At 45.8% G+C, this 144179-nt stretch overlaps 1 protein-coding gene across 3 annotated transcripts; it reads left to right on the top strand.

Moving 5' to 3' along the window:
- The first annotated feature begins 76139 nt into the window (after positions 1-76139).
- On the top strand, positions 76140-132667 carry sfxn1 (sideroflexin 1). Of its 3 annotated transcripts, XR_015759797.1 has the most exons (12): positions 89975-90046; positions 99246-99419; positions 104090-104260; positions 111389-111487; positions 111779-111854; positions 114151-114236; positions 115507-115634; positions 117384-117433; positions 119407-119456; positions 124930-125020; positions 126233-126280; positions 131491-131579. XR_015759797.1 is itself a non-coding variant. In XM_043703831.2 (11 exons), the coding sequence occupies exons 2-11, from the start codon at positions 99256-99258 to the stop codon at positions 131585-131587; spliced, it is 969 nt and encodes a 322-aa protein (XP_043559766.1). In that variant the 5' UTR covers positions 76140-76196; positions 99246-99255; the 3' UTR covers positions 131588-132667. The 3 variants fall into 3 exon arrangements, 2 of the variants coding, with proteins under 2 accessions (XP_043559766.1, XP_043559767.1); XM_043703831.2 differs by lacking the exons at positions 89975-90046; positions 124930-125020 and adding an exon at positions 76140-76196 and having other exon boundaries at positions 131491-132667; XM_043703832.2 differs by lacking the exon at positions 124930-125020 and having other exon boundaries at positions 89874-90046; positions 131491-132667.
- The last annotated feature ends 11512 nt before the right edge of the window (positions 132668-144179 follow it).

Raw genomic sequence — 144179 nt, 5'->3', positions numbered from 1 at the left:
TGAATATATTGTCACATGTACCGAAGCACAGTGAAAAGTTTTGTCTTGCGAGCAATACAGGTAGACCACAGAGTTAAGTAGCATAGATAAGTAAATAATAGGTAAACAGTGGCAAAAACAAAAAACACAGGTACAGGCAAATGTTAAGAATTTGTGAGTCCATTCAGTATTCTAACAACAGTAGGGTAGAAACTATTTCAAAATCGGCTGTGCGTGGACTGCTCGAGTTTCAAATCTATTGTTGATTCTGCTTTTGTGCATCACCTGTGCAACCATAACCTTGTATGCCTCGCTCAGAGCATCCTATGATCTGTATGTGCTTGTTTGTTATGATCTGGCTGTATTGCTCACAAAACAAAACTTTTCACTGTACTTAGGGACATGTGACAGCAATAAATCAAATCAAATGAAATCGGGTGAAGGAACCCCTAGGGGGCAATGACCATAATGTGATAGAATTCATCCTGCAGTTTGAGAGGGAGAGGCTGGAATCATAGAGTCATAGAGGTGTACAGCACGGAAACAGACCCTTCGGTCCAACTCGTCCATGCCGAGCAGATATCCCAAACCCAATCTAGTCCCACCTGCCAGCACTTGGCCCATATCCTTCTAAATCCTTCCTATTCATATATCCATCCAAATGCATTTTAAATGTTGCAATTGTACTAGCCTCCACCACTTCCTCTGGCAGCTCATTCCATACACGTACCACTCTCTGCATGAAAAAGTTGCCCCTTAGGTCTTTTTTATATCTTTCCCCTCTCACCCTAAACCTATGCTTTCTAGTTCTGGACTCCCCCATCCGAGGGAAAAAAGTTTGTCTATTTATCCTATCCATGCCCTTCATAATTTTGTAAACCTCTATAAGGTCACCCCTCAGCCTCCGACGCTCCAGGGAAAACAACCCTAGCCTGTTCAGCCTCTCCCTATAGCTCAAATCCTTCACTCCTGGCAATATCCTTGTAAATCTTTTCTGAACTATTTCAAGTTTCACAACATCTTTCCAATAGGAAGGAGACCAGAATTGCATGCAGTATTCCAACAGTGGTCTAACCAATGTCCTGTACAGCCGCAATATTACCCTCCCAACTCCTGTACTCAATACTCTAACTGATAAAGGAAAGCAAACCAAACGCCTTTTTCACTATCCTATCTACCTGCGACTCCACTTTCAAGGAGCTATGAACCTGTACTCCAAGGTCTCTTTGTTCAGCAACACTCCCTGCAACCTTACCATTAAGTGTATAAGTCCTGCTAAGATTTGCTTTCCCAAAATGCAGCACCTCGCATTTATCTGAATTAAACTCCATCTGCCACTTCTCAGCCCATTGGCCCATCTGATCAAGATCCTGTCGTAATCTGAGGTAACCTTCTTCGTTGTCCACTACACCTCCAATTTTGGTGTCATCTGCAAACTTACTAACTATACCTCGTATGCTCACATCCAAATCATTTATATAAATGATGAAAAGTAGTGGACCCAGCACCAATCTTTGTGGCACTCCCACTGGTCACAGGCATCCAGTTTGTAAAACAACCCTCCACCACCACCCTCTGTCTTCTACCTTTGAGCCAGTTCTGTATCCAAATAGTTAGTTCTCCCTGTATTCTATGAGATCTAACCTTGCTAACCAGTCTCCCATGGGGAACCTTGTCAAACGCCTTACTGAAGTCCATATGGATCACATCTACCGCTCTACCCTCATCAATCCTCTTTGTTACTTCTTCAAAAAACTCAATCAAGTTTAGACCGTGCAACAGTTTCTTTCCCCAAGTCATCAGGCTCCTTAATGTAGTATGATCGAATTCTTCCATCTGAAATTCTTTGCACAACTTTGAATTGCTGCTAGAAAAATGTATATTATTTATCATCTATTACACTGTAACTTGCGTGGTTTGCACTTCTTATGCACTTTATGCTGTGTACGACTATAGTTTGTGTTGTCTATGTAGCACTCTCGATCCTGGAGGACCACTGTCTCAATTTTACTGTATCAGTTGAATATGGTAAAAATGACAAATAAAAGCGACTCTCCTCTACTCTACTCCTTTCCCATTTTGAATTTTTTGTTTACGTCTTCATAATTCTACCCCTTGAATAGGCTGAGACACCAGCTTATACAGTATCACTGTTAGTTTAAAAATAAGCTAAATTTGCAAAATTATTGCCTTTACATATGAATGAAAACATTTGGATTAGTAAACATATTTCTACAAATGGAAATGACATTAGGACACTTTAATGAGTAAATAAGGATTACGAAAGAACACGACTTTAATAGAGTATTTGTTTGAGATACAGACTAAATTACTATCACAATATACATTTAAATCCAATTCATTGCAATTTATTTTTAAGCAATAAATTAACATGGTCCTGATGTATCTCACGTGTTAACTCATGCTAATCAACTATCTTATTCAGCTGGATTTTCCTCCTGTTTTACCTGCTTAATGCAGTAAGTGTCGCAAAGACCTAGGTGAACAACTATTAACCCATTCCTAATTTGTCTGGGATTTTTTTATCACCATTTGGCCATGATAAGTTGCCCATTATGTGCAGGGATGTGCAGACTAGGTGGATTAGACATGGGAAATGCAGGATACAGGACAAAGGGTTGGATGGGGGGGGGGGGGGGCGGCTGGGTCTGAGTGGGATGCTCTTTGGAGAGTCAGTGTGAACTCGATGAAACAAATTGTCTGCTTCCACATTGCCGGGATCCCTTGATTCTATTTATACCCTTTGAGAGGGAAGAATATTTAAGCTGCTGTAGTTAAACCAGTGCAGCATTGTACAGAGGGACAGGTACTTCTGGACTATTGTGGTCAAATTATCAAAAACTATCAGCACAGAGGAAGTTCCCCAGAATCACAGATGTATTTCTAGAATCCTCGTGCAGACATGAGAGCCAGGAGAGCTAACAGAGTTAGCTGGAAAGACAGAAATTAGTTTAAGTCACATCAAGGAAGTGGCAGAGGCAAGTCTTGCAAAATTTACAATTCCAAGATTACCACACAGCACAGGAATTGATATAGAGTCATATAGATGTACAGCATGGAAACAGATCCTTCAGTCCAACTCCTCCATGCTGACCAGATATCCTAAATTAATTTAGTCCCATTTGTCAGCATTTGGTCCATATCCCTCTAAACCCTTCCTATTCATAAGCCCATCCAGCCTTTTAAATGTTGTAATTGTACCAGCCTCCACCACTTCCTCCAGCAACTCATTCCATACACACACCACCCTCTGCGTGAAAAAGTTGTCCCTGAGGTCCTTTTTAAATCTTTCCTCTCTCACTCTAAACCTTTGCCGTCTAGTTTTGGACTCCCTACCACCCCCACCCTCCCACCACCCCCCCCCCCCCCCACCTCGTCCCAGGGAAAAGAACTTGTCTATTCACCCTATACATGCCCCTCATTTTGTAAACCTCTATAAATTCACCCCTAAGCCTCTGACGCTCCAGGGAAAACAGCCCCATTCTATTCAGCTTCTCCCTTTAGCTCAAATCTTCCAACCCTGGCAACATCCATGTAAACCTTTTTTGAATCCTTTCAAGTTTCACAACATCCTTCCGATAGGAAGGAGACCAGAATTGCACACAATATTCCAAAAGTGGCCTAACCAATGTTCTGTATAGCTGCAACATGACCTCCCAACCCCTATACTCAATGCTCTGACCAATAAAGGAAAGCATTCCAAACACCTCCTTCACTGTCCTATCTCCCCTCCACTCTACTTTCAAGGAAAGTATAAACTGCACTCCAAGGTCTCTTTGTTGAGCAACGTGCCCCAGGACCTTACCATTAAGTGTATAAGTCCTGTTCTGATTTGTCTAAATTAAACTCCATATGCCACTTCTCGGCCCATTGACCAATCAGATCAACATCCCATTGTATTCTGAGGCAACCATCTTCGCTGTCCGCTACACCTCAAAGTTTGGTGTCATCTGCAAACTTACTAACCATACCTCCAATGTTCACTTCCAGATCATTTATATATGTATGACGAAAAGCAGTGGATCCAGCACTGATCCTTGTGGCACACCACTGATCACATATCTCCAGTCTGAAAAGCAACACTCCACCACCCTCTGCCTTCTACCTTCCAGCCAGTTCTGTATCCAAGTGGGTAGTTCTCCCTGTATTCCATGTGATCTAACCTTGATAACCAGCCTACCATGAGGAACCTTGGCGAATGACTTACTAAAATCCATATGGATTACGTCCATTGCTCTGCCCTCATCAATCCTCGTTACTTCTTCAAAAACTAATCAAGTTAGTGAAACATGATTTCCCACACAAAGACATGTTGACTATCCCTAATCTGTCCTTACCTATCCAAATACATGTAAATTCTATCTCTCAGGATTCCTTCAAACACTTTGCCCGCCATCAATGTCAGGGTCATCAGTTTATAGATCCCTAGCTTTTCCTTACCACTTTTATAAATAGTGGCGGGAAAGTGAGGTCTGCAGATGCTGGAGATCAGAGCTGGAAATGTGTTGCTGGAAAAGCGCAGCAGGTCAGGCAGCATCCAGGGAACAGGATAATCGACGTTTCGGGCATAAGCCCTTCTTCAGGAACGCCAGCTCGCAGATACCTCCTCCTACTGCCCCCTTGACCATGACCCCACCCCCCACCACTAAACCATCATCTCCCAGACCGTCCATAACCTCATCACCTCGGGGGATCTCCCATCCACCGCCTCCAACCTCATAGTCCCACAACCCCGCACCTCCCGCTTCTACCTCCTGCCCAAAATCCACAAACCTGACTGCCCCGGCCGACCCATTGTCTCCGCCTGCTCCTGCCCCACCGAACTCATCTCCGCATACCTTGACACCGTCCTGTCCCCCTTAGTCCAAGAACTCCCCACCTACGTTCGGGACACCACCCATGCCCTCCACCTGCTCCATGATTTTTGCTTCCCCGGTCCCCAACGCCTTATTTTCACCATGGACATCCAGTCCCTGTACACCTCCATCCCCCATCACGAGGGACTCAAAGCCCTTCGCTTCTTTCTTTCCCGCCGTACCGACCAGTACCTTTCCACTGACACCCTCCTTCGACTGACTGAACTGGTCCTCACCCTGAACAACTTCTCTTTCCAATCCTCCCACTTCCTCCAAATGAAAGGAGTAGCCATGGGCACCCGCATGGGCCCCAGCTATGCCTGCCTCTTCGTAGGATATGTGGAACAATCCATCTTCCGCAACTACACTGGCCCCACCCCCCACCTTTTCCTCCGCTACATCGATGACTGTATCGGCGCCGCCTCGTGCTCCCACGAGGAAGTTGAACAGTTCATCCACTTCACCAACACCTTCCACCCCGACCTCAAATTCACCTGGACAGTCTCAGATTCCTCCCTCCCCTTCCTCGACCTTTCTATTTCTATCTCAGGCGACAGAGTCAACTCGGACAAAAAAAAAAGTCATTCCTGAAGAAGGGCTTATGCCCGAAACGTCGATTCTCCTGTTCCCTGGATGCTGCCTGACCTGCTGCGCTTTTCCAGCAACACATTTCCAGTTATAAATAGTGACACCATGTTAGTCAACCTTCAGTCTTCCGGCACCTCACCTGTGACTACTGATGATCTAAATATCTTTGCAAGGAACCCAGTAATCACTTCCCTAGCTTCCCACAGAGTTCAAGGGTACACCTGATCAGATCCTGGGGATTTACCCACGTTTATGCATTTTAAGACATCCAGCACCTCCTCCTCTGTAATATAGACATTTTCAAGATGTCACCATCTATTTCCCCACATTCTATATCTTCCATGTCCTTCTCCAAAGTAAACACTGATGTAAAATACTCGTTTAGTATCTTCCCCATTTCCTGTTGTTCCATACATAGGCTGCCTTGCTGACCTTTAAGGGGCCCTACTCTCTCCAGAGTTACCTTTTCGTCCTTAATATATTTACAAAATCCCTTTGAATTCTCCTTAACCTAGTTTGCCAAAGCTATCTCATGTCCCCTTTTTAACTTGCTGATTTCCCTCTTAAGAATACTCCTACTGCCTTTATACCCTTCTGAGGATTCAGTCAATCTCTGCTGTCTATACCTGACATATGTTTCCTTCTTTTTCTTAACCAAACCAAACCAAACCAATTTCTCTGGTATCCAGCATTCCCTACACCTACCAGCCTTTCCGTCCACCCTATCAGGAACATACAGTCTCTGGACTCTCGTTATCTCATTTTTGAAGGCTTCCCATTTTCCAGCCATCCCTTTAGCTGCTAACATCCACACCCAATCAACTTTTGAAAGTTCTTGCCTAATACCGTCAAAATTGCCCTTCCTTAATTTAGAACTTTAACTGTTAAATCTGGTATCCTTTTCCATCACTATCTTAAAACTAATAGAATTATGGTCACTGGCCCCAAAGCACTCCATTATTGACACCTCAGTGACTTGCCTTGCCTTATTTCCCAAGAGTAGGTCAAGTTCTGCACCTTCTCGAGTAGATACATTCACATACTGAATCAGAATTTTTTATCCACACTTAACAAATTCCTCTCCATCTAAACTTTTAACACTATGGCAGTCCCAGTCTATGTTGGAAAGTTAAAATTCTCTACCATAACCACCCTATTACTCTTACAGACAACTGAGATCTTCTTACAAACTTGTTTCTCAATTTCCCACTGACTATTGGGGGATCTATAATGCAATCCCAATAAGGTGATCATCCCTTTCTTATTTCTCAGTTCCACCCAAATAACTTCTCTGGATGTATCCCCAAGAATATCCTCCCTAAGTACAGCTATAATGTTATCCCTTATCAAAAACGCCACTCTCCTCCTTTCTTGCTCCACTTTCTATCCTTGCTATAGCATTTCTATCCTGGAACATTAAGCTTCCAGTCCCATCCATTCCTGAGCCACATCTCTGTAATTGCTATGATATCCCAGTCTCATGTTTCTAACCAGGCACTGAGTTCATCTGCCTTCCCTGTTAGGCCTCTTGCATTGAAATAAATATAGTTTAATTTCTCAGGCCTACCTTGTTCTCTGCTTTGTTCCTACCTGTCCTGACTGACTTGCTCCTTTTCCCAACTACACCAGTCTCAGACTGATCTCTTCCCTCACTATCTCCCTGGGTCCCAACCTATCCCATCTTACTCGTTTGAATCCTCCCAAGCAAATCTCCCTGCCAGTTTATTAGTCCTCTTTCAATTCAGGGGCATTCTGTCCTTCTTATTCAGGTCACTTCTACCGCAGATGAGAGGCCAAAGATCCAAAACTATGAACCCGACTCGCCTGCACCAGCTCCTCATCCACACATTCATCTGCTCCATCCTTCTATTCCTACCCTCATTAGCTCATAGCACCAGGAGTAATCCAAATATTCCTATCCTTGAGGACCTCCTTTTTAAATTCCTGCCTAACTTGTTATATTCTCCCTTCAGAAACTCATCCTTTTTCCATTCAATGTCATTAGTTCCAATGTGCACAATGACTTCTTGCTTGTCCCAATTCACTTTGAGAATATTCTGCATTCTTTCTGAGATATCCTTGATCCTGGACCAGGGAGGCAACACACCATTCTGATTTCTCGCTGTCAGCTGCAGAAACTTCTGTCTGTGACTCTGTCTGGAGTGTTTCCTGATGAAGGGCTCTGGCCTGAAACGTCGATTTTCCTGCTCCTTGGATGCTGTCTGACCTGCTGTGTTTTTCCAGCAACACAATCTCAACTCTGTCCCCTATCAAAATCAATCGCTTGGAACCTGACATACTCCTTGTTACATTAGAGCCAGTCTTGGTATCAGAAAATGGGCTGTCAGTGCTACATTCCCAGGAGAGTCCATCATCCCCTGAAACATTTTCTAAAACAGCATATATATTTGATATTGGGTTTACACAGGAAACTCCTGCACTACTTGCCTTCCTCTCTTATCTTTCCGAGAGGTAGCCCATCTACCATTGCATCTACGATTTTTCTCCCTTCCTATAAAACTGCCATCCATCACACACCCTCGCTCCTGTAAATTCCTCATTGCATCTAACTGCCACTCCAACCAATCCATACAATATGATAGAATTTGCAACCAAACACACTTATTGCAGACATCATCATCAGTAACATGGAAACTCTCCTTAATCTCCCACATTTGTCGTGAAGAGGACATCACTCTACTAAAGGCCATCTTTGCACCTTAACAATCTACAGACCCAGGAAATAGCACAGTCTTCCTGCTTTAAAAAACACTGCTCCAGGCTAACTTAGTATCTCTGTTTCACATTTTAAAATTTTAATCAGGAGACAGATCTCAATAATAATGACATTGAACATTACTTCTGCCATCTCCATGCCAATTTCTTTGGACAAGAATCCTCTCCCCATCCCAAAGATGCCTTCACCCACCTCCAACACTCTTCCTGCACCTGGATCCCTCCTTCTGGCTTTTTACCTGCCGTTGACCTGTTTATCAATAACAGTCAACATGATACTGCTCATCTCAGTTTCCCCATTCAAACCTATCTCCCTCTGAACTTGCAGCACTCCATGCTCAGATCCAATTCTGACATTGCCATTAAGTGTGCAGACAAGGGTGGTGCTGTTGTTGTCTGAAGCAGTGACCTCTACACCAGCAGAAGCTAAGTGTCAGCTCATAGACACCATCACTTAACTCTCCTTGGTTCATGATGCTACCAGTTAATACCAGGCTAATGTGTTTACAACTCCCCCCTCCTTCTTCATCATGGACATGCAATACCTTTACATGTCCATCACCCATTAGGAGGATCTCAGGCTGTCCACCTCTTCCTCAAGGGATTGAACCATGCCATTCTCCACCACCTTCCTCCGCTTGGCCAAACTCATCCTCACTTTAAGCAACTTCTCGTTTAACTCCTCTCACTTCCTACAGGTCAAAGGTGTGGCCATTGATACCTATGTGGGCCCCAGTTATGCCTGTCATGTGGGGTACATGGAACATTCCTTATTTCAATCCTATTCAGGCCCCCACCACAACTTTCACTGGTATATTGATGGCCTCATTGGTGCTGCTTTCCTCTGTCTTCCAGAATTGGAAAAGTTTATTAATTTCACTTACATTTTCACCCTGCTCTCATTTGTATCTGGTTCCTCCCTTCCTTGACATCTGTTTCTATTTCTTGGGATAGGCTGACCACTAACATCCACTATAAACCCACCCATCCTAGTTATCTTGACTATCCATCCTCACATCCTACTTTCCGTAAAGACTATTCCATTCTCCCAGTTTCTGTGTCTCCACTGCATCTGATCTGATGATGCCAACTTCTGCAAATGGGCCTCTGAAATGTCCACCCTCTTGCTCAACTGAGGATTCCCCGACACCATGGTGACTGGGCCCTCCACTGTGTCCAATGCATTTCCTGCACTTCAGTCTCCTCTTCTCTCCCACAATACCGAGAGAGTCCCCAGGTCCTCACTTACCACCGTACCAGCATTCACATCCAAAGCATCATTAGCTGCCATTTCCGCCAACTCCAAGTACATATTCCCTGCCCACCCTTGTCAGCCTTCTGCAGGGAACTTTTCATCCAGGCTATCTTTGCCCACTCCCATCACCTCTTCACACCGTGTGGCATCTACCCCTGCAACTGCAGAAAGGGTAACACCTGCCTTCCTCTTGACTATCCAAGGCCACAGACATATCTTGCAGGTGATGCAGTTATTTACCTGCACTTCACTCAATCTAGTCTACTGTCTAAGTGTAGTGTGCTCAGTTCTGAAAGGTGACTGGGCCCAAAAATGTTAACTCTGCTTTGTCTCCACAGATGCAGGCAAATCTGCTGAATTTTTCCAGCAATTACATTCTTTGTTTCAAGTGCAGCTATGGGTGGATGTGCCTCAAGCACCTCCCATTATTTGGAAGGACTTGATATTCTATCTGCTTGGTCTAAGAAGCTTGCATCAGCTTTCAAGCAAGCCTGTTTTTCAGGTCTTGCGCACCTTGCCCTTTCTGGGATTTTCTCATTCATCACATGCTGTCTCCTGCAGGAAGCCTTCACTACAGCACTTTTTTTCTCCTGAAGTGGAAGTTAGGTATTTGAAACAGGTGAAGCCATAGCCACATGCTTTCACTTAAATATCAAATACAATTTACAAATGAGAAGTGAGACAATATACTCCTGGATATGTATGCGTGTTCCCAGTTCTTTCTTAGTTTGCTGCGGTTCCAAGTGGGGACGTCATTTCCATGACTGCTGTCTTGACAGTGCTGCCGATGATCTTTGGTAGCCCAAAATTCTTAATCTCGACTTGGGCTTCCAAGAGAGTGAAAACAAAACAGAAATTCATTTAAATTCAATTTTACATGGTGCAATTTACCTTCACTCATCCAATCATTCAGCATATTTCCAAGCAAAGTTAAAACATACATTTCTAGCAAGTGTTGAGATTTTAAAATATGCCCAACGTCCCAGCAATTTTCTCACTTTTGAGATTTAATTGTCAGAAAAAAAGACCCTGAGCTTGAGTAATATTCATTAGTCACTGACCTATGCCATTCCTACTTTGATGATTGCTGTCTATTGCTTGTCTCAGACATACCACACTATGCAGACCTTCCCAACAATATGATTTCAGTGATCAACAAGCTACAGATACTGCCATCATGAAATGGTAGGGAGGGTGGGAGTAAAGGATGATTTTGCAATATCAATCATACTACAGACACAAACAGAGAGATAGAAGGAGATTCAAAATTTGTGAGAAGATTTGTAGCTCGGGTGCTCGTTGTCATGGTTCTGTTCGCCGAGCTGGGAATTTGTGTTGCAGACGTTTCGTCCCCTGTCTAGGTGACATCCTCAGTGCTTGGGAGCCTCCTGTGAAGCGCTTCTGTGATGTTTCCTCCGGCATTTATAGTGGTTTGTCAACACCTCAACACCAAAGAGAGGGAAGCACTAAAATCACCAAGAAACTATAAGAACATAATCATACTACCAGCAGACAAAGGCAAAATGACGGTCATCCTAGACAGAGCAGAGTACATCCAAAAAGCGCAACAACTACTTGCAGATACGAACACCACCAAAAGAGGGAGTTTGACCCCACCCCACAGCTCACCAATAGGATAAACAACACACTGAGGAACCTACAAAAAAATGGACAGATAACCAGGTTTGACCTACAAAGAATGAACTGAAAGCAACAGCACCCCCAGATTCTATGGACTACCTAAAGTGCACAAACCAGTCATCCCACTCAGACCAATAGTATCACTACCAGGGACACCATCACACAAACTAGCTAAAGAACTACAGCAGAAACTGAAACACCTGATCAGCGGATCCAGACACTCTATACAGTCAACACAGGAATTCTTGGACATCGCCGGAAATATACACATAGACAAGGAAGAAACTATGGTCTCATTCGATGTAACGGCACTGTTCACCTCTATCGACAAAACCCTAGCCAGAGAAACAATAGCCAACCTGCTGGACATACAGAACAGACAACAGGACGGTGAACCTATCAACAAAGATGGCATACTCAAACTACTGGACCTGTGCCTCACAACACACTTCACATTCAACAACCAAATATATGAATAAAATCAACGGCACACCCATGGGCCCACCCATCTCTGGACTCATAGCAGAAGCGGTAATGCAAAGATTAGAACAAATAGTCTTACCGCAAATTCAACCCAAACTCTGGGTCAGATATGTGGATGATACCTTTGTAATCATTAAAAACAGAGAAATAGAGAACACACACCGGATCATTAACTCCACACTCACAGGAATCCGATTCACTAGAGAGGAAGAAAAGGACAGCCAACTCCCATTCCTAGACGTGATGGTACAGAGAACACCTAACGGAGAATTCACCACAAAGGTATACAGGAAAGCCACACACACAGACCAAGTCCTGAACTACAAAAGCAACCACCCCAACACACACAAAAGAAGTTGCATCAAGACACTGTTCAAAAGGGCCACAACACACTGCAGTACACCAGAACTGCAAAAAGAGGAAGAAGAACACCTCTACAATGTATTGGCCAAAAACGGATACCCGCGCAATTTCATCAACAAATGCCTAAGGGAAAGACAACGGAACGAGGACATGCCGCAACCCAAAGGACTAGCTACACTACCATACATCGAGAGCATTTCCGAACTGACAGCCAGACTACTGCGACCACTAGGACTCATAACAGCATACAAACCAACAGCCACTCTCAGACAACAACTCACCAGAACAAAGGACCCGATACCCAGCATGAGCAAAACCAATGTAGTGTACAAACTCCCATGCAAGGACTGCACAAAACACTACATAGGACAAACAGGAAGACAGCTAACGATCTGCATCCATGAACACCAACTAGCCACGAAACGACACGACCTGGACCCAATATACCGACCACTGCAACGGACAGCTGGAACTGGCAACCGGAGGCAGCAGAGACAAACCACCATAAATGCCGGAGGAAACATCACAGAAGCGCTTCACAGGAGGCTCCCAAGTACTGAGGATATCACCTAGACAGGGGACGAAACGTCTGCAACACAGATTCCCAGCTCGACGAACAGAACCACAACACATAGAAGGAGAGATATGTAGGCAAATCCCAAAGAAATGTAAAATGTAATAGGAACTAAGAAGCTGGCACTAAGTTTAGCAAACAAAGCTAGACAAGTGGTAGAAGTGTCAGTGGGAAAATATTGCAGTGATAATGATTATAACTCAATGATAATAATTAACTATTGTTAAAGACCAAAGTCAGACCAGAAATAAAGATTCTGAACTTGAGGAAAGCTGATTTTAATAAGATAAGATTTGGCTGAAGTGGACTAGAAGGAGCTACTTGTAGGAAAAGCTACATCAGAGCAGTGGGAGTCAGTCATTCAAAGAGGAAAGAGAATATAGGGCAAACATGTTTCCATAAAGATGAAGGTTAGAACCATCAAGTCCAAAGAACCTGGATGTCAAAGGGATCTGCGGCATCTGACAATGAAAGAGAGAGAAGCTTATGGCCAATACCAAGAGCTCAAAACAGGAACATAGGAAGTGCAGAGGGCTACTTAGAACAAGACATTAGGAGAGCAAAGAGGGGACATCAAAAACTCAGGCTGGTAAAGTAAAAGAAAATCTAAAGGCACTTTCTAAGTATTTTGCAGGTAGAAAGGTAGCCAAGGAAAGAGCAGGGCCAACTAGTGATCAAAGTAGCAATCTGCACATGATAAAAGATTATGTAGGTGAAGTTTTAAATTAATACTTTGCATGTGCATTCATTATAGATAAGGTCAATATAGGATTTAGATATCAGGGAGTGGGACTTTGATATATAATTCTTTTAAAAATATTAAGAGGCAGGAGATATTGATGATTCAAATGGGCATAAAAGTGAATAAATCCCCAGGCTCTGTTGAAACATATACCAGGCTGCCTTGGGAGGCAAAGGAGCAGTGCCAGAGGATTACAGGGCAGTTAATATGGTACTATTGTTGTGCAAAAATTACCACAGCTACCTTTAAATTTAACTATTTATTAAGAACACAGACAAATATTAAAACACTTAAATTTATTGCATGCAGCAACCAAAATAAGAGCCCTCAACTCAAATTAGCTATTACCTGATTAATGGTAGAATTTAGCTATGATTCAAATCAACTGCATCTGTCTTTAAATGTCCAGGGTTGAACTGAATGAGGTTTATTGTCGCGTGTACTTATGAGTACAGTGAAAAGTTTACAAGTTGCAACTTACAGCATTATCTTTGGTACATAGGTACAGAACCTTGGTACAAAGAAGAGAAATGAAGAAAATAAAGTTAATAAGTTAAACATTACAGTTCTTCTTACTAAGAAGTGGAAAAACAAAAACAGTTAATGGTTCAACACCACAGTCCACGAACTCTCATTCATTCCTCACAAGGGCTTGATGTTGCCACAGGCCGCCCATTCCCAGTTCCAGCCAGCTGCCCCAGGTTGTCAGCTCCTGCCCTTGCCAGCTGTCTCATGCTACCCACTCTGGGAAATGTAACGCACCAAGCTGCTGCTGGCAGCCAATCCCTTCGCTACCCTCTTCACTCTTCTTCTTAACACTGCACAGTGGCCAAGGATAAAGAGAAGCAGCTGCTGGGTAAGGTCAGGTTGCGGATAAGAGACACATCATCCCCTTCACCATGAAGGATCAGTGACTCCTAATCTCACTGGTGAGGGAAGATGGGGGAAAGGGGGCAAGAGTCACTTTCAATCCTTGTGCAGTGTGAGTGGGTTCTCTAGAGTTCTGCTGCTGAAGATTCCTTAAGTTGAGTTCTTGTAGGATTTTCCATCCTGTGAAATTTCTGATATGACATTGCTGATGATCTTTTACACTTCTGGGATCAAATCTGTAGCATGCCTTTTTATCAGAAGTAGACGCAGTGTTCCTTGTTATATTCGGTGTTAACAGTCAGTTTGATATAACCTCAGGTCATGCCTTGAGCAAGCAATCTTAATTGCCCATTTGTTACAAGGCAGCAAGTTATCAAGCAGTTGTTACTTTCTCTCTCCCAGAAAACAGTTGACTTCTGTTGCTTCAACAACTCTTAATGGTTATTTGGCATATTACTTTTAATTAATTTATAACAATTTCTCCTTGTCCCTTTCATATTAGGAAACAATTTATTCCAGAAAGACTTATTGCTGATTCTATTAATCCCTGAAGTTGTTAAAAGGTTTTGAAGTTTATAGTAGCATACCATAATTGAAGAGGGTTGGTATGGGTAAACAGGAAACTGCAGGCCAATGAGTCCAGTGACCAGTAACCTTTTGGAAAAGAATTCTGAAGGACATAAATAATCTCCACTCAGAAAGTTTAATCAAGGATAGTCACCATGGCTTTGTCAAGGGGAGATCATTTCTGCGAAATTTGATTGAATTTTGAGGAGCAACTAGGTGTGTAGATGAGGATAGGGCAGTCGTTATGTTTTAGATTAGATTAGATTAGATTACAGTGTGGAAACAGGCCCTTCGGCCCAACAAGTCCACACCGACCCGCCGAAGCGAAACCCACCCATACCCCTACATTTACCCCTTACCTAACACTACGGGCAATTTAGCATGGCCAATTCACCTGACCCTGCACATCTTTGGACTGTGGGAGGAAACCGGAGCACCCGGAGGAAACCCACGCAGACACGGGGAGAACGTGCAAACTCCACACAGTCAGTCGCCTGAGGCGGGAATTGAACCCGGGTCTCTGGCGCTGTGAGGCAGCAGTGCTAACCACTGTGCCACCGTGCCGCCCAGTAAGGGTCTTAATAACATCTTATATGGAAGACTAATCAAAAGAAGTAGCAACCATGGATCCTGGACAATTTGTCAAATTAGATTCAAGGAAACAGAAGATACCGGTCAAGATCGTTTTGGTGACTGAAAGCCTGCATCTAGTGTTCAATGAAGGATTCCCTCACTGTTTGTTGTGTACATTAATGATCCAGATGTGAATTCGTAGTGTGGTAAATAGCAAAGGGGAAGCCTTAGATTACAGGACAATATAGATGGCTATGTGGAGTTTAATCCTGAAAAGTGAGAGATGTTGCATTTTGGGAGGACTAACAAGGCAAGGGAATATACAATAAATGGTATTCCCTTAGGAAGTACAGAGGATCAGAGGAACCATGTCCATAATCCTTGAAGGCAACTCAACAGACAGGCAAAATGGTCAAGAATGCATTTGGGATTCTTGCCTTTATTAGTCAAAGCAGTGGATAGAAGAGCAGTAATGTTATGATGGGCCTGTATAAAATGTTAGTTAAGCTACAGTTGGAACGCTGTGCACAGTTCTGGTCATTGTACTACAGGAAGGATGTGATTATACTAGAAAAGGTGTAGAGGAGATTCACCAGGATGTTGTCTTGCCTGCAAGGTTTGAGATGTGAAGAGAAACTAGTTAGACTGGGCTATTTTCATCAAAGCAAAGAAAGCTGAGAGGAAAGACCTGTGTGAAGTATACAAAATTAGGAGAGGCATTGGAAGGGTAAATATTGTCCCCTTTGCAGAAGGATCAATAATGCAAGCTACGGGCCATGTTTAGAGGGGATTTGAGGAAAAGATTTTCACCCACAGAGAGAGGGTGGGGGTATCTGGAACTCTTCGAGGAGAAAATGAGGACTGCAGATGCTGGAGATCAGAGCTGAAAATGTGTTGCTGGAAAAGCGCAGCAGGTCAGGCAGCATCCAAGGAACAGGAGAATCGACGTTTCGGGCATAAGCCCGAAACGTCGATTCTCCTGTTCCTTGGATGCTGCCTGACCTGCTGCGCTTTTCCAGCAACACATTTTCAGCTTCAGATCTGGAACTCTGCCTGAAGGGTGGTAGAAATAGACAGGCAGGAGGCTTGAAGAACACAGAAAGCCATGCAGCTTCAGGAAGTAGAGAAGTCAATGTTTCAGGTGTAACCCTTCTTCAGGTTGGTAGAAGCAGAAACCGTCAACATGTAAGAAGTAATTAGTTGAAAATTTGAAATGCCATAGCATACAGACTATAGGCCAAGTGCTGGAAAATGGGATTAGGCAGATAGGTGCCTGGTAACAGACATGGGCATGATAAGTCAAAGAGCTATTTTATGGTGAGAAACTCTATGATTAAATTAAAGTCCAATGAGAGAGCAATTTGCATACACACATTAACCACAAGTCAAACAAAATGCATAAATAATGACCAGGACTTAGCTAGATTATTGCTTCTGAAGTGCAGGTCAGGGTTATGCATGGGAACCCTGTAGAGTCCCAGCATAAGACTTCAAAAGAATTGTCCAGGAAATTTAAGATTTTAGTTGGGTCCCATGCTGCTGGACTCAACACACTGTCTCTGCCACAGTGCCAAGCCCAACATCCCACCAACATGACCCAACATCGACTCACCCTTACTTACCCTAAGCACCGCCCCTTCTGATCTTGCACCCTGGCACTATACTTTCCTGCCACACTACAACCACTGCGACCCACCTGATTCCCCATCTTTACCCACCTAGCACCCTAAGCTCACACTTAATCTTTCACAGGAGATGTCAAAGTCAGCTGTCCGTGGTGCTGGGCCTTTAAAATTACAGAATACATCAATAAAGTGCTGTGCAAAAGGGATGTGATGTTTCTTTGCCTGACTTTTCCACGTCAAGAAAGAACTGTCAGAATGGAAATGTGGCTCCGCAATTCTGAAGGAATCCTGATCAGAATCTCCTATCAGAACTATGGAGATCTTTAATGTTTTAGCAAAGCAGGGAGTAGCAATCATTGGTCATATAGCACAGAAACAGACGCTTCAGTCCAATCAGTCCGTGCCGACCATAATCCCAAACTAAACTGGTCTCACCTGCCTGCACTTGGTCCATATCCCTCCACACATTTTCTATTCATGTACTTATCCAAGTTTCTTTTCGACATTGTAACTGTAGTCGCATCCACCTCTCGAAGACCATTCCACATACTACCATGAAAAAAAATTGCTTTGCATTTCTTTATTAAAATCTTTCTCCTCTCACCTTAAAAATATGCCCCCCAGTCTTGAAATCCTGCACTCTAGCGAAAAGACACCTGCCATTCACCTTATCTATATCTCTCATTGTTTTATAAACCACTATAACATCACGTTTCAACCTCCTAGGCTCCTGTGAAGAAAGTCCAAGCCTCTCCTTATACAGGTTGTTCTGGTATACCGCACATTTCATCAACGTGAATTGGTCATAATGCGAACAATGAATTGTGGATGTTGTTTGGATCATGCAAATTTTCTACTGAACGGATATAACGATTTTCTATAGTGATCTTCTACAGCGCGATTTGCTATGGTGGATTTCTGTAGTATGATTTTCAACTGTGCAAGGTTGCAGAGGAACGCAACTGTCACATTAGATTAGATTAGATTAGATTACTTACAGTGTGGAAACAGACCCTATGGCCCAACAAGTCCACACCGACCTTCCGAACAGCAACTCACCCAGACCCATTCCACTTGAACTGCGAGAGAAATTGTAGGAGATAGACATGGAAACAGTTTAGGGGTTTTGAAAAGAATGGACTAGAATTTGCTGTCAAAACAAGAAAATATAGAAAGAAAATGTAATTGCAGGGCAGGTTTGCCATACCATGCATTTAATATAGTGAATAATAGATGAATTAAAATGGGATAATGTTACTGGACCAGAAGAAACATAAGCTAACATTCCAGAAACATACATTAAAATATCACCACAGAGTTGGTAGAATTTATGAATTCCTGAGATAAAAAGCTAATATTAATAACAATTACCACAGAACTATGGATTTGTCATAAAATCCCATCTGTTTCATTAATATTCTTCAGGGAATGAAATCTCTTGTTCTTAGTTGGTCTACATGCAACTTCAAGCCAACAGAATATGTCTGATTGATAAAATATTGGTGTAGTTAAACAATGAGCTACAGAACATCCATAAAATAAATAGATTGGACCACCCCAGCATAAATTTAAGCATTGGAAACAACAAAACCGCAACCAAGTTGACCAGGCAAGCACCTTCCCACAAAAATCTGGGGACTTGACTGAGAGTGCTGTCACCATTCAATCGAGAACTTCCTCCTTAGTAACTGAGGTCGTTGGTAAGACTAAGCACTTAGACTCCACATACATGCAGCATACATACTTTAATTAACTTGTGCACAAGGGGAACATCTCAACCCTGATACCAGCTGTTCCACTGGAACAATGGAGAGCAGTTGCACTTGTACACTGACACATCCAATCGAATGCTCCTGCGCTTGTAGCATTCCTTAATTTGTATATATGTTCGCCTTTTACCGATGCAAATTAGCAGGCTGAAACTCAATGGGTAGGGCATGATAAAGGTCAAATTCCCTCCAATTCCCTTGAGCTGTCCTATAGCAGGTGGCCCTTGTCGTAGGGACTTTTCGTGATACACAGTTGGGGTGGCACCAATACATAGAATCCTAGAGCACGGAGACAGGCTCTTTGACCCAAAGTGGTCCATGCCGACCAAAATGTCCATCCAGGCTAACCCCATTTCCCTGCACTTGGCCCATATCATTCTAAATCTTCCCTATCCATGTATTTGTTCATATGCCTCTTAAATGTTATGAATGTTCCTTCCTCAACAACTTCCACTGGCAGCTCATTCCATTTGCGTACCATCCTCCCTGTAAAAAAGTTGCTTCTCAGGTTCCCTTTTATTTTTTCCCCTCTAATCTTAAACTGATGGCCTCTAGTCCTTGATTCTCCAACCCAGAGAAAAAGACTGAGTGCTTTCACCCTATCCCTGCCTCTCATGATCTTATACACTTCTTTAAGATTCCCACATTCTAGAAAAACATCTAGCTTGTCCAATATCTCCCTATAACTCAGACCCTCAAGTCCTAGCAACATCCTTGTAAATTTCTCCTGCACTCTTTCCAGTTTAATAACATCCTTCCTATAGTAAGGTGACCAAAACTGAACACAATACTCCAAGTGCGGCCTCACCAACATCCTGTACAACTGCAACATAACTTTCCAACTTCTATACTCAATGCCCTGACTGATGATTGTCAGTGTGCCAAAAGCCTTCTTCACTGCCTTGTCTACCTGTGACTTCACTTGCAGAGAACCATGCACCTGAACTCCAAGGTCCCTCTATCCCACTCCACTCCTTCACCATGAAACCCTTACCTTGATTTGACTTTTCAAAATGCAAGATCTCACACATCTATATTAAACTCCATTTGCCATCTTTCAGCCCACTTTCCCAACTGATCAAGGTCATGCTGCAATTTCTGATAACCGACCTCACTGTCCACGCCGCTGCCTATTTTAATGTCATCTGCAAACATACTAATCATGTCTTGTACATTCTCATCCAAATCATTCATATAGATAAGAAACAGTAATGGGTCCAACACCAACCCCTGAGGCACACCATTAGTCTCAGGCCTCCAGTCTGACAAGCATCTGCTTCCTACCATCAAGCCAATACATCTGCTGTTAGACAAAAAACTGTTTCACTTGCACAATCATTTCATTGTAGGTGAAAAACAGGAGTTTTACAGGAGCAGGGACAAGTTAGGATCAAGATTTAACACTTTAGGGGCCGGTGTTCCATTAAATTTTCCACATTATGCTATATCACATTAACTGTGGCAGTCCAAGAAATGAGGTCACACACCAAGAATGAATACAACAAAATACTATGAGGCAATTTAATATAACACTCTGGCTGGGAAAAGGAGATTGGGTAGAATGGTCTTCAAAAATTACTAACTCAATGGACAGTAACATCAAGCAGGCTAATTAGAGTCTTAGAGATGTACAGCAGGATTTGAGCTATAGGAAGAGGCTGAACAGGCTGGGGCTGTTTTCCCTGGAGCATCGGAGGCTGAGGAGTGACCTTTTTGAGGTTTACAAAATTATGAGAGGCATGGATAAGATAAATAGACAACATCTTTTTCCTGGGGTGGGGGAGTCCAGAACTGGAGGGCATAGGTTTAAGGTGAGAGGGGAAAGATATAAAAGAGACCTAAGGGGCACCTTTTTCACGCAGAGGGTGGTACGTGTATGGAATGAGCTGCCAGAGGAAGTGGTGGAGGCTAGTACAATTGCAATATTTAAAAGGCATTTGGATTTGGTATATGAATAGGAAGGGTTTAGAAGGATATGGGTCAAGTGCTGGCAGCTGGGACTAGGATATCTGATCAGCATGGATGAGTTGGACCGAAGGGTCTGTTTCCATGCTTAAGCCAACATAACCACTACTCCCGATATCAATAGTTCCCTGACCGGAAAATTAGGGTAAAACTGGCCCCTGGTCTCTTACTTTTAAATACCATCAATCCAGCAGTAAATAAAAAAAGGACTTCAGATCCCTATCAAACCCCTATCTAATTCATCTTTTCAGCTTTAAAGGCAAGTAGGAGCTGCTTTATGACAGCTAGGTGCCAGTCAAGGGTTGATGAAGCAGCTTGTTGATATTCTCTACACTAGAAAAAAATGCATGGAGGTGCATAAGCATCACTTGGCTAGAAGTAAAACGACAAGGTCATGTCTTAACTATCAATTCAACAAAGATATATTTCAAATTAATGTCTGGAGCATAATGCGTCTGGAGCATAATGTCAGCATTGCAATCTGTTTGTAGGAACTAAGGTACAGAGACAATCTTACAACGTTATATCAATGGAAGTAGCGTGGTTAGGCAATAAAAGAATTGATACTCCTCCAATTGGAGGGAGGAAATCCACGAAAAATGCAAGTAATTCATAATGAACTGTCACAACTCACCATTTCTTACTGGAGCTCCATTTTCACATTAAATGTTACTTAGATTAGTTTAGATTACTTACAGTGTGGAAACAGGCCCTTCGGCCCAACAAATCCACACCAACCCGCCGAAGTGCAACCCACCCATACCCCTACATTTACCCCTTCACCTAACACTATGGGCAATTTAGCAAGGCCAATTCACCTAACCTGCACGTTTTTGGACTGTGGGAGAAAACCCTTTTGTTTATTCTGATAATTGCCCTTCAGGATGCAAACAAGCTGTATCTTCCAGGCTTATATAACCAGAGTGACTGAAGCTTAGTTGAGAATCTGCTCCCACCAGAAAGTAAATTAACAGCTATGGTTAATTGAACAGATGTAATTGAAGAGCCTTGCTAAAACATAAGGCTATCATGGATAAATATTGCCAAATGTTACAAAGTTTTCTTTCATAACATCTCTTACATAATATTTTATTCATATGTTTACATGTTTATAATTTTGTGGAATCTATATGTTAAAATATCATGAGGTATGTTGACACCATTGTGCCAGGGAAAGACCTATAGCAAATCTGACAGCAGACAAAGTCAATTGAGTCAATATAAATAGTCCAGTTAAATAAAAGTCTCCAGAATTAAAGCAAGCTAAAAGTCTCGATTAAAACAGATTTATTTCTCCATCAAAACGGAATTACAGAATATAAACGTGTGCACAAATTAACTGCCAGTCACTTACATCAGCAAGTCCAGTTGTGATTGATAAGGGAATTAGGCAATAACCTCCATTCATACTAGGACTTGTATCACTATAAGTAACTAAAAATGAAGCTAGACTCAAGAGGATCTAAGACCTCAATGAAGATCTCAAAATAAATTAGATACAAATATAAAGTTTACCATCGCCATTTTCTGTTTAACTCACCTGACTTTACAACCTCCATTATGTCAGATGGGAGGAAAGGTAAGGGGAAGTCAAGGCCAGGGAGCAACACTGAAAGACAAAGCTGGATGGGAAACAGGGTAACAGGGGGAAAAAGAGGAAATACGTGATTGTGGAAGCACTGCAGGAAAAATCAGGTGTGCAATTAGCCACAAGATAGTACAGGTTTGTGGCAAACAACATTAAATGCATGTCGCCACTAATGACAAAAAAGTGAAAATGTTGAGCATGTTAATGTTAAGTGGGTATTTACTGTACAACGACACTCAATCCCTCTGTGCTGTGCCATTCTGCAGTCCCTCTTCGTTATGACATTCCGCTTTTTTTCCTTGCAATGGCATTTTCCCATATTCTACTGTCATTTTTTTTCTGCACACTCACTAAAACTATCCATATTCCTCAACTTGAGTTTCTACCCAATTTTGTATAGCCAGCAAATGTTGTTACAATACATTCCATCACTTCACATAAAATCATTAATATAGATTGATACAGTTGAGGTCCGAGACGAGATCCTTGTAGCACACCACTAGTTGTAGTTTGCCAAGCTGACAATGATCCAGTTATCCTGACTGTTTCATATTAGTTAGATAATCCTGTGTCCATGCTAATCACCTCACTACATCATGAGCTCTTACCCTGAGCAGTGAACGTTTAGGATGTGTTTGTTGACACCAGCACACACGTACTATGCGCCACTTTAAATCATGCGTGCACACACAAAGAGTTGCAGGGGGATGTGAGCCAGGAAAGGGAGATTTTCTTTTAGGGGGAGGGGTCAGGTTTGAGATTGGGATTGGGAGGGAGGGATGGAATCAGACCCAAGCAGGAGTGCAGAAGAAGCCCATCTGACCAGCCCATCAATATTCTAAACTCTCCTAAGCCATAATTTTTGTCAATGCAGCCAAGAGGTAGGGAAATACAAATTACACATTACCTACTAATTAGCTCTCTACTTTACACGGACATCAGTTCCATCAGTCTTTTTGAATATGAGTAGGGTTGAGGTTAGCCTTAACACCTCTTGGATTACGGGGTTCTCATCTCTACCAGTGAAATGCAAGATTATAAAAGTTAAAGTAGAATTCAGAGGAAACAAAGGATAGGCAGCAAACAGGGCATAGTACAAAAAAATGTTAAAATGTTAAAGAACAAATCTAACTGTTCTATATTTGAATCCATGGAGCATTTGCAATCAGACTGATACCTTAACACTGCAAATAATTGTAAACAGGCACAATATGATGCATTTATAGAGACATGCCTGCACAGTGACCACGATTGGGAACTGAACATTGAGGTGTTCAGTCTTTAGGAAGAACATGGAAAGGCTAGGTGGATCTAAGAATCAACAAGAAGCAAGAAACCTTTGAGAGAGTTTTCTGTAGGCCTCCAATCAGTAATGGTAAAGTAGGGATAGCATTAAGCAGGATATTAGAGATGCATACAGCAAGAATGTTAAAGTACTCAAATCTGTGGATAAGGAAGGGTAGTTTTATATATATAAATTAGAGCTTCTTCTTTTGAGGCTTCATGTCACTGAGGGCATTCAAGAGACACCATGTTTGATGGTTAGTAGATTTAGAGAGGTGGTTAGATAACTGGATCAGTCAGATAGACCAGACACTGTCAGGAAAGGTAAGAAGGTAGTTCAGAAGTTTCCTTGGCTATTCCTCTCTCAAACAGAGAGGTACTGTTGAAGGGGATAGTTTCTCAGAAGAAAATAGAAGTGGCAGTCAGATCTTGGGTATTAAGAATGAACCTTATGTGAAGTGGGGTTTGTCAAGGCTTAAAAGAATAATTGTCATAGGGGACTCTCCTGTCAGAGGCACAAACAGGAGATTCCATGGCCATGAGCATGAATCTAACATAGTAAGTTGCCTACCTGGTGACAGGGTTAAGGACTTCTCAAAACAGTAGAAGCATATTCAATTGAAGCTCATTCAGGAAGTAGGAGGCATGGGATACAGGTAAATTTGGCTGTCTGGGTACAGAATTGGCTGGCCCATTGAAGACAGAGGGTGATAGTAGATGGAAGATATTCAGCCTGGACTTTAGTGACCAGTGGTGTTCCACAGGGATCTGTTCTGGGACCTCTGCTCTTTGTGACTTTTATAAATAACTTGGATGAGGCAATGGTAGGGTGAGTTAATAAGTTTGCCAATGACACAAAGGTCGGTGGATAGTGTGGAGAGCTGTTGTAGGTTGCAACAGGACATCAACACGGATGCAGAGCTGGGCTGATGACTGGCAGATGGAGTTCAACCTAGAAAAGTGTAAAGTGATTCATTTTGGAAGGTCAAATTTGAATGTAGATCACACGGTCAAAGGCAGGATTCTTGGCAGTGTGGAGGAACAGAGTGATCTTGGGGTCCATGTCCAAAGATCCCTCAAAGTTGTCATCCAAGTTGATAGGGTTGTTAAGAAGGCATATGGTGTGTTGACTTTCATTAGCAGGGGAATTGAGTTTAAGAGCCGTGAGGTTATACTGCAGCTCTATAGAGCTCTGGTTAGAACACACTTGGAATATTATGTTCAAGGAAGCACGTGGAAGCTTTAGAGAGGGTGCAGAGAAGATTTACGAGGATGCTGTCTGGACTGGAGGGCATGTCTTATGAAGAAAGGTTGGGGGAGCTAGAGCTTTCCTCATTGCAGCGAAGAGGGATGAAAGGTGACTTGATAGAGGTGTATAAGATGATGAGAAGCATCGATAGAGTGGATAGCAAGAGGCTTTTTCCTGGGACAGAAATGGCTACCACAAAAGGGAATAATTTTAAGCTGATTGGAAGAAGTCTAGGGGAGATGTCAGAAGTAGGCTCTGTACACAGAGAGTGGTGGCTGCGTGGAATGCACTGCCAGTAGTGGTAGCAGAGGCAGATACATTAGGAACATTTAAGCAATTCTCGGATAGGCACATGGATGATAGTAAAATGAAGGGTATGTAGGTCAGTTTTATCTTAGAGTAGGATAAAAGTTCCGCATAACATCGAGGGCCAACGGGCCTGTACTATGTTATATGTTGTCAAAGGGGAGAGCCAGAAGTTGTTGTACATGTTGGTAGGAATAATATAATGAGGAAAAAGTTAGGTTTTGTAGAGTGAATACAAGAGGTTAGGTAGAAGGTTAAAAAGCAGAACTTCAAAATGTAGCAATATCTGGTTTACTCCCAATGTTATGTTCTAATGAAATAGGAATAACATGATAGGTAAATCAATGGCTGAAGAGATTGTGCAATGTGCAAGGATTCAGATTTTTGGATCACGGGCAACACAGTGGCTGCCATTGGTTCACATTGCTGCCTCACAATGCCAGGAACCTGGGTTCGATTCCAGCCTCAGGTGACTGTCTGTGTGGAGTTTGCACATTCTCCCCGTGTCTGTGTGGGTTTCCTCCAGGTTCTCTGGTTTCCTCCCATAATCCAAAGATGTGTAGGTCAGATGAATTGGCCATGCTAAATTGCCCATAGTGTTCAGGGATATGTAGGTTAGGTGCATTAACTGGGGATAAATGTAGAGTAATTGGGTAGGGGAATGGATCTGGGTGAGTTACTCTTTGGAGGGTCAGTGTGGACTTGTTGGGCCAAATGGCCTGTTTGTACACTGTAGGGATTCTATGATTCTATGATCATTGGGATCTCATCTGGGGCAAAAAAAGACCTGTTCAAAATGAATGAATGAGTTTCACCTGAGCTGGAAATGGACCACAATCCTGGCAGGGAGATTTGTTAGGAGAACATGAGGACTGCAGACGCTGGATTGATCAGAGTCAAGAGTGGGGTGCTAGAAAAGTACAGCAGGTCAGGCAGCATCCAGGAGCAGAATATTCAATGTTTTGGGCAAGAGCCCTTCACCAGGAAGATTTGTTAGTTTTAAACTGGTGGTGGCAGCAGTGTTTGCCAAACATGAGACTAGGATGTCATAAATATTACAAAAGCTTGACTGAGTGAAGGGTAGGACTGGCACCTCAATAATCTGGGTTTTAGATATTATAACTAGGGATAGAGAAGGAGGCAAGAAAGGAGGGAGAAGTGATCATTTTGATTAAGAAAATCATTACTATTGTAATTAGAGAGGATATCCCTGAGGGATCATCCTGTGAAAATGTATGGGTAGAAATTAGAAATAAGAATGGGATAACCACTTTGATGGATTTGTACTATAGGCCCCTCAGCAGTCAAAGTGAAATTAAGAAGCACATAGATGTAAAAATGATAGAGGTGTAATACAGGTCGTTCTGCTATACCACACATTTCGTTAATAAAGATTTGCTATCATACGATTGATGAATTGGGGAAACTTTCTGAAGTGCAAGCATTTTAAAAGTGTGCTGGCTGTAACTGATTACATCACCAACACCAAGTGCTGTTTCTAAAGTGCAATTTTTCTTTCACCACAGAGTTGATCAAGAGCACAGCCATCGCTTTATAGAAGAACTACCTGTAGTAGAGCAGTTTTGTTTCCAATCATGTCTGCAATAGGATTAAGGGCTTGGATAAGGAATTCATTAAATGAATTAAAGAAAATTTTCTTTATCAATATGTAAATGTGCCTATTAAAAGAGCAAGATTTGACTTCGCTTGGGAAATAAGACAGGGCAAGAGACTGAAGTGTTAGTAAGGGAACATTGGCACTGGTGAACATTCCATTAATTTTTAAATAGTTATGGAAAAGAATAAACCTTCCATAAAAGTTACAGTTCTTATTGGAATAAGGCAAATTTTAATGGAATGAGACAAGAACTTTCAAAAGTTGATTGGAGTAAACGGTTTGCAGGTAAAGGGATGACTGACAAGTGGGAGGCTTTCAAAAGTGTGATAACAGGAGTTCAGAGGCATTGTGATCTTGTTAGAGAGAAGGGTAAGACTGGCAAGAGTAGGGAACAATGGATAAATAAAGATATTGAGGCTCTAGTCAAGAATAAGAAAGAATCATTTACTAAATATAGACAACTGGGATCATATGAATCTCTTGAACATTATAGAGAGACTGTGGGGGCATTCTTAAGAAGGAAACCAGGAGGGAAAATAGAGAATATGAGATAGCCTTGGCAGATAAGGTTAAGGATAATCCAAAGAAATTCTACAAATATATTAAGAGCAAAACAGCAACTAGAGAAAGAATAAGGCCCCTCAAAGAGCAATGAGGTCATCAATGTGTTGAACCTCAGGAGATGGGAGAAATACATGAATATATTGCATCAGGTTTTACTGTGGATAAAGAAATGGAAGCTAGAGAACTTGGAAATAAATATTGATGGTTTGAAAACAGTTCACATTACAGAAGAGGAAGTGCAGGAGGTCTTAGAAAACAAAGCTGAATAAATCTACAGGACGATATCGGCTCAAACGTAGAAGACAGAGGGTGGTGATGGGGTGTTGCTTTTCAGCCTGGAGGCCTGAAGACCAGTGTTGTGCTGCAAGGATCAGTGTTCAGCCACTGCTTTTTGTCATTTATATAAATGAGTTTGATGTGAATATCGGAGGTATAGTTAGTAAGTTTGCAGATGACATCAAAATTGGAGGTGTAATGGACAGCGAAGAAGGTTACCTCAGATTACAACGGGATCTTGATCAGATGGGCCAATTGGCCAAAAAAGTGGCAGATGGAGTTTAATTTAGATAAATATGAGGTGTTGCATTTTGGAAAGGCAAATTAGAGCAGGACTTATACACTTAATGGTAAGGTCCTCGAGAGTGTTGCTGAACAAAATGACTTTAGAGTGTCGTTTCATAGCTCCTTGGAATTGGAGTCGCAGGTAGATAGCATAGTGAAGGCGGCATTTGGTTTGCTTTCCTTTATTAGTCAGAGCATTGAGTTATAGGAGTTGGGAGGACATGTTGTGACTGCACAAGAATTGGTTAGGCCACTTTTGGAATATTGTGTGCAATTCTGGTCTCTCTCCTCTTGGAAGGATGTTGTGAAACTTGAAAAGGGTTCAGTAAAAGATTTACAAAGATGTTGCCAGGGTTGGAGGGTTTGAGCTATAGGGAGAGGCTGAATAGGCTGGGGCTGTTTTTCCTGGAGCATTGGAGGCCGAGGAGTGACCTAATGGAGGTTTATAAAATCATGGAAGCTAGAGAACGTCTTTTCCCTGGGGTGGGAGAGCCGAGAACTGGACAGCATAGATTTAAGGTGGGAGGGGAAAGATTTAAGGGACAACTTTTTCCACACAGAGCATGGTGTATGCATGGACTGAGCTACCAGAAGAAGTGGTGGAGGCTGGTACAATCACAACATTTAAAAGGCTTCTGGCTGGGTAAATGAATAGGAAGAGTTTAGAGGAATACGGGCCAAGTGCTGGCAAATGGGACTAGTTTAGTTCAGAATATCTGTTCGGCATGGACAAGTGGGACCAAAGGGTCTGTTTCCGTGCCGTACATCTCTATGACTCTAAGTGTATCCCAGAATATTGTGGGAAGTTAAGGAAGAAATTCCACGGCCCCTAGAAGAAATATTTGTATCATCTATAATCACGGGTGAGGTGCCGGAGGACGGAAGGGTGGCTAATGTCGTGCTTTTATTTAAGAAAGCCTGACATCAGTGGTGAGTAAGGTTTTGAGGGAATTCTGAAGGATAGGATTTACATGCATTTGGACAGGGAAGAACTGATTAGGAATAGTCACCATGGTTTTACATGACGGAAGTCATGTCTCACTAACTTGATTGAGTTTTTTGAGAAAGTAACCAAAAAGATTAAAAGGCAGAGCGGTAGATGTTGTTTACATGAACTTTAGCAATGTTTTTGACAAGGTTCCACATGGTAGACTAATTGGTGTTGGTATATAGTTACATGGGATCACGAGATTCAGGGCAAGCTTGCAAATTGGATACAAAATTGGCTTAATGGTAGGAGACAGAGGGTGGTGGTGAGGATTGTTTTTTAGACTGGAGGCCTGTGACCAGCAACATTCCACAGGGGTCGGTGCTGAGTCCACTTTTGTCAATTATATAAATGATTTGGATAAGAATATAGGAAGCACAATTAGTAAGTTTGCAGATGACTCCAAAATTGCTGGTATAGTGGACAGTGAAGGTTAGCTAAGGTTACAAAGGGATTTTGATCAACTGGGTCAATGGGCTGAGCAGTGGCAGATGGAGTTTAATTTGGATAAATGCGAGCTGTTGCATTTTGGTAACCAAACAAGGGCGGGACTTACACAATTAATGATAGTATTTTAGAACACAAGACCTAGAGGTTCAGATACATAATTCTTTGAAATTTGCATCAGAAGTGGACAGGGTGATTAAGAAGGCAATTAGTACATTTGCTTTCATTGCTCAGACTTTCGAGTAAAAGAGTTGGAACGCCACATTGAAATTGTATATGTTGTTGGTGAGGCCTCTTCTGGAGCAGTACATGTAGTTCTGATCACTCTGCAATAAGAAGGATATTACTACATTGGAGAGGGCTCAGAAAGGATTTAATCAGGATGTTACCAGGAATGGAGGGTTTGAGTTATAAAAATAGACTGGATAGGCTGGGACATTTTTCACTGAAGCTTAGGAGGTTGAGAGGTGACATCATAAAGTTTCATAAAATCATGAGTGGCAAAAGTAGGGTAAATGGCAAGGGGTGGGGGTGGGGGTGTTCAAAACTAGGGGGCATTTTTTTTAAGGTGAGAGGAGAAAAATTTAAAAGGACATAAGAGGGGGAATCCAAGATGGCGACGGTCTGAGTAGATCTGCCTTGCTGAGCTCTGCACACCAGCCCAGCAAGTGATTTTTTTTAACGCAACCTCCTCACCCACCACCCCACCAGCCCCCCACCCCACCCCACCCCCGCCCCCCGCCCGCCAACCTTACCTTATTCAGAGAAAATCGATGTTAAATGGTTATGAAACCATTTAAATCCAATTGCATTGGAGCCATGATTGTCTGAGTGAGATGGGCATGGGCTTTCGGTGGCCAGAAACAAGCAGTAATCCATGAGTGCCGTTGTCTGTATGTCTCTTGATTATCCAGCAATTCATGTCATACTGCCGGTTAGCCAATAGCTGATTGAGTGCCGGTTATCGAACATCTCTCGATTATCCGGCAATGCACGCCAGTATGCTATTTAACTGATAACTGAATGCTGGGTTGTCTGGTATCGTTTTTGTAGGTTCTTGGGATCTTGTTTGGATGGTCCGGGATTTGGATTATTGATGTTCGGATAGTCGAGGTATTACTGTAAATCCTTTTTGAGCAAGCAAGGACGATGAAAGGAAAGCATACAGCTAAGCCCCAAAACACGGGACACTCACTGAAGACATTGGGCAGGCCCGCGACTGTGGCTGTGGATGCAGCTACAGGTCCCTCGGCAGCCCAAAAAGAGGTACCTGCACAGCAGGACATCGCTGAAGAACTTGTGGCGATCCAAGGGATGATCAAGGAGTAGATGGAAGACAATCCTACTCAGCTGGAACTGATTTCAATCATGCTATAAAAGCATAACAAGGTGTTGGAAGAGCTTGGGAAATGAGTTGAAGAGGTCGAGCAGTGAACCACAGCATCGGAGACCGAGGTCAAGTCTTCAGCGGAGCAGATCTAGGCTCTCAAAAAACAGATGCGGGTCTGACTGAAGAGGTCAATGATCTGGAACATTAAAGTAGGAGGAAAATTATCCAGGTCGAAGGGTTGCCGAAACAAATGGAAGGTAGGCAGCAAGCAAGCTGTTTTGAAGACTAGCTACCACAGTTTCTTGGCTGGGATGCTGAGGCAGACCGGGTGAAGGTTGACAGAGCTTACAGGGTCACGGTGCGCAGATCCGGCCTGGTTTGGCAACCCCACCAGGCCCTGGTATGATTTCAAAGCTACAGTGACAAGCAGAGTGTCCTGGAATCTTCTAAAAAGATGGGGAAAATCCACAGGCCCTGACATATTAGGGAACTAAGATAATGCTTTTCCAGGACTTTTCTGCAGCAGTGATCCGTAAAAGGAAATTGTTTGATGAGGTCAAGAGAAAATTAAGGGACCTTGGTATTCAATATTCAATGAGATACCCAGCAGTGCTTCATATTACTCACAAGGAAACAGTGTGGTCATTTGATTCCTCAGAATAAGAGAAAAATTTCTAGGAAACTTTAAAATAATTCTGATGGATTTATAGACATGGACAATAGTATTTGTTTTATTTTCTCTTGCTATGTATCTTGTAATGTTACCCTTTTCTTAAGGAAGCTGCTGTTGGTGTGCTTTTTTCTCTGTTTAGGATTGGTGTTGGTATATAGTTGGGTGTGGGCAGAGTACTCATTATTTTGTCTATTTCCTTCTATTACTTGCATCTGGGGAGCGGCTTGAGCTGGAAGGGGGAATGGAGATGTGCGTAGGAAATGAAAGCGCCCTTTATGAGCAGGGGTTAGAATCCCCCATGAAGTGCCTTTTGCATTTTGTAGTCAGTTTTGGTTTGGTTTGGTTTTTCATAAATAGACTCCATGATTCTTCATTTGTATATGCCCAGCATGCTATAAGTCAAATACTTCCTCTCTGCAGGTCGAAGGTGGTTGTAAAGGATCATGGCTAGCAGTGTTCTTAAATGGTGCACCTGGCATATTAGAGGGATCCATTTAGCAGTTAAAAGGAAAAATGTGCTGTCAAGCCTTAAAAAGGAGAGGGTGGATGTTGCCCTGTTGCAGGAAATTCACCTTAATGACAAGGAACACTTGAAGCTATAGCGGGGTGGGTTTGATCAGGTGTTTGCCTTTAACACTAAGAGCAGGGGGATGGCCATACTCGTCCAGAAGAATCCTCCATTTAATTTAATAGATTGAGTTAAAGATGAATATGGTTGGTTTGTTACCCTTAAGGCCCTAATAGATGATGAGGAACATGGTATTTTGAATGTCTATTGTCCTCCGGTCCAACCCCTTAAATTTTTGATTGATGCACTATCTAAGCTAATGGGCTTTGTGTCACGGCGTATCATTATAGGGGGGATCTTTAATTGCCTTATGGATCCTGTGCTAGATAGAATGCCCAAAGGCCCCGCAAAGCTTTCTCCACAATCCAAACAGTTGGGTGATCTATATGTGGAACTGGGGTTGGTAAACGTGTCGAGACGTCTCCACCTGACAGGCAGGGACTTTATGTTCTTTTCCAATCCTCATAAATGCCATATAAGGATTGATTTTTCCTAACTCCCACGGCTTTTCTAGATTCAGTGATATCTTGATTAATTGGGAATATTGCCATCTCTGATCATGCAACAGTATATTTAGTGGTCGAGATTAAGGGTAATGCAATTAACTCACGGTACAGACGAATGGATCCCTTCATCCTCAAGGACAGCAAGTTCGTTCAGTATTTTTCTGGGGAATTTGAAGCATTTTTGGCCACCAACTCAGGTACAGCTAGTAATCCATCCCTCTTTGGGAGATTGCTAAGGCCTATGCTAGAGGGATAATTATTTCATACTCGGCCAGTCAGAAGCAACAGAAGGGAGAGCAGAAGCGTCTCCTTGAGGCACGATTGAAGGCAGCTGAGATGTCATATTACAGTAGACCGTGAGTGACTAAACTGCAGCGGATCACAGCCCTTCGATCCGCCTTAAACTCCATGCTTATGCATACATTCAGGAAGGAACTGTCTTTTGTAAATCTGGTTAGGATGAAAAATGCCTCCCAAACTATTGCTTCTATTAGGGAAGGGAATGGGACTGTTACTTGTATTGCTAAAAATATCAATGTGGCGTGTCAGTCTGAATGTTGTGAGGATAGACAGGATAAGATGGAGTTTTTTTTTTGGAACTTGGATCTTCTGGGGATGTCTGCTGAGCAAGTGTCTTTCCTTAGTGCTCCATTAACAGCACAATAGATACAGGAGGCAGTGAGGCAACTTCAAAGTGGAAAGACACCTGGCTCTGATGGTCTTCGCAGTGAGTTTTATAAAGAATTTGTAAACATACTGTCAGGACCGATGCTGGACATGTATAACTATTCATATTGTCGTGATTGCCTCCTGCCATCCTTGACAGAGGCTAATATCTCTCTTATCCTCAAGAAAGGGAAGGCCCCGGAGGATTGTAATTCTTATAGACTTATCTCGTTCTTAAATTCTGATTATAAAATTTTGTCTAAGACTTTGGCATTGAGATTAGAAAGGGTGTTGCCCTCTAATTGTTAAAGAAGATCAGCCAGGCTTTATAAAGGGTTGCAGATCCTCTAATAATGTTAGGAGGTTGCTTAACATGATTCAGGTGTATAAGCAGTGATCGGTTCAAGGCTTAGTGGTCTCCTTGGATGTGGAGAAGGCATTTGAGCAGTGCAATGGCCGGATCTTTTTTTATACACTGGAGTGATTTGGCCTGGATGAAGTGTTTAGTAGATGTGTAAGGGTCCTTTACGATGATCCTCTGACAGTAATGGTATACGGTCTGACAATTTTAACATTGGTACGGGCAGTCAGCAAGGCTGTCCCCTTTTACCTCTGCTTTTTATATTGGTGATTGAGCCGTTAGTGGAGGCCACTCGTGGGGACTCTAACATAGCTGCCCCAAAGGTGGGGTCGAAGGTGCATATATATGTGGATGTTCTTATTTCTGTTTTGAACCTGACAGTGTCAGTACCCTGTTTGATATGGTGTATTAATTCATTTGGTTCTTTCTCAGGTTACAACATCAATTTTTCAAAGTTGGAGGCTATGCCTATGGGGGTCTCAGAGGAATATCTGATGTGGAAGGTGGGTTCCCCTTTAAGTGGGCACAGGGAGGTTTTCTTTATTTGGGCCTCTCTGTTACTATTAGCTTTGATCAGTTATTCAAGGCTAATTTTGTTCAATTGCTTGACAAGATTAAACAAGATCTTCAAAATTGGGGAACCTTCCAATAGCATGGTTGGGTCAAGTCGCTCTTATCAAAATGTATGTTCTTCCTCGCTTATTCTACCCTTTGCAGATGCTCCCTTTGCTCTTTCCCAGGCAAGCATGTCAGAAATTGAATGGCTGGTTTAGTTCTTTTCTTTGGCTCTATAAGCAGCCCCTTGTTAATCTTGCAAAACTACAATTGCCCCATGGATTGGGGGGAAGTGGATCAGAAAACTGAGCTCCCTCCCATGTTTTGTAAATGACTGGGCCTGTAGGGACTTGGCATCGACATGGTTGGTCGTTGAGGCCTCCCAGACAAAGTGCCTTCTTATCAACCTGTGGTTTTTAGACAAAATAAGGACAGTGCAGAACATTGCCATGTCAATAGTACTAACACAGTCAAAACATGGAGGGCGACGAGGCAGATGGAGGGTAATATGTCAAAAACATATTTTCTTACTCCCAGTGTTGACATGCCAGGTTTCCGTCCGGGGACAGCAGATCCTGGGTTTAAACTTTGGGCGGATGGGGAGTCTCTTGTTTGAGTGATCTGTTTGAAGGTGAAATTTGATGTCCTTTGATCAAATAACTCATAAGTATGGATTATCGAGTAGGGACCTCTTCCATTTCTTTCAGATGAGATTTTATCCGAAAGGAGACCACGCTCTTGACAGAGTGTTGTAGATCTGATACGGAAAAGAGGGTGCTTTTGGCTAAGAGCACTCTTTCAGTGAGTACTCTCTATCATTTGTTGAGGGGAGGTTCCTCAGGTGACATCGAGCATCCACATGAGATTTAGGTGTTGAGGTCACTTTGGAAACATGGGAGGACATTTGTGAGAATGCGAGGGGGATTTCACTATGTAATAGGACTTATGCTATGCAGTTAAAGATTCTTCATAGGGCTCATCTGACCCCAGATCATCTCGCAAAATTTAAGCAGGGAGCATCTCCAATGTGCCCCAAATATAAAACAAATACAGGTACTCTCACTCATTGTCTACAGGCTCCGTGTGTATTGGAACGCTGTGGCACAAGTAATAGAAAAGGTCTTTGGGACTAAAGTCAAGGTGGACCCGGTCTCTTTGCACTTGGGTTTGCTAAATTTATCTCCCTTAGATGTACATGGGAAAAGGCTTTTTAAAATTCTCACTTTTTGTGCAAGGAAGAACATTCTGATGTGCTGGGTGTCTGAGAACACCGCCCCCCCCCCCCCGCCCAACCCCCACCCCCCCCCACCCCCCACCCCGTTCTGTCCAGGTGGCAAAAGTTAATTACAGAATACATGCTATAGATTTTCTTACAAATATGGTGCACCAGAAAATTGACTTTTATAAGACATGGCAGCCCTTTTTGAATTATTTCGAAGTACAGTAGATCTCTCCACCATTTTGATTAAGGCTTTTGTCTTGTCATGATGGTTTGGTCTGATAAACCTAATACCATGAGAGGAAGAATTTCAAACAAACGTGGATTTAATAATTGATGCTGTTAAAGGTTGAGAGCTATGGGCTTGTTTTGATTTGTAATAAATGTAGTTTTGATTTCTTTTGTTGCGTCGTATAGTAGTTGGTTTATTTTTTGTTGTTTTTGATGTTATGATGCTATATTTTCATATTTTGTAACTTTCTAATGTTGTAAAGAAGAATTTTTCAATAAAAGTATTTTTAAAAAAGGAGACTAGGGGTGAGTTTTTTGTTTAAAAATAGTGGTTCACGTGTGGATGATCATCCAGAGGAAGTGGTGGACGCTGGTACAGTTACAACAATTAAAAGATAGTTGGATAACCACACAAATAGGAAAGGTTTGGAGGGACGTGGGCCAAATGCAGCCATGTGGGACTAGTTTTGATTGGGAACATGATCGGCGTGGACCAATGTGCCTGTCATTGGTGGAGGGACAGGATATACATGTATTTAGAAAGACAAAGATTGATTAGGGATAGTCAACATGGCTTTCTGCATGGGAAATCATGTCTCACAAACTTGGTTGAGTTTTTTGAAGAAACAAAGAGGATTGATGAGGGCAGAGCAGTGGACATGATCTATATGGACTTCAGTAAGGCATTTGACAAGGTTCCCCATGGCAGACTGATTAGCAAGGTTAGATCTCATGGAAGAGAGGGAAAACTATCCATTTGCATACAGAACTGGCTCGTAGGTAGAAGACAGTGTTGTTTTTCAGACTGGAGGCCTGTGATCAGTGGAGTGCCACAAGGATCCGATCTGGGTCCTTTACTTTTCATCATTTATATAAATGATTTGGATGTGAATATAGGAGATATAGTTAATAAGTTTGCAGATGACACAAAAATTGGAGGTGTAGTTGACAGCAAAGAAGGTTACCTCAGAGGACAATGGGATCTTGATCAGATGAGCCAACTGGCTGAGGGATGGCAGATGGAGTTTAAATTAGATAAATGCAAGGTGCTGTATTTTGGAAAATCAAACCACAGCAGGCCTTATACATTTAATGGTAAGATCCTAGGAAGTGTTGCTGAACAAAGAGATCTTGGAGTGCAGGCTCATTATTCCTTGAAAGTAGAGTCACAGGTAGATAAGGTAAGGAAGGCAGTGTTTGGTATGCTTTCTCTTATTGGTCAGAGCATTGAGTATAGGAGTCGGGAGGTCATATTTTGACTGTACACCACATTAGTTAGGCAAAAGTGAGGACTGCAGATGCCGGAGATCAGAGTCAAGATTAGAGTGATGCTGGAAAAGCACAGCAGGTGAGGCAACATCCGAGGAACAGGAAAACTGACGTTTCGGGCAGGAGCCCTCCATCAGGGATGAGGCTGGGAGCCTCTGGGATGGAGAGATAAATGGCAGGGGGGTGGATCTGCAGAGAAAGTAGCTAAGAGTGCAATAGGTGGATGGAGGTGGGGATAAAGGTGATAGGTCGGAGACGAGGGTGGAGCGGATAGGTGGGAGGGAAGGTTGGGAGGTAGGACAGGTCATGAGGATGGTGCTGAGCTGGAAGGTTGAAACTGGGGTAAGGTGGGGGGATCAATGTGGACTTCACCAGTTTCCTCATTTCCCCTCCCCCCCACCTTACCCCTTTCCTGATGAAGGGCTTTTGCCCGAAACGTCGATTTTACTGCTCCTCGGATGCTGTCTGAACTGCTGTGCTTTTCCAGCACCTCTAATCCAGAATCATTTCCCCTCCCCCCCCCCCACCTTACCCCAGTTCCAACCTTCCAGCTCAGGATCATCCTCAGGACATTAGTTAGGCCACTTTTGGAATATTGTGTGCAGTTCTGCTCTCCTTCTTTTGAAAAGGTTCAGAAAAGATTTACAAGAATGTTGCCAGGGTTGGAAGATTTGAGCTATTGGGAGAGGCGGAATATTCTGGGGCTGTTTTCCCTGGAGCGTAGGAGGCTGAGGTGTGACCTTATAGAGGTTTATAAGATTGTGAGGAGCATGGATAGGAAAGGCAAAGTCTTTTCCCTGGGACAGGGGAGAACTAGACAGCATAGGTTTAGGGTGACAGGGAAAAGATAGAAAGAGGAACCCAAACAGCAACTTTTTCCATGCAGAGAGTGGTGCGCGTATGGAATGAGCTGCCAGCGGAAGTGGTGGATGCTGGTACAATTACAGCATTTAAGAGGCATCTGGATAGGTATATGAATAGGAAAGGTTTAGAGGGATATGGAACAAGTGCTGGCAAACGGGACTAGATTAGGTTAAGATAACTGATCGGTATGGACGAGTTGGACCAAAACATCTGTTTCCATGCTGTACATCTCTATGACTATGACTAGTTAGACCAAAGGGGCTATTTCCATGCTGTCTGACTCTATGATTCTATCATTCAAAGAATGATTTCTCTGACACGAAACCATGTTGACTCAGTTGATTAATGTCCTTATTCCAGAATAAATCTATGTATGTGTGTTCAATGTCTCACCAGTTGCAAATGTGCAGATAGTCTAATTGAGTCCAATGTTCCACATGTTTAGAGAAGCCAAGAATTGAGAATCTGGGAGAATGGGCAAAAGTAAACGCAGGGCCAAAAGCCAGAAGAGTGAGCTGGCATGGCGATGAATCAGAACTCCAAAGTGTTGTGTGTTTTTCACTTTTAATTCAAAAATATATTTTTAAAAAAGGACCACAGTAGAAAACTGGATTTAAATTCAGCGACTGTCTAGCCAATGGAAAACAGCACATGTTAATTGTCAGGAAAGTTTTAAACATAGAGGAACTGAACAAGGAAGAGGTAGAGAAGGTTCTCTCATCCCTCTTGACACAAAGGTAGAGAGATAAGTGGGAGGCAGATGGGGCTGGGGGGGGTGGTGGCAGGTAGCTGAGAGTGCTATAGATAGATGGATGTGGGGGTGATGGCGATAGGTCAGAGAGGAGGGTGGAGCAGATAGGTGGGAAGGAAGATGGACAGGTAGGACAGGTTATGAGGGTAGTACCAAATTGGAAGGTTGGCCTTCCAGGATGCCTGCTCACACAGTACTTCAAAGAACATCTCCAGGACACCTGCACCAACCAACCCCACCGTCTCCTGGCCGAACACCTCAGCTCCCCCTCCCACTCCACCAAGGACTGGGCCTCCTCCATCGTCACTCCCTTGCCAGCCGACGCCTGGAGGAAGAATACCTCAGTTTCTGCCTCGCACCCTCCAACCCCATGGCAATGTGGATTTCATCAGTTTCCTCAATTTCCCTCCCCCCCCCAAACTTATCCACGTTCCAACCTTCCAATTCGGCACCACCCTCATGACCTGTCCTATCTGTCCATCTTCCTTCCCACCTATCTGCTCCACCCTCCTTTCTGACCTATCACCATTACCCCTACCTCCATCTACTCATCGCACTCTCAGTTATCTTCCACCAAGCCCCCCCCCCCAACCTCCTCTTCTCCACATCCCCCCCCCACCCTCCCCCGCCGCCCCAACTTATCTCTCCAACCTCTCAGCTCACAGTCCCATTCCTGATGAAGGGCTTTTGCCCGAAACATCAATTCTCCTGCTCTTCGGATGCCATCTGATCTGCTGTGCTTTTCCAGCACCACACTCTCAACTCTAATCTCCAGCATCTGCGGTCCTCACTTTCACCTCTTTACAGAAAGCCAACTCTTGGTTTCACCGTGCAGGAATACAAAAAGACAGTGGTTAAAAAGTCAGTTTCAACTCAATTAGACTGAACTAACGAGACTAAATACTCATGTATCTACATGCGTTTTGGCAGTAGTGTGATAGAAAAGTTAGTCAAAGAACTATTGCCTAGTTACCTTGTGTCACAGAGAAAGTCCCTCTCACTTTGCTTCAAACCAGACAAAAAAGGAAATAGGACAATAAAGCTTCCTTCTCTCACACTCTCTCTCTCATGCTGCATGTTGGGATTCAATCACATCAAAAGCTATCTGAACTAAGAAACCTTAGCCACATGGAACCAACTATTCACCTATCAACATTAGCAGTTCCCACCACTGCAATGGCCACAATGTTCTATGCAACTACCTGTGTTTTGCAAATAAATCAGGCAATGATCAGTATATCTGTTCTTTTAACTTTTATCTTTTTGGACTCATCTTATTTGCAATCTGTGTGCATCCGTATCACATCACTAACTCTTCTCACATTTACTAATTGATAAACTCACTTTGTGAATTCAAGAAAGCCTGGTTAAATTCACTCTTTTTAAAACAAATTTATTTGGGTCTAGGAATAAGGGAAAGGATCCTTTTTAAAATAACTTCATTACAACCAACCAAGGAAGTGGGAGAGTAACAGGAAGCCAGTTCATATCTCCTCAATCAGAAGTTTAAGAATTCAGAGTATCTAGAAATAACAGATTGGAAAACCCTGTCTTGCCCTGGGGCCTGGTCATAACAGAGCAAAGGCCACAAAACCAGTGCTCACCATTCACCGCTGCAGCCAGGCAGCTCTTCTCCATGGGAGAGAGAGAGATAGCAGTCTGGGCTGAATTTGGTCTTGGCATGCAGGAGCAAAACAGAAAGAGTACTAACAGCACAGAAAAGTCCATCCTACCCATCTGGAACTGAGCAGTCACTGCTTCACTGAATGCCCAAGGATTGGTTCAGTAGACTATCCTATTGGTTGGAAGGCAGCTGCGTCTGTTGCTTCACAGTGGTGAGCACTGCTAGGTGGAGTTGCTCTGACTACACATGCCTTGTGCTACCTGGATGACAGCTACATAACAGTTTTAACCAGAAGTTTATCTTGGAATATTGCTCAACAATTACATGCAAATATATCATGGAGTTTTAACTAATTACATCATTAATGATTACATACACCTTCTTGGTTTAAACTACTATCCCAGTTTAGTGCAGTAGAATTCACCTTTCCACACACCTAATTAACGTCTCTGGGTTCCATCCAGAGCCCTTGCTGTCTCTTGGGAGACTCCTTTGACTTAAAAAAAAACGCCAGACATAACTTCTTTCCCCACTACATGAAAATCACTCACTTACCAAACTCCCAGATTTCAGTACTCTACATCACTGCCTCAGTTAAGCTCAATTATACAAAATACAGATCAGCAGTCAATGTTGTCTCGGGATCAAATCTAACTAGTTAGCTGAGCGTTTGACTGTCGTTACTTCTGAAAACAGTTTTTCTTTTTTTAAAATTTTTTTTAACCCCCCCCACACTACCGCCTAACCGCGGTATTTTTTCCCCAGTGCTTATTTTTTCCCCAGCACCCATGGTGTGTGTGTGCAGGTGTGAGACACAGTGAAAGACACAAAGTGCACCAATCTTTATTCAATTTCCACCACCAGGAAGATAGGAAAACACCCGGGTGGCCAGTGACAAACACTGCCCTTCACATCAAAGGGCAGTGCTGTGTGATCAAAACAGTGAAGGGGAGGGTAGGAACTAAATCAAACTAATCTCCTGTTTATCGGTACAGAGGTGCGGATTCCTGAGCAACGGCTCCCTGACGACAGCCGCTGCTCCAGCCGGAGGTTAGGCGCGACGCGATTCAACCATGTTCCAAACAGTGATCAGGTCCTGGTAAAAGACAGGCAGCGTCTTGAGGGCGACCTCCAAACTGTCACGGTCGACGAACAGGAGCTGCGTGTCGTAGTTGAGGCTACGCACCTGGCGGAAAAAATACGTCGCCAGGGCGCACAACCTGGGAGGAGGCTCGACGTAAAGGTATCGCTGCAAGGTCTGAAGGCGGAATGTCGCGACCTGGGTGCGGACGCACACCAGCAACTGACCGTTCTCCTCAATAGGGAGACTCAGAACCTGCGCAGCGACCCAGTGCATCTTTTTGTCCCAGAAGAAGTCAACCAACGTTCTCTGGATGTCAGCAACAAAGCCAGGAGGAGGGACCAAAGTGACCAGCCGGTACCACAGCATGGCGGCCACCAGCTGGTTTATGACCAGCACTTGACTCCTGTAAGATAGCACTCGGAGCAGTCCTGTCCAGCGGCCTAGGCGAGCCGAGACTTTGGCCTCCAGCTCCTGCCAGTAGGCCGGCCAGGATTCCTCAGCCGGGCTGAGGTAGACCCCCAGGTAGAGGAGATGGGTGGTACTCCAGCTGAACCCCCGTAACTCCTCCGGCAGAGTCCACCCGCCACGGACTGAACAGTAGTCTGGAACATTTGGCCCAGTTGATCCTGGCGGAGGACGCTGCCGAGTACACGGCCTGGCACTCGCGCATCCTCCCCAGGTCAGCCGGGTCGGTGAAAGTGAGGAGCATGTGAGGAGCGCCGCGCAGAACCAGCCCCGACAACCTCCTCCGCAAGAGGCGCAGGAAAGGCCCCACGCACAGTTTTTCTTTTTTTTTTTCTCTTTTTTTGTTTTTTTTTATTTAACCCCCACACTACCACCTAAGTGCGGTAGTGCTTATTTTTTTCCCCAGCACCCATGGTGTGTGTGTGTGTGTGTGCAGGTGTGAGACACAGTGAAAGACACAAAGTACACGAATCTTTATTCAAATTCCACCACCAGGAAGATAGGAAAACACCCGGGTGGCCAGTGACAAACACTGCCCTTCACATCAAAGGGCAGTGCTGTGTGATCAAAACAGTGAAGGGGAGGGTAGGGACTAAATCAAAATAGAGTTTGAGGGAGAAATGATGCACTCCACTCCCTGCGGTGCCCACCTCTCCCTGAACAACTCCAGGGTGTTGGTGGACACCGCGTGCTCCTTCTCCAAGGACACCCGGGCTCTAACATAACTGCGGAAGAGGGGCAGGCAGTCGGCAGTTTTTCTTTTATTTTTTTTTTTCCTTTTCTTTTTTAACCCCCACACTACCACCTAAGTGCGGTAGTGCTTATTTTATCCCCAGCACCCATGGTGTGTGTGTGCAGGTGTGAGACACAGTGGAAGACACAAAGTGCACGAATCTTTATTGAAATTCCACCACCAGGAAGATAGGAAAACACCCGGGTGGCCAGTGACAAACACTGCCCTTCACATCAAAGGGCAGTGCTGTGTGATCAAAACAGTGAAGGGGAGGGTAGGGACTAAATCAAAATAGAATTGGAGGGAGAAATGATGCACTCCACTCCCTGCGGTGCCCAACTCTCCCTGAACAACTCCAGGGTGTTGGTGGACACCGCATGCTCCTTCTCCAAGGACACCCGGGCTCTAACATAACCGCGGAAGAGGGGCAGGCAGTCGGCAGTTTTTCTTTTTTTTTGTTTTTCTTTTTTAAACCCCCACACTACCACCTAAGTGCGGTAGTGCTTATTTTATCCTCAGCACCCATGGTGTGTGTGGTGCTTGCGGTTTATTTTTTTTTTTCCTTTTTATTTTAACCCCCACACTACCACCTAAGTGCAGTAGTGCTTATTTTATCCCCAGCACCCATGGTGTGTGTGTGCAGGTGTGAGACACAGTGGAAGACACAAAGTGCACCAATCTTTATTCAATTTCCATCACCAGGAAGATAGGAAAACACCCGGGTGGCCAGTGACAAACACTGCCCTTCACATCAAAGGGCAGTGCTGTGTGATCTGCTCCTGTTTATTTTTATTTTTTTATTTTAAACCCCCACACTACCACCTAAGTGCGGTAGTGCTTATTTTATCCCCAGCACCCATGGTGTGTGTGGTGCTTGCGGTTTATTTATTTTTTTATTTTATTATTTTAAACCCCCACACTACCACCTAAGTGCGGTAGTGCTTATTTTATCCCCAGCATCCATGGTGTGTGTGGTGCTTGCGGTTTATTTATTTTTTTTTATTTCAAATTCCACCACCAGGAAGATAGGAAAACACCCGAGTGGCCAGTGACAAACACTGCCCTTCACATCAAAGGGCAGTGCTGTGTGATCAAAAACAGTGAGGGGAAGGGTAGGGACTAAATCAAAATAGAGTTTGAGGGAGAAATGATGCACTCCACTCCCTGCGGCGCCCACCTCTCCCTGAACAACTCCAGGGTGTTGGTGGACACCGCGTGCTCCTTCTCCAAGGACACCCGGGCCCTAACGTAACCACGGAAGAGGGGCAGGCAGTCGGCAGTTTTTCTTTTATTTTTTTTTACCCCCACACTACCGCCTAAGTGCGGTAGTTCTCCTGTTTATCCTTTTTTTTCCCCCCACACTACCACCTAATAGCGGTAGTGCTTATTTTTGCCCCAGCACCCATGGTGTGTGTGTGCAGGTGTGAGACACACTGGAAGACACAAAGTGCACCAATCTTTATTCAATTTGCACCACCAGGAAGATAGGAAAACACCCGGGTGGCCAGTGACAAACACTGCCCTTCACATCAAAGGGCAGTGCTGTGTGATCAAAACAGTGAAGGGGAGGGTAGGGACTAAATCAAAATAGAGTTGGAGGGAGAAATGATGCACTCCACTCCCTGCGGCGCCCACCTCTCCCTGAACAACTCCAGGGTGTTGGTGGACACCGCGTGCTCCTTCTCCAAGGACACCCGGGCTCTAACGTAACCGCGGAAGAGGGGCAGGCAGTCGGCCCTAACGACCCTCTCCACGGCCCGCTGCCTGGACCTGTTGATGGCCAGTTTGGCCAGGCCCAGGAGCAGACCCACGAGGAGGTCTTCAGACCTGCCCTCCTTCCTCCGTACCGGGTGCCCAAAGATCAGGAGCGTGGGACTGAAGTGCAGCCAAAAACAGAGGAGAAGGTTTTTCAGGAAATCAAAAAGGGAGTGCAAACGCCCACACCCAATATAGACGTGGTCCACGGACTCCACAGTGCCACAGAACAAGCAGTTGGGCTGGGAGTCCGTGAACCACCGCAATCTGCGGTTGCAGGGGACTGCTGCGTGCAGCACCCTCCACCCCAGATCCCCGAGAGAAAGGGGGAGGACTCCCGCGTAGAGAGCCCTCCACTGGGGATCCCCACCGCCCGGTGGCAAATGGGCACGCCAAGGCGTGTCCGGACGGTGGATGAGGGAGAAGAGGTGGATGGTGTGCAGCAGCAGTCGGTACAGGGCTCTCCTTTTCACCTCCCTAAACAAAACAAAATTAAAGTCTCGGAGGCGGCTCAGGTTGTGGGGCACAGGCTCCCGCGGGAAGTACGGGACCTTGGGGCCAATGTGAAATTCCGTCCGGGCTGGGGTGAGCGCGGACGGGATCCCACCGCACACCTGAGCATCCTCCAACTGGTGCACTACGTCGGGTCCGAGCACCGCCGTTTTGAGGCGTCGGATGGCGGTGGCCACGTACTGGACGTCTACCGCTGCCCTGCCTGCTATGTCCTGCGGCAGCGTCCAGCCCAGGCCCCCGGCACCCAGCACGTCCCCGACCCTGGTCACCCTCGCCGCCGCGGCCCTCCCCTCCGACAGCCACTCGAACCCGCGAGTACGGAGGTGCGGATTCCTGAGCAACGGCTCCCTGACGACAGCCGCTACTCCAGCCGGAGAGTAGGCGCGACGCGATTCGACCATGTTCCAGACAGTGATCAGGTCCTGGTAAAAGACAGGCAGCGTCTTGAGGGCGACCTCCAAACCGTCACGGTCGACGAACAGGAGCTGCGTGTCGTAGTTGAGGTTACGCACCTGGCGGAAAAAATACGTCGCCAGGGCGCACCACCTAGGAGGAGGCTCGACGTAAAGGTATCGCCGCAAGGTCTGAAGGCGGAACGTCGCGACTGGGTGCGGACGCACACCAGCGACTGACCGCCCTCCTCAATAGGGAGACTCAGAACCTGCGCGGCGACCCAGTGCATCTTTTTGTCCCAGAAGAAATCGACCAACGTTCTCTGGATGTCAGCGACAAAGCCAGGAGGAGGGACCAAAGTGACCAGCCGGTACCACAGCATGGCGGCCACCAGCTGGTTTATGACCAGCACTTGACTCCTGTAAGATAGCACTCGGAGCAGTCCTGTCCAGCGGCCTAGGCGAGCCGAGACTTTGGCCTCCAGCTCCTGCCAGTTGGCCGGCCAGGATTCCTCAGACGGGCCGAGGTAGACCCCCAGGTAGAGGAGATGGGTGGTACTCCAGCTGAACCCCCGTAACTCCTCCGGCAGAGAGTCCACCCGCCACGGGCCGACCAGTAGTCCGGAACATTTGGCCCAGTTGATCCTGGCGGAAGATGCCACCGAGTACACGGCCTGGCACTCGCGCATCCTCCCCAGGTCAGCCGGGTCGGTGAAAGTGAGGAGCACGTCGTCGGCGTAGGCCGAGAGGACCACCCCCGTGCCCGCGCCGCGCAGAACCAGCCCCGACAACCTCCTCCGCAAGAGGCGCAGGAAAGGCTCCACGCACAGGGAATACAGCTGGCCGGACAGGGGGCAGCCTTGACGCACTCCTCTCCCGAAGCGAAGGGGCGCCGTCAGGGACCCGTTAACTTTAACCAGACACTCTGCGGCGGCGTACAAAAGTCGGATCCGGGCGACGAACTGCGTCCCGAACCCGAATGCCCGCAGAGTCCCGAGCAGGTACTCGTGATCGACCCTGTCGAACGCCTTCTCCTGGTCGAGAGACAGGAAGGCGCTCGGCAGACCAGCCCGTCGACAGAAATGGATCAGGTCCCGGACCAGGTGGACGTTATCGTGTATCCTCCGGCCCGGGACCGTGTAGGACTGGTCCGGGTGAATCATGTGGGCCAGCACGGAGGCCAGGCGAGAAGACAACACCCTGGCAAAGATTTTGTAATCCGTGCTGAGGAGGGAGACCGGACGCCAGTTCTTCAAAGAACGAAGGTCCCCCTTCTTTGGCAGCAGGACGATGACTGCCCTGCGCCAAGAAAGGGGCAGCAGTCCGGCATTTAGACACTCCCCCAGGACCTGTGCGTAGTCGCTCCCCAGGACGTCCCAGAACGCCCTGAAGAACTCCACAGTCAGCCCGTCCAGCCCTGGGGTTTTGCCCCTCGAGAGCCGGTCGAGGGCGCCGGTCAGCTCCTCTAAGGTGACAGGAGCGTCGAGCCTTCCGGCGTCCTCCGGGCTGAGCTGCGGCAGGTCCTCCCACAGAACTCTGCGAGCATCCTCGCTGGACGGATCCGGAGAGAACAGAGCCGTGTAATAGTTCCGGACGTGGGCCCTGACGCCCTCCGGATCCGAGACGAGGGACCCGTCGTCGGCCAGCAGCACAAGGAGCTGCTGACGGGTGCCACGCCTTTTTTCCAGCGAGTAGAAGGGGGAACCGCGGTCCAGGTCCTGGAGGACCTGGATCCGCGACCTCACGTACTCGCCCCGAGCCCCGACGAGCTGCAGGTCCCGGAGCGCGGCCTTCTTCTCTTCGTACGCCCCGCGCAGGGCCGGGTCCGCGTCGGGCTGACCGAGGCGTGACTCCAGGTCGAGCAACTCCCTCTCCAACTCCCTGATCCTGGATTTCCGCCTCTTCGTCGACCCCCTCGCGTACTCCTGACAGAAGACGCGGACGTGAGCCTTGCCCACGTCCCACCATAGCCTCAGGGAGGGGAAGCTTCCCCGCTTCCTTCTCCAGCTGGCCCAGAAACGACGAAACGAGTCCCGGAACCGCTCGTCCTCCAGCAGCAGGTTGTTAAAGTGCCAGTACGCGGAGCCCAGCCTGGTGCCGAACGGAAGGAGTTCCGCCCACACCAGGTGGTGGTCCGTGCACGACACCTGCCGCGTGGAGGCCTTCGGAAAACAGGAGGCGTACGCCCGCGAAACGTACAGGCGGTCGATTCTGGACGCTCCGACCCCAGGCCTCACGAAGGTGAAGGCGATGGAGTCGGGATGGAGATTCCGCCAGACGTCCACCAGGTCGAAGGACTTGACCAAGTCCCCCAACCTCTTCCCCGACGCGCAGCCAGTGCGGGCACCGCCGTGGTCCCTGCCCTCGAGGACGCAGCTAAAATCTCCCCCGAGGACGACGCACTGGTTCTCGTCGATGGAAGCGAGATGAGCGGACACTTCTTCGAAGAAGCTCGCTTGCCTCGGCCCGGCCAGGGGAGCGTAGACGTTCACCAAGTGAAGCACCGCGCCCCCCAGCCGAACCATCAGGTGAAGCAAACGGCCTGGCACTGGCTCCCTGACCCCCAAGATCTCCGGCTGAAAATGCGGGGCCAACAGGATAGCCACCCCGCCAGATCTGCGGGTGAGGTGACTCATGTAGACCCCCCCTTGCCACTCCAGGAGCCAGGTGGCTTCGTCTTCCGGGGTAGTGTGGGTTTCTTGCAGGAAGCACACCGCATACCTCCCGTCCCGAAGGACCGAGAGGGTCTGGAATCTGCGCTGCGACTCCCTGCTGCCGTTGATGTTGAGGCTGGCTATAGTCGTCTCCATGTCAGAAGCTTTGTGCAACCACCAGTACAATTAACAAGCCCGTGTGTATATTTACCGGGAGGACGAGGGAGGGGCACTGAAGTCCCTCGCCCTCACCAGGAGTGCCCCCAGGAAGTTCCTGACTCGCTTTCGCTCATTGACGTCGAGCCCAGGCGCCTGGCAGGCAGCGAGGGCCGACCAGTAAACTTTTTCAAAAGAGCTCCAGCGGTCGAGCGCCAGTTGGGCTCTATCCCGGCGACTCCGAGTTTCCTCGACAAATTCCCGGAGTTCCTCGAGGGGGATGAGGGGGAGATCGGTGGGGGGCACCCGGGACTCAAAAAAGTCACTGCAGACGGAGTCCGCGTCGTCCCCGGTGTCCGCCACCGATCCCGAACCCTCCTCCGGGTGGTCGCCCTCGGTCACCGACCCCTCCCCCACCGAGAGGATGGGGGCTGGTCCGGCGCCGCCAACCGGCCTCAAACCCCCGGCGACCCCACCCCCAGGGTCACCGGCGGTACCTTCCTCGGCGCACCCCTTCCCGGAACGCCCCGAGTTCGGGTCGTCGGGCGGCAGAGGCTCGGGGCCCCGTTCCTCTCCCGACACCGGGACGCCTGGCTCCTCGGGGAAAAGGTCATCCCCCAGGAAAAGGTCATCCCCCAGGGCCAAGGCCCCTGGAAAAACAGTCTGGGAGGGAGGAGCGAGGATAACACCCTCCTCCCCTCCACCGCTCGACGACCCAGCAGAGGGTCCTCCGTCGTCACCCGCACCACGGCCCTCGTGGTTATCGAGGTCCTCCCCAGGGGCCGGAGGAGTCGAGGCAGCAGGAGGCCCTGCTGTAGCCCCTGGGGGTTTGGGCGAGTCGGGCCGCGGTGCGGGACAGTCGAGGGGCACCGTTGGTTCGTCCCCCGGAGAGGGGCAGCACCGCCGGCGCGCTGCAGGAGAGTCCCTCCCCTCCGAGGGCCGGTGCCTCTTCCCCAGAGAGACCGGGGGGGATTTTTTTTTTTTTTTTTATTGTTTTTTTTTTTTTTTTTTTTTTTTTTTTTTTTTTTTTTTATTCTTCTTTCTTTCCCATGGTGTGTGTGTGCAGGTGTAAGACACTGTGAAAGACACAAAGTGCACGAATCTTTATTCAGTTTCCACCACCAGGAAGACAGGAAAACACCCGGGTGGCCAGTGACAAACACTGCCCTTCACATCAAAGGACAGTGCTGTGTGATCAAAGCAGTGAAGGGGAGGGTAGGGACTAAATCAAAATAGAATTGGAGGGAGAAATGATGCACTCCACTCCCTGCGGCGCCCACCTCTCCCTGAACAACTCCAGGGTGTTGGTCGACGCCGCGTGCTCCTTCTCCAAGGACACCCGGGCTCTAACGTAACCGCGGAAGAGGGGCAGGCAGTCGGCCCTAACGACCCCCTCCACGGCCCGCTGCCTGGACCTGTTGATGGCCAGTTTGGCCAGGCCCAGGAGCAGACCCACGAGGAGGTCTTCAGACCTGCCCTCCTTCCTCCGTACCGGGTGCCCAAAGATCAGGAGCGTGGGACTGAAGTGCAGCCAAAAACAGAGGAGAAGGTTTTTCAGAAAATCAAAAAGGGAGTGCAAACGCCCACACCCAATATACACGTGGTCCACGGACTCCACAGCGCCACAGAACAAGCAGTTGGGCTGGGAGTCCGTGAACCACCGCAATCTGCGGTTGCAGGGGACTGCTGCGTGCAGCACCCTCCACCCCAGATCCCCGAGAGAAAGGGGGAGGACTCCCGCGTAGAGAGCCCTCCACTGGGGATCCCCACCGCCCGGTGGCAAATGGGCACGCCAAGGCGTGTCCGGACGGTGGATGAGGGAGAAGAGGTGGACGGTGTGCAGCAGCAGTCTGTACAGGGCTCTCCTGTTCACCTCCCTAAACGAAACAAAGTTAAAATTTCGGAGGCGGCTCAGGTTGTGGGGCACAGGCTCCCGCGGGAAGTACGGGACCTTGGGGCCAATGTGAAATTCCGTCCGGGCTGGGGTGAGCTCGGACGGGATCCCACCGCACACCTGAGCGTCCTCCAACTGGTGTACTACGTCGGGTCCGAGCACCGCCGTTTTGAGGCGTCGGATGGCGGTGGCCACGTACTGGACGTCTACCGCCGCCCTGCCTGCTATGTCCTGCGGCAGCGTCCAGCCCAGGCCCCCGGCACCCAGCACGTCCCCGACCCTGGTCACCCTCGCCGCCGCGGCCCTCTCCTCCGACAGCCACTCGAACCCGCGAGTACGGAGGTGCGGATTCCTGAGCAACGGCTCCCTGACGACAGCCGCTACTCCAGCCGGAGGGTAGGCGCGACGCGATTCGACCATGTTCCAGACAGTGATCAGGTCCTGGTAAAAGACAGGCAGCGTCTTGAGGGCGACCTGCAAACCGTCACGGTCGACGAACAGGAGCTGCGTGTCGTAGTTGAGGTTACGCACCTGGCGGATAAAATACGTCGCCAGGGCGCACCATCTAGGAGGAGGCTCGACGTAAAGGTATCGCCGCAAGGTCTGAAGGCGGAACGTCGCGACCTGGGTGCGGGCGCACACCAGCGACTGACCGCCCTCCTCAATAGGGAGACTCAGAGCCTGCGCGGCGACCCAGTGCATCTTTTTGTCCCAGAAGAAATCGACCAACGTTCTCTGGATGCCAGCGACAAAGCCAAGAGGAGGGACCAAAGTGACCAGCCGGTACCACAGCATGGCGGCCACCAGCTGGTTTATGACCAGCACTCGACTCCTGTAAGATAGCACTCGGAGCAGTCCTGTCCAGCGGCCTAGGCGAGCCGAGACTTTGGCCTCCAGCTCCTGCCAGTTGGCCGGCCAGGATTCCTCAGCCGGGCTGAGGTAGACCCCCAGGTAGAGGAGATGGGTGGTACTCCAGCTGAACCCCCGTAACTCCTCCGGCAGAGAGTCCACCCGCCACGGGCCGACCAGTAGTCCGGAACATTTGGCCCAGTTGATCCTGGCGGAAGACGCCGCCGAGTACACGGCCTGGCACTCGCGCATCCTCCCCAGGTCAGCCGGGTCGGTGAAAGTGAGGAGCACGTCGTCGGCGTAGGCCGAGAGGACCACCCCCGTGCCCGCGCCGCGCAGAACCAGCCCCGACAACCTCCTCCGCAAGAGGCGCAGGAAAGGCTCCACGCACAGGGAATACAGCTGGCCGGACAGGGGGCAGCCTTGACGCACTCCTCTCCCGAAGCGAAGGGGCGCCGTCAGGGACCCGTTAACTTTAACCAGACACTCTGCGGCGGCGTACAAAAGTCGGATCCGGGCGACGAACTGCGCCCCGAACCCGAATGCCCGCAGAGTCCCGAGCAGGTACTCGTGATCGACCCTGTCGAACGCCTTCTCCTGGTCGAGAGACAGGAAGGCGCTCGGCAGACCAGCCCGTCGACAGAAATGGATCAGGTCCCGGACCAGGTGGACGTTATCGTGTATCCTCCGGCCCGGGACCGTGTAGGACTGGTCCGGGTGGATCATGTGGGCCAGCACGGAGGCCAGGCGAGAAGACAACACCCTGGCGAAGATTTTGTAATCCGTGCCGAGGAGGGAGACCGGACGCCAGTTCTTTAAGGAACGAAGGTCCCCCTTCTTTGGCAGCAGGACGATGACCGCCCTGCGCCAAGAAAGGGGCAGCTGTCCGGCATTTAAACACTCCCCCAGGACCTGTGCGTAGTCGCTCCCCAGGACGTCCCAGAACGCCCTGAAGAACTCCACAGTCAGCCCGTCCAGCCCCGGGGTTTTGCCCCTCGAGAGCCGGTCGAGGGCGCCGGTCAGCTCCTCCAAAGTGACGGGAGCGTCGAGCCTTCCGGCGTCCTCCGGGCCGAGCTGCGGCAGGTCCTCCCACAGAACTCTGCGAGCATCCTCGCTGGACGGATCCGGAGAGAACAGGGCTGTGTAATAGTTTCGGACGTGGGCCCTGACGCCCTCCGGATCCGAGACGAGGGACCCGTCGTCGGCCAGCAGCACAAGGAGCTGCTGACGGGTGCCACGCCTTTTTTCCAGCGAGTAGAAGAAGGGGGAGCCGCGGTCCAGGTCCTGGAGGAGCTGGATCCGCGACCTCACGTACGCGCCCCGAGCCCCGACGAGCTGCAGGTCCCGGAGCGCGGCCTTCTTCTCTTCGTACACCCCGCGCAGGGCCGGGTCCGCGTCGGGCTGACCGAGGCGTGACTCCAGGTCGAGCAACTCCCTCTCCAACTCCCTGATCCTGGATTTCCGCCTCTTCGTCGACCCCCTCGCGTACTCCTGACAGAAGACGCGGACGTGAGCCTTGCCCACGTCCCACCATAGCCTCAGGGAGGGGAAGCTTCCCCGCTTCCTTCTCCAGCTGGCCCAGAAACGACGAAACGAGTCCCGGAACCGCTCGTCCTCCAGCAGCAGGTTGTTAAAGTGCCAGTACGCGGAGCCCAGCCTGGTGCCGAACGGAAGGAGTTCCGCCCACACCAGGTGGTGGTCCGTGCACGACACCTGCCGCGTGGAGGCCTTCGGAAAACAGGAGGCGTACGCCCGCGAAACGTACAGGCGGTCGATTCTGGACGCTCCGACCCCAGGCCTCACGAAGGTGAAGGCGATGGAGTCGGGATGGAGATTCCGCCAGACGTCCACCAGGTCGAAGGACTTGACCAAGTCCCCCAACCTCTTCCCCGACGCGCAGCCAGTGCGGGCACCGCCGTGGTCCCTGCCCTCGAGGACGCAGCTAAAATCTCCCCCGAGGACGACGCACTGGTTCTCGTCGATGGAAGCGAGATGAGCGGACACTTCTTCGAAGAAGCTCGCTTGCCTCGGCCCGGCCAGGGGAGCGTAGACGTTCACCAAGTGAAGCACCGCGCCCCCCAGCCGAACCATCAGGTGAAGCAAACGGCCTGGCACTGGCTCCCTGACCCCCAAGATCTCCGGCTGAAAATGCGGGGCCAACAGGATAGCCACCCCGCCAGATCTGCGGGTGAGGTGACTCATGTAGACCCCCCCTTGCCACTCCAGGAGCCAGGTGGCTTCGTCTTCCGGGGTAGTGTGGGTTTCTTGCAGGAAGCACACCGCATACCTCCCGTCCCGAAGGACCGAGAGGGTCTGGAATCTGCGCTGCGACTCCCTGCTGCCGTTGATGTTGAGGCTGGCTATAGTCGTCTCCATGTCAGAAGCTTTGTGCAACCACCAGTACAATTAACAAGCCCGTGTGTATATTTACCGGGAGGACGAGGGAGGGGCACTGAAGTCCCTCGCCCTCACCAGGAGTGCCCCCAGGAAGTTCCTGACTCGCTTTCGCTCATTGACGTCGAGCCCAGGCGCCTGGCAGGCAGCGAGGGCCGACCAGTAAACTTTTTCAAAAGAGCTCCAGCGGTCGAGCGCCAGTTGGGCTCTATCCCGGCGACTCCGAGTTTCCTCGACAAATTCCCGGAGTTCCTCGAGGGGGATGAGGGGGAGATCGGTGGGGGGCACCCGGGACTCAAAAAAGTCACTGCAGACGGAGTCCGCGTCGTCCCCGGTGTCCGCCACCGATCCCGAACCCTCCTCCGGGTGGTCGCCCTCGGTCACCGACCCCTCCCCCACCGAGAGGATGGGGGCTGGTCCGGCGCCGCCAACCGGCCTCAAACCCCCGGCGACCCCACCCCCAGGGTCACCGGCGGTACCTTCCTCGGCGCACCCCTTCCCGGAACGCCCCGAGTTCGGGTCGTCGGGCGGCAGAGGCTCGGGGCCCCGTTCCTCTCCCGACACCGGGACGCCTGGCTCCTCGGGGAAAAGGTCATCCCCCAGGAAAAGGTCATCCCCCAGGGCCAAGGCCCCTGGAAAAACAGTCTGGGAGGGAGGAGCGAGGATAACACCCTCCTCCCCTCCACCGCTCGACGACCCAGCAGAGGGTCCTCCGTCGTCACCCGCACCACGGCCCTCGTGGTTATCGAGGTCCTCCCCAGGGGCCGGAGGAGTCGAGGCAGCAGGAGGCCCTGCTGTAGCCCCTGGGGGTTTGGGCGAGTCGGGCCGCGGTGCGGGACAGTCGAGGGGCACCGTTGGTTCGTCCCCCGGAGAGGGGCAGCACCGCCGGCGCGCTGCAGGAGAGTCCCTCCCCTCCGAGGGCCGGTGCCTCTTCCCCAGAGAGACCGGGGGGGATTTATTTTTTTTTTTTTTTTTTTTTCTTCTCTTTTTTTTTTTTTTTTTTTTTCTTTTTCTTTACCCTACACTACCACCTAACTGCGGTAGTGCTTATTTTACCCCCAGCACCCATGGTGTGTGTGTGCAGGTGTAAGACACTGTGAAAGACACAAAGTGCACGAATCTTTATTCAGTTTCCACCACCAGGAAGACAGGAAAACACCCGGGTGGCCAGTGACAAACACTGCCCTTCACATCAAAGGACAGTGCTGTGTGATCAAAACAGTGAAGGGGAGGGTAGGGACTAAATCAAAATAGAATTGGAGGGAGAAATGATGCACTCCACTCCCTGCGGCGCCCACCTCTCCCTGAACAACTCCAGGGTGTTGGTCGACGCCGCGTGCTCCTTCTCCAAGGACACCCGGGCTCTAACGTAACCGCGGAAGAGGGGCAGGCAGTCGGCCCTAACGACCCCCTCCACGGCCCGCTGCCTGGACCTGTTGATGGCCAGTTTGGCCAGGCCCAGGAGCAGACCCACGAGGAGGTCTTCAGACCTGCCCTCCTTCCTCCGTACCGGGTGCCCAAAGATCAGGAGCGTGGGACTGAAGTGCAGCCAAAAACAGAGGAGAAGGTTTTTCAGAAAATCAAAAAGGGAGTGCAAACGCCCACACCCAATATACACGTGGTCCACGGACTCCACAGCGCCACAGAACAAGCAGTTGGGCTGGGAGTCCGTGAACCACCGCAATCTGCGGTTGCAGGGGACTGCTGCGTGCAGCACCCTCCACCCCAGATCCCCGAGAGAAAGGGGGAGGACTCCCGCGTAGAGAGCCCTCCACTGGGGATCCCCACCGCCCGGTGGCAAATGGGCACGCCAAGGCGTGTCCGGACGGTGGATGAGGGAGAAGAGGTGGACGGTGTGCAGCAGCAGTCTGTACAGGGCTCTCCTGTTCACCTCCCTAAACGAAACAAAGTTAAAATTTCGGAGGCGGCTCAGGTTGTGGGGCACAGGCTCCCGCGGGAAGTACGGGACCTTGGGGCCAATGTGAAATTCCGTCCGGGCTGGGGTGAGCTCGGACGGGATCCCACCGCACACCTGAGCGTCCTCCAACTGGTGTACTACGTCGGGTCCGAGCACCGCCGTTTTGAGGCGTCGGATGGCGGTGGCCACGTACTGGACGTCTACCGCCGCCCTGCCTGCTATGTCCTGCGGCAGCGTCCAGCCCAGGCCCCCGGCACCCAGCACGTCCCCGACCCTGGTCACCCTCGCCGCCGCGGCCCTCTCCTCCGACAGCCACTCGAACCCGCGAGTACGGAGGTGCGGATTCCTGAGCAACGGCTCCCTGACGACAGCCGCTACTCCAGCCGGAGGGTAGGCGCGACGCGATTCGACCATGTTCCAGACAGTGATCAGGTCCTGGTAAAAGACAGGCAGCGTCTTGAGGGCGACCTGCAAACCGTCACGGTCGACGAACAGGAGCTGCGTGTCGTAGTTGAGGTTACGCACCTGGCGGAAAAAATACGTCGCCAGGGCGCACCATCTAGGAGGAGGCTCGACGTAAAGGTATCGCCGCAAGGTCTGAAGGCGGAACGTCGCGACCTGGGTGCGGGCGCACACCAGCGACTGACCGCCCTCCTCAATAGGGAGACTCAGAGCCTGCGCGGCGACCCAGTGCATCTTTTTGTCCCAGAAGAAATCGACCAACGTTCTCTGGATGCCAGCGACAAAGCCAAGAGGAGGGACCAAAGTGACCAGCCGGTACCACAGCATGGCGGCCACCAGCTGGTTTATGACCAGCACTCGACTCCTGTAAGATAGCACTCGGAGCAGTCCTGTCCAGCGGCCTAGGCGAGCCGAGACTTTGGCCTCCAGCTCCTGCCAGTTGGCCGGCCAGGATTCCTCAGCCGGGCTGAGGTAGACCCCCAGGTAGAGGAGATGGGTGGTACTCCAGCTGAACCCCCGTAACTCCTCCGGCAGAGAGTCCACCCGCCACGGGCCGACCAGTAGTCCGGAACATTTGGCCCAGTTGATCCTGGCGGAAGACGCCGCCGAGTACACGGCCTGGCACTCGCGCATCCTCCCCAGGTCAGCCGGGTCGGTGAAAGTGAGGAGCACGTCGTCGGCGTAGGCCGAGAGGACCACCCCCGTGCCCGCGCCGCGCAGAACCAGCCCCGACAACCTCCTCCGCAAGAGGCGCAGGAAAGGCTCCACGCACAGGGAATACAGCTGGCCGGACAGGGGGCAGCCTTGACGCACTCCTCTCCCGAAGCGAAGGGGCGCCGTCAGGGACCCGTTAACTTTAACCAGACACTCTGCGGCGGCGTACAAAAGTCGGATCCGGGCGACGAACTGCGCCCCGAACCCGAATGCCCGCAGAGTCCCGAGCAGGTACTCGTGATCGACCCTGTCGAACGCCTTCTCCTGGTCGAGAGACAGGAAGGCGCTCGGCAGACCAGCCCGTCGACAGAAATGGATCAGGTCCCGGACCAGGTGGACGTTATCGTGTATCCTCCGGCCCGGGACCGTGTAGGACTGGTCCGGGTGGATCATGTGGGCCAGCACGGAGGCCAGGCGAGAAGACAACACCCTGGCGAAGATTTTGTAATCCGTGCCGAGGAGGGAGACCGGACGCCAGTTCTTTAAGGAACGAAGGTCCCCCTTCTTTGGCAGCAGGACGATGACCGCCCTGCGCCAAGAAAGGGGCAGCTGTCCGGCATTTAAACACTCCCCCAGGACCTGTGCGTAGTCGCTCCCCAGGACGTCCCAGAACGCCCTGAAGAACTCCACAGTCAGCCCGTCCAGCCCCGGGGTTTTGCCCCTCGAGAGCCGGTCGAGGGCGCCGGTCAGCTCCTCCAAAGTGACGGGAGCGTCGAGCCTTCCGGCGTCCTCCGGGCCGAGCTGCGGCAGGTCCTCCCACAGAACTCTGCGAGCATCCTCGCTGGACGGATCCGGAGAGAACAGGGCTGTGTAATAGTTTCGGACGTGGGCCCTGACGCCCTCCGGATCCGAGACGAGGGACCCGTCGTCGGCCAGCAGCACAAGGAGCTGCTGACGGGTGCCACGCCTTTTTTCCAGCGAGTAGAAGAAGGGGGAGCCGCGGTCCAGGTCCTGGAGGAGCTGGATCCGCGACCTCACGTACGCGCCCCGAGCCCCGACGAGCTGCAGGTCCCGGAGCGCGGCCTTCTTCTCTTCGTACACCCCGCGCAGGGCCGGGTCCGCGTCGGGCTGACCGAGGCGTGACTCCAGGTCGAGCAACTCCCTCTCCAACTCCCTGATCCTGGATTTCCGCCTCTTCGTCGACCCCCTCGCGTACTCCTGACAGAAGACGCGGACGTGAGCCTTGCCCACGTCCCACCATAGCCTCAGGGAGGGGAAGCTTCCCCGCTTCCTTCTCCAGCTGGCCCAGAAACGACGAAACGAGTCCCGGAACCGCTCGTCCTCCAGCAGCAGGTTGTTAAAGTGCCAGTACGCGGAGCCCAGCCTGGTGCCGAACGGAAGGAGTTCCGCCCACACCAGGTGGTGGTCCGTGCACGACACCTGCCGCGTGGAGGCCTTCGGAAAACAGGAGGCGTACGCCCGCGAAACGTACAGGCGGTCGATTCTGGACGCTCCGACCCCAGGCCTCACGAAGGTGAAGGCGATGGAGTCGGGATGGAGATTCCGCCAGACGTCCACCAGGTCGAAGGACTTGACCAAGTCCCCCAACCTCTTCCCCGACGCGCAGCCAGTGCGGGCACCGCCGTGGTCCCTGCCCTCGAGGACGCAGCTAAAATCTCCCCCGAGGACGACGCACTGGTTCTCGTCGATGGAAGCGAGATGAGCGGACACTTCTTCGAAGAAGCTCGCTTGCCTCGGCCCGGCCAGGGGAGCGTAGACGTTCACCAAGTGAAGCACCGCGCCCCCCAGCCGAACCATCAGGTGAAGCAAACGGCCTGGCACTGGCTCCCTGACCCCCAAGATCTCCGGCTGAAAATGCGGGGCCAACAGGATAGCCACCCCGCCAGATCTGCGGGTGAGGTGACTCATGTAGACCCCCCCTTGCCACTCCAGGAGCCAGGTGGCTTCGTCTTCCGGGGTAGTGTGGGTTTCTTGCAGGAAGCACACCGCATACCTCCCGTCCCGAAGGACCGAGAGGGTCTGGAATCTGCGCTGCGACTCCCTGCTGCCGTTGATGTTGAGGCTGGCTATAGTCGTCTCCATGTCAGAAGCTTTGTGCAACCACCAGTACAATTAACAAGCCCGTGTGTATATTTACCGGGAGGACGAGGGAGGGGCACTGAAGTCCCTCGCCCTCACCAGGAGTGCCCCCAGGAAGTTCCTGACTCGCTTTCGCTCATTGACGTCGAGCCCAGGCGCCTGGCAGGCAGCGAGGGCCGACCAGTAAACTTTTTCAAAAGAGCTCCAGCGGTCGAGCGCCAGTTGGGCTCTATCCCGGCGACTCCGAGTTTCCTCGACAAATTCCCGGAGTTCCTCGAGGGGGATGAGGGGGAGATCGGTGGGGGGCACCCGGGACTCAAAAAAGTCACTGCAGACGGAGTCCGCGTCGTCCCCGGTGTCCGCCACCGATCCCGAACCCTCCTCCGGGTGGTCGCCCTCGGTCACCGACCCCTCCCCCACCGAGAGGATGGGGGCTGGTCCGGCGCCGCCAACCGGCCTCAAACCCCCGGCGACCCCACCCCCAGGGTCACCGGCGGTACCTTCCTCGGCGCACCCCTTCCCGGAACGCCCCGAGTTCGGGTCGTCGGGCGGCAGAGGCTCGGGGCCCCGTTCCTCTCCCGACACCGGGACGCCTGGCTCCTCGGGGAAAAGGTCATCCCCCAGGAAAAGGTCATCCCCCAGGGCCAAGGCCCCTGGAAAAACAGTCTGGGAGGGAGGAGCGAGGATAACACCCTCCTCCCCTCCACCGCTCGACGACCCAGCAGAGGGTCCTCCGTCGTCACCCGCACCACGGCCCTCGTGGTTATCGAGGTCCTCCCCAGGGGCCGGAGGAGTCGAGGCAGCAGGAGGCCCTGCTGTAGCCCCTGGGGGTTTGGGCGAGTCGGGCCGCGGTGCGGGACAGTCGAGGGGCACCGTTGGTTCGTCCCCCGGAGAGGGGCAGCACCGCCGGCGCGCTGCAGGAGAGTCCCTCCCCTCCGAGGGCCGGTGCCTCTTCCCCAGAGAGACCGGGGGGGATTTATTTTTTTTTTTTTTTTTTTTTTTTTTCTTTACCCTACACTACCACCTAACTGCGGTAGTGCTTATTTTATCCCCAGCACCCATGGTGTGTGTGTGCAGGTGTAAGACACTGTGAAAGACACAAAGTGCACGAATCTTTATTCAGTTTCCACCACCAGGAAGACAGGAAAACACCCGGGTGGCCAGTGACAAACACTGCCCTTCACATCAAAGGACAGTGCTGTGTGATCAAAACAGTGAAGGGGAGGGTAGGGACTAAATCAAAATAGAATTGGAGGGAGAAATGATGCACTCCACTCCCTGCGGCGCCCACCTCTCCCTGAACAACTCCAGGGTGTTGGTCGACGCCGCGTGCTCCTTCTCCAAGGACACCCGGGCTCTAACGTAACCGCGGAAGAGGGGCAGGCAGTCGGCCCTAACGACCCCCTCCACGGCCCGCTGCCTGGACCTGTTGATGGCCAGTTTGGCCAGGCCCAGGAGCAGACCCACGAGGAGGTCTTCAGACCTGCCCTCCTTCCTCCGTACCGGGTGCCCAAAGATCAGGAGCGTGGGACTGAAGTGCAGCCAAAAACAGAGGAGAAGGTTTTTCAGAAAATCAAAAAGGGAGTGCAAACGCCCACACCCAATATACACGTGGTCCACGGACTCCACAGCGCCACAGAACAAGCAGTTGGGCTGGGAGTCCGTGAACCACCGCAATCTGCGGTTGCAGGGGACTGCTGCGTGCAGCACCCTCCACCCCAGATCCCCGAGAGAAAGGGGGAGGACTCCCGCGTAGAGAGCCCTCCACTGGGGATCCCCACCGCCCGGTGGCAAATGGGCACGCCAAGGCGTGTCCGGACGGTGGATGAGGGAGAAGAGGTGGACGGTGTGCAGCAGCAGTCTGTACAGGGCTCTCCTGTTCACCTCCCTAAACGAAACAAAGTTAAAATTTCGGAGGCGGCTCAGGTTGTGGGGCACAGGCTCCCGCGGGAAGTACGGGACCTTGGGGCCAATGTGAAATTCCGTCCGGGCTGGGGTGAGCTCGGACGGGATCCCACCGCACACCTGAGCGTCCTCCAACTGGTGTACTACGTCGGGTCCGAGCACCGCCGTTTTGAGGCGTCGGATGGCGGTGGCCACGTACTGGACGTCTACCGCCGCCCTGCCTGCTATGTCCTGCGGCAGCGTCCAGCCCAGGCCCCCGGCACCCAGCACGTCCCCGACCCTGGTCACCCTCGCCGCCGCGGCCCTCTCCTCCGACAGCCACTCGAACCCGCGAGTACGGAGGTGCGGATTCCTGAGCAACGGCTCCCTGACGACAGCCGCTACTCCAGCCGGAGGGTAGGCGCGACGCGATTCGACCATGTTCCAGACAGTGATCAGGTCCTGGTAAAAGACAGGCAGCGTCTTGAGGGCGACCTGCAAACCGTCACGGTCGACGAACAGGAGCTGCGTGTCGTAGTTGAGGTTACGCACCTGGCGGAAAAAATACGTCGCCAGGGCGCACCATCTAGGAGGAGGCTCGACGTAAAGGTATCGCCGCAAGGTCTGAAGGCGGAACGTCGCGACCTGGGTGCGGGCGCACACCAGCGACTGACCGCCCTCCTCAATAGGGAGACTCAGAGCCTGCGCGGCGACCCAGTGCATCTTTTTGTCCCAGAAGAAATCGACCAACGTTCTCTGGATGCCAGCGACAAAGCCAAGAGGAGGGACCAAAGTGACCAGCCGGTACCACAGCATGGCGGCCACCAGCTGGTTTATGACCAGCACTCGACTCCTGTAAGATAGCACTCGGAGCAGTCCTGTCCAGCGGCCTAGGCGAGCCGAGACTTTGGCCTCCAGCTCCTGCCAGTTGGCCGGCCAGGATTCCTCAGCCGGGCTGAGGTAGACCCCCAGGTAGAGGAGATGGGTGGTACTCCAGCTGAACCCCCGTAACTCCTCCGGCAGAGAGTCCACCCGCCACGGGCCGACCAGTAGTCCGGAACATTTGGCCCAGTTGATCCTGGCGGAAGACGCCGCCGAGTACACGGCCTGGCACTCGCGCATCCTCCCCAGGTCAGCCGGGTCGGTGAAAGTGAGGAGCACGTCGTCGGCGTAGGCCGAGAGGACCACCCCCGTGCCCGCGCCGCGCAGAACCAGCCCCGACAACCTCCTCCGCAAGAGGCGCAGGAAAGGCTCCACGCACAGGGAATACAGCTGGCCGGACAGGGGGCAGCCTTGACGCACTCCTCTCCCGAAGCGAAGGGGCGCCGTCAGGGACCCGTTAACTTTAACCAGACACTCTGCGGCGGCGTACAAAAGTCGGATCCGGGCGACGAACTGCGCCCCGAACCCGAATGCCCGCAGAGTCCCGAGCAGGTACTCGTGATCGACCCTGTCGAACGCCTTCTCCTGGTCGAGAGACAGGAAGGCGCTCGGCAGACCAGCCCGTCGACAGAAATGGATCAGGTCCCGGACCAGGTGGACGTTATCGTGTATCCTCCGGCCCGGGACCGTGTAGGACTGGTCCGGGTGGATCATGTGGGCCAGCACGGAGGCCAGGCGAGAAGACAACACCCTGGCGAAGATTTTGTAATCCGTGCCGAGGAGGGAGACCGGACGCCAGTTCTTTAAGGAACGAAGGTCCCCCTTCTTTGGCAGCAGGACGATGACCGCCCTGCGCCAAGAAAGGGGCAGCTGTCCGGCATTTAAACACTCCCCCAGGACCTGTGCGTAGTCGCTCCCCAGGACGTCCCAGAACGCCCTGAAGAACTCCACAGTCAGCCCGTCCAGCCCCGGGGTTTTGCCCCTCGAGAGCCGGTCGAGGGCGCCGGTCAGCTCCTCCAAAGTGACGGGAGCGTCGAGCCTTCCGGCGTCCTCCGGGCCGAGCTGCGGCAGGTCCTCCCACAGAACTCTGCGAGCATCCTCGCTGGACGGATCCGGAGAGAACAGGGCTGTGTAATAGTTTCGGACGTGGGCCCTGACGCCCTCCGGATCCGAGACGAGGGACCCGTCGTCGGCCAGCAGCACAAGGAGCTGCTGACGGGTGCCACGCCTTTTTTCCAGCGAGTAGAAGAAGGGGGAGCCGCGGTCCAGGTCCTGGAGGAGCTGGATCCGCGACCTCACGTACGCGCCCCGAGCCCCGACGAGCTGCAGGTCCCGGAGCGCGGCCTTCTTCTCTTCGTACACCCCGCGCAGGGCCGGGTCCGCGTCGGGCTGACCGAGGCGTGACTCCAGGTCGAGCAACTCCCTCTCCAACTCCCCGATCCTGGATTTCCGCCTCTTCGTCGACCCCCTCGCGTACTCCTGACAGAAGACGCGGACGTGAGCCTTGCCCACGTCCCACCATAGCCTCAGGGAGGGGAAGCTTCCCCGCTTCCTTCTCCAGCCGGCCCAGAAGCGACGAAACGAGTCCCGGAACCGCTCGTCCTCCAGCAGCAGGTTGTTAAAGTGCCAGTACGCGGAGCCGAGCCTGGCGCCGAACGGAAGGAGTTCCGCCCACACCAGGTGGTGGTCCGTGCACGACACCTGCCGCGTGGAGGCCTTCGGGAAACAGGAGGCGTACGCCCGCGAAACGTACAGGCGGTCGATTCTGGACACTCCGACCCCAGGCCTCACGAAGGTGAAGGCGATGGAGTCGGGATGGAGATTCCGCCAGACGTCCACCAGGTCGAAGGACTTGACCAAGTCCCCCAACCTCTTCCCTGACGCGCGGTCAGTGCGGGCACCGCCGTGGTCCCTGCCCTCGAGGACGCAATTAAAATCTCCCCCGAGGACGACGCACTGGCCCTCGTCGATGGAAGCGAGATGAGCGGACACTTCTTGGAAGAAGCTCGCTTGCCTCGGCCCGGCCGGGGGAGCGTAGACGTTCACCAAGTGAAGCACCGCGCCCCCCAGCCGAACCGTCAGGTGAAGCAAACGGCCTGGCACTGGCTCCCTGACCCCCAAGATCTCCGGCTGAAAATGCGGGGCCAACAGGATAGCCACCCCGCCAGATCTGCGGGTGAGGTGACTCATGTAGACCCCCCCTCGCCACTCCAGGAGCCAGGTGGCTTCGTCTCCCGGGGTAGTGTGGGTTTCTTGCAGGAAGCACACCGCATACCTCCCGTCCCGAAGGACCGAGAGGGTCTGGAATCTGCGCTGCGACTCCCTGCTGCCGTTGATGTTGAGGCTGGCTATAGTTGTCTCCATGTCGGAAGCGTTGTGCAACCACCACCAGTACAATTAACAAACCCGTGTATATATTTACAGGGAGGACGAGGGAGGGGCACTGAAGTCCCTCGCCCTCACCAGGAGTGCTCCCAGGAAGTTCCTGACTCGCTTTCGCTCATTGACATCGAGCCCAGGCGCCTGGCAGGCAGCGAGGGCCGACCAGTAAACTTTCTCAAAAGAGCTCCAGCGGTCGAGCGCCAGTTGGGCTCTATCCCGGCGACTCCGAGTTTCCTCGACAAATTCCCGGAGTTCCTCGAGGGGGATGAGGGAGAGATCGGTGGGGGGCACCCGGGACTCAAAAAAGTCACTGCAGACGGAGTCCGCGTCGTCCCCGGTGTCCGCCACCGATCCCGAACCCTCCTCCGGGAGGTCGCCCTCGGTCACCGACCCCTCCCCCACCGAGAGAATGGGGGCTGGTCCGGCGCCGCCAACCGGCCTCAAACCCCCGGCGACCCCACCCCCAGGGTCACCGGCGGTACCTTCCTCGACGCACCCCTTCCCGGAACGCCCCGAGTTCGGGTCGTCGGGCGGCAGAGGCTCGGGGCCCCGCTCCTCTCCCGACACCGGGACGCCTGGCTCCTCGGGGAAAAGGTCATCCCCCAGGAAAAGGTCGTCCCCCAGGGCCAAGGCCCCCGGAAAAACAGTCTGGGAGGGAGGAGCGAGGATAACACCCTCCTCCCCTCCACCGCTCGACGACCCAGCAGAGGGTCCTCCGTCGTCGCCCGCACCACGGCCCTCGTGGTCATCGAGGTCCTCCCCAGGGGCCGGAGGAGTCGAGGCAGCAGGAGGCCCTGCTGTAGCCCCCAGGGGTTTGGGCGAGTCGGGCCGCGGTGCGGGACAGTCGAGGGGCACCGTTGGCTCGTCCCCCGGAGAGGGGCAGCGCCGCCGGCGCGCTGCAGGAGAGTCCCTCCCCTCCAAGGGCCGGTGCCTCTTCCCCAGAGAGACCGGGGGGGATTTCTGGGCCTTCCCCTCCCCGCCCGCCTCGGTGGTCATGGGGCCCGGGGTCCCTCCCCCCAGCCCTTCCCGGAATACGAATGGCTGGGGGAAGACAGGGGGCGTGGCCAGGGTGGGGAGGGCCAGCCGTGTCACTTCCTTCCCCACCCCCGGTTTATCAGGTGAGGGCGGGCGGGGCAGGGGCCCGGTTCCCTCTCCGGGGCCCGGAGACACGGCCGTTGCAGGAGGCGGAGCAGCGGTGTCCTCCCCCAGGTTAGTGCCAGGGCGTGGCTGGGTTGGGCAGGGCTCAGGCTCAGGGGCCCCCGGGCCTGGTGTCACGGCGCCAAGGTCAGGCGTCAAAACCCGAGGGGTTTCTCCATCGGGGTGGGGAGTGGGTGTGGGGTCAGTGGGGTTAGGATCAGGTAAGGGTTCGGGAGTGTGGGGGTCAGGGTTCCCGCGCCGGGGCGACGCTGGCACGGCCGCAGGGGCATTGTCGTGCCGGGGCGGGGTAGGTCGTGGGCTAGGTGTCGGGGAAGGGGATAGGGTGGTCTCCCCGTGGGCGGGCCTGACGCGCCGCGTCTTCTTCAGCGCCTTCTGGCCTGCCGGACGCTCACCCCCCTCCCTGCCAGAGGCTGGAGCATTGGGAGCCTCTGGCTTAGCCTCCGGTGCCGGGGCCTGTGGTGTTGACTTCGGGGGAGGGGGAGTGGGTGCGGCGGCACCACCATCAGCCGTCGGTGTGGGCTGGGCGGCTTTCTGGGTGGGGCAGTTTTTTCTAATGTGCCCCACCTCGCGGCACAGGTGGCACCGCACGCCGTCCGCCGTCCAGAAGGCGCGATAGGCCGCGCCCTCATGGAGGACAGTGAATGAGCCCTCGGTGACCTCCTCCCGGGCCAGGCAAATGAACACCTGGCGCCGGAAGGAGTAAACGTGTCGGAGGGCGGGGTCCTTCAGACCGAGCAGGAGCGGCTGGACACCCGACCGGATTTCCCCCAGGGTGGTGAGGTGGGGGAGAAGGAGCTCGCTGGCAATGAAGGGCGGGACGTTAGAGATCACGACCCTCTGGGCCGTAACCTCCAGAGGGTCGACGGGCAAATGTGTCCCGCCCACAGCGAGCCCCCTCTCCACGGCCAGGTGGACCGCCTGCTCGGTCCTCAGGAAAAATACGGCCTTCCCGTACATGCGGGCCGCAGCGACGATGGCCAGTGGGCCGACCACACTAGCCATGGCCTTGCTGCAGGCCTCGATGGTCATGTTGGGGTGGGGATAGGCCTTGACCCCCAGGCGTTTGGTCAGGTGCCTGAAGGGGGTCGACGTCGCAGCCGGGGTTGTGGGAGCCGAGCCCAAGGCAGCGGCTACCCCGGCGTAGGTGCGGCTGGGCCCGGCGACTTTGGGGCTCGCCATATTCTGCCGCTTTGTACTTCGGCCCCAGGCAGCGGTGGAGGTGGGCCCCTGGTAGCAGCAGTGGTGGAGGGGCCCGAGGCGAGTCGCCAGAGGCAAGTCCCAGGCAGCGACAGCGGTGGCAGAAGCGGACCTCGGGCGAGTCCAAGGTAAGCCCTCGGTCGCAGTGGTGGGGGCAGACCTGTTGGGGAGAGTCCCCGAGGCAAGTCCCAGGCAGTAGTGGTGGAGATGGGCCCAAGGCGAGTCCCAGGCAGCAGCGGTGGAGGCAGGCCTCTGGCGAGTCCTGGGAAGTCCCCTCGGTTGCAGTGGTGGGGGCAGACCTGTTGGAGAGAGTCCCCAAGGCAAGTCCCAGGCAGCCCCAAGCCGAGTCCCAGGCAGCAGTTGCGGAGGCAGGCCTCAGACCACAGCAGCAGCGGTGGAGGTCCCGCGAGGGGCCCCAAGGCAAGTCCCAGACTGTATTGGAGGCAGGCCCCAAGCAGCAACAGCCGAGACAGGTCCGGGCAGAGCCCCAGAGACCTGCGGTGGCGAGGCCTAGGCCGCAGCTCCAAGACCAGGAGCCAGACCAAAAAGGCTCCCACCTCCTGCCTTTCTCCTTCTTCTTCTTCTCCTTCTTCTTCTTCTTCTTCTCCTCCTTTCTCCCTTCCTGTGTGAGGCAATAGCAGAGGAGAGTCCCAGCACACAGACAGTCACTCACTCCCGCCGGCGCGCTGCAGGAGAGTCCCTCCCCTCCGAGGGCCGGTGCCTCTTCCCCAGAGAGACCGGGGGGGATTTATTTTTTTTTTTTTTTTTTTTTTTTTTTTTTTTTTTTTTGGGGGGGGATTTATTTTTTTTTTTTTTTTTTTTCTTTTTTTTTTTTTTTTTTTTTTTTCTTTTTTTTTTTTTTTTTTTCCCCCCTTTAACCCACACACTACCACCTAAGTGCGGTAGTGCTTATTTTTTCCCCAGCACCCATGGTGTGTGTGTGCAGGTGTAAGACACTGTGAAAGACACAAAGTGCACGAATCTTTATTCAGTTTCCACCACCAGGAAGACAGGAAAACACCCGGGTGGCCAGTGACAAACACTGCCCTTCACATCAAAGGACAGTGCTGTGTGATCAAAACAGTGAAGGGGAGGGTAGGGACTAAATCAAAATAGAATTGGAGGGAGAAATGATGCACTCCACTCCCTGCGGCGCCCACCTCTCCCTGAACAACTCCAGGGTGTTGGTCGACGCCGCGTGCTCCTTCTCCAAGGACACCCGGGCTCTAACGTAACCGCGGAAGAGGGGCAGGCAGTCGGCCCTAACGACCCCCTCCACGGCCCGCTGCCTGGACCTGTTGATGGCCAGTTTGGCCAGGCCCAGGAGCAGACCCACGAGGAGGTCTTCAGACCTGCCCTCCTTCCTCCGTACCGGGTGCCCAAAGATCAGGAGCGTGGGACTGAAGTGCAGCCAAAAACAGAGGAGAAGGTTTTTCAGAAAATCAAAAAGGGAGTGCAAACGCCCACACCCAATATACACGTGGTCCACGGACTCCACAGCGCCACAGAACAAGCAGTTGGGCTGGGAGTCCGTGAACCACCGCAATCTGCGGTTGCAGGGGACTGCTGCGTGCAGCACCCTCCACCCCAGATCCCCGAGAGAAAGGGGGAGGACTCCCGCGTAGAGAGCCCTCCACTGGGGATCCCCACCGCCCGGTGGCAAATGGGCACGCCAAGGCGTGTCCGGACGGTGGATGAGGGAGAAGAGGTGGACGGTGTGCAGCAGCAGTCTGTACAGGGCTCTCCTGTTCACCTCCCTAAACGAAACAAAGTTAAAATTTCGGAGGCGGCTCAGGTTGTGGGGCACAGGCTCCCGCGGGAAGTACGGGACCTTGGGGCCAATGTGAAATTCCGTCCGGGCTGGGGTGAGCTCGGACGGGATCCCACCGCACGCCTGAGCGTCCTCCAACTGGTGTACTACGTCGGGTCCGAGCACCGCCGTTTTGAGGCGTCGGATGGCGGTGGCCACGTACTGGACGTCTACCGCCGCCCTGCCTGCTATGTCCTGCGGCAGCGTCCAGCCCAGGCCCCCGGCACCCAGCACGTCCCCGACCCTGGTCACCCTCGCCGCCGCGGCCCTCTCCTCCGACAGCCACTCGAACCCGCGAGTACGGAGGTGCGGATTCCTGAGCAACGGCTCCCTGACGACAGCCGCTACTCCAGCCGGAGGGTAGGCGCGACGCGATTCGACCATGTTCCAGACAGTGATCAGGTCCTGGTAAAAGACAGGCAGCGTCTTGAGGGCGACCTGCAAACCGTCACGGTCGACGAACAGGAGCTGCGTGTCGTAGTTGAGGTTACGCACCTGGCGGAAAAAATACGTCGCCAGGGCGCACCATCTAGGAGGAGGCTCGACGTAAAGGTATCGCCGCAAGGTCTGAAGGCGGAACGTCGCGACCTGGGTGCGGGCGCACACCAGCGACTGACCGCCCTCCTCAATAGGGAGACTCAGAGCCTGCGCGGCGACCCAGTGCATCTTTTTGTCCCAGAAGAAATCGACCAACGTTCTCTGGATGCCAGCGACAAAGCCAAGAGGAGGGACCAAAGTGACCAGCCGGTACCACAGCATGGCGGCCACCAGCTGGTTTATGACCAGCACTCGACTCCTGTAAGATAGCACTCGGAGCAGTCCTGTCCAGCGGCCTAGGCGAGCCGAGACTTTGGCCTCCAGCTCCTGCCAGTTGGCCGGCCAGGATTCCTCAGCCGGGCTGAGGTAGACCCCCAGGTAGAGGAGATGGGTGGTACTCCAGCTGAACCCCCGTAACTCCTCCGGCAGAGAGTCCACCCGCCACGGGCCGACCAGTAGTCCGGAACATTTGGCCCAGTTGATCCTGGCGGAAGACGCCGCCGAGTACACGGCCTGGCACTCGCGCATCCTCCCCAGGTCAGCCGGGTCGGTGAAAGTGAGGAGCACGTCGTCGGCGTAGGCCGAGAGGACCACCCCCGTGCCCGCGCCGCGCAGAACCAGCCCCGACAACCTCCTCCGCAAGAGGCGCAGGAAAGGCTCCACGCACAGGGAATACAGCTGGCCGGACAGGGGGCAGCCTTGACGCACTCCTCTCCCGAAGCGAAGGGGCGCCGTCAGGGACCCGTTAACTTTAACCAGACACTCTGCGGCGGCGTACAAAAGTCGGATCCGGGCGACGAACTGCGCCCCGAACCCGAATGCCCGCAGAGTCCCGAGCAGGTACTCGTGATCGACCCTGTCGAACGCCTTCTCCTGGTCGAGAGACAGGAAGGCGCTCGGCAGACCAGCCCGTCGACAGAAATGGATCAGGTCCCGGACCAGGTGGACGTTATCGTGTATCCTCCGGCCCGGGACCGTGTAGGACTGGTCCGGGTGGATCATGTGGGCCAGCACGGAGGCCAGGCGAGAAGACAACACCCTGGCGAAGATTTTGTAATCCGTGCCGAGGAGGGAGACCGGACGCCAGTTCTTTAAGGAACGAAGGTCCCCCTTCTTTGGCAGCAGGACGATGACCGCCCTGCGCCAAGAAAGGGGCAGCTGTCCGGCATTTAAACACTCCCCCAGGACCTGTGCGTAGTCGCTCCCCAGGACGTCCCAGAACGCCCTGAAGAACTCCACAGTCAGCCCGTCCAGCCCCGGGGTTTTGCCCCTCGAGAGCCGGTCGAGGGCGCCGGTCAGCTCCTCCAAAGTGACGGGAGCGTCGAGCCTTCCGGCGTCCTCCGGGCCGAGCTGCGGCAGGTCCTCCCACAGAACTCTGCGAGCATCCTCGCTGGACGGATCCGGAGAGAACAGGGCTGTGTAATAGTTTCGGACGTGGGCCCTGACGCCCTCCGGATCCGAGACGAGGGACCCGTCGTCGGCCAGCAGCACAAGGAGCTGCTGACGGGTGCCACGCCTTTTTTCCAGCGAGTAGAAGAAGGGGGAGCCGCGGTCCAGGTCCTGGAGGAGCTGGATCCGCGACCTCACGTACGCGCCCCGAGCCCCGACGAGCTGCAGGTCCCGGAGCGCGGCCTTCTTCTCTTCGTACACCCCGCGCAGGGCCGGGTCCGCGTCGGGCTGACCGAGGCGTGACTCCAGGTCGAGCAACTCCCTCTCCAACTCCCCGATCCTGGATTTCCGCCTCTTCGTCGACCCCCTCGCGTACTCCTGACAGAAGACGCGGACGTGAGCCTTGCCCACGTCCCACCATAGCCTCAGGGAGGGGAAGCTTCCCCGCTTCCTTCTCCAGCCGGCCCAGAAGCGACGAAACGAGTCCCGGAACCGCTCGTCCTCCAGCAGCAGGTTGTTAAAGTGCCAGTACGCGGAGCCGAGCCTGGCGCCGAACGGAAGGAGTTCCGCCCACACCAGGTGGTGGTCCGTGCACGACACCTGCCGCATGGAGGCCTTCGGGAAACAGGAGGCGTACGCCCGCGAAACGTACAGGCGGTCGATTCTGGACACTCCGACCCCAGGCCTCACGAAGGTGAAGGCGATGGAGTCGGGATGGAGATTCCGCCAGACGTCCACCAGGTCGAAGGACTTGACCAAGTCCCCCAACCTCTTCCCTGACGCGCGGTCAGTGCGGGCACCGCCGTGGTCCCTGCCCTCGAGGACGCAATTAAAATCTCCCCCGAGGACGACGCACTGGCCCTCGTCGATGGAAGCGAGATGAGCGGACACTTCTTGGAAGAAGCTCGCTTGCCTCGGCCCGGCCGGGGGAGCGTAGACGTTCACCAAGTGAAGCACCGCGCCCCCCAGCCGAACCGTCAGGTGAAGCAAACGGCCTGGCACTGGCTCCCTGACCCCCAAGATCTCCGGCTGAAAATGCGGGGCCAACAGGATAGCCACCCCGCCAGATCTGCGGGTGAGGTGACTCATGTAGACCCCCCCTCGCCACTCCAGGAGCCAGGTGGCTTCGTCTCCCGGGGTAGTGTGGGTTTCTTGCAGGAAGCACACCGCATACCTCCCGTCCCGAAGGACCGAGAGGGTCTGGAATCTGCGCTGCGACTCCCTGCTGCCGTTGATGTTGAGGCTGGCTATAGTTGTCTCCATGTCGGAAGCGTTGTGCAACCACCACCAGTACAATTAACAAACCCGTGTATATATTTACAGGGAGGACGAGGGAGGGGCACTGAAGTCCCTCGCCCTCACCAGGAGTGCTCCCAGGAAGTTCCTGACTCGCTTTCGCTCATTGACATCGAGCCCAGGCGCCTGGCGGGCAGCGAGGGCCGACCAGTAAACTTTCTCAAAAGAGCTCCAGCGGTCGAGCGCCAGTTGGGCTCTATCCCGGCGACTCCGAGTTTCCTCGACAAATTCCCGGAGTTCCTCGAGGGGGATGAGGGGGAGATCGGTGGGGGGCACCCGGGACTCAAAAAAGTCACTGCAGACGGAGTCCGCGTCGTCCCCGGTGTCCGCCACCGATCCCGAACCCTCCTCCGGGAGGTCGCCCTCGGTCACCGACCCCTCCCCCACCGAGAGAATGGGGGCTGGTCCGGCGCCGCCAACCGGCCTCAAACCCCCGGCGACCCCACCCCCAGGGTCACCGGCGGTACCTTCCTCGACGCACCCCTTCCCGGAACGCCCCGAGTTCGGGTCGTCGGGCGGCAGAGGCTCGGGGCCCCGCTCCTCTCCCGACACCGGGACGCCTGGCTCCTCGGGGAAAAGGTCATCCCCCAGGAAAAGGTCATCCCCCAGGGCCAAGGCCCCCGGAAAAACAGTCTGGGAGGGAGGAGCGAGGATAACACCCTCCTCCCCTCCACCGCTCGACGACCCAGCAGAGGGTCCTCCGTCGTCGCCCGCACCACGGCCCTCGTGGTCATCGAGGTCCTCCCCAGGGGCCGGAGGAGTCAAGGCAGCAGGAGGCCCTGCTGTAGCCCCCAGGGGTTTGGGCGAGTCGGGCCGCGGTGCGGGACAGTCGAGGGGCACCGTTGGCTCGTCCCCCGGAGAGGGGCAGCGCCGCCGGCGCGCTGCAGGAGAGTCCCTCCCCTCCAAGGGCCGGTGCCTCTTCCCCAGAGAGACCGGGGGGGATTTCTGGGCCTTCCCCTCCCCGCCCGCCTCGGTGGTCATGGGGCCCGGGGTCCCTCCCCCCAGCCTTTCCCGGAATACGAATGGCTGGGGGAAGACAGGGGGCGTGGCCAGGGTGGGGAGGGCCAGCCGTGTCACTTCCTTCCCCACCCCCGGTTTATCAGGTGAGGGTGGGCGGGGCAGGGGCCTAGTTCCCTCTCCGGGGCCCGGAGACACGGCCGTTGCAGGAGGCGGAACAGCGGTGGCCTCCCCCAGGTTAGTGCCAGGGCGTGGCTGGGTTGGGCAGGGCTCGGGGGCCCCCGGGCCAGGTGTTAAAGCCCGAGGGGTTTCTCCATCGGGGTGGGGAGTGGGTGTAGTGTCATTGGGGTCAGGGTCAGGTACAGGTTCGGGGGTTTGAGGGTCAGGGGTCCCGCGCCGGGGCGACGCTGGCACGGCCGCAGGGGCATTGTCGTGCCGGGGCGGGGTAGGTCGTGGGCTAGGTTCCGGGGAAGGGGATAGGGTGGTCTCCCCATGGGCGGGCTTGACGCGTCGCGTCTTTCTCTGCGCCTTCTGGCCTGCCGGACGCTCACCCCCCTCCCTGCCAGAGGCTGGAGCATTGGGAGCCTCTGGCTTAGCCTCCGGTGCCGGGGCCTGTGGTGTTGACTTCGGGGGAGGGGGAGTGGGTGCGGCGGCACCACCGTCAGCCATTGGTGTGGGCTGGGCGGCTTTCTGGGCGGGGCAGTTTTTTCGTATGTGCCCTACCTCGCGGCACAGGTGGCACCGCACGCCGTCCGCCGTCCAGAAGGCGCGATAGGCCGCGCCCTCATGGAGGACAGTAAATGAGCCCTCGGTGACCTCCTCCCGGGCCAGGCAAATGAACACCTGGCGCCGGAAGGAGTAAACGTGTCGGAGGGCAGGGTCCTTCAGACCGAGCAGGAGCGGCTGGACACCCGACCGGATTTCCCCCAGGGTGGTGAGGTGGGGGAGAAGGAGCTCGCTGGCAATGAAGGGCGGGACGTTAGAGATCACGACCCTCTGGGCCGTAACCTCCAGAGGGTCGACGGGCAAATGTGTCCCGCCCACAGCGAGCCCCCTCTCCACGGCCAGGTGGACCGCCTGCTCGGTCCTCAGGAAAAATACGGCCTTCCCGTACATGCGGGCCGCAGCGACGATGGCCAGTGGGCCGACCACACTAGCCATGGCCTTGCTGCAGGCCTCGATGGTCATGTTGGGGTGGGGATAGGCCTTGACCCCCAGGCGTTTGGTCAGGTGCCTGAAGGGGGTCGACGTCGCAGCCGGGGTTGTGGGAGCCGAGCCCAAGGCAGCGGCTACCCCGGCGTAGGTGCGGCTGGGCCCGGCGACTTTGGGGCTCGCCATATTCTGCCGCTTTGTACTTCGGCCCCAGGCAGCGGTGGAGGTGGGCCCCTGGTAGCAGCAGTGGTGGAGGGGCCCGAGGCGAGTCGCCAGAGGCAAGTCCCAGGCAGCGACAGCGGTGGCAGAAGCGGACCTCGGGCGAGTCCAAGGTAAGCCCTCGGTCGCAGTGGTGGGGGCAGACCTGTTGGGGAGAGTCCCCGAGGCAAGTCCCAGGCAGTAGTGGTGGAGATGGGCCCAAGGCGAGTCCCAGGCAGCAGCGGTGGAGGCAGGCCTCTGGCGAGTCCTGGGAAGTCCCCTCGGTTGCAGTGGTGGGGGCAGACCTGTTGGAGAGAGTCCCCAAGGCAAGTCCCAGGCAGCCCCAAGCCGAGTCCCAGGCAGCAGTTGCGGAGGCAGGCCTCAGACCACAGCAGCAGCGGTGGAGGTCCCGCGAGGGGCCCCAAGGCAAGTCCCAGACTGTATTGGAGGCAGGCCCCAAGCAGCAACAGCCGAGACAGGTCCGGGCAGAGCCCCAGAGACCTGCGGTGGCGAGGCCTAGGCCGCAGCTCCAAGACCAGGAGCCAGACCAAAAAGGCTCCCACCTCCTGCCTTTCTCCTTCTTCTTCTTCTTCTTCTCCTCCTTTCTCCCTTCCTGTGTGAGGCAATAGCAGAGGAGAGTCCCAGCACACAGACAGTCACTCACTCCCGCCGGCGCGCTGCAGGAGAGTCCCTCCCCTCCGAGGGCCGGTGCCTCTTCCCCAGAGAGACCGGGGGGGATTTATGGGCCTTCCCCTCCCCGCCCGCCTCGGTGGTCATGGGGCCCGGGGTCCCTCCCCCCAGCCTTTCCAGGAATACGAATGGCTGGGGGAAGACAGGGAGCGTGGCCAGGGTGGGGAGGGCCAGCCGTGTCACTTCCTGCCCCACCCTGGGTTTATCAGGTGAGGGCGGGCGGGGCAGGGGCCCGGTTCCCTCTCCGGGGCCCGGAGACACGGCCGTTGCAGGAGGCGGACCAGCGGTGGCCTCCCCCAGGTTAGTGCCAGGGCGTGGCTGGGTTGGGCAGGGCTCGGGCTCGGGCTCAGGCTCAGGGGCCCCCGGGCCAGGTGTCACGGCACCAGGGTCGGGCGTCAAAACCCGAGGGGTTTCTCCATCGGGGTGAGGGGTGGATGTGGGATCAGCGGGGTTAGGATCAGGTAAGGGTTCGGGAGTGTGGGGGTCAGGGTTCCCGCGCCGGGGCGACGCTGGCACGGCCGCAGGGGCATTGTCGTGCCGGGGCGGGGTAGGTCGTGGGCTAGGTTCCGGGGATAGGGTGGTCTCCCCGTGGGCCGGCTTGACGCGTCGCGTCTTTTTCTGCGCCTTCTGGCCTGCCGGACGCTCACCCCCCTCCCTGCCAGAGGCTGGAGCATTGGAAGCCCCTGGCTTAGGGTGGAAGGTGAGCACATGGGGCGTTCTGTCCTTGTTGCGGTTGGAGGGGTTGGGTCTGAGGGCGGAGGTGCGGGATGTGGACGAGATGCGTTGGAGGGCATCTTTCACCACGTGGGAAGGGAAATTGCGGTGTCTAAAGAAGGAGGCCATCTGGTGTGTTCTATGGTGGAACTGCTCCTCCTGGGAGCAGATACGGCGGAGGCGGAGGAATTGGGAATACGGGATGGCATTTTTGCAAGAGGTAGGGTGGGAAGAGGTGTAATCCAGGTAGCTGTGGGAGTCGGTGGGTTTGTAGAAAATGTCAGTGTCACACCAGATGGCCTCCTTCTTTAGAGACCGCAATTTCTCTTCCCACGTGGTTAAAGATGCCCTCCAACGCATCTCGTCCACATCCCGCACCTCCGCCCTCAGACCCAACCCCTCCAACCGCAACAAGGACAGAACGCCCCTGATGCTCATCTTCCACCCTACGAACCTTCGCATAAACCAAATCATCCGCCGACATTTCCGCCACCTCCAAACAGACCCCACCACCAGGGATATATTTCTCTTCCCACCCCTCTCCGCCTTCCGCAAAGACCGTTCCCTCCGTGACTACCTGGTCAGGTCCACGCCCCCCTACGACCCACCCTCCCATCCTGGCACTTTCCCCTGCCACCGCAGGAACTGTAAAACCTGTGCCCACACCTCCTCCCTCACCTCCATCCAAGGCCCTAAAGGAGCCTTCCACATCCATCAAAGTTTTACCTGCACATCCACTAATATCATTTATTGTATCCGTTGCTCCCAATGCAGTCTCCTCTACATTGGGGAGACTGGGCGCCTCCTAGCAGAGCGCTTTAGGGAACATCTCCGAGACACCCGCACCAATCAACCAAATCGCCCCGTGGCTCAACATTTCAACTCCCCCTCCCACTCTGCCGAGGATATGGAGGTGCTGGGCCTCCTCCACCGCCGCTCCCTCACCACCAGACGCATGGAAGAAGAACGCCTCATCGTCTGCCTCGGAATACTTCAACCCCAGGGCATCAATGTGGACTTCAACAGCTTCCTCATTTCCCCTTCCCCCACCTCATCCTCGTTTCTAACCTCCAGCAACACGATCCCCTGACCTGTCCGGACTTGTCCAACCTGCCCAGCTCCTTTTCCACCTATCCACTCCACCCTCTCCTCCCTGACCTATCACCTTCATCTCCTTCCCCACTGACCTATTGTACTCTATGCTACTCTATCCCCACCCCCACCCTCCTCTAGCTTATCTCTCCACGCTTCAGGCTCTCTGCCTTTATTCCTGATGAAGGGCTTTTGCCCGAAACGTCGATTTGGCCTGTCCTCGGATGCTGCCTGAATTGCTGTGCTCTTCCAGCACCACTGATCCAGAATCTGGTTTCCAGCATCTGCAGTCATTGTTTTTACCATCTGATCAAGATCCTGTTGTACTGTGAGGTAACCTTCTTCGCAGAGGCCCAGGTTCAAGTCCCACCGATTCCAGAGAAATGCTATAACAAGTTCGAACGGATTCACGTTTTTTAACTAAAGCTGGAAAGGAGAGTTGGCGACGGTACTCAACCGAAACATTAGCTGTGTGTGGTTTAACTCACAAGGCATACAACATGGGCTCAACTCCCATCTATTCTAGGGAAGTGTTCTGACATGCTTGAGCTGGTTGGCGCATTTTTTTAAAAAGCTGTACTGGTGGCTCACTCCTTAATCAGCAGTGATTGATCCCACACAAGATATAGTGTACAAGAATATTTCTGATGTGGAAAATCCAACGTGGTCTAAGCCACAGCAAAAACATCCCGACTTTAAAGCTCTATTCCTCTTTGCAGCAGATGACAAAATTGCATCCTCCTTCCCAAACACTGATTCCCTCAGGTTCCCCTACTGCCGTTCGTCAAACCTGGAAAATTATCCTTTGGCCGTGCAGCCCCATCCCCCCTCTGACGCCATCAGAGCTTTCATCATCAGGGATGGGGGCCGGGGGAAGGCGGCAGCAGCCGTTGGTGTCACGTGTGTTTGAGGGGGATGGGGCGCCGCGCGCTCGGGATCGCGCGCTGTCAGCTGCAACACTTCCGGGTGAAGCGCGTTCTCGAGCTGGAGCAGGGTGACGGACGGAGTAAGTGAGTGAGTGAGTGAGAGAGAGAGAGCGAGAGAGCGGGGTTTCCCCTGGCCGCGGAGAGAAGGAGTCGGTGAGGGTAGGATGAGCAAATGTTCCCGAGGAGGATTCGGTGAAGGGGAGGTGGTAGAAGAAAAGGAGGGGGGGGGAGTTCGCTCTCGCTTGGTGGATGATTGATTGATTGATTGATGGATGGATGGATGGATTGGGGTGCGGGGGGAGAGATGAAAGCTCAGCGTCTCCTGGTGAACCGGTTCCTTCAGGATGTCTCTTTTTTTTTTCCCCCTCCCCAACCCCGAGTGTGGACCCGGTCTCTGTCCGGGTCTGAAGGGGATCTGAGTTGGGGATTGATTGTCACTGAAGCCGATCTCTAACGGTGCAGTCAATAAATCAAACAAGCCATTTCCCCTGGGTTTCCCGCTGCTTTGATTTCTCAGGTTGCAGAGTTAATGCAGCTTTCTCTCTGTGTCTGTGCGGTAAAGATTAACTGTATGGCTTCGGGGTTTGATTTGCAAGTTCAAAGCTGGGAAAGGCACCATCTGATAGCCTCGGCATTGGCACTTGTGATAAAACGTGTGACTGACAGAAACCATTCAAGCAATTTAACTTTAACGCGTGTCACCAGTATTCGCATGGAGATTGCATACGTGTCGCAGAAATACTTGCTGACTATAGAATTTCCCCGGCGTTCCGGCAAACGGGTAGAGGTGCACACCGTTTATTTTGAGTACCTTTGGTGAGAAGATTCCTTGACTTGCACCAAAGATGGTTGCATTTGAGGGGAACATTAATCCTTGAAGTTTGTAATTATATTGGGAAGGTTTCAATTTTAAAGGCACAATTGGCGTGGGCTTTATGTTTACAGCAGTTGGTGTCATTTTGATATATTTATTTTCAATCTGTATTCCTGGAGGCAGCACTGCGTTTGCGTTTCAAATTAAATTCTCACGCAGTTTCTGTTTAAAAATGAGGGATTTATCCGATAGCTGTGAACACCTCTAGTACTATTACACTACTTATAGTGTACTGACGAACAGATTGTTGACTGTACAAGTTTGGCTCTCCTATAGTCAGTGTTAAATTAAACATTAACCAGGAGCTCGTGAATTACGGTCTGCAGTACTCCTGTATGCCGTATTTAACAGAAATACATTGTAAAATACACTGAAAAAATCCAATACATTAAATCAAGTAAGCAAATCAACAGTGTAAAATTGAAATATGGTGCTTAAACAGTAATTTAAATTAAGTAACTTTAAATTAAGAAAAATGTCTGTAATTATACATTGAATCAAGAATAAAAATGAATGGGGAAAGGCAGTTTCTAGCCAATCGTGTATGTTCTCTCCACAATATATAATTTTCACTTTTTAAATATTCCCCAATTTTAAGATGTAGCTTCTGTATTTCATTGTGACAATGTCCATGTTGAAGGGATTTGCATTAATGTGATTATAATATGTTGCCTCAAATCTGCCTTTTTTATTCACTCGTTGGATGTAGGCATTGCTGGCTGGCCAGCATTTATTGCCCATCTTTAGTTGTCCTTGAGAAAGTGATGGTGAGTTCCCTTCTTTAACTGCTACAGTCCCTGTGTTGTATGTTGCCCCACAATGCCCTTAAGGGGGGTGGGGGTGGGGGAGCTCCAGGATTTTGATCCAACACCAGAGAAGGAACAAGGGTATATTTCCAAGTCAGGATGGTGACTGGCTTGGAGGGCAACTTGCTGATGATGGTGTTCCCATATACCTGCTGCCCTTCTTCTAGATGGAAATTGAGTTTGGAAGGTGCTGTGTAAGGAGTCTTTGTGAATTTCTGCAGTGCATCTTGGAGATGGTAGACACTGCTGCTAGTGAGGGAGTGGATGTTTGTGGATGTGGTACAAATCAAACAGGTTGTTTTGTCCGAATGGTGTCAAGCTTCCTGAGTGCTATTGGCGCTGTACCAATCCAGGCAAGTGAAGAGTATTCCATCATACTCATGATTGTGCCTTGTAAATGGAGGGCAGATTTTGGGGAGTCGAGGTGAGTTACTCGTTGCAGTATTCCTAGTGCCTGACATGTTGTAGCCTATGTTTATGTGGTGAGTCCTGTTGAGTTTCTAGTTAATGGTAACCCCATTGGATGTTGATTCGTTGGGGATTCAGTGATGGTAATACCGTTGGATGTCAAGAGCAGTAGTTAAACTGTCTTTTATTGAAGATGGTCATTGCCTGACATTTGTGAGATGCAAATGTTACTTGCCACTTGCCAACCCAAGCACGGATATTTTCAAATACTGTTGCCTTTGAACGTAAACTGCATCAGTATCTGAGCAGTCATGAATGGTACTGAACATTTGAATGAATATGTAAGTTAGCTCGCTGAGCTTGAAGGTTTGTTTTTAGACATTTCGTCACCATACTAGGTAACATCATCAGTGAGAGTCTCCAGTGAAGTGCTGGTGCTTTGTCTTACTCCTCTATTTATAAGTCTTGATTTCTTCAGGTGGGTGATGTCCTTTCCAGTTCTTTTTTCAAGGGGAGGTAGATAGGATCTAAGTCAATGTGTTTACTGATGGAGTTCTGGTTAGAGTGCTGCGCCTCTAGGAATTCTTGTGCGTGTCTTTGTTTTGTCTGTCCTAGGATGTGTGTGGTATCCTTCTTTGTCTGCATGTATAGAAACTAGTGATAGTGGGTTGTGTCTTTTGGTGACCAATTGGTGTTCATGTATCCTGGTGGCAAGCTTCCTGCTAGCTTGTCCAATGGAGTGTTTTTTACAGTTCTTGCATGTGTCTTGTAAATTACATTAATTTTGCTGGTAGTATCTAATGGATCCTTTAGGTTTTTTAGTCACTGTTTAAGTGTGTTCGTAAGTTTGTGGGCTACTATGATGCCAAGGGGTTTGAGTAGTCTGGAAGTCATTTCTGATATGTCTTTGATGTAAGGTAATGTAGCTATAGTTTTTGGTTGCATTTTGTCTGCTTGTTTGGGTTTGAATAAATCTGTATCATGATCGTGGTTCATATTGTAGCTATAATCCTGAGGTAGTTCTTTACACTGATCAAGAATTTTTCAACACATGAAAGTGAAACTGACCATGAAGCAAGAAAGCCTAAAACTAGTGTTATTAAGTCACAAAGTTTGGTTAACAGTATTTTTACCTGTTGGATAATTATCTTTATCAGTTCACTTTCTATTTGCAGACCAAATTTAAATGATACACCTGGTGTCTTATCAAGATCTGTAATAAAAGTTCAATGTGAACTGCTTGTCTATAATCTTAAATGTATGATACTTTAATGCATTTTTATTGCAAATTTAATATTAGTGGGAGTTGTTTCCAGTCTATACATGTACTAAGTTTGCAGTCTAAATCTACAGCCATCTGATTCTGCATCAAAATAAATGAGTTTCGTTGATGGGTTTACTAATTACAATTATATAAATCTACAACAAAGTATGTAACATTCAGAATATTGGTTCAACTGGTATGAATACCACTATTTCTACGGCCTATAAATATCCTCCCATTCTTATGATCTGTTTCCTACCTCGCTCTTGTGCACCCTCCTCCCTCAATTCTGAATCAACCTGCCACTGAAACACTATCTATTTCAACCAGACCATGTGGCAGCAACTTTCACTTTCTTACTATTTTCCATCTGTGCAAACCACAATTCAGTTTCCAACCTTTTCTTCCTTGTGCTAATTCTGAAAGATGGTGTTGTCTCTCTTTACTTTGACTCAATGCCTGAACTTGTTCCATCCATAACTTAGCACAGAAAGACTAATCAAGAGCATAATTGTGGCACAAAGTAATGCCTCATTTTTCTGATCTCTGAGACAGCCTTTGACAAAGTCAATCACATCATTAAATGCCATTCCTCTGTTATCTAGTACATTGGTCTGCTTTGTTTGGTTCTATTTTTATTAATCAACTTTAATCAGTTAATCTCCTAGCTTCTCTTCCTCCAAAATATTATCTCCAGAATTTTTCAAGGGTTTTTATGGTCCACCTATTTCTAATCTATAAGCTGTTTCTCAGCTGCATTATGTGAAGACACAACATCACATATGCATTGAAGACGCTCAACTCCACCTTACCTCTTGGCTCCTCTGCTATCTTTCATTGTCGACCTGCTTGTCAAAGTTCCAGTCCTGAATGAATTGCAACTATTTCCAATTAATTCCAATTAATTATTGGGAGGACCAAAGCCACTTTCATTGGCCTAATTTCCACCACAAACTTTGTTCCCTGGCCGCTCATTAATCTTTGGATTGGAGATAATAAAACCAGACACAATAGTGCAGATAAAATAAAATTGGTTTTTCCAGAACTATTGCTGATTTCATCTCTTCCCATCAAGCATCCAAACTGATAATCCTTCAACTCTGAGCAGTCTGCTTTAACCTCCCAAGACTGCTTGTGAGACTCATTTTTTTTCAGTGTGCTCCTGCTTTACTTGTGTTCTTCCTATCATGACTATATTTCCTTTCCTTGTCCAGTCTCATTCCCACTTAACTCTGTGACTCTTCTGATGTTCTAGAAGTTCCCTCTTCACCAGGAACATCCAATTTCTCTATGCTCCATCCACCACCAAGATTGCCTGAAGTATTTCCACTTCTTCTTGAATGGAGATCCAATCACTTTTCATTCATTACCACTTTCTTCCACTATGCTGAACTTGTTCTTCCATTGAACAATTTTGCTTAAGTCATCTCACTTGTACCCATGTGAATCCTAGCTATGTCAACCCATTTGGGCAGTATATGGAAAATCCCTTGTTCTGTTCTACTTAGTTGGAGAACTGGACTCAGTTCTCAGCTCCACACTTTAGAAAAGATATAAACATATTAGAGAGGATACAGAAATGATTCATGAGAATAGTTCCGTGAATGAAGAGTTCGGTTATATGGTAAGATTGGAGCCATTAGCATGTTTTCCTTGAAGAATAGGTTAAGAAGAGATTTGATAGAAGTATTCAATATTAAGAGGTTTGGACACAATAAGCAGGAATAAACTGTTGCAATTGAGAGAAGAATCAATACACAGGCACAGAAATAAAGTAATTAATAGAAGAAGCAATGGGATTGAGAGGAAAGACTTGATCATGCTGTAATTGGATTTGGAATGCACTACCTGAGAATAGGATGGAGGCACATTCTGTAGTAGTTTTCAAGAGGGAATTGGATTATCTGAAAAGGAAGAATGTTATAGGGAATAGCTGAGGAAGTGATTCTAAGTGAATTTCCCTTCAAGAAGGCCAGCACGTACAGTAGGCCAAACAATCATCGTCTATATGGTAACCATTCTGTGGTGTATGATGAAAGGTCATAACCTGAAACATTAATTCAATTTCTTTCTCCACAGGTATTAAGCATTTTCTGTTTTAATTAAGAAAATTAATTCTGGATCCATCACGTAAGGTAGTGGCCAAGTCACTGAATATATTCAGAAAAACATTGACTTTTAGACATTAGAGGCATAAGGATATTTTATTTTTGGTGGAATCTAAATATATTGGCTTTGTTTTTATAATCATTTAATTTGAATAAAAATTGATGTTTTTGGTGGAATCTAAATATATTGGCTTTGTTTTTATAATCATTTAATTTGACTAAAAATTGATATTGAACAAACAAAGATAGCTATTGGGGTGAGCAGAACCAAGGTTACAAGGGGTTGTGGTGTTTTGAAGGACAGCACTTATGAACATGTAGCTACAAGGTGGGAAAGGAGGAGAGTGTATTGTTCTCCCAGCTTGCATTGAGATTTACTGAAACACTGCAGCAGGTCCTAGTACTGAAATGTTGACATGGGAACAAGATGGTTTGCTAAATGGCAATGATTCCAACCTTCTATTTGCTTGCCATTTCATTTACCTCCTCCATCTGGTCCACTCGGTGTCCGTTTAAAAAGTGGAAGGTGGAACGCTGGCCAGGACAGCACTGGAATAGTTGACTCTGGAGGCAACATGGGTACAGTTTTAGTAACAGATCGACTATGTCTCAGATGGAGACAGGTATTGGGAGAAATTGAAATACACAGTCTTTGAAATTCAAAACATTTATGGTTAGAATTTAGCTCAGGTAGGATACCTAGATTGTGAGCATCTGTTTCAGCCTGGAACACTGGCCTCATGCAAACATTTCAGTTCAGCTACCTAATCACTTCCCAGATTTTAGGATTTCTATCCTTAGAATCATAGAATCCTTACAATGTGGAAGCAGGCCATTCGGTCTATTGAGTCCACACTGCCTCTCTGAAGAATATTCCACCTCAATCCACCCACTTACCCTATCCCTGGAGCCCTGCATTTCTCATGGCAAATCCACCTAACCGGCACAACCCTGGACACTGTGGGGCAATTTAGTAAGGCAAATCCGTCTAACCTGCACATCTTTGGACTGTGGGAGGAAACGGGAAACCCACGCAGCAACGGGGAGCACTTGCAATCTCCACAGAGACAGTTGCCCAAAGTTAGAATCAAATATGGGTCTCTGGCACTGTGAGACAGCAGTGCTAGCAATGATGCAACCCCTGCCCTATTCTGTTATCATCTCTCAAATTACATTTGCAAGCTTCTCTATATCAAGCTATCAGATAGTTGATAACATGATGAAAATGGGAAAACAATCCAATAGGGATCAAAATAAATAAAATAATGAAAATACCTATGACAGAAGTTTAGGGATTTATGGCTTCCTACGTAATAAGCATCCTTCTCTATTAGTTTTATTTAGCTTGTAATGAAGGCTTATGTGAATGAGAACTTTCATTTTGAATGACCTCTGATCCAGATGGTGTCACATGTGATAGTCACAAATGAATTTAGTTTTTATTCATGACATTCTACCACAAGCTTAAGGGATAATGTGTGACATTATAGCTTCATCTTGGATAGTCAAATAGGTCATAAAGCTGCTATATATTTGTATGTTTTGTTGAATACAGAGGAAGGCTGAGTCAACCAATGAACCTGCTGCATTTAGCTTAATATTCTCATGCTGCTGAATTGAATAGCATTATGTAATGTAGATATTCTTTGAGTCAATTCTGTGCAGATCCTGGTCTTTAATATATCACATCAATTTATCAAGTATCAATATATTGTCAACTGTCAGCCTTTACTCAGACTTTTTATTCTGAGTATATAAATTCATTGCTTTTCAAAAATGCATGTTTAGATTTTGCAGCTTGAAGCTGAAGATTAAGTAAAATAACTGCACATCATATAGTGACTAATTACATATCCTGGAAATTTTCCAAAGCACGCACAGGCAACAAAATAATCTGAAGTATAACCAGTGAAATGAAGATATTTAAGATAAGTAAGAACAAACTTGACTCTGTTTATGAGTGCTTTGAAGATATGAATTCTGCTCTGCTAGAATGAAGATTTCATCCAATTTTGTTTTTTTAATAATCAATCTGTTCAGAAATATTGTGACACACTTCTGGAGCAGATGGGATTTGAATCCAAGTCTTAGGGTCCAGAAGTAATAGTACCAAATCAAAGCTACCTTTTGGATTCAAAATCTTTTAAATTCTCCAACTATATTTATTCTACTGAGATTCTTTGGAATCTGATATTTTATAATATGTAAGTTTTTATATTTTTTAAAATGTTGGCTGCTAAATAAGAAGTCTAAATTGAAAATGTTTTTATATTATAATAATAAAGGCTATTTTCTGATGAAGTTAACAACCTTTCTTTGCTGGAGCCACTGTAAATGTAAACTGTGTATTCTAAAATCGGGAAATCGGAGTTTGGCAGGGGTAGAGAAATATCACTGAACGATTTTAAAATTTCATAGCATGTAACAATGCTATGTAGTAGACATTCACTGAGTATTTAAAACAGACAAAGCAAATAATTATTTTTCACAGTAGAAAACTGGAACTCTGTGGTTTAGCAAATAAAGCAGCTCTAATTGAGAGGGGAAAGATATAAAAAAGACCTAAGGGGCAACTTCTTCATGCAGAGGGTGATACATGTATGGAATGAGCTGCCAGAGGAAGTGGTGGAGACTGGTACAATTGCAAGATTTAAAAGGCATCTGAATTGGTATATGAATAGGAAGGATATGGGCTGGATTTGGAGGGATATGGGCCGGATGCTGGCAAGTGGGACTAGATTAGGTTGGGATATCTGGTCGGCATGGATGAATTGGAATGAAGGGTCTGTTTCCGTGTTGTACATCTTTATGACTCTGTGACTCTAATGTTGTGAGATGCACCTAGGGTAAAATGCAATCTCCTTATTCCTTTAAAAGAAGGAACATTAAAACTCAGGAAGGGAATAATATTTATTTAGCTTGCATTTCAAAGTTATTGGAGCTCTACTACTACTATATATCTACAGTCTTTTGGCATTTCAGCTAAAGATCCAAAGTCATAGCAATTAATGTTTATTAGCTCATAATGTCAGTCTCAAATTTCAAAGTTATTAATCTATATTTCACCTTGGCCCTTTAGGTCTGCCTATGATGGATATTGGGTGATTTGGCAGAGAGGGTGAGGGCAAAGGGCTATGGTTGGAGAGATGTATGTTAACATAGTTGGTATCAGAGCTAGAAAAGGCCAAGGGGATAAGTGGGGTGTTGTGCATTGGCATAGGGGTTATGAGATGTGGTAGATGCAGGATATAAGGGGCAATGGAGGACAGGTTATTCGAAGGGATGACCTGAGGTGTGTGACAGGTCAAGAAATAGATGACTTTTGTGTTTATTATAACAGCACAAAATCCCAGATCTCTGAGGCAAGCTCTTTAACTAGCCCCCCTCCACACTTGGCAACCTCTGTTTCCTACTATTTCCAAAGACAATTGCCCCAGATCCTTTTAGCCCTCATCCTCCATTTGGGAGACAAAATTCAGTTCTGAATCACTCGTGGAAAGTTATTACTGAAAACAGCACCATGTCTGCAAATGTTTAATGCTGTACCTAATTCTTTAGCTTATTCACTAATGAACATTTACAAGTTAGAATTAGAGATGGACAATAAATGCTGTCCACATTCTACAAACCAATAAAAATTAAGAACTGCAACTTTGAGACAACAATTTGGGTGATAACATTTTCACACCTGTTCAGCTTGTTTGAACACTAGGAATCTGATGGGTGATGTAAGTAAGGCAGACTGCAAGTATGATATCTAGACTTTGCAGTTATTAAAAGTGCAGTCTTCATTAAATTATAAAATCTGCTCCTCTATTCATCTCAGATCCTAGGTGAGTATCACCTTGACTGTTTCCTTTCCTAAGCCTTACTTAGTCTTCCTGCGAGCAAGTATTAAAAAGTCCGTGTTGAAAAGTTCAAAATCCCACTAGAATGTTTGAGTATTTCAGAAATGTTTTGACCGTTAAGCATTTGTTTCGTTTGATTTTATTAGTGTAACTAATTGAATGCTTTAAAGTATTTGCTTGAGGCTCTTGATTTTCTGTTATTTGTTATGAACAGACACTGTAATCTAGTGTTTGTTGATCTGTGCGAAGTACAAATAGTTTGCTGTATACATTATGGGTGGTAGCAATATTGCTTTGGGGAACAAGGAAACAAGAAACCCATATGTAACAAATGTTGAATTTTTAAGTATAATTATTAACACTTGGATTGCTGAAACAGTACAAAGTTAGCTATCTAAATAATCACTTTCTCTTTTGCTTAATTTTAATGTATATTTCGTATCTTTAGTTCTTATCATGCTATTTTTCTATTGTTTTTTTCTTCCAAGTTATTTTTATCTGGAGTGTGATCATTTAAATGCATTTTCTTTTTAGTTTATTATTTGCTACAGGTCACCTTTGGACTGTAACACCAAAACCTCTCCAGGATTTATGGGAAAATTCTAGTCAATAATTTGCAGGAGATCTTGACTAATATTTTTACTTCAAATGCCTAGCTGTCCAACAGTAAAACAACAAAACACTAAGATAAAATTATCTGTGAATTCTATTTTTAAAAAGGTAGACATATGTTTCCAAATGTCCAGTAGACTCTAATCAGGAGTATTAGTATATATTTTGATTTTTCATGTCATTCTCCCACTTATCTTAAAACTGTTAAATATTCAAACTGGTACATATTCTAAATGGTCTTCTGTCCTTGGGTATTCTTCCCATGAGGTACATTCCCAGTTATACAAATAAACTTTACCTTCAAACTGTGACCCTATCTTTAAGCTCCCATTCCTCAAAAAGGTAATTGTACAGTCACCTTTCAAAGTCCATATCCATCTTCCTTCAACAAAATTTTTGAGTTTCGCCAATTAGTTTTCCACTCCTTTGTGGCAGAAGCACATCCCTGAACAAAGTCACAAATGCCATTCTTTTGCTGTGGTGTACTAATGCTTATGTCTCTTGATATTTGATAGTTGACAACATAACCATCTTCCAGTGCCTTTTTATGTTGCTCAACAAATGATGAGGAGGGATCTCATTGAAACTTATAGAGAGGTCTGAACAGAGTGAATGTGAGGATGTTGTTTCCACTAGTTGGAGAGGCTAGGACCCAAGGGGACAGCCTCCAAGTAAAGGGATGACTCTTTAAAATTGAGATAAGAAGGAATTTCTTCACCTAGAGGATGGTGAATCTGTGGAACTCATTGCCACAGAAGCCTATGGAAGCCAAGTCATTGAGCGTATTAAGACAGAAGTAGTTAGGTTCTTGATTAGTAAGGGGTTCAAGAGTTATTGTGAGAAGGCAGGAGAATGGGTTGAGAAACATATCAGCCATGATGGGGTGGTGGAGCAGACTAGAATGGGCTGAAAGACCTAATTTGCTCCTACATTTTATGATCTAAAGTGAGACTGACTTGATTTATTCAATGTTTCCATTTTTGACTGTAGGAACAACATCTTCTCTTCACAGCATCTTACTATGTCAGAGGCTATAGTCAGAAGTGGGAAAGAGATGTTTTAAACCTAAAATTTGTACAATTTACAATATATTGTTTGTAATTTGAAGATAAAATGGGAATAAGAATTGCCATATTCCACAATAAAAATTCAACATGTAAGTTTACAGAGCCAAAATTCCCTCTTACTTTGTGAAGAAAGTAATTAAGAATTGCTCCTAGTAAGTAATTCCTTACATCTTATTAAAAGCTAATTAAGTCAAAACTGCAAACTTTGATACTAGCTTTTTAATTTGCCATAGTTGTCATTGGGCAGATAAAATATTTGTCAACTGCTCCTTCAATGCTTTTTCTGAATGAAGGAAGTATGTTAACCTCTCCAAGTCTATTGTATCGTTTTAAACATTGGTTTAAGTTTCTGGTTCTTCTAGTTTGCCCTTTTTTAACAGATTGACTTGGATTTGTTTTGCCAGTAGTGACCTTTTTATTTATGTAATGGTTTGGTTACAATGTGAGAAATTGCTTGCTGTTTTAAAAATACATTGCAACTTGACAAGAGGCAACTGTTTATTTAATCAATATGTGCACAATTTTAAGTACAACATTTGTGCAGATAACTCTGGAAATATTAAATATATTCTTTAGAAATCAATGAAGGAAAGTTTTAGAATTTAACTCCTATTGATTAAATTATTATTGCAACCTGCAACCATTACGTTTCCTTCAACTATCATGCAGCTATTTTGAGTGAAGCATGTTGACATTATGCGTTTGCTGTGACTAAGCATCAAGAATGCAGTAATATTTTGTCACTTGAAGTTTGGTTGACAGAAAACTAATATGTTTATAAAGTAATTTGAATTGCTGCTACATAATTATTTTAAAATTCTTTTTTTTGTGGAATCTGTGATTTTAAACTCCAGTGTAAGTGTATCTTTTAGATATTTTTGTTAAACTTCTACGCTCCAAAAAAACTACTGTGGAAATAAGGTGGCAGTACTTTTTGTTTTCAATGGAAGAAGGAACTGAAGTGAGAATCTACCAAGAATATTTGTGCCACTTTCATGGCAGTTGGTTTCCTGTCATGGTTCCTGCCACTGACAAGTTTGATCAGAATGGAGTAAGGCAAACACTGCAATTGCCCAGTTGTGCAATGGGTTAAATTGGGCATTTAAAGGACTCATTGAGAGTTTTTGAGGGACAGCTTGAAAGTATTCATGAAGGCATCTGGATTGCACACTACTTCTGGGGCAGACCAGATCCCCGAACAGACAGTTAGTGCCATGCCATTACCTTCAGTGGACTCGTAATAGGAAACACTGAATCCGGGCATGTCATGGGGAGAGCATTCTTTGAGTACTCTGGAATGTAGGGTGTCATTCATCCTTCTGAAGAGAAAGGAGAGCCGAAGAGAAAGGAGTAAGATATCCACATGTAATAGAGAGTCCAGCTGAGCAAAATGAAGGCGATAAGCTGGCAATGGGACTGGAACTCTCTGGTATAGTGTCTAGTGGCAGAAAAACAGAACAAATCCTCAGCAGAAATATTAGAGGAGGCCAATGGAGAAGAGCAAGCATAGGAAGCGAAACATCACTAATGGATATACAGTCAAAGGCAAAATACGTGGACATGCCAAAGCAGCAGTGTTGCAGGGGACTATGCCTGATCATTGAGGTTTTTGACTTTATTGTGGAAAGCTTCATAACTCTCAACATTGCTAGCCATGCCTGCTAGTAGCCATCAATATCAGTCTGACCTTGAACTACTTTAGCTGCTTCCAAGGATTAGGAATGGCCCTTCCTGTATTTCTCAAAAAATACTGCTCATAATTGCATCTCGTAGACATCTGATGCCCTTTTTTGTGAGAGCTGCACAACATATTTAATCCACACAGGTTAGGTTCTCACAGGCAAAAAAGGTGTGCCTCCAACACTGAATTTCCCCCAGATACGAGGCATTAGCAGTTACATCTATTTGGTAATCAAGAAATTGAGTGACTGCCCTGTTAGATTCATCAGTAGGAAGGACTTACACTCCTTCAATATTCAGCAGGTCGACACCCAGAAAACAGGCTTCCTACAAATTTTATTTCATTTTCCTCCCATCTGCAGTGAATCCTTCATTTTTTGGCATTCAAGGCTGCCACAGCTCTTAAATCCAGCTTCCCCCCCCCCCCCCCGCCCCCGCCAAATCCAAAACATGATGAGATTTATCACTTGAAAAGTTGACTACTTAGCCCTTTACAACACCCACAGAGAGCACAGTGGCATGACAACCATTTACACATGAAGGCTATGAAGCTGGCATACAGGCTTCTGAAGATGATATTCTGGTGCCTCTGTCAATCAGATGGAGTCCTGCAATACAATTGTGCAATATTATGTGGTCTCTTGCACTCCTTGTACATGTTCCTCTGGAAAGGAATGGACCTTGAGAGCAAGACTGTACATGACAAATCTTCAGAGCAAGGGAAGCAGAAGGTCAAAGAGGAGAAGCTACCACTCTGCCACTAGACCACTTTGACTTTGAACAATGCAGACAAAATTATCTTAGCTTCAGTGGATACTTTGATTCCCCAAATATTGGTTGAAGGTATTTGCACTCCTGAGGTCTGATAATGTTAAGCCCTATCTCATTTCCCCTACAGGAATTTATCTAAAGGTGGAAAAATAATTCTGTATTCTAATCTGATAGCAAACATTATTCGTTGCTCTTGTAGATAAGTTGAAACTTTCCAGGGCTGATTTAACATTTAGCAGTTTATTGAGATATGAGTTTTGGTCATAGCAATACTTCATAATGTGACCTGCTATTATGTAAATCACAGTTTAGTTCCACTTGAGAATGAAAAGCTGGGAAAAATAGGCAGATTTTTCACTCTGTCATATTTACTATAGTTTTTGTTATTGTTAATGTGTAAAACCTTTGCTTTATCTTTAGTAATCCACCTAAAGAGAATGTACATATGTGACATATCGTTTTCCTGGATTGAATATAATCACTGCAAATAGGGTAATTGTTAATCTTTGTTACACAGTTCTAATGATAAATTCCTGAAAAGATGTATTTTTTAATCACAGGACGCAGTCTACTTATAGGTGCCAGTGTGAAATCACTGGAAGATTAGCATTCTGTAGACTACCTTATCAAACTGTTAAGCAATACTGACCTGTTTTTCTGTAATTTTCCACTTTGACATTATATTCAGCTACATTTTCAGACTTTGTCCATTCTTATCCTTTTACAGTTCAAAGTACAAACTGATTAACAGGAATCTTTTGTTACTAAGATGTAGGTACATGCTTCAAATACATTCACCTGTTGACTAGTAAGACAGAATTATTGTTGTGTTTTAATTTGTCTCCTAATAAATCCTAGCATGTTTCTTCTGTCACCCTTTTATAGTCACACCAATTACAAAAATTGACTTAAAACCTGGCCCTCACATCAACTTTTTAAATCTGAACTCTAGCATTCATAATAACTACGTAAGGTTATAAAGGATATACTGCAAACAAACAGGCTGTTGTGCCTGACTACTCTACAAAACTGTTTACACTCCACTCAAGTCTTCTCTTGTCTTCACTTATCTAACTCTGTCAACATACTCTTAATTCCATTTGTCATCTTAAACTTAACTGGTCTCCCATTAAATCATTGGTAATTTCCAGAAAAATAGTGAGGACCATTTGTGATCTTGGAAAAAAATGACTGGGAAGGCGTGAGAGTGAGACGCAATTTTTTTTTCCAAAAACATGGTGGTCTCTGAGGCAGTGCTAAGCCTTTGGAGCTCATTTCCATAGGGTATGCCCTCTGTACCATGGCAAGAAACAAAATATGCATGCATATATCATGGAACCTTTGAGCCAATCTGTCCCACCACTGTCTGTACTTCATATTTGGTATTGCTGCCTCATAGAAGGAGAGAGCTGTAACCTTGATTGCTTGTGAGCTCATGACCCACAGCTTGGGGAACCTTGGCTGAGGCAGTCAATTCATTATAGTGTAATACAAAAAAACGAGAAGTATTAACATGAAGGGCCACAACAGAGTAATACAACATTTGTAGTGAATATCAATGCTTTGGATGCAACCTTGACTGTTTGCATCAGTATCTTCTGAGTTCCTCATTCACTGTCTAAAGGTGTTTCTACTGAATTCTCCTAATACACATACACACACGTTATAGTACATTTGAAATATGAGTAGGAATAGACTGCACCTGGACTGCCATTCAGTGCAGTCTTTGACTTCAATTCTCTTTTCATGTCTACACCTCATATCCCTTGATTCCTTGAATGATTAAAATCTGATTCTCATCCTCAACTATATGCAATGTGCAGCATTTACAATCCTCTGTGGAAGAATTTTCAAAGGTACACAACTCTTTCAGTGAAGAAATTTCTTCCAATCTCTGTCCTAAAAGCTTAGCTCTTATCCTGAGACTGTGCCTCTATGTTTAGATTATTTAATCACGACATAAACTTCATGTTGATCCTGTCCAGCCACAACATTTTGTTGAGATCATCTCTCGTTCCTCTAAGCTTTAAGGAATATGGGCTCCATTTATTCAGGTAATCAGTGTAGGAAAATTATTTCATCCCCCAAAGTCAACAGGTGTGAAAGTATACTGTACCACATCTCCTAGGAAGACCTTTCCTTAAGTTTGAAACTCAAAAGTGTGTACAGATCTCCAGGTGTGATTTCACCAAAGGTCTATTAAATTGTATTAATTCTTCCTTATTCTTGTATTCCAGGCCCCTTACATTGAAGGTCAATATGCCATTTGCCCTCCTAACTGCATGCTAACTTTGGTGCTGCTTGTTTGAGGGCACTCTAATCTCTGAGCATTAACAATTAGAAGCCTTTTCAGAAAAGTTTTTTTTAAATCTTAATATTAAAGTGAATAACCTCACACTTTTGCACATTATGCTGCCATCTTGATACTGATTCAATTTGCCGATCTATATCTCCTTATAACTTTTGTGTCTTTTGACAACTTTCATTTTCAGCAAATGTCTAATGTATAATAATTTCAGGGGCTAATCTATCAAAATAATTAAAGTAGATTGTAAATGGATGATGCTTAAACATGATCCTTGTGGCACTCTGTTTATCTCTTCTCACTTTCATATTCGTTGACAAATTTCTGTTCTTGCCAATATCACTCCCAACTCTGAGTCCTCATTAGTTACATTTGGAAATCTAAGCATACTACATCCACTGGTCCCTTTTTCTCGATCCCTACCAATTACACTCTCATAAAAATGAATACAATGTATTAAACACTCTTTTCTTTTCATAAAATAATGTTGCCTTTGACTGAACATGCTATGATTTACTAAGTGCATTATTAAAGCTTCCTTAATAGTGTCCACTATTTACCTAACTGATTTACTAAGTCTAACTGGTTTACTTCCCTGCTTTCTTCATCCCTCCATTATTGAACAACAGTGTTGCATTTGTTAACTTCAAATCTCTCTGATCATTCAAGATTCGAAGGAGTTTTGGAAAATCGTAACCCAATTATTATATTTGTATTTGCCTCTTTTAGAATGATAGGATGTGGGCCATCACATCCTGTGGATTTGTTAACTTTTAGTCTATTAAGTTTTTTAAATGTTGCCTTTTTTATTGCAAATTGCCTATATCTTCAATAATTTGCTTTTGTGATAATATTGAGCCTTGTGTTTTCTGGTATTCAGTAGCTAACAAATAGCAGTGTGTTTAGGATTTTGAAGACATAAGAAGAAATTAAATGTACCCTTTTAAATTCATTTGATACTTCGCTTGAGTGACTTTCAATAAATTAACTCCATAGTTCTGATTAAAATACATCTGTCTGGTGAATTCTTCATAGTTTTAATGCATGTGTTAAAAGGTTTATTAAACATTATTATAACTGGGGATTTTGAAATAGATGCAGTTGTGTGTTTTTAGTTCTGTAGAAATGGTCATTTTAAAAAAAAAAATATTTCAAAAATATACTTTATCCATAAAATTATTTTGATATCTATACAATTGGTCATGCCATTCTTATGCACACATTGCATTTTTTTACATTGATCAGAATTAATCATTTGTATACACAAGTCTGTACATTGACCATCCAGATATTTTGCTATGGCATCAGTGGGGCCCAATTTCTGAGTGGGCCTCCTGTTCTTCTTAGGCAGGTAGACCTTACACAGTGGTCTTTCCCCACAGCGCCTTGGCAACAGCTGCCCCAAGCTTCGGCGCGTCCCTCAACACGTAGTCCTGGACCTTGGAATGTGCCAGTCTGCAACACTCAGTCGGGGTCATCTCTTTCGGCTGGAAGATCAACAGGTTTCAGACAGACCAAGGGGCGTCTTTGACCTAGTTGATGATCCTCCAGGCACAGTTGATGTTCATTTCGGTGTGCGTCCCGGGGAACAGACCTAGAGCACGGAGTCCCACGTCACAGAGCTTCTTGGGACGAACCTCAACAAACACCACTGCATTCCTCTCCAGACTTCCTTTGCATAGGCACGTTCCAGAAGGAGGTGTGTGACAGTCTTGTCCCCTCCACAGCCGCTTCGGGGGCAGCGTGCGGTGCGGCAGAGAGTCCAGGCGTGCATAAAGAATCTCACAGGCAGAGCCCTTCTCACCACCAGCCAAGCCATGTCTTGGTGCTTGTTGGAAAGTTCTGGCGATGAGGCATTCTGCCAAATGACAGTTTACTCAGGGAACCGCTCAACAGGATCCGCCCTCTCCTTTTCCCGAAGAGTCTCAAGGACACTACGTGCTAACCACTTCCTGATGGGCTTGTGGTCAAAGGTGTTTTTCTTCATAAATTTCTCCACGAAGGACAGGTGATACAGAACGGTCCAACTACTTGGAGCCTTCCGCGGCAGCGAGGTCAGGCCCATCCTTCGCAACACCGGGGACAGGTAGAACTTCAGTACGTAGTGACACTTGGTGTTTGCGTACCGGGGATCCACGCACAGGTTGATGCAGCTACACACGTGGCTGTCAGGGTGAGGGTGGTATTGGTGTGTTTTTTTTCCCCCGTTGCCCAAGTCTTTATACATTGAGTCCCTTTGGACCCTGTCCATCTTTGATATCCTCATAAAGTGGAAGGTGGCCCAGGTGACTGCAGTGGCACAGGTTCTGTGAATAGGCCAGACCTGTGCCACATATAACAGCAATGACAGTGCCTCACACCTGATGACCAGGTTTTTACCAGCGTTGGAGAGTAACTGTTGCTTCCATCTGCCCAGTTTTTAGATTAGATTAGATTACTTAGTGTGGAAACAGGCCGTTCGGCCCAACAAGCCACGCCAACCCGCCGAAGCGCACCCACCCAGGCCCATTCCCCTACATTTACCCCTTTACCTAACACTACAGGCAATTTAGCACGGTCAATTCACCTAACCTGCACATCTTTGGACTGTGGGAGGAAACCGGAGCACCCAGAGGAAACCCACACAGACACGGGGAGAATGTGCAAACTCCACACAGTCAGTCGCCTGAGGCGGGAATTGAACCCAGGTCTCTGGCGCTGTGAGGCAGCAGTGCTAACCACTGTGCCACCGTGCCGCCTCACTTTCCTGATACGCTCCTCCCAAGACTTGGCGCACGCCCCAGCCCCTCTGAAACAAATACCCAGCACCTTCAGGTGGTCGGTCCTGACGGTGAAGGGGATGGAGGATTGATCGGTCCAGTTCCCGAAGAGCATAGCCTCGCTCTTGCATCGGTTTACCTTGGCCCCCGAGGCCTGTTCAAACTGGTCACATATGCACATGGGTCTCTGCACGGACAGCGGATACAAGCAGAAACAGCGATGTCGTCCATGTACAGGGAGGCCTTAACCTGTAGGCCCCCGCTGCCAGGAATAGTCACCCCTCAGGCTCGCAGCCTTTCTGATGGACTCGGCAAATGGCTCTATGCAGCACACAAACAAGGCAGGAGAGAGAGGGCAGCCCTGCCTGACTCCAAGTCTAATCGGGAGGCTGTCTGATTCCCACCCATCGATTGAGACTGCACTGACAATGTTGGTGTAGAGCAGTCTGATCCAATTGCAGATTCCGTCCCCAAAGCCCATTTTGGAGAGAACATCCTTCCTATACGTATGCGATATCCTGTCAAAGGCTTTCTCCTGGTCCAGGCTGATGAGACAGGTAGCCAACTCCCTTTCTGCATGTAGGCGATTGTATCCCTGAGGAGTGCGAGACTCTCAGCGATCTTCCTGCCCGGTACAGCACAGGGTGAATCACCAATCCCAGAGCAGACCTGACCCGGTTGGTGATGACCTTTGACAAGATTTTGTAATCCGCATTCAACAGTGAGATCGGTCTCCAATATCTGATTTCTTCCCTCTCCTCCTTCCACTTGTAGATGAGGGTGATGATGCCTTTCCTCATGGATTCACTCATGGTACCTGCCAGAAGCATATTGACATATCCCTCCAGCAGGTCCTGGCCAATCAAGTCCCAAAGAGCAGAATAGAGCTCAACCGGTAAGCCATCACTTCTGGGAGTTTTATTCTTTTCGAAGGACTCGAGGGCTTTGGTCACATCCAGAGATAGCGGCTGGTCCAGCCTCTCCCGTGTTCTGTCATCTAAGACATCTGTGATAGAGGACAGGAACGACTCTGAGCCCGTGCTGCCGGTTGGCTTCAAGTCATACAGACTGGCATAGAAGGATTTGCTGATCCTCATGATGTCAGCCTGAGCTGATGTTATCGAGCCATCTTCTTCCTTCAGGCTGCTGAGCATGGAGTTCTCTTTGTGCACCTTCTGGAAGAAGAAATGTGAGCACGTCTCGTCCTGCTCTACGGAACGGACCCTGGACCGGAAGATTATCTTGGAGGCCTTTGAGGCAAAGAGTGAGGCTTGCTGGCCCTTCACCTCCTGGAGGTCCTCCGTGACACCAACCCCCATCGTCTGCAGGAGGAGCAGATTCTGCATACTTTCCTGGAGTCGGGACAGTTTTCCCCGCCTCTCTCTCTCCTCCTGAACACCTTTGAGGATGAAGAACCTCTTGATCCCTTTTACTGTTTCCCACCAGTAGTCTGGAGACTCCAAAGAGGGGCTTCATGGTTCTCCAACCTGCGTAGTCCCTCTTGAGCTCCTCAATGTTTCCTGGGGTCAACAGCTTTGTTCAGCTTCCATGTTCCCTTACTAGCCCGCTGCTTGTCCTGTAGGTGACAGTCAGCCAGCAGGAGGCAGTGGTCAGAGAAGAACACTGATTGACGTTGGTGGATCTGACCGAGAACGTTCGGGACACGAACAGGTAATCTATCCTTGAGCAGATAGACCCGTCTGCCCGTGACCAGGTGTATCTACGCTGCGCTCCGTCTGCAGGGGTGCTGAAGACATCGTGCAGCTTGGCATCTTTGACCATTTCCATCAGGACTCTGGACGTGGCGTCCAGTTTACTGTCCCCCCCGCCAGATCATCCATCCGCATCAATGATACAGTTGAAGTCTCCGGCCAGAATGACCGGCCTGGACGTAGCCAGCAACAGTGGAAGCTGCTGCAGGACGGCCAACTGTTCACTCTTACCCGCTGGGGCGTACACATTAATCAGTCTTAGGGGAGCATTCTAGTACATGATGTCAGTGACAAGGAGATGCCCACCCACCACCACCTTAGTCTCTGAGACGGTGAAGTTGCTTCCTCGTAACAGGATACCCAGGCCGGAGGCACAGTTAGCGTTGCCCCCTGACCAAACTGACGGCCCATGGGCTCACAAGCTCAATCATCTCCTGTAGCTGCTGAGGTGCGGTATCCCACACTCCTGCAGAAGCAGGACATCGGCTTTAACGTTGGTCAGGAAGGACAATGTAGAAACACATCGCGTAACAGATTTAATGCAATACACATTAATACTGGCAATTTTTAATCACCATTTAACAGTTTGAGGTTACCAGTGTCCATTTGCCGCTGGTCCTGCCTCTCTGGGGTAACTGTCTGCATCCCTGTGGTGTAAGCAAATTGCTGGACTTTCGCAGGGCTGAGGTAGCTGTCCGTCTCCACGCTGGGGCCATTTTCCCACTCTGGTGTCATCAGGCCGGGGCGAGGGTTCGCACAGTCCAGTTCTGTGTCTGACAGCGGGGTTGTCAGAGGATCGCTACTCCCAGTTACCTGGAGCTGTGGGCCGGTGGATACCTCCTGGTTCTCACCGGGTGGGGGATGGTCTGTAGAATGGTCATTTGGAACTAAACGCATATATACGGTGGCTCAGTGATTAGCACTGCTGCCACAGAGCACCAGGGACTCAGGTCCACTTCCCCTTGGGGGTGACTGTGTGAAGTTTGCATATTCTCCCCATGCGTCGGTTTCCTATCAGTCCAAAGATGTGCAACTTAGGTGAATTGGCATTGATAAATTGCTCATGGTATCCAGGAATGTGCAGACTAAGCGGATTAGCCATGGAAAATGTAGGGTTACAGGGATAGGATTGGGGGTTTGAATCTGGGATGGTCTTCAGAGGGTCAGTATGGGCATAATGGGCCAAATAGTTGGCTTTCTACACTGTAGGGCTTCTAAGATAATTTCCAAGAAGGCATGTGTCATGAAAACTGTAGTGTTTACTAATGAAATATTGTTACTGCTGAATTCATGACACATCAGAGGCCATTTAGTTTAGCTTAGTTCAGAAGGGAGAACTGTTTCCTCCTGGTAGGACAATCAAGTGTTCAGTTGAAGGGACAGATCACCCCAGCAACAGTAATTTTAGTTCTGAAGCTTACCAGCAGGCATTTTTATATCGAAATGCTCAAGTTGTTAGAACTGAAAACATTTCTGCTATCAGAATTGAAAAACAGTTCACTCCAGCAAATCAAATTTTATGACCAATTTCCACCTCCAGAGTCCAAAGAGGTAAACTGAGAAGTGTCAATTAAGTAAGAGATTAAAGAGTTATCATAGCATTAATATTCTTCCAGGAATGAGTAAATGCAGGAGCTGTGACAAAGGTGAAAACCTTGATTTGCAGTTTGCGATCTTTCCAAACTATGTGTCATGTATATTATGTTAAAGCTTTATTTTTTATCCTTTTCTGGAATAAACTCATTTTCATTTTTCCAAAAACTTTTGCAACCTCTTATGTTCCATTGATGAACCATCAGGGTAAGCAAAGGCATCTATTAAACTTGTGATATTATCAAGGGCGGCACAGTGGCACAGTGGTTAGCACTGCTGCCTCACAGCGCCAGAGACCCGGGTTCAATTCCCGCCTCAGGTGACTGACTGTGTGGGGTTTGCACATTCTCCCCGTGTCTGCGTGGGTTTCCTCCGGGTGCTCCGGTTTCCTCCCATAGTCCAAAAATGGGCAGGTCAGGTGAATTGGCCATGCTAAATTGCCCGTAGTGTTAGGTGCAGGGGTAAATGTAGGGGAATGGGTCTGGGTGGGTTGTGCTTCGGCAGGTCAGTGTGGACTTGTTGGGCCGAAGGGCCTGTTTCCACACTGTAAGTAATCTAAAGTCAGGTTTCATTCTAAGAGCATGAGAAGAGAGGAATTTACTCAACCTTGATCATAACTCGACTTGATCATAACTAACAACTGTCCTAATATTGCCACAATTCTCTAGCTAGCAATCTGTTGGTGGAGAGGGATGAGTTTGCAAATTGTGGCACACACCCAATTTGACCACAATGCCTTTAAAGATAATCATTTTAAAATCTGCAGCACGTTCATAGCAATTAGCTGTTAGAAAAGGAAGCTCTTAATTCAACCTGGATATTACAGAGGCTGGATGACCTGACAAAGGAGCTGCACTCCGAAAACTTGTGATTTCAAATAAGCCTTGTTGGACTATAACCTGGTATCGTGACTTCTGACTTTGTCCACCCAGTCCAACACCAGCATCTCCACATCATGTCTAACATTCAAGATTATGAAGAGGCTTGATCGGATAAGTAGTGATAGGTTATTTCCCCTGGCAGGAGAATTGAGAACACATGCAGAGTTTTGGGATAAGGTACTAACCATTTAGGAAAAAGATGAGAAATGTCTTTACTCTAGGAAACTTAGGGGGTTGTGGATACACCATAGTTTAATATATTTAAAGGTAAACTAGACAGAGGATTGATGGGTATGGGGAACATGCATGGAAGTAGAGTTGAAGCCAAAGATCAGTCAAGAATATACTGAATGGCAGAGAGAGCTCGATGGACCGCTTGGTCTTTTACTATTCTGATTTCTTCTATTACATTCTAATGCCCATGTTTTATGTTTGTTATAGAGAGTATAAAATGACTGCAGATGTGTCATTGGACATCAACACCAAAGAACCTCGATGGGACCAGGGTACTTTTATTGGGAGAGCAAAACACTTCTTCACAGTTACTGACCCGAGGAACATTCTTCTATCAAATTCACAGTTGGAGAACGCTAGAAAGATAATACATGACTATAGGTATAGTATGTCAGAGCTTTTATGATATTATAACCAATCTTATTTGATATTTTGTATCTGAAGCCCTTCAATCTTGACACTATCTGATTTCACCTTTTATTTAAATCAAGCAATGTGGGCGATAAAAGATAATGCACACATTGAACTCCTTTCTTTTTAAGAAAAAGAGAGGTTTTGTGAATAAGTAGAATAGTAGCAACAAAACACCTTTAGAAAACAAGTATTCAACAGAATGAAAAGTTTATGAAATTAGCAAGTCTAAGCAAGACTAGAGGCTGGAAAGATTATACCAGTCCTACTTAGGCAGTCCTCCACTATAATCCGTTTATAACATATGAATTCACATTGTTTTTTACAAATGGTTAAATAACTTATTAGGAACAAGCTTGAGGAAAAAGATCCCTCAATTGGAAATGTTTGATTGTTGGTTTCTTAACTGTTATACCAGCAAAAACTTGATCGATAACCTGACTTTGAAGTAGTTCTTAAAATCAGATTTTTGAAACAGGATAATTAGTAGATTAACCATGGTTAATGGGGGGCTATGGGGATAGAGTAGGGGGCTGGGTCTGTGTGGAATGCTTTTTTGAGAATCAGTATGGACTTGATGGGCCAAATGACCTTCCTCCACACTCTAGTTATTCTATGATTCTATGAAAAGCTTCTTCTAATTCATGGGATTTAATAATCAGTTGTTTAAAATATATTTAAATCGTAAGTTTTTTAAATCAAATTCAGTTTGAATAAATGCCAGAGCCACCTTTTTTATTCTCCTGGACAGGCTGTAAGTTTATAATTACCCCTTAACTTCGTACTGATTTAAACTTTACTGTCTGGTATCTGGTCACAACATGCCTACAAATTAAGTGTGTATGCCAAGTTCTGTCCTGATCTTGTATATTTCATTCAAAGGTGGAAAATGTCACTAGCTTGATCTCAGTTCAGCTTCAATATAAAATATGAAAGGTGAGTTTGCAGTAAGTCAATCATAGAATAGCAATTTAAATGCTCTGGCTTTTCAAAACTTCAAGCTTGGGAACACTTGTGAACAGCCTCAGGATAAGAGGTCAGTCATTTGGAATTGAGATGAGATTAAACTTTTGTTATGATCATAAGAATTAGGAGTAGAAATAAGTCATTCAATCCCTCGAGTTTGCTCCACCATTCTATAAGATCATGGCTGATTTGATTATAAACTCAAATCCACCTATCCAGATAATGTTGCATTTGTTTGCTTCAGAAAAATTCATTATTTCTGTCCTAAAAATATTCAAGGACTCTGCTTCCACCATCTTATGAGGAATGGACTCCCAAAGGCTCAATCATTTGAAAGAAAATATTTTGCCGAATTTCTGTTTTGAATGGATAATCTCTGATTTTTAAATGATGACCCCCTAATTCTAGATCCTTCTAGTTTGAAGGAAGCATCCAAATATCCCAAAGATCCGTCAGGATCATTGTATGTTTCAAGCAAGTCCCTCTTACTCTTCTAAACTCCATTGAAACAACCCTGGCTTGCCCAATCTTTCCCCATTAGACAACTCGCTCATTTTGGGATTAGTTTGGTAAACCTTTTCTGAACTGCATGCAACATATTTACGTAGTTCCTTAAATAAGGTGACCAGTAATGTGTGTGCTATGTTAGATATAGTCTCATCATTTAACTGAAACATAACCTTCTTTTGTATTCAATTGCCCTCATGATAAATGCTACAATTCTATTAGTTTTCCTCAATAGTTGCTATGCATGCATACTAACTTTTTGTGATTCATGCACAAGGCCACCCAGATCAAAGTGTAATACAATAGATGCCATGTATTGACTATGACACTTTAATCTTATACTATAAATTCTGTGTCCTCTGATCCTGCCCCACTAGCTACCTGATGAAGGAACTCCAAAAGCTGTACTTTCAAATAAACCTGCTGGACTATAACCTGGTGTTTTGTGATTTTTAAGTTTAAATTTAAGGCTGACTTATACAGATATTTGATCTCCAAGGAGTTAAGGGATATGTGGAGCAGGCAGAAAAGGAAGAATGGAAGTCTAAGATCTGCCCTGACTGTTCAATGGCAAAACAGGTTCAGTAGGCCATTTGGTCTCCTCCTGCTCACTTCCTTTATTCTTATAGTCTTTCCACAGAACTAAAATCCCTCATGTCTGTTATCGTTATAGCAAGTCGATCCCCACCCACGCTCATAGAAATCAAAAGAAGAATTTAATCTTAAATATAGGTAATTAAGACAAATAAATACAAGAAAACTAATTAATTTTAAAACACAGTTTTAAATCTGCATGCATTAGCTTCAGAATGCTGTCAACTCAAGCAACATTCAACGTTTTCATTCCAACAAGCTCATGTCAATTTTAACTTGAGCAAAAAAAGCCCCTCTAAGATTATTAAGCCTTCAAAAAAGTATCAAATATCTACTAACAGGAAAATATAATCTATTTGCTTTTATTATGCTGATTGTTTAGAAGAATTATAATGGACATAATATGTTTGGCATCTGACCAACATGGGCTATGCTTAGATTTGTCGCATAAATGGATGAGATCCAGCAAGGCCCACCTTTACATCAGGAGCACAATGCTTCATCTTTTATGCTTTCCACAAGTGGCATGGTGAGCTTCTCATTCGGCAACAATGATTTTCTAATTCATTGGGATTATTGTTTGTTAAATGCTTTCTTAACAGCACAACTTACCCATTAATATTTAGCTTTCTATCTTACAATTACGAGCTAAAAGTGTTATGGAAGCCAGTGTCATGGGTACCTGGCAAATTCAACTTGTCTCTTGCTCCAAAGGACCTCCATATTGAACTCCAGGCACCAACATTTTGGTATGCCCCATGCACACTGGACACTATGGATGTTGGCATCTAACGTGTGCCAGCCCCTAAGCTTAGAGGACATTTTAAAATTTCAACACTTACCCCACAACTACCATTGTGATGCTGCAGCAAGGACACCTCACTCATGGGCTGGACAGGCTGCACCTCCAGTCTGTACACTTGATGTACACTCACTCTGAACTTTGCCTTGCCATTTAGTACAGACACAAAGTAAGGAAGATTGGCAGGGTTGTCAGCAGGCCTCCAACAAGTCAAAGGGAATAGCCTTTGCTCAGATTCCCTGACACAGTAACTTGGTTTCAATGTCAGGATAATGTCCACATAAGGGGTGAGGAGCTGACTGCCAGGCATCCATCATGTCTCTTTCTGCCTAATGGTGGTTATTTTCCTCCTGGATTGAGAAAGAATAGGTATTAAGGGAAATGAAAATGGGTGGCATAGTAGTTACTTATGGTGCAGGTGGAGAGGTGGCCTGAGCGAGTAATTAGATGGTGTTGAACGCAAGCAAGGATAGTGGTGTCGGAGGCTGGTATTGGTGACAGCAAGTGAAGGAACGTGTTGCAAGCATTAATATGAGTGGTAGAGCAAATGCCTTGTTGGGAGGAGACATTGTGAATGAGGCATTGGGACACTTACCCCACTGGTGAAGTGGTTAAGAAAATTAACCTTCTTCCTATATTTCTGTGCATTTCTCTAAATGGTGAGACTGCTTTAACTAGGTAGCAAGCACTGATCAAACTGCCATTTTCTGGTGATGTTCCTTTACTGCTGGTCCTTTGGTAAGAAGTCATGCTACTTGTGCACCACACTGTTGAGCAGCACTTAGGTCCTTCATGCAGAGAGGAGTGCTGATTTTTCCCCTGTTTACGATGTCCAAAGTAAATGTCAGGAACTATGCAGGACACCTCCAGGCTGACAGCGCTTTTTTCAGTGCACGTCAAGCTTTTAAAGATGAAGCAGATACAAGAGATGCCAGTGAATTTCAAGACATTCAATGAAAGGTAAATTTTTTTGGGAACGATACATGGTTAGATGGGACTGGAATTGGAAGTGATGGATGCCATAGGTAAGTAATGAATGAGGCAAGTTCAGAAACATACAGCAAGAAAATCCACAAGGCCTCAGGTTCAGATCCCTCCAGAAAACTTGGTGCAACTTTGACATAGCCACAAAGACGTAAGATTCAGGCCAATATCTCTCAACTCTGAGCGAGTACCCTAAGTTTTAGTAATTGATTGTAATAGAATATGCAAGATTGGATTTCCAGACTTGAAACAACTCAAGGGCTGAAATGGAAACATAAATTAGAATAGGTGAATTGAAGAAAGATAAAAGGGAAAAGACAATTTGATTTAGAAATAGAAAGGGCAATTTTTTTTTCCTTTGACACTTTAAATCTCCAACAGGAATTAATATCTGAAGAAATGTGGTTCCATGCTTGTAATTGTTAACCTTCATGCAGGAGAGATTTATTAGCAGTATTTAACAATCAATAAATTGTTAACCATGTATTAAAAATTACAATGCTAGCTTTCTGTATTTTTAAAGTAAAAAGTAATCATATTATCAACACCCCATTGCTAGGGGTGGTGATGTACCCTGGCTCTTTTGGAATAAATGATTAGCATTTAACGTATGAAGACTAATATGTAAAATATTTAAGACTAGAGGATACAGAAAAGAACTTGACCAGTTTACCATCTGCATCTTTAATATGATTTTAACCTGTGTATTTCTTTTAATGTGGGAGGTTTCTTAGTTTTTGTTGCTTATCCTATTGGAGGAGAATTACATTAAGTTTTTATATCTTAGGCAAGGTATCGTAGCTCCTGAGCTTACAGAAGATGAACTTTGGAAAGCAAAGTATGTCTATGATTCTGCATTTCACCCAGATACAGGAGAAAAAATGATTCTTATTGGTCGAATGTCAGCTCAGGTGCCAATGAACATGACAATTACTGGATGTATGATGACCTTCTATAAGTGAGTAAATACATTTTAAATGTTGGAGTTTTCCTAATGATTTTTTCTCAACTGTAGAAAGCATATTGAGGTGACAGGACATCAATGTTAATATAAGGTCACCAATTTGTACAGCTGCACGTTCTACCTACTTGCTACATAACTACATTTCTGGAGAAGCATTAAACTCTGCATTATTCATAAATTTATCTGATCAAGAAACACTGGAAGACAGAAGGACTGTCTGAATAAGAAATTCCTTTTCTAATTTTGTATTTCTTCAAAAATAAGTCCTTATTAGGAACATCAATGTAGTGTTTTCATTTTTAAACACCAATGTGTTTAATAGTAATGCAATTAAAACTACTATTCACGTCCCCAAAATCTGGATCCCATTTAAAAACCTTTGTTGCAGTGTTTGGGGAACAATTAGGGGCTACAATGTCCCAGTGAACCAAAAGTATATCTTGTTAAAAATGTGAATCATAGCAAAAAATACTTGCATAGCACAATGTGTAAGGTTGATCTTTGTATATGTATTTAAATTTCTTGAGCATGATATTAATTTTGAAGTGTCAAAGATAAAATGGGCTGCATGTGGTCTTGGGAGTTTTAAAGTAAATCCCTGTTCTTTCTTTCCTGATAAACAGTGGATGCTGAGCTTTCCAGACAGTATAGGGTTTTTTTAAAAAATACTAATGGAGCTCTCAAGTAGTTGCTCAATATAGGTTGTGTGTTATCGGTCAGTTGTTGTGTTTCTCATGGTATAACTATCTTGTTACAACCACATGAACTGGCTCCCTCTGTTCAACCACTGGTTTGGCCACAACCAAGGTTAATGTTCTTTTTGCATCATGCTATACTTTTCTCCAATTAAAATTGTAACTATTTCTGCTGTGAGCCATTCATCAATGTTTTCTTGAGCCAAAAAAAGCACATTTATTTGCAGTTAAACCAGAGGTAAATAATAAGATCTGACACACATACACGAACAGACAAAAGACTATATGATTTAGTTTGTTAGTCATCTTTGGGACATAAGATTTTAATCTAAGGCTGATGTTAATTAGTTGGCTTCTTGAATGCAGTCAGTTATCGAGAAATTTGCAATAATTATCAGTTCCTCAATTTTCCTCCAGTTGTTTCTGTGGGAACTGGGTGCCAGCATCCTTGGGGAAGAAAATGCAGCCAGCAATTTCTTTCCAATTATCCCCAAAGTTATCTTGGAACCTCCTTTTCAAATACAGTTTCTTGTGTGTATTTCCAAGAGGTTCTTGGGGTGGCTGTGCCTGTATTAGCAATTGTGTCCATATCCATTACCTTGTATTTGTTACTGTCTTCCTGAGATCATATTAGCTTTTGATGGCTGAAAACCTAGCTGTTGATTCTCATGGCAACAATCCATTTTTGCAAAGAGTTTCAATAGTCCATTGTCAAGGATCCCTTGTTATTCTTACACTTATCTATAATTAGGGAGAATTTTAGTCCTACTCTTTTTGTAATGAGCTTTTGAGTCAAATCTTTATTGCAGCAATATCTGTACAAAGTTTCACTCCCATACAGATATAGTTCATTATTACATTGTGAGCTATATAGACTGGAAAATGGATTATAACGTCAAGTAATTATCCCCTCAGATAGCCTTTTCTGAATTTGGTAGTCAGTACCAACCATTATATATTCCTGAGATTTTTATTACTTTTAGATCAGGTCTCTTTGGCAGTGATTAAAGAAGTGTCTCATCTTGCTTTTAACTTTTATTCTCAACCACAAAATCTGTGGCTTTTAAGTCAATGAGACTTCTAAAGGTTAATAATCCATGTATATTACAACAATATCTGTATGTGGTTCTTTTATTTAACATTGTTTCTGGATGTCTCTCAGCTTCTCTTCTGTCTCTGTTTGTTATCTTTTTCATTTTCCCTCTTTTGAGTTCCATCAGCGATGAGGAGATCTGATCACGGAGAAAGGTGGAAGCAGCAAGCAACATGAAGGTGTTGGTGTTCTAACTGCCTTCCTTAATGTCTGATATTCCCTAGCTGGTTTTATTATTTTGTTTTTCACCAATTAGCTATATATAGTCAAATACTGTCCTGCACCCCTTGTGTTCTTGTTTCCCCTCTGTCTATTGTGTACTACCTCTTCTAGTCCATTTGTTGTGCTGCTTTGCCAATTATATTCTATCTAGTGACATTTTATTTTACTTTTTTCCTCTATCTTTGCTTTCTTTTTGTTTCTTTGTCCCATTATTTTGCGTCCTTCCCCTAACCAGCTCTTCTACATCTTCTCTTCTACTCCCCCCCCCCCCCCCCCACCACTAACTTTGGCATTGTTTCCCAGCTGCCCATTGCCCTGTCTCCTGTTATCCATTTTTCCAACTCTCTTCCTTTGCCTCTGCCTGTCCCACTTGCCAGCTCAAACATTTTCATTCGTTGTTCTCCATCTTTCCCCATAATGCTTTTCCCATGAATCTTACATCCCTCTTCAGCCTCACAAACCTCACCCTGGATCTTTATTTTCCTCTGCTAACATGACAGAGCAGATCTTGTGCTCGTGGCAGGGAAGATGGGACAATATATATGACATTAAAGGAATCCTACATAATTAAGATAGCAACGCTGGTAATGTATAATTGAGGGAATTCTACAGCAGTAAAGATGGGCAAGGAAGAGGCTGAATAGGACTAGACAGATCAGAGGCCAATGACAACGTAATCTCACCTCAGCAAGCATGGATGAAGAGCTGACAGAATGAAAGTTAAGCCAGAAGGTTGCAAATAATTATTAAGTAAAACATAAATAAATGTAAGGTAAAGCTTACACAAAAGTAAGGGGAACAGGTATAGAATTTTGCACACTGCCTCTACCACTACCTGTAGGAATGCAGCGAGGATATAATTTGGAGGAGCATTAGCGCTACCTAGTGTTATCAATGTCCAAGAACAGATTACATAGAAGGTTGAAAGAAAAGAGAATAAAGGCAAGCAAATGGAATTGGATTAATACTGATTTCGGGGATAAACACCAGCATGAAACGGTTGTTGACTAAACAACTTTTTGCCATGTTGAATTTCTACAAAATTCTATTTCTTTTGTGTTGGCCAGGACTGAAAGATAACTGACTGTAAATACCTTTATACATAACTTAACAGTTTAAAACTAATTCACAGGTGTGAAAGAGGTAGCATGACATCCAGGTGCCATGGAGATAGCATGACAAATAGCATGATACAGGTGTGATCTGGACAGAAAATACGTGTTGCACAACAGCAAGTCATACAGGTACAAGATTTTTAAAATATAAAATAGATTCCTCTGAAGGATGTTGAGGCAGTATAATATCTTAAAACAAAATATTAGTTATCTTAATGGCTCAGGTATCTCACTCTTCTTGTCTCAGAAACCTTTATAATGTCTTACTTGTAATGAAATGTCCCGAGATGGTACAAAGCAAGTTTCAAGCAACTGAGCAATGCTTCAGTGGAAGCATTAGTGTGGTGGCTTTGCTTTAAGTAAATTCTGAGGATACATTGAAATCCATAAGAGATATGGCAAGATGTGGCTTTAGAGTGAGAGTTCCTAAGCATAAGATAACTGAATTTCTCTCAGTAGTGGTGAAAATACTCAAAAGTCCAAGGTCAGAGAAGTAAACAAGTGAGTTGTAATATGAGCCTGCAGAATTTAGGGTGGAATGGTACCATGGAGGTAAAAGAATAAAAATTGAAGTCAATACCCTGGGAAAAGAAAGACTAGTGGAAATTGGTGAACATTGATGAAGAATAACTAACTTGGGAGAAAAAAAAGAGGAGAACGGTAAATGGAATCAGTGGATGATGAGGCTATGAATGACTTTATATATTTTGTTGTGTTATACTCTAGATTTATTCTTTTTAATGCCTTGTTTTAGACAACACTTTAGTGAATCCTAACTATCAACATTCTCACTTGCTTTCACTTAAGTAAATTAAAAATTGTAGTTTATATAGGATAATGAACAAAGATATTTTTTAGACTACATTAGACATTTGTTTTTGTCATCTTTAAAGATATCAGGAGAGTACAGCAATAGTTCTTGTTTGAGATTTAACTGACAATATATGAAACAGGAATAAAATTAGGAAATCATCTAGCAATAACAATGTATGTTTTTAATATTAAAAAAATTTGAAAATAGTCAAGTGGCATGTATGGAGAGAGGAACAAAGTTAGCAATTCAAGTCAGTGTTCTTTGTCAGAACATTTTATAATAGTTACTGAATTTTGCTGAGCCTTTGTATATTATAAGTTAATGAATAGTTTCTGAATCTGTGATATAGCTGTATGATTTTAACATAAAATCTTTTCTTCTTCAGTTATGAAAATTATCCATTTCTTAATTTAAAAGCTGAAGAACATCTGAAACTCAGCAGGGCAGAGGCAACTGAGGGAAGGAGAAGGTAGAGTAGATGTCTCAGGTCTTGCGGTACTGTCCAGACTCTTCGGAAGGGTGGCTCTTGCAGAAGTTACACTGTCAGGAGTTACATGTTACAAACCACAGCTGTGGAGGACTTAAGAGAGATTGGTGACTTGCATCAGGAGGATCTCGAGTCTTCTCCACAAGATAGACACCCAAACTTCAATGAGTCATGGTGTATATAGTAATGGTTCTGAAAGAGTTATTGCTGAAGATTGCATTAAGCTTGACCCAATCTGATGATGTCACAGAACTTGATTTGGGAAAGACTAAACAGCTCCGGATCTTGAAGCCCTATTATCTCAAAGTCTGCTCATGGGTTTTGAAGCAAATAGTTTTGAAGCATCTCCATGTAGCCTGTACCTGACTTTTATCATGCAGTAAACTCCACCTTCTTCAAGACAAGAACCTCCTCTTGTTAGATTAATTTTTAGTTTTCTTCTGCCATAATGGACAAGGGAGACTATGTATCTAAAAGCAGAATGATGGCAGCAAATGTAACTTATGGTAAACAAGAATTTAGCCAGCTCCTGCAAAATGTTACCAGTGATATTGTCTGAGGATTTAATATATTCACACCTTTTTAACATAGTAGGCACCAGTGCTGATTGAAATTCAATTTAGCTGTATAGAGCAAATTCTCATGATCCCAGAAGAAATTTCCAATACAGTTGTAAGAGTGACTGAGGCAGACAGTCAAGCAAATTACAGTAGACAAACTCATGCCAAGATTCAATAAAGAAGAATCTGCAGTCAATGTTAAAAGTAGTTTAAACATGAGAAGCACAGAAGCAAGTGTGACCTAGATGTTATGTGGAACTGACACATTAGTCATGCCTAGCAGTTATAGGTTGCAACAGTTGGAGTAGCCCCAATTAGAGATTCAGTCACAAAGTGAACATATATGGGGGCTCGATGAGTAAAGTTGAAATTCCTGATGAGCAGGTTAAAATGTGGTTTAGGAAACCTGGTTGGCATGGACAAATTGGCCCAAAAGGTCTATTTCTGTGTTGTATGATTCTATGATTCTAAATACTGTATATTTCCAGACAGACCTAACTAGAAGTAAGAAAATACATACAATTCAGAGCAAACATTACTGTTACAGAGTGCAGACACCATTAGGCAATGCTGCAGTAAGGAAAATAGCGCCATAGAAGTAATTTAAACCAAAGCCACAGCACCAGGAATGTTACAAAGCCACAATTAGAAATTATATAGCAATTTAGAAGCCTAAGGTGACATAATCTAGCAGAAGAAGAAAATAAGGAGCTTATCGAGGTCGCAATAAGAGCAGGAGATCCACATTTGACTTTCTGGTTAAGGCAAGAGACATTTATTAAGGACACACAAATTGTTATTCATTTGGAGAAATTGTTAAAGGAAATGGGGTGGTTGTGCTGAAAGCAACTTACAACAGAACAAGGGTGCAAGGTAGGTTAAAAACATGGAAAGATGTAATTAGCTCAAAAGTTATCCAATTCAAATTGAATCCTAGGGGCTATAGGGTTCCCAAGTGAAAGAGGAGATGCTATTCTTCAAGGTGTGTTGAGACTTACTGAAGTACTGCAGCAGGCCTTAGACAGAAATATTGGCATGGGAACAATGCTGTGTTGAAGTGGCAGGCAAATACACTACATCTTCTGGTTCATTTTTATCCTTGTTATCCACCCTGCTCATTACATCCTCCAATAACTTTGTCAACCAGAGAATTTCCTCCCTAAATCTCTTCACCCCACTCCCTATATCTAGAGATTTAAAGTATTCCTTGCTTGCCACCTTTGGTCATCTGCTTATTGGCTCAATATCATTAAAACACTTCTGTGCATTGCATTGGGGCATTTGCATCAAAGCGGCTATATAAATGCTGTTGTTGTGTAGTTTTGAAGGAAAGTAAATGTCAACTTGCCATTGGAGTATTTCAGTATTACCCAAATGTTTGTGCTAACGTACTAATAGAACAAGGCTATATAGGAAAAATAACTTGGTAAATATTTTTCATGACATCAAATAGCCTGTTCCTGTGGTGTTAATGATATTTGACACTAATAATGTGATCAATGTCTCCATGGTTTGTTGGAGATTATTCAATTCTTAATCTTGAATGTGTTTGAAAAAACTTGTTTCTATCATGTTACTACAAACCAAGGCATGGATTATTGATATTACAAAATAACTGACTCTTACCTGGGCCATATTCATTGTGCCAAATTGCTCAGTGTTTCTCTTATATTTACTCTGCTTTTCTTTCCAGATTAGAATTTGAGTATCCTATACTCTAACAAATTCCCATGTCTTTACTATGTGAAAGTCCAAATATATTTCCTAATCCATTGCATTCTTTCCCAACCACCTTAGAACGCGAGAAAGCATTTCTTGCCCAAACAAGCATCCTGCCATCCTCAATCTTTGTTTTTTTTTAAACAGTCTTTTGACTTGAAAATTTCTTAATCACTAGTTCCTGATAGGTTCTATCTTCAGCCTTACTGATTCCCAACTCCATGAGCCTTGACTTTTTCTTTTTTAAAAAAAAAAATTCTCTACTTACCTTAATGCAGATAAACTAAAGGGAAAACTCAATGTAGAGACCATTGTGATCCAATGTGGACTTTGAACAATTTTCCTATTAATTTCCCAAAGTGTTGTTTTCATGGCTGTATACAGTAAATGTAATGTGTCCAATTGATTTAATTTTAGAACTACTCCAGCTGTGGTTTTCTGGCAATGGATTAATCAGTCCTTCAATGCTATTGTGAACTATACTAACAGAAGTGGAGATGCTCCAATAACAGGAGGGTAAGTTGTGCTTCTAATATTGATGTAAGGCAGTGTTATAAACTTATTTTGAATTATATTTCATATACTGACAACTAATTGAGTTTTGTTCTTCAAAATAAATGAATGTAAAGAGAACAAAACTTCCATATGTTTATTTTATATGCATTAACTTCTTATTTATTTATCATCATCACTATAACTTTGTAGTGTTCACTTCATAGTTAACACAATGTTTAAATTTTGTTCCAGAAGTCTCAAGTAAATATTCACTATGATGATTTCATATTTCATTTTCTTTTTAAATTACAGCCAGCTTGGTACAGCTTACATTTCTGCCACAACAGGTGCAGTAGCAACAGCTCTTGGCCTTAATTCACTAACCAAGGTATCATTAACTTTTGAAATGTGCATGTTTTGTCCATGGATGAACAATACAAAGGTTATTGTTGATTTGAAGAAGATACCAGGGATGAACAGAAAGTACTTTAGAAAAAGTAGTTCAGTATTCAAGGAGCAGAGAAAGTAGAAAGATTGCATAGAAACATTCAAACTTATAGCAAGGTTTAAAAGGTTAAATCACAAAAAAAATCCACTGGTTTAAGATTCAGAACACCTGTTAGCAGGTGGTTCAGAACTAATTTGATCCTAAACTTGTCAGATTATGTTAGTACAATTTTGGATTGATTGTGAATTGTGAAGGATGAGATTTCTGAATACTAGGAAGTGCACGGTAAAATATGGAAAAGTCAGCATGATTTAATCAAGGGGAGGTCATGCCTGACAAATCTGTTGGAATTCTTTGAGGAAGTAACAAGCAGGCTAGATCAAGGAGACCCATTGGATGCAATCTACCTGGACTTTCAGAAGACTTTTGACAAGGTAATGCACAGGAGGCTGCTGAGTAAAATAACAGCCCATGGTGTTCGAGGCAAGATACTAGCATGGATAGAAGATTGGCTGTCTGGCAGAAAACAGAATGGGAATAAAACAGTCCATCTCAGGGTGGCAGCTAGTGACTAGTGATCCACAAGGGTCAGTGTTGGGACCACAATTTTTCACTACATACATTAATGATCTAGATGAAGGAACTGAGGACATTCTAGCTAAGTTGCAGATGATACAAAGATAGATGGAGAAATAGATAATATTGAAGAGATGGGGAGGCTGCAGAAGGATTTAGACAGGTTAGGAGAGTAGGCAAAGAAATGGTATATGGAATACAATGTGGGAAAGTGTGAGGGGTTGCACTTTGATAGGAAGAATAGAGGCATTCAGGTTTTCTAAATGGGGAGAAAATCAAACCTGAAGTACAAAGGGACTTTGGAGTTTTAGTCCAGGATTCTCTTAAGGTAAACTTGCAAGTTGAGTTAGTAGTTAGGAAGGCATTTATTCTGAGAGGACTAGAATATAAAAGTAGGGATGTACTTCTGAGACTCTTCAGGCTCTGGTCAGACACATGTAGAATATTGTGAGCAATTTTGGGACTGATACCTCAGAAAGGATGTACTGGCCCTGGAATGGTTCCAGAGGAGGGTCACGAGTATCCCAGGAATGAAAGGCTTAACATATGAGGAATGTTTGAGGATTCTGGGTCTATACTCGGAGCTTAGAAAGATTGGAGGTGGGGAGGTATCTAATTGAAACCAACAGAATATTGAATGGCCTGGACAGAGTGGATGTTGGAAAGATGTTTCCATTATCAGGAGAGACTAGTACGCAAGGGCACGGTCTTAGAGTAAAGGAAAGACACTCTAGAACAGAGATGAGGTGTAACTTTTTCAGCCACAGAGTGGTGTGCCTATGGAATTCACTTCCGCAGAAAGCTGCAGAGACCAGGTCATTGAGTACCTTTAAGACCAAGATCTTGATTGTCAAGGGGATCAAAGGTTTCAGGGAGAAAATGGGAGAATGAGATTGCGAGACTTATCAGCCATAATTGAATTGCTGGGTCAAACGGCCTAATTTCTGCTCCTTTGTGCCAGAACAGAACCCTGGACAACATTACTCATCCCCGGTGCAGGAATACTGAAACTAATTGTTGGACTCCCATATTGTTTCTCGCAGAGGCTATCTGTGATTGAGCATAAAGATTCTACATTCTGTATTTCACACATCAAAACACATGTAGACATTAAGCACAAAATATGTGGTTTAATTATTATATGAATATTCTTCAGTTTTTTCAGATATTAAAATTTTCTTATAACTCTGTTTTTCCTTAATTTGAGTGTTTTCTCTAATCTTGGTTTATTGCAATTTGTAATGCATGACACAAACCTATTGTGGATTTACAATTTGAGATAACCTGGAAAATTCTGAAGTACAATTAGAATTTGCACGCCAGGTAACATTTAGTTAAAAGGAAAATCAAAGTTGAATGAAAGAAATTAAATCAGTCAGTCTTGATTCTTACTCTTTGAGAATAAGACATGGCATGTTCCATCTACGTTTCTAAGGATTCAGGTTTTGAATTATTTATTACTTTGTCTTCTCCATTTGATAAGAGAGAATATAATAAGCTCTATTAGTAACAGCCTGTTAGCAGTATGTCGTTAAGGGATAACATTTGGGAAAAATTAGTACTGTTTAGACATTTATATGAATGTAATAATGAAGTTTGGACTGACTCATTTAGCTATTCTTGTAAAGGAAGTAATTAATGATCTATTTCTTCTTTACAGCGTGTGACACCTCTGATAGGACGTTTTGTTCCATTTGCTGCAGTAGCTGCTGCCAATTGTATAAATATCCCTTTAATGCGACAGAGGTAGGATTTCCTTTACAGTCTCAATTCCAGTAAAACATAGATTTCAAAATGAAATAATGCTAGAGGTGGCATTGCATAATGCATTATAGAGTAAGCTATCCAATTCCAACTTTTCTGCACTGGGAGATTTCAAGTACAGTTCAGTTATTTCACAACATCAAGTGCCAGTCACCATGAACTATCTCTGCAAGACTCATGGTTATAAAATTGAATTATTGTAGGTTAGCTGAATATTGGAAGAAGTACTATTCACCTCTGCTTTCTGTAAGTGATGTGTCGAGATAAACTTAAATTCACAAAACTCTCTCTTACTGTCAATTAAGTAAAGTGCTGCAAAATCCTAGTAAGATTAGCATGTGACCTCATGTTACTCAGTATTTATGGTTAGACACTGAGTTTTACAAAAGGCCACTTGATTGGGAAAATGTTTGAACTGATATTTTCCCTTTCATGTCTCTCATTGTTGACCAAGAAAAGGAGCACCAAAACTTTAAATACTATTTGAAATATTTCTTTTTAAATAACTGTGATGTAGATCTATTTTTAGATTCCATTTACTAAGCATGAATAATTTGTTTCTCAGTGCAACGTATCTGAAATTTCTGAAACCTTGTGATCAACTTAATAGGGCAGCATGGTGGCTCAGTGGTTAGCACTGCTGCTTCACAGCATCAGGATCCCAGGTTCGATCCCAGCCTCTGACGACTGTGTGTGTGGAGTTTGTACATTCTCCCCATGTGTGCATGGGTTTCCTCTCATTGTCCAAAGATGTGCAGGTCAGGTGAATTGGCCATGCTAAATTGCCCATAGTATTAGGTGCATTAGCCAAAGGGAAATGGATCTGGGTTGGTTACTCTTCGGAGGGTCAGTGTGGACTGGTTGGGCCGAAGGGCCTGTTTCCACACTGTAGGAAATCTAATCTAATCCATGGCTGAATTACACAATTTGTATTTCTGAAAAGAGGACATGGTGTTTTTTAGTGTAATTTCAGAAAATAAATCTTTTTGAAACGTTACGCAGTTTAAATTTCCAGAATGGAGCTGTCATTTTCCAATAAGTAAGCAGAGAAGAACTAGTTTAAAGGAGCACAGAAAATTTAGTCATTAATATTTCACATTACTAATGGAAAAAGATGGCAAAAATATAAATTGTAACTCTGTATTTCTTTTTGCCCCAATAAATTAACCTTTCAGCCTGGAAATGAGCCATTTTGGTGTTTGTAACATTGTTTAACCATTCCAGAAATCTGTGGTTTGCTTTTGTTCTTCAGAGAATTGAAACATGGAATACCAGTAACAGATGAGAATGGCAACCGACTAGGAGAATCAACAAAAGCTGCTCAACAGGCCATTGTACAAGTGGTCATCTCTCGGATTCTCATGGCTGCTCCTGGCATGGGTTTGTAGCTCTAAATGTGAATACTTTTAACAGCCTGACTTCCTGAGTTACTCCAGTTAAGCAAACTTCTGTCTCATTATTATTATTTATACAATGCAGTGTTGCCAGGTGGACACTGAATCTGTTTTACTGTTAATAGGGTTCCAATGTGTAGTTTTCTTCGTGTTACCCTTTGTTGTTGGAAACACATCCATTCCAAATTTACTGAAGGTATTTTTTCATAATAAATCATGATATATTTGCATTCCAGTTATGGTTTACAAACGAATTCATTTTCAGTTTGGTTAAAGCAGATATTTTTAACTGGTTATTTTCCTGTCATATTTGTGTGTTTTGTTGAATACAAAGTTCAGATACAATGTGCTGGACTTAGCATTCATTAGCAGAGTTGAGATTTGCTAGTGGATGTAATACTGGAACTTAGGAGGTCCATCTTTTGCCTGTCATTCAAACTGTATTATCTTAGAGTGGATGCAAATATTTCTTGGCCTGATTTGGGAGAAAGTTTGACCTAGAAATATATTACCTTGAATGGAGTAGCAAAATTGTGGTGTCCATCATTGACTGAAAAAACAGATTTTCAAATAATATGGACTAGTTTTAGCAAGGACCACTGAGACACTTATAGCTCCACAGCCAAAAGGAACACTGTCTGGAATTAGAATTGTAAAGAAGTGGAGGGAGATGTTGGAATTATATGCAGATATGTAGATTTATACTTTTGAGAATTAGCAAATAAAGATGAAAATGGGAATGTTCTTCCTAAAACCTGGCAGGTGCAGCATTACTGAGTTTGGGGTGTACTTACAAGATTATATTCAAAATTATAGCACGTTTGCCACCAACTGTGCACAAAAGACAAAGGAAACCAGTTTTATAGTTTACTGAAAAATAAAATAGATAAAAATTCAATTCAGTTAAAAATCACGTTAATTACAATTTATTTTTACAAACCAAAGAACTGAATGTTGGAAATCAGAGACAAAAACAGAAACTGCTGGAGCAAGTCTGACAGTATCTGTGCAGAAAAAACAGAGTTATCATTTTGAGCCCAGTGACTTCTATTATCTTTCTTATTCAAGATCATAAAACTTATTGGGGAAATTTGATTTGAACTGTGGAGAAGCAAATGATTTTAGTACAACTTGCTACATTACAGTTGCTCATTGTGAAATGGTTTTATATTTCCCCCAAATAATCTTGAAGTACTCGATCAGTCAAATTTCTATTCAAGTACTCATGATTTGGAGATGCTGGTGTTGGACTGCGGTGTACAAAGTTAAAAATCACACAACACCTGGTTATAGTCCAACAGGTTTAATTGGAAGCATACTAGCTTTCGGAGCGACGCTCCTTCATCAGGTGATTGCCTGGACATCAGGCCTGGTGTTGTGTGATTTTTAACTCTGTTCAAGTACGGTCTTGTTAGATCTCATGGCTCTTAGATGTCCTGTAAGTTTCAGGTATTAATACTGGCAATATCACTTAGTGACAAGTGAAAATTAGAAAACCAGAAATTTTACCTTGATGGAATTTCTAATAATTTTGTCAACTTTTACTTAAAAGATTACAGAATGCTAGAAAATTCAAGTGCTATTTTGATTGGAATTCTAAATATTTAGATAGTCATCACATTGGACTAGAAATCAAAACACTTAAACTGCTATGTTACTAAATATGCTTAATACATTTTTTGTTGTATGTTTCAACTGATTATATTGCCAATTATTAAATGATGTTTATTTTTAGCTATCCCTCCATTTATAATGAATACCTTGGAAAGGAAAGCCTTCTTGAAGGTAATCTTTTGATATTTATCTTTTGAATTTTTAATATTTCTTTTTGTGGAACCAAACTGGTGCTAATATCCAAATATATGCACTTTTCTTCCATATATTAAAAAATTATTAATTCAATACAACTAATGCTTTAATCTTAAAATGTATAAAATGTTCCGAACTAAAGAGAAACAAAAGCTGTGCATGAATACTTCACAATTTATTCAAAATGCTATAGACAAGCAAAGTAAACCAATTCTGGGGGCAAATAAATTGAGATACAGTATTTTAACTGATTCAAAGCCATGTACTTACAAGCAATGTACTGAGACGTTCTTGGGCCTAATGCATGTGAATACATGCTACTCAATTCTCTAACAGAAAAATAGCAAAAATATTTTTGTGGGAGCAGCATGACACTGAAGGGGTTTAAGTACAATGCTATGGACCAGACCAAACCCCCCTTAAACGATATTAAAAAGATAGCCTAGACCCTAACGTTTTCTTGTTTTAAGGGTAAGTTAAGGTGTTGTAATCCAGATGCAATTCAATCAGCCAAACTACTCGACATTTAAACAAAACATGCTTTATTTTTATGCTACAGTTAAAATACAGACAAAATCAAAAGCAAAGAATTCGCAGAACTGTAATTCTATCGAAGTGCTAAACAAGATTTTATATGTGTATATATATATAAATTATATAATACATATATTTTATATATATCAGTTAAGGGCGGCACGGTGGCTCAGTGGTTAGCATTCCTTCCTCACAGCACCAGGGTCCCAGGTACGATTCCAGCTTTGGGCGACTCTCTGTGGAGTTTGCACATTCTCCCCGTGTCTGCGTGGGTTTCCTCCGAGTGTTCCGGTTTCCTCCCACAGTTCAAAGATGTGCAGGTCAGGTGAATTGGCCATGCTAAATTGCCCCATAGTCTTAGGTGCATTAGTCAGAAGGAAATGGGTCTGGTTGGGTTACTCTTCGGAGGGTCTGATTGGACTGGTTAAGCCATAGGGCTTATTTCCACACTGTAGGGAATCTAATCTAACTGTTCCAATATAGTAACATTCCATAAACTCACCCTTGGCAACGGCAAATTCAGTAAAATAGATAGTCTCACATACAATTCCAGTAGCAGGAAGAGAATCCCATCTGTCAGCTATAACAGAGAGGGTAATAAGAGCTTCCACATCCAGCTTCAAGACACTAGCAACTGCTGAAAACTACAACTAAAAGTCCTGGTTCTGTGGGAACTTGACCTCACCCATTCAGGGTGCTTATATTTCCAAATTTTAAAAAAAGCAAAATCTAAAGGCCTTACAAGCCATTTACTTTATTGGTTTGAGCAGACTGCTATTCATCTCTGTCTCAACCTTTTTTCCTTTCAACAAAAAAAGGGCAAATTACAGTTCTTAAAGCCAGAGTATCAGCACAACAGATATTCATTGTCATGACACTGATCGTCACCAATGCTGTCTGTAATGCCATTCCCTAATGGAATGACGTTAGAGAATGGTGTTACAGACAGTATTGGTCTGTACCAATGAACACCATTCCCTAACTAACAATTCTGTTCCTCACACTGGAAACTGTCCGAGGGTGATCCAGACTGTTTCCACATGGCATCGTATTTGACCCTGAGGTAAGGATCCAATCACATGTCGTGCCATAATGCAAGGAATCCTACTTCAGAAAGTCATGATCTTCAGGAGTGGAGAACATTATCAACGAAAAGGATGACCTTTCCAAAAACAAACTGCTCAGGTTGACTGCACAGAGTGTGTTTGAAAGTATGTTTAACTAACCAACTCTAATAAAACTTTCCAAAATTCCTTAAGATTCAATTTGTTTGATATATAAAACTTATCAATATAACTTGTCAAGATAAAATTTATCAAGCTTGCTGATGACTTGGTGGAGCTAGTGATAGAAATAACAGAATTGCTACAGCATATCAAAATTTATTAAGTTTGATGATTTTTGCATTATTATAGCGATTCCCATGGATGAGTGCACCTATTCAAGTGGGTTTGGTAGGAGTCTGGTAAGTAGGTGTTTTGAAATCTCTCTACTGTCACATCATTGGCTACAGTAATTGTAAATTGGAAGCAGCCCTATTCTAACATTTCTACTTATTAGAAATTCTCTATATTTATCACTCATCCAAAAAGTAAAATACCCTAGACAAATGTTTGGTATTGAAGTCATTTTTCATGAAGAACAACATGAATTTGTAGGATAGAATCTGAGAATGATCCAACACAGAATTATTCTATTTGACTCGGTAAAGCTATCCAATTAATCCTACTCCCCCTCTTCTTTCCCTGTAGCTCAGAAGTTTCTGCTCTTCAAATATTTATCCAATTATATTTTTAAAAATCAGTTATGAATATGCTTCCATCACCTTTTCAGGTTATGCATGCTAGATCACAATAAATTTACACAATGAACATTTTGAAAAAGTGCAATAACTTTGATTAAAACTATTTTCGAACACATTTTAAGAAGTCAGATAAATGAAATTTCACCCTCCCAGGTGATATAAGTAATGTGTGGTGAGAAGAGAGGGACAACATGGTGGGAATGAAAAAAAACAAATGCTTGGCTTGCCATGGAGCAACAATAACCTTATTTCTGTGCATCTTTTTATATGTTTCCTCCACATTTCTTTTCCTCCGCTGAGAAACTGAATGCCCAACATGTAAACCCCAGAGCAGGTACCTGGAAGGCACAACTTGCCGAAAGGTTAATCCAACCATCATGCAAATGCTTCTTTGTAATAACATCACCATCACCAATAACATCACCAAACTAACAACCACAGAACATCATGCTTCATCTCAGATATAACTCCCTCATCACTTGAGCCCTTCAACATTGTGGCTTGCATGGTTCTACCAAGTTGTTTGGATTCAGGGTCACATGGATCTCCTGCATCTGTACAAAATGCACCTAATGAATATTAGCTTGCTTTTTTAATGCTCACTCACTTTGCACTTAGTTAAAGATGCCAGCCTCTGTATACTTCAAGTGTCGAGAGGCTGTGCATGTCTAGAACAGTCTGCTGGATGTGGTTCATCAAAGGATTCACAAAACTGACCTCAGAGTCAGCCAGGTGCATCCATTGCTGGGACTGGCACGGTGATGATGACATTAGTGGACTCCTCCATCCTTTGACTAACTTCTGCCAAAACTGTCTGATGTTCTAGTGTATATTTCTGCAGTTTGACCAAGTCATTGAAGGCCAGAAATGGGCTTGTCTGCCTGGGGCTAAGCAGGTGTCTGACTCCAGCAGCCTTCATGTATTTCAGGCAACAGCTTTTGAGCAGAAGAGACAATGATGGATTTATAGCAGCAGAACTGCGAAGTTATGCACTCCACTTCCACTACCACCCCAATTTTATTTTTTCACTCTACCTCTCTGTTGAAAAGCAAATCAGAATTTTCTATTCACTGAGAACCCAAGGATACCTCCGAACTTTGCTACTGTGGAGAATACAAGTAATTAACTAACCAACCTGAGATTAAATCACACACCTCAAAGATTCTAAGTATATTTTAAACTGCGTATTCTGGGTAATTCTTTTCGTGCTAGACACTCGCCCTATTTAAACTTGATAAGGAGCAGGAGTAGGCCATTGGCCCTTTGAGCCCCCTCCACCATTAAACAAGATCATGGCTGATCTTTTCATGGCCTCATCTCCACTTACCCATCCTCTCACCATAACCCTTAATTCTTTTACTGTTCAAAACATTATCTATCTTAGCCTTAAAAACTTTAAAGAGGAAGATTCAACTACTTCACCAGGCAGGAATTCCACAAATTCACAACCCTCTGGGTGAAGGTGTTCCTCCTCAATTCAGTCCAAAATCTGCTCACCCTAACTTTGAGGCTATGCTCTCTTGTTCTAATTTCCCCCATCAGTGAAAACATTCTCTCTGCTTCTATCTTAACAATCCCTTCATAATTTTGTGTTCCTATAAGATCCCACCCCCCAATTCTTCTAAATTCCAATGAATATAATCCCAGTCTACTCAGTCTCTCCTTATAAGTCAACCCCCTCAACTCCCGAATCAACCTAGTGAACTTTCTCAGCACTCCCTCCAGTGCCACTACATCCATTCTCAAGTAAGGAGACCAAAACTCCACACACTACTCAAGGTATTCATAATGAGAGGAGAGCAGAGATATTTTGCTGCAGCTGTAAAGGGCCTTGGTGAGACCACACCTGGAGTATTGTATGAAGTTTTGGTCTCCTTATCTGAGAAAGGATGTTCTGGCTATGGAAGGATTGTAACAAAGCTTTACCAAACTAATTCCTGAGAATGGCTGGATTAATGCATGAATAGAAATGGGATCAGTTAGGACCTTATTCACTCTGGTTTATAAGAATCTAAGGGTCATCCAGAAACCCGTAAAATTCTAAAACAGAACTAGATAAGATAAATGGAGGAAGGATGTTCCCGATGACCAGAGTTCAGAACCTGGGTCACAGTTTCAGTATACAGAGTAAACCATTTAGGATTATTGAGAAATTTCTTCACCCAGAAAGTGGCCAAAACATTGAATGTTTTCAAGAAGGAATTGATATTGTTCGCAGAGGTAAAGGAATCAAAGGTATGGGGAGAAAGCAGTAACAAGGCACTGAGTTGGAAGATCAGCCATGATCATATTGTATGATGAAACAGACTCAAAGGGCCTATCCCTGCTCTTATTTTCTATGTTTTTATTGTACTATTCCACTGCCCCTCACCAAAGGGTAGTAAACAATAACATTCCTCTTTCTTACACTCAAAATAAGATAACCTTGTAATTGACTCCTTCATTTGTGAACTAGCAAATCGAGTGTTTTAATTGAAATGTGGTATGAGTTTGTTGCTAAAAAGAATTAAAACTCTTCGTTACACCCAGCTGAGGCACTTAGGAAAAGGAGAATTGATTCACTCATTCTCATCAGATCATAACATGTTACAAACAGCTTTACAAAACCAACAGATCAGAAGCTGTTTGATGTCAATAAAATTCTGATTTGTAAATTCACTCTAAGAAAAAAAACTTTACACACACCTCTAAATGATGGAGGCTACAAATGCCTTTCAAAGTGACTGTGGCACACAAATTAAGAACTTCATAGTTTTGATGCTTACCTAGTTATTTTTCAGTAGAATAGTAATAGCACAAGCTGCTTTGTATTGCTTGTTTAGGTGAAAATCTGTAGAATACTTTCTTCACATTCTTAGCCTAAGTCAGAAGTCAGATGACACCAGATTATAGTCCAATAGATTTTTTTTGAAATCACAAGCTTTCGGAGCATTGTCCCTTCACTCTGAAAGCTTGTGATTTCAAATAAACCTGTTGGACTATAACCTGGTATTTTCTGACTTTGTCCACCCAAATCCAACACTGGCACCTCCACATCACATTCTTAGCCAGTAAGCTTTGATTGAAGTGAATGTTCATAACTAGATATTCTTGCTGTTTGGACTTTTACAAGAGAGTTGTCTCTATTTTTGGAATATAGGCCACAGTGTTTTCGGATGGGGAGGAAATGAAAATGAGGTGAAGAGAACATCAGTATTGACTATCTAAAATGTAAACAGTAACGCTGAAAATACTCAGGTCAGGCAAGCATCTGTGGAGACAGAAACAAAGTTCACATTTGAGAACTGAGAGTATTTAGAAATGTATTTATGCACATATGAAGATAGAAAACAGGGAAAAGAATCTGAAAGTCAAAATTACAAAGCATGATGTTGCAAAGCAAAAAATGGAGAGGAATGGGGCAAGTAAACAAACAGCTCTGGTTGCATGTCATTTGATTATATTAATCCACTTCCACTTTGACCTTTCTGCCCATGCTGTGTGGTCTCACATTCTAGACAAATGTGGAAGAGCTAGTATTGGACTGGGGTGGACAAAGTTAAAATTGCACAACACCAGGTTACAGTCCGATAGGTTTATTTGGAAGCAGTAGCTTTCGGAGCATTGTTCCTTCATCAGGTAACTGTGGAACAGGATCATGAGACACAGATAGCAAAAGATGACCGTGTCATGCAACTGAAATGATATATTGAACAAACCTAGATTGCTGTTAAGTCTTTCATCTTTTAGAATGGTTTGCAGGTTTTGGTTCATTAATATGTAAATGCCAAAACATCTTTTAACTCACATTCTTGAGATAACTTAAAGTTTTATTTTTAAAACGTGACATCTCGGCTCGGACAATGCATTAAAAGTATGACGTTAGAGTCTAATCTTGAGTCAGACTGGTTCTATTTCTAAAGTAGGAATTTATAAAATATTACATGGATGGATTGACTGCCTGCATATTATGCACTTAAAAACATTACACTAAAATGGAAGTGTTACTATTAAACCACTACTTTACCTTCAAGGAATGTTTGATCCCTTGGATATTGAGAATAAGGTGCTAAAGTGGGAAGGTAATGTATCTCATAGCTTTGCATGGAAAAGGGAGGAGGTTAAAAACATGGACTGCAGATGCTGAAACCAGAGTCTAGATTAGAGTGGTGCTGGAAAAGCACAGCAGTTCAGGCAGCATCCGAGGAGCAGGAAAATTGACGTTTCGGGCAAAACCCTTTCATCAGGAAAAGGGAGGGGTTTTTGAGGGTGATTGAGGAGTGAATCAGGATATCATGGAGAAAAAGATCTCAATGGAATGCTCCAACACCTGTTTCTTCTCTTGAATTGGACATGTGAAGTAATAGCAACAACCTGCCAAGCTCATAAAAAATGTTTTTTTTTTAAATTTAATCCAATTTTGAAGAAATCAATGGGTTGGAAAAAGGCTATTTTTGAAAAATAGGTAGCTCTTACAAATGTTATTAGATTTACCATAAGTGATTCCTCTTATTTGCCTAAATGTCCAACAGAGGAAGTCTGCATGACTCCAGTTTGTCGCTGAAAAGAACTCCCTCAGCATTTATTCATATAACTGCGTTCATAAGCGCATGTCATCATCATTAAAGTTTAATAGCTAATTACCAATTTCACCACACAGTACAGAACAAATCATTTGCTTTGGAAATGTTCCATTTTTAGATTTTTACAATGTATTTACAATTGTTTGAATGTTGAATCTACTTTATTACAAAATATGTCCAATTTTGATTCTATAACTCAAGACTATAAATAGTCAATCTTCAAACAGCTAATCTCCTATGATCTAAAGATGTTACAAACAAAAAATAAAAATTTCTTGGCTCTCAATGTAACTTTCTCTGCTTCCTCGCTTTTTCTCAATATCATCTTGCGTTTACTTTTTCACAATGTATGCTTTTCTGTTTCACTTTTTTTTCCTGGTCCTATATAGCCACATCACTTGGCCTCATTATCATTTTCCTCTGTCTTTCCTCCATCATCCATTCTTCCCTCCATTGTTGTGATATGTAGCAACCTTGCCCTTCAATATTTTGGGAATCCTATAGAAAGATATTTATTGTATGTTTTTAGGTCAACATTGTCACTGTCATTTTCTTTCTTGGCTTCTGTCTAGAAAAGAAGTTTCAAACAGCCCAATTCATAAGAGGAATGCAAAGCTATTTTGAAGAGATTTCTGCATGGGTCGAATTATAGTCTATAGAAAGGCAAGCATTAATCATAAGATAAATAGTCGGTGTTATACGCCAAGGTATATCATTTTTGAAAGAAGTATTCCAAAGTGAGCTTTGAGAAGATTTGTAGCTCAGGTTGAGGTTCTGGATGTAGGTTTGCTTGCTGAGCTGAAAGGTTTATTTCCAGACGTTTCGTCAGCCTACTAGGTAACATCATCGGAGGGCCTCTAGGTGAAACACTGCTGATGATTTCTGCTTTCTATTTATATGTTTGGGTTTCTTTGGGTTGGTGATGTCATTTCTTGTGATGTAATTTTGTGGTGATGTCATTTCCTGTTATTTTTCTCAGGAAGTGGTAGATGGGTTCCACTCGATGTGTTTGTTGGTAGAGTTCTGGTTCTCCATCAACCGAAGTTCCCCATCTACCACCCCCTGAGAAAAAGAACAGGAACTGACATCACCAATCCAAAGAAACCCAAACATATAAATAGAAAGCAGAAACCATTAGCAGTGCTTCGCCCAGAGGCCCACTGAAGATGTTACCTAGTAGGGTGACAAAACGTATGTAAATGAACCTTCCAGCTCAGCGAGCAAACCTACATCCAGTATTCCAAAGTGACAGGCTCAATTATGATTTCTGCCAAATTGCCTCCAGGCCCTTAAAAATGTCAGATTGAGGATAAGTTGGTTTATGACATCCTCATAAACGAAAAAGAACTGATAGAAATTTTCTCACAAGACTCAGGAGACTTGATGAGGGGTTATTTCTGCTTTCTTCTGAGAGGCCAAGCCTGTGTTCTTGTAGCCAGTAGAGACTTTATTAAATGGACTCTCTATTGTAGTTGCTCATTACACCATTTCCTATCCCAAAGGCTTTTGTCCTGCTCCACTGCTGACACAGCCTCAATGACATTGCATAGCTATTGGCATACCTTTGTTATCTTGCACCACAGCTAAACTGGCCTCTCATAACATTGCAGAAAGTGTCTCATGCTGAGTCTGCATGAAGCAGTTATAAGGATAATATTAAAAATTTAGACAGTGTTACTTTCAATGTTTTTTTTAATAAATCAAGCAATATTTGTTCAAAATATAGCTTTAATGTTTGGGACAAATATTGTCAAAAATGCTAATGGAACTTTTATGCCACATGGTTTCATAAATGTTGAACTATTTCAAATATATTTTAAGGGAAGTACATTGCATTTTGAACAGTTTTATTGTTGGTAATCTTTCTTTTTACAGCTTGGTATTTGCTACACCCCTTTGCTGTGCATTGTTTCCACAGAAAAGGTATGAAATCAATTCAAGCATGATTTGACTGTTCATATTTTATATTGTTCCTGCTTAGTAAAACGAAAAGCAATCCGTGTTATCTGGTAGATTTAAGTCAGTTTTCATTCAAGCCAGCAGAGACTTCAGTTCCAATATCCATAACACATGGTGTGAGGCTTGCATCACTCTCTTTTGTGTTGAATTGAAAACTATGCACAAATCTAATATATTCACTTAAATGAAAGATGCCCGGTTTTGTAAGATAATGGCTCTTATTTCCTACGACATATATGCCATGCTTGTCTACTTCGTGAAAAAATAACAGTCTACAGACTGACCTGGTGAATTGTAAAATTAAAATGCGACCATCAGAAAACTCAAACATCAGGTCACGAAATTTAAAGTATATTGTCTTATCACAGAATCTATACCTTGGAAATACCTTAGGGCATTTTTTTTTTTGCTACATTCCAGTAGATGTCATAAAAATGCCAATGTTGATCTGTTTCGTTTTAGAGAATCATTAATCTCTGACTTGTCAACTGTGATTTAGTTCCTAAAAATATGAAACAAATAAAACAAGGAACTGAACAGCACCGGAACAGGCCCCTCAGCCCACCAAATCTGCACTGACGAATGGCGCCTTTCGGAACTAGAAATCTTTGCCTCTGCACTCTCCACATTCCTCTTTCCCTGCCTATTCATATATCTGTCAAGAAGCCTCTTAAATGTTGCTATTGGATCTGCCTCCATCACCATCCCCTCTGGCAGAACATTCCGGCACTTAGCACATTCTGTGTGTGGAGAAAAAACCTCTCGCTTCTCCTTTAAATTTGCCCAGTTTTACTTTAAATCTGGGAAAAAGACTCTGATTATCCAGTCTAATAATTTGTAAATTATTATTTTGTAAACTTCTATCAGGTCACCCCCTCATCCTTCGACTTCAAGTGAAAGCAAACCACGTTTGTGTAGTCCCTCCTCAGAGCTAATACCTTTTAAACCAGGCAACATCCTGGTAAACTGCTTTTGTATCCTCTCTAAAGCCTCCACATCCGTCTGCTAATATGGCCACCAGAACTGTAAACAATATTACAAATGTGGCCTAACTAAAGTTCTATACAGCTACATGACTTCTAATTTTTATACTCTATGCCCCAACTGATGAAGGCCAGCATGCTATATGCCTTCTTGACCACCTTATCTACTTGTGTTGCTGTGAGGAGAGATTGGAAAATCTTGGTTTGTTTTCACTTGAATGTTAGATGCTGAGGAGTGACCTGGTGAAGTTTACAAAATTATGAGAGGTATGGATAGTTGGAGTCTTTTTCCCATCCTTCCTTGAATAGGGTGCCTAGAACTGAATTCAGTACTCCAAATAGGGTCTGACCAATGAGGTATAGCATGCACTTCCTTGCTTTGTATTCTATGCCACTCCTTATAAACCTAAGGATCCTATAAGCCATCTTACCAACTGTTTTAACTTGCTTGACCACCTTCAGAAAATTATGCAGTTGAACCCCTGAGGTCCCTCAGCTCCTTAAAATTGTACCATTGAGCTTGCATTGTCTGTCTGTGTTTCTTCTACCAAAATACTCACAGACATAGGTTTAAGGTAAAAGAGGAAAAGTTTAAAAGAGATTTGAGAAGCAAGTTTTTTTTACACAGAGTGATAAATGCCTGGAATGTGTGGCCTGAAGAGGTGGTCAAAGCAAATACAATGTTTTAAAGGCATCTTGATAGATATATGAATAGGCAGGGAATAGAGTGATATGGACTGCGAAGAGGCAAAAGGCTTTTAGTTTAGACAGGTGTCATGTGTCGACGCAGGCCTGGTGGGCCAAAGGGTGTGTTCCTGCACTGTACTGTTCCTTGTTCTTTGTTCTTTAACCTACCTGGCAGCTCCCGGGTCAAAATCTTTTGACGAACTGATATTTATGGTTACGGACCATTATGACCCAAAACCATCTGTAAAATTGCGGCACTACAGGTTTAACATGGCAAATAGACTTCCTGGCGAACCAGTTACTGAATTTGTTGAGACTGCAGAAGCTGGTGGAACGTTGTATCGGTTAACACTTCAGGAAATGTTATGGGATTGCTGAGTTTGTGGATTTAATAATATTGCAACCCAAAAGAAGCCACTGACCAAACCAGATCTGGACCTCAAGAAAGTCATAGATCTGGCCCTTTCCTGTGAAAAATCAGGAAAGGGGTCTCAGGAGCTTTAGGGGTCCATAACCCATAATGTCCTCAAACTTGGGCAACTCCCATACCATAGAGCCAAGTCCCTACTGGATACTACTTGCGCTCCTGTTTGTTGCCCAAAGAAAGGCGATTGGAATCAGAGGCCACAACGTTCCACAACTGGACAGGAACTTTCTGCCCAAAACAGTGAGGACCAAGAACTTCCATAGAGTGTTCATGTGGTCAGAGAGTTCGCCACATAGTGTGGCTATCTTGATAAAAGGCTTTGCATATAATTCAGCCAGAGAATGAAGAATTGATACAGCTATGTTGCATCCCTGCCCCTAAAATGACCCCAATAAAACTCCAGATAAATGGCCATTCCCTAGATATGGAGGTAGACACAGGTACTGCTCTATCTGTTAACGGGGAGCAAACCTTTAAGAAACTCCAATGGGTCATCTTGTCTTTAAATCTGCGAGACACCAATGCTCAATCTGGGTATGTGAACTGGGGAACCCTTATGTATGATTGGGACTACTGTAACCCCAGTTAGGGATGGGTAAGAGGCATTCTGACTCCCCTGAATGGTAGTGCAAGGGCCAGATCCCAATCACGTGAAAAGGGACTGGCTATACAAAATCCTCCTGGATTAGCAACAAATCATTAAAACGGGTACTAGCAATTTAGAAGAAGTCATAGAGAAGTATCCTGTTTTGTTAGAGGGCTTTGGGAAGACGAAAGGCACCAGAGCTAAGATCTATGTAGATCCAAAGGCCCGCCCAAAATAGTTCAAAGCACAGGTCTCTTATGCCTTGTGTAGCAAAGTAGAGGCTGAATTGAAACATTGAGAGGAATTCTGCATCATACGCCCACTACAATTTGCTGATTTGGCTGCGCCAGTAGTCCCAGTTGTAAAACCTGACAACTCAGTCCATCTGTGTGGGAATTGAGTGAGTTTAGACCATGCATGGAAAACTTGTATTAAAGGCTGACTGGGTGTCATGTATATTTTCTAAATTGAATATGAGCTACGCCTATCTCCACCTGGAGCTTGAGAGGTCATCCTGAAGGTGTATTGCTATAAATACTCATAAAGTACTCTTGATTACACTCACTCGCTCTTTGGAATATCTTCAGTTTGTGTCATCTTTCTATGGGAAATGGAGAACATCCTCCAAGTGGAGCCCAGAGTGGTAGTCTATCTGGATGACATTTTAATCTCAGGAACCACTGCAAAGAAACATCTGGAGAATTGTGAGGAGGTCTTACATGTTTTTCTGAGGCTAGCATGCAGTTAAAAAGGGAAAAATGTATGTTCCAAGTAACAAGGTAACATGTCTAGGGTACAGAGCCACCAAGGATGGATTACACCTTGTCAAAGAGAAAGTGAAAGTCATAAAACGGGACTCCAACTTTAAGGAACACAATGGAGTTGAAGTTTTATGAGGAGAAAATACAGTCCACTTAAAGAACTTCGGCGATGGCTCTCCAGGAATCCCAAGAGTTATCCATTTAAAAAAAACAAGACCAGTATCATAAATAGTCAAAACCAGGGAGGAGGTCACAAAATAGAAGAAAATACATCGACCACCTCCAGCAGTAACCCTTCACGAAGTAATGGCTTCGGACACGCTACTGAGCATGAGCCCCTCACAGTGGCGCTTCAGTTCTCTTCATTGAAGAGACATTCATCTATATGACCTCAACCAGATTCAGAAAACAATAGGATTGGAATGCAAGAGGCCTTATCATCATGGGAGCAAGGAGGAATCCTCACACTCAGGAAAAGGGATGTGATAACACCTCTGAACAGGTTGATTTAGAAAATTAGTTTACTTTTAAAAAAGAAACCCAGTCCAGCTCTCCCTAAACTACACTGCCCCCTCCCTCCCCCATCAACTCACCTTTGATGGTTTGCATTGCCTGTAATGGGCTTTGCTTATATATATTTAATTGGCTGCACAGATGTTTTATTGATGCTAGTTACTAGTTTTCTTTTCAAAACAAATGATGATTTTGGTGCTGGCAAGGTCACTCAGTTGTGTGTAATAGCACTTCTGGGTAGGAAAGAAAAAATAAAGCAGACCCAGAGAATTTATTGTGACACACAGTGGTAGTACCTGTATCCCTGGGCCCAGAGACTGAGTTCAAGTCCCACCTGCTCCAGAGGTGTGTAATAACATCTCTAAACAGGCTGATTAGGAAAACAAGTTAAATGAAAAAATAAAAAAGCAGAATTGGGGTCTGTTGTAGTACTGTAATAGTATCCCCACCCCAGACCAGGAAGCCAAGGTTCAAGTCCCACACACTCCAGAGGTGTGTAATAATCTCTTTGAACAGGTTGATTAGGAAAATAGGTTAAAATAAAAGAAAACAGACCCAGGTTTTTACAGGTGGTAGATAGTAGGTCTAAAAAAAAAGCAAAGAAAAAGTCAGTGATTTTGGTCGTGGGAATGTCACTCAGTTGTGGGTGATAACACCTCTGGATGGGGTGGGAGCGGGGAAGGAAGAAATAAAGCAGGCTTATCAGGGGCCCTCAAAAGCAAAACAAAGAAGTCAGTGGTTTTAGTGGTGGGAAGGTCGTCAGGTGTGTGTGATAACCGGTTGAATTGAAAACCGCTTCAAAAAATTAAAGTAGAGAAAAATAAATAAAGCAGGCCCAGTCCTTTCCTGCTCACCTTATCCCTCCCTCACTTAAATGGTTTGCATTGCTTAAAATGAGTTTTGCATGTAAATTTCTGGTTACATGGGTGATTCAATGGTGGCAGTTAATAGTTAAAAACAAAAGTCACAATAATTAAGTGATGGGAAAGGCATTTGGTTGTGTGAGATAACTCTTCCAGATGAAGAAAAAAAATAAAGCAGATCCAGGGATGGTCTCCAGAACTGTCTGTCATAGGCCATGCATAGTGGCTTTATTTTGTGTTCAAAATAAATGATTTTCCTTTCCAGTTGAGCTTCCTGAGTTATTAGTATATATAGACTTCTATCTACACTTGGCTAAGTTATGACTATATGTTTGAATTTTGATTTTTTTACAGTTCAATGTCTGTGAACCGTCTTGAGCATGACATTCAGGCCAAAGTTCGAGAGGCCAGTCCTGGTGTGGAATATGTTTACTTTAACAAAGGATTGTGAAAGCACAAAACAAGTGAAAACAAACACCAAGCAATCTAATTTGTAGTGCGTTCATTGTGCCAAAATTAAAGAACTGTTTTACTTTGTCTTAACTCATTTGTATTTTTGCATAGTTTTTCAAACAGCATATTTAATGATTAAAAAATATTAATCTAAACTAATTCTAAATGATATTAGTTTCACTTGTTGCATAAAAAGGCAACAGTTTATGTTCTGTGTTATATAGTCTGTTTCTAAAATAACTTATACCATGCTAATGTGAACCTTGTCAGTTAACTGACGCAGCACAAACCATTATTACGATTCAAATATGTGTTTACTACATTCCACCTTAATTTTTTTGTACTGTGTTTAGTTATTTGCTGATTAGAATGGAACAGAACAGAAAATAAATTTTGTGACTGTGTTATGTATCATATAAGCATATTTCTATTAGACAGTTAGCTTTGTGTTTAAGTTCAAATTATATGTTGAAGTAATGAGTGAAAACATCAGAAGGTAATTCTGTTAGGTAAATTGTATATCTTGTGCAACTGAATAATGTTTAGACTCTAGATTGAGAGTACAGCTTAACAAATTGAGGATGTGAGCTATGAAATACTTGAAATATTACAGTATTGATAACTGTGATCAGATGTTATGGTTTTAAAATTTAATGTCTCCTTGACAATTGTGCAATAAAACTTCAATGTTGCTCTGTAAGGACATTCTTAAAAATAATTTGCATTCCTAGATATCCAATGCCTTTAGGACTTTTGAAATTGTCATGAATATAGGAATTCAGTTTTAATAGGAAACTATTGATGTATTGTCTTGCAAGTCTTTCAATCAGTGGAAGTGTATTATTTTGAAACTGGAAAATACCATCTAAATAAAGTCAAATTTCAAGAAAGTTTTTTTCATATTTTGGATATTCTAGTAATTACCGAAATATAACCTTACTCAAAGAATAATAGAGCTTTCATCTTATTACAAAGAAGGAAGTATTGAATTGAAGATATGTAAAACAGTGTATGTCATTTATTTTCCATGAAATTAAATTACTGCTGTTGCCTGTTATCAAAAGCTGTTTGTGTTTAGAATTTAATTCATTCCTGTTAAGTAACCAATTTACATTGTTAATTTCCTTTGTATGTATTTGCTTGAGTACTAGAAAGTAAGACAATTTAAGTGATACAAACATGCTCCATTGTAGTCACTGAAGTAGATTTTGCAAAAGAAAGAGAATACTGTGCTGATCTCTATGAAAATCTTCATTGGTGAGATGGCAAGCACAGAGTTAAAATTCATCTTAAGTAGATGTGTAAGACAGTTCACAACACCAGGTTATAGTCCAACAGTTATTTGAAAGCACAAGCTTTCGGAGCACTGCTCCTTAATCAGGTGGTTGTCACAATCACCTGATGAACCAGCAGCACTCTGAAAGCTAGTGCTTCCAAATAAACCTGTTGGACTATAACCTGGTGTTGTGTGATTTTTAAAAAATTTGTACACCTCATCCATCACCAGCATCTCCAGCCAATAAGCTTCCCATTTTCACTCTGGTTTTCTTTTTAGATTAGATTCCCTACAGTGTGGAAACAGGCCCTTGGGCCCAACCAGTCCACACCGACCCTCCAGAGAGTAACCCACCCAGACCCTGTTCCCTCTGACTAATGCACCTAGCACTATAGGCAATTTAGCATAGCCAATTCACCTGGCCCCCACATCTTTGTGACTGTGGGAGGAAACCCACACAAACACTGGGAGAAAGTCACTCAAGGCTGGAATTGAACCTGGGACCCTGGTGCTGTGAGGCAGCAGTGCTAACCACTGAGTCACCATGCTGTCCCAACATTAAAGATGTTTAAACAAAGGTTAACCATCCACCTATCCATCATGGTAATAAATACTCTAAAGTTAGGAGCATTTAACTTCTTAGCTGATTATATCTTAAATTTGTTAGTGCCAAAGATGTCTAGTAAAGTTAGTAAAATAATAATAGACACTAACAGAAGTTAATTCTCTGGAGTGTAATCAGGAGCTTCAATATTATCCAATGCTGTCTGAGCTGCAAGATAATAAAGGTGTTCTGTGTGACAAGTGACATGGAAATCCCATATTTTCTTCCTGGACTCAATAGAGTCCAAAGACAATTAGAAAACTGCCCGAAAGAATTTACCACTGAAACCCTCATCTGTGGTTTTTGTCAACTCCAGAGTCAATTACTCAATTGCTGTCCTGGCCTGCCTCCAATCATCCATCACTTCAAGTTTATCAAATACCCCACCCTACCTCTCAGCAATTTGCATGCCATCCATTGGTGCTTTCTGGCACGCATTGACCTCCAGCCCCTAAGCCTCATTCACATTTGTTAACATTGCATTTATGTTGTTGCATATTTCCCTTCTCTTAATCTCTGTAACCTCCTCCCACCTGATAATCCTCATACTCTGACATCCTGTATGTTTCACTTCCATCCTTCTCTGCTCCTTTATTCCTGTCCCCATTAACTGAGATGACAATAAAAATGCCCTTTCTATTCTATTTGTTAATATGTATTCCTTTTGATGTCCAAAGACATGAATTGTGGGAAGGCAGCTTGTAATGGCATTTTTAATCATCGTCCTTTAACATAAATTGTTAGATTACAACTGAACTCAGATGAGCTGTAGAAGTGTTCTTTTAAATCTGGGCTACAAGTTCAACATCACCTTGCTCTTGTACTCGGTCCTTTTAATCAAGCTGATAACACTATGCTTTATTCCCTGCTCTTTCTACCTGTCCTGCCACTTTCAATGATCATTGTAATTATATTCCCAGAGCCTTCTGCTCCCGCACCCTCTTTAGAATTCAATCCCCTATTTTACATTGACTGTTCACAAGTACGCCAGAATAAACATTGTAGGATTTCTATTGACGAGAAAATGAACTGGACTAGCCATACAAATATAGTAGCAATAAAGAGTAGATCAGAGGCTTGGAGTCCTACAACAAAGTGACTGACCTGACTCCCCAAAGTCTGCCCACCAATGACACGACACAAATCTGGAGTGTGGTGAAAAAGTCCCCACTTGCCTGGATTAATGCAGCCCCAAAAATATGTACTCTATTTGATTGGAACCACATTCCACAAGCATCTATTCTCTTCACCACCAGTGTCTAGTAGCAGTATTGCATACCATCTACAAGATGTACCATAGGTATTCACCAAACCATCTTTGATTGCACATTCCAAAACTCTCAACCACAACCATCTAGAAGAATAAGGGCAGCAGGTACATCGAAATACTGCCTGGAAGCTCCTCTCCAAGCCACTATTACCATCCTGACTTCGAACTATGTTCCTGTTCTTTCATTACCACTGGCTCAAAATTGTCAAATTCCCTCAAGTGTTGTGGTGTGTCTACGCCAAGTGTACTAAATCAGTTCAAGAAGGCAGCTCACTATCATCTTCTCAAGGGCAACTACAAATGAACCAATAAATGAATGGCCCAGCCAACCAAGTCCATATCCTCTGAATGAATAAAATGTTGTAGAACTTCAAAGATCCCTTGTTTTGAATAACTTTCTGATTAAAAGAAGCTTTGGAATATGCAACTTCCTAGTAAGTTAAGAATCACACAACACCAAGTTATAGTCCAACATGTTTAATTGGAAGCACTAGCTTCCAGAGGGCTGCTCCTTTATCAGGTGGTTGTGATAGCAATTTCCTAGTAGATCAGCATCAAAAACGAAGAAAACACCCCATTGAAATTACTTGCATGGATGATTTTTAATCTGAAATAGGGTAACACAAGTTCCAGATTGATCCAAATTCATATTGAAAACAATCTTCCAAGATGTGATGATTTCTCCAATTTTCTTACACAGTGTCTTGAATTTCAGCTTTGTTTCCCATTCAAAGTGATAACATAATTCTCTTGAGAATTAATGAATCAAAGAAGGACAAATTAATTATGTGAATTGTGTGTGTGATGGGGAGGGTGGGAGGTGGGAGTGTGGGGTGGTGGGATGGGTGCTGGCACCCATATAAGCCAGATGGGTTGCACTGAGTTGGGACTAATTTCCATGCATGGTGTATTATTTTGTGCTATTTGTTAAGTTTAGTTTTGGCAGGGTGTTGGAACCAAGAGAGAATATTGAATGAGAATACTAGACTTCACAAAATACTTGAAGATACAGATAGCACAAGCATAGAGAATAGTAAGTTATTGGGTGAACTTGGAGGAAGGGAGAAAGTGATAAAGTCAAAATCAATGTTTCTGCCCATATGTGTGAATGCACAAAGTAGTGTAAAAAATATTGTGAAGTAATGGGTGCAGATTGCAATGTGTAAATGTGATGTGGCAATAACAGACCTGACTCGGAAGGGCAGAATGTGTTAAATGGTGTTAATAATTCTGGATGCAAAGTGTTCGTAATAAATAGAAGAGACAGGAAAGGATAAGGGGTGGGACTATTGAATAAGGAGAGCATTGCAGTTCTGGAGAAAGAGGATATCTCAGAAGATTCAAGGGCAGAATAAATTTGGCTAGAGCTAAGGAATAAAAGAGAGCACTTGCAATGTTCAAATGTAGTATATAGTTTTCCAGCTGTGAGGAGATTGGAACAAATCTGCAGAGAGGTTACAGTCAGGTGCCAACATTATAGAGTTATAATGGGGGATGCAAATTACTCCAGTATAAACTGGGTTATTGATAGTGTAAGGGGAAGACAAGTATTCTTAGGTTGCATTCAGGAGAGTTTCCTACAGCAGTGTGTCCAGTCCAACAAGAAAGGAAGCATTATTGGACCCGCTTTTTGGAAATGAGGTGGGCCAAGTAGAACAAGTGTCACTGGGGGAACATATAGGAGACAGTAATCATTGTATCGTAAAGTTTAGGATTATGGTAAGAAAGATAATGGTCAATCAGAATAAGACAAAGCAATTGGCAGTAAACTGACATCAAAGGAGGAAGACCAGAGCTGAGCTACACTAAAAAATGGCCTTGGACATGAGCAATTTCGAGGAAGGGGCTGAGAGCCAATGGCTGAGAATGCTGGTGTCACATGGCACTGAAGAGTCAAGGAGGGCATTAGAACAGTTTGATCCCACTGATAATGTGCACTCATAGGTCTGGGTAATTTAGAAGATGACTAGGATATGAGAAAAGGAATCAACAAAATTAATCAGGGCCTCTGGGGTAAGGAGGATGCCCATCAAATATCAGATGCAACATGGAGAAATGAACTGGGGTGGGGGTGGGGTCAATCTCAGAGGGCACCTCCTCCAGCCTACCTGACATTAGTGACAGGTAGAGGTCAAGGCAGAGGCAGAGGAAGTGTCTCAGGAACAGAGAGAACTCAGGGCAGGGTGTACAAATGCTATAATCATGGCTAGGAGGGACATTTTGCGAGAGAATGCTTAAATCCAAGACATCCTGTTATGTTTCTTTGGGACACTGGAGGACCCCAAACCACCGTCAATACTACCCATGTCAATGACACAAATTGGAAAATTCAAAATAAAATTATTTTAAGTGGATTTTTGGGGCATTCACAAGTGTACCATTGGAGGTTAGTGTGGGAGGCATGGTACTAAAACATACAGTGTTCCTTATTAAATTACATAGAGAACAAGACCATATCCTAAGGAGTAACTGTATGACAAAAGCAGGACTCTGTTTTGATCCCATTAATTGCAGATTTGGCAAATGCCTGTAGACATGAGTAGGGAAAACTGGACACTAGTCCAAGTGGGTGAGTAACAGGATCGGCTCTGCAGGATTAGGGTAATATGGGTAAAACCAGGAGAGATGAGTGATGACCCTGAAATGCAATGGATCATTGTACGGCACCCACCTGTATTTGGATGAATGGCTGGGAGTGTGTATGCAGGCTCCAGACCCCAAACCACATCAGCAGTATGGTTTTCTGAAACAGGCAAGAGAAGAGGTAGGGAAGGTAATACAGAGTTTGCTGCAATACTGAGACTAGTAGCTTCCAGTAACAATTCACTTATTTGGCCAGTGAAGAAACCAGACAGTAGCTGGCAACTAACAATACACCACACATCATTGAACAAAGCTACCCCAATAACAGCCCCTACCATAGCAACTAGCTTAGAGACAGTAGTTAAGCAAAATGAGGTTGTGCAGTTCATGGCTTTGGACATAAGTAACAGATTTTTGTCAACCCCACTCGAGAGAGAGTGCCAGTATAAATTTGCATTTACTTTCCAAGGCCAGCAATACACATGGACTGCCCTACCTCAGGGATTTCATAATTCCCCATGCATACTTCACCCTTCTGAGAAGGGTTAAAAGGGGTCTCAAAACCTGAATATCTAATGCAATATGTAGACAACCTGCTTCTACAAACTGAAAGTAAAGAGGAGCATTGTCAGCTGCTGAGTGAGTTGCTCTAGCTGTTGCACAAATTGGATCCGAAAGTAAACCCTGGGAATGATTCTGTCACCGAGGAAAAGAGAAATTGCCAAAGAAGAGTCTGCAGACTCCCTGATCCGCAGGATGTCAAGAGATTAAGATCCTTCCTGGGATATTGCAGAGACCACATTGATGGATTTGTTACAAAAGCAGCCGCGATGAAAGGAGTTATGAAAAAAGAATGCAGCCTAGAAGGGGAAAATCGAACACACACAAGCCATAGCAGTTCTAAAGCAATCACTAGCTGCTGCACCTGCTCTGAAGATCTGACATCCAACTGAACCTTTTTCATTGGAGGTAGCTACCACAGACACAACTCTCTCAACAGTTATGTTACAAGAGACGCACAGGAAATTAAGACCAGTAGCATATACTTCACACATGCTCTCACCAGTAGAGCAGGGATACACAGTATGCGAAAAACATCTGCTAGTTGTCTTTTGGGAAGTGCAGCACTTTACCTACATATTGGGATTGAACTCACTTACAGTATTAACAGAACATACTCCCCGTACAGCTACTATTGCACAGAAGGATTAAAAATGGCTCAGTTAGTCAAAATAGAATTGCTAAATGGACACTGCTACAGCGAAGGGATATCACTGTAAAAGGAGTAAAAGTCACCACCATGTCAGCAGTCAACTTAGTACTGTATATCCGGGAGAAAAACATGCATGTCAATTGATGATAGGAAATGGTGCCAACGGTCCAAATGGGAATGGGTAAGATGGGGCTCAAAAGCAGGGAGGCAAAGCGAACATTTTTCTGGATGGTTCCTCATCAGTACAGGAATGAGATAGAAAAACTGGGAGGATGAGAATGGACAGGAAAGATATAGTGTGGCACTAAAGTTACCTATAACTATGACTGCACAGGCAGCAGCAGAGCTGGCAGCCGTCACATATGTGGTTGGCCACCTGGAACTCTTTCTATCCGGATCAGTTATATACTCTGTCTGTAATAGCCTCATGGTCTATTTGCCCCTACGGAAGGCGAGAGGTTTTGTCACAGCAGATGGAAAGCCCCTTCCATTGGCTCCACTGCAACAATACATCTTTGAAGAAGCACAGGGGAAAGGATATGGGGTCACAAAGATAAGAGCTCGTTCAAAACTGTTTCCCAAAGGAAACAGGAAGGTTGATGAGCTAGCCAAACAAGGTGCTGTAAAAGGGCAGGAATGGTGGCCACCAATTAAGGAAATGGAGTGGGGGGGGGGGGGGGGGGGGGGGAGGTGGTGCAGAAAGAGAAATAAGTCAAGGTGATGGATTTAGCAGATGAGCAAAGGAAAGACAGAGAACTGAAAAAACTAGTAGAAGGAGCAGAATCAGACATATATAAAGCACACAAGGGAATTCATGTGGACAGGTCAGGTTTATGTGAAGAGAAATTCATGGTGCCAGAAAAAGGATGAAATCAAATAATCCACTGGTACTGTGATTTATGGAGTGGAGAATACCCTGGATGACATATGTGCTGGTGGCCCAGAATGAAAGGTAACGTGGAACACTCTGTTAAGAATTGTTTGATCTGTTCACAGCATCACCCCAATGGCAACGCTAAGAAGGGGGCCCCTCCAACATACTAGACCAATAGAAGGGCCTTGGATTAATTTACAAATGGACTATGTAGGACCCCTACCCCCATTCCAGGAGGATACAATTATATTCTGGTAACAGTGGATACCTTTCCTAAATGAGTTGAAACCGATGATTTATTAAGAATACCATTGATTCATCCACCCCTTATAAGTTCAAGACAGGAAGGAACATGAATGGAATGGAGGGTTGATAGGTTTGGACTTGCTGAAACCCAAGATAGACAGCATTATATTGGAAAAATGGATACAACAGTTGGTGGGAACAGTAAAGGAGGCAAATTACGCAGCAACTTACTAACAGTGGAAAAAGAAACAGCAAAGCAAAGCTTATTTTGATGCAAAAGCCAGCCCAATAGAGTTGAGTTCTGGACAAAGAGTAATTATCAAACTACACTAACCCACCTCATTCTTGAATCCATAGTTTGTAGATCTCTATGACAGAGCAGATAGAGCTAGTCCACTTGTATACAAGGCATTGACAGCACCAGATAAGAGAGGTTGGTATCAGATTAATCAGTTAAAGTTAGTCAGAGAGAAACAGGGCAACCACCATTGGCATGTGATACTCAATGCTAACAAGGAATCATGAGCAGGACAGCTGTAGATTTCCAAGAAGATAACTAAAAGACAGCCTGATATTGGCCATCCACATACAGAGTGTAACCAACAAAAACGGAAGTAAAAGGAAAAGCGTGAAGAAAGCAAATGGGCTAGACAGAACAGACAGTTAGAATCTGAAACAAATTGGGAATGGGGATAAATGATTTGGCTCAGGAGAACCTGAACTTAAAGTAAAACGGGAATAAGACAGTAAGTAAGAGCAGAAATTACACTTGTCTGTTATGGATCCAGCCTAGAATGAAGGGATTAATGCATTTTATTGCTTTTGGATTAACCATGTTTTGGGTTGTGGTTGAACCAGCTTTGGAACCACCATGACAGATGAATGCGCCTCGAGCAGCTCAATATAACACAAACTAACAAAGGACATAAAGAGAACTTGAATTTGTATTATACAGGAGTGGATGGGTTGGCATGTGCAGGAAAGACATTGGTTATACCAGAAGGAACAGGTTACAATTTTCATGCAAAAGCATTCTGGAAGTAACCTTGGTGGCAATCCCAGAGGGGCAAATCACTAGTAAATGGATGAGTCCATTAATTGAGCAACCATCAAGAAGTGGTAGTGAAGATAAAATTATGGTTCACTGGGACCGTGCCTATGTGAACATAGACTGGGGTAGTAACACATACAAAAGATGTATTGACTGGGGCAGCTATTCAAGACAATTCAGGAACATTGGTTGAATCATCATCAATTGTACAAAGGATGATACGGCTCAGGAAGGGGGTAGAGAAAAAAGGGCCTTGAGAATTGCAGTTACAGGTTTTTATCGGGAGCGGAGGCCCTTATTAATTTTTAGGACCCAGAGGAAGCTCACACCACATGCTCCCCCTTGATCACAAACATACCAGAACCTAGATGTAACGAATCGCAGTACAAAACAAAAGGTATAGGTTTGGTGCTAGAAGAGACAGAAGAATCTATCACTTTGATACCAGGATATCAGCACATGCAGGTAGTTTTTAATTTGACTGAAATGGCTGCTCCAGAATGGTGTCCACTCACCATGAAACAATTATTTGTCCACCTCTTTGAAGAACAGTTGAGCTTAAGTCCAATAGAGGTAGGAAGAAAAGAGGACTATTAGAGTTAGCAAGGGCAAGATAAGCATCAGGAGTAGCAATTGTCACCACCTTGGACATTGCAAAGTTAGAAAGTCAGCTATGGTCCCTCCAGCAGAAAATGCAGGTTATTGCTGGGGAAGGCTGCTTAGATCAGATCCGGACCAATCAGATAGGCCAGGATACATCACAAATGACCCTGGATACAGTAAAATTTCTAAAGCCTTTACAGAATACAACAAATTTGATCATTGATCCTATGACCAATACTTCTGAAAAGGCCCATAAGACCGAGGAGTGTGCTACATATTCCAGTTGGGTGTTGACTGTGATTGGTACTATTTTGTTACAGTTTCATGCACACCAAGTTTCAGACTGGGTGTCGGATGAACAGTTAGCAAAAGGGGTAGAAGAAGAGCAACCCCTATGTCACCTTCAGAAATTTGATTGTAACTAACAGGGTGTGTCAAGGATAAAGGGAGACACTATGTTGGGGCAGTGCTTCATATTCCCCGCCATGAGAACAATCTGACCTATTCTTTAAAAAAGAGTCCATAATGTGGCAAATATCATGAGGGTTTTTGGCTATCTTTAAGCAACCTGCTATTTCATGCTATTGTAATGGATAATGCTGAGAAAGGGGTAGATTTGTCTAAATGCCACCAAGGGCCTGTCCCGAAGAGATTACAAGGCAGAGACATGCAGATTGTGGTTTCAGTACCAAAGAAAACTGTTCATTACCCAGTCTGCCTGTTAACAACTAGCTTTTTCTGCAATATGTCCTTGGGGGCAAATGCATTGCATAGCCACAGCAGCAATGAACAGCATCAAGGGATGGAGCCAGTGCCTTCTGAAGGGACATAATGTAGCTATTATTCAATGTTACCTCTGATCTAGTTATTAGTGAGCAAGTTCAGCCTCAGCCAGTAACCAGGATGGTGGTAATAGAAAACCTGACACTCCAACATACCAATACCAACCAAGAGGTACCGAAGTATGTTGCCATTGAATTACCACCCATTCCACACCTGACAGCAGATTGACAGTATAGTGGGAGAGGTAAAAGAGATAATCCGTCATTGGACTAAACACACTAAAATAATTACAACTCATGTAAATAAAGCAAAGGAGTTGCTGCAGGACCCCGGATTGTGGGATAGGTTTTGGAATTGGGGGACCAATGTTCAAACACCTCCATGGGTCAGAATTCTGTGACATGCTGCTGCGGTAATGATTCTTATGTACATTACTAATTTCCATATTCAATGTGTGTCAACTTAGAAAAATGAAATTGTATGCAGATTGGAAGTAGAAGCTGCAATGAAACAGAAGGAATGTTAAGGAAACACTGTGTGAATTTAGATGTGTACGTGTTTTGGATATACACTTTTTATATATGCATATTTTTACATATTATATATACTTTTTATTCACATGTAGGTTTTAATGCATATTCTATTCTATCAATTTAACACTGGAGATGCGATACATCCATTCGGGAACAATGACAGTCCTGGAAGTGTTTCACAGAAAGAGATAGAGAATGATCCCAAGTATCTTTGGATCTAGAGGGGGGAGATGCTAGCCAGGAGTTTGCAGAGAGACAGAGTTGCCAGTCGCTGACAAAGGCTAGGAATGCTCAGCGTAAACAAAAATTGCTCATGAACTGAGAATGACCAGAGTCCAGGTACTGCTTGGTACCAACGATATTCTGCAGAACAAGTAAGAAAGATGAATGCAGAAGCCTTATTTGGATGAGGGGCAATGAGGTAATACTACCTAGGTCCCTGGTTCAGAGCTAATAGGGTAAAGACATGTAATAAGCAGATGAGCCTGAGCAAACGGGAAAAAGACTCCAGACTCGAAAGAGATATGGGAAAAGGATATGCATGCAGGGAGCGAAAATTCCAGAGACCAACTATCGCAGAAGCAAACCCTATGTCCAAGATGTGTTGATATAGAGAGAGAGAAAGCAGCGTCCAGCCAACTTCAGCTCTCCTCAGCAGCAGCAAACCCTTATTCAGATTGGGTATTACCTTTTATATTCTGTAACTACTCAGAGAGTGTCAGAGGAGTCGAGTGGGTGTATAAATAGGATTTAGTTTAGTTTGTGGGGAAATGTATAAGTTCTAGCTTGTAATAAAACAGATAAGAAATATGTGCATTGTTTTTAATACATTAATAAAGTAACTTGTGAACTTATAAGATTTTGACTTTTCTCTCTGTACACACCAGCAGCTGCAGCCGGTGTTTGCCAGACTCAAACGTTTGAGGAACTTTGGTCTAGTCCATAACAATTGTAAAACTTTACAGGTACGTTGACAAGTTCATGGAGTGGGTGGATAGGTGGCAAGTGAATTCAATGTGGAGAAGTGTGAGGTGATGCACTTTGGTCAGACATGTAAAATAAGAGGGACTGGAGTGTATAAGTTGGCAGATCATTGAAAGTGGCAGGACTGCTGGAGAGAATAGTCAATAAAGAATAAAGTATCCTGAGCATTATTAATTGGTGCATAGAGTGCAAGAATATGGAGGTGACATTGAACTTATATAAATATAATTAGACCTCAGGTGGAGTATTGTGTACAGTTCTGGATGCCATATTATAGAAAGGATACGAATGCTTTTGGGAGAGTGCAGAGATGATTTACAAGGATGGGTACAGGATGAGATATTTCAGTTATGAGGATAGTTGGAGAAATTGGGGCTGTTCTCCTTAGACAGCAGGAGGTTAAGAGCTGATCTGACATAAGTTTTAAAGTCATGAGCAGGCTGGATAGAGTAGATTGGGCAAAATTGTTCCCACTCATATAAGGATTAAGAATGAGAGGGCACAAATTTAAAGGGACCAGCAAAAGTAGCAAATATAATGTGACAAAAAAATCTTCAGTGAGTCATAAGG

Source organism: Chiloscyllium plagiosum, unplaced genomic scaffold (assembly GCF_037043375.1).
Source record: "Chiloscyllium plagiosum isolate Xiang-an unplaced genomic scaffold, Cpla_swu_hap1 HiC_scaffold_16, whole genome shotgun sequence".
Classification (NCBI taxonomy): Eukaryota; Metazoa; Chordata; class Chondrichthyes; order Orectolobiformes; family Hemiscylliidae; genus Chiloscyllium; species Chiloscyllium plagiosum.
The sequence above is the reverse complement of the archived record's forward strand: the minus strand, read 5'-3'. Positions and strand labels throughout refer to the sequence as shown.

What these genes read in the sequence shown, in the direction of transcription:
- sfxn1 (XM_043703831.2), top strand. Translation starts at nt 99,256, where the DNA reads ATGACTGCAGATGTGTCATTGGACATCAACACCAAAGAACCTCGATGG. An exon ending in GATGCTCCAATAACAGGAGG is followed by an intron (nt 111,488 to 111,778) that starts GTAAGTTGTGCT and finishes TTTAAATTACAG; the next exon opens with CCAGCTTGGTACAGCTTACA. An exon ending in GCCTTAATTCACTAACCAAG is followed by an intron (nt 111,855 to 114,150) that starts GTATCATTAACT and finishes TCTTCTTTACAG; the next exon opens with CGTGTGACACCTCTGATAGG.